At 60.7% G+C, this 115,532-nt stretch overlaps 10 protein-coding genes across 12 annotated transcripts in view; 6 read left to right on the forward strand and 4 right to left on the reverse strand.

The window, feature by feature from the left end:
- Positions 1–5,852: 5,852 nt before the first annotated feature.
- Positions 5,853–7,379, reverse strand: HEXIM1 (HEXIM P-TEFb complex subunit 1). Its single transcript, XM_082297484.1, has one exon. It carries the CDS (start codon positions 7,198–7,200, stop codon positions 6,286–6,288), a length of 915 nt encoding a protein of 304 aa, XP_082153610.1. The 5' UTR covers positions 7,201–7,379; the 3' UTR covers positions 5,853–6,285.
- A 1,320-nt stretch (positions 7,380–8,699) lies between these two features.
- ACBD4 (acyl-CoA binding domain containing 4) lies at positions 8,700–16,828 on the reverse strand. The gene is made up of 10 exons (XM_082297482.1): positions 16,701–16,828; positions 16,511–16,631; positions 16,345–16,429; positions 16,154–16,274; positions 13,330–13,443; positions 12,326–12,432; positions 11,576–11,726; positions 10,187–10,350; positions 9,792–9,836; positions 8,700–9,468 (listed from the first exon to the last, which is right to left on the reverse strand). The coding sequence occupies exons 1-10, from the start codon at positions 16,768–16,770 to the stop codon at positions 9,358–9,360; spliced, it is 1,089 nt and encodes a 362-aa protein (XP_082153608.1). The 5' UTR covers positions 16,771–16,828; the 3' UTR covers positions 8,700–9,357.
- Positions 16,829–21,247: 4,419 nt separating this feature from the next.
- PLCD3 (phospholipase C delta 3) lies at positions 21,248–32,848 on the forward strand. 2 transcript variants are annotated; one of them, XM_082297479.1, is made up of 16 exons: positions 21,248–21,369; positions 23,692–23,853; positions 25,022–25,250; positions 25,337–25,466; positions 25,958–26,183; positions 26,794–26,995; positions 27,082–27,226; positions 27,307–27,459; positions 27,535–27,690; positions 27,841–27,876; positions 28,489–28,648; positions 29,439–29,555; positions 29,641–29,789; positions 30,662–30,797; positions 31,983–32,132; positions 32,212–32,848. In XM_082297479.1, the coding sequence occupies exons 1-16, from the start codon at positions 21,267–21,269 to the stop codon at positions 32,298–32,300; spliced, it is 2,343 nt and encodes a 780-aa protein (XP_082153605.1). In that variant the 5' UTR covers positions 21,248–21,266; the 3' UTR covers positions 32,301–32,848. The 2 variants fall into 2 exon arrangements, with proteins under 2 accessions (XP_082153605.1, XP_082153604.1); XM_082297478.1 differs by having other exon boundaries at positions 32,021–32,132.
- Positions 32,849–32,921: 73 nt separating this feature from the next.
- NMT1 (N-myristoyltransferase 1) lies at positions 32,922–51,170 on the reverse strand. Its single transcript, XM_082297480.1, has 12 exons — positions 50,758–51,170; positions 44,607–44,721; positions 43,241–43,385; positions 40,977–41,095; positions 40,381–40,472; positions 39,673–39,789; positions 38,753–38,923; positions 38,289–38,397; positions 37,124–37,294; positions 36,712–36,879; positions 36,163–36,300; positions 32,922–34,408 (listed from the first exon to the last, which is right to left on the reverse strand). Exons 1-12 carry the CDS (start codon positions 50,985–50,987, stop codon positions 34,388–34,390), a joined length of 1,596 nt encoding a protein of 531 aa, XP_082153606.1. The 5' UTR covers positions 50,988–51,170; the 3' UTR covers positions 32,922–34,387.
- A 115-nt stretch (positions 51,171–51,285) lies between these two features.
- Positions 51,286–60,152, forward strand: DCAKD (dephospho-CoA kinase domain containing). Of its 2 annotated transcripts, none has more exons than XM_082297485.1 (5): positions 51,286–51,307; positions 54,520–54,637; positions 56,661–56,864; positions 58,666–58,753; positions 59,203–60,152. In XM_082297485.1, exons 2-5 carry the CDS (start codon positions 54,526–54,528, stop codon positions 59,486–59,488), a joined length of 690 nt encoding a protein of 229 aa, XP_082153611.1. In that variant the 5' UTR covers positions 51,286–51,307; positions 54,520–54,525; the 3' UTR covers positions 59,489–60,152. The 2 variants fall into 2 exon arrangements, with proteins under 2 accessions (XP_082153611.1, XP_082153612.1); XM_082297486.1 differs by lacking the exon at positions 51,286–51,307 and adding an exon at positions 52,767–52,826.
- Positions 60,153–66,675: 6,523 nt separating this feature from the next.
- On the forward strand, positions 66,676–72,490 carry C1QL1 (complement C1q like 1; the record flags this gene model as incomplete). Its single annotated transcript, XM_082297487.1, has 2 exons — positions 66,676–67,362; positions 72,311–72,490. Exons 1-2 carry the CDS (start codon positions 66,802–66,804, stop codon positions 72,488–72,490), a joined length of 741 nt encoding a protein of 246 aa, XP_082153613.1. The 5' UTR covers positions 66,676–66,801.
- A 12,118-nt stretch (positions 72,491–84,608) lies between these two features.
- Positions 84,609–85,853, forward strand: FAM187A (family with sequence similarity 187 member A; the record flags this gene model as incomplete). The annotated part of the gene is made up of 1 exon (XM_082297231.1): positions 84,609–85,853. One exon carries the CDS (start codon positions 84,609–84,611, stop codon positions 85,851–85,853), a length of 1,245 nt encoding a protein of 414 aa, XP_082153357.1.
- A 4,895-nt stretch (positions 85,854–90,748) lies between these two features.
- On the forward strand, positions 90,749–94,675 carry GFAP (glial fibrillary acidic protein; the record flags this gene model as incomplete). The annotated part of the gene is made up of 9 exons (XM_082297481.1): positions 90,749–91,215; positions 91,697–91,757; positions 92,188–92,283; positions 92,351–92,512; positions 92,807–92,932; positions 93,128–93,348; positions 93,539–93,582; positions 94,242–94,327; positions 94,634–94,675. 9 exons carry the CDS (start codon positions 90,749–90,751, stop codon positions 94,673–94,675), a joined length of 1,305 nt encoding a protein of 434 aa, XP_082153607.1.
- Positions 94,676–98,816: 4,141 nt separating this feature from the next.
- DNAAF19 (dynein axonemal assembly factor 19) lies at positions 98,817–102,997 on the reverse strand (the record flags this gene model as incomplete). The annotated part of the gene is made up of 5 exons (XM_082297232.1): positions 98,817–99,284; positions 100,774–100,906; positions 102,039–102,254; positions 102,496–102,929; positions 102,977–102,997. The coding sequence occupies 5 exons, from the start codon at positions 102,995–102,997 to the stop codon at positions 98,817–98,819; spliced, it is 1,272 nt and encodes a 423-aa protein (XP_082153358.1).
- Positions 102,765–115,532, forward strand: part of EFTUD2 (elongation factor Tu GTP binding domain containing 2) — a 21,423-nt gene continuing 8,655 nt past the window's right edge. The window contains exons 1-15 of the mRNA XM_082297276.1: positions 102,765–102,802; positions 102,995–103,100; positions 103,851–104,016; positions 104,464–104,542; positions 106,589–106,664; positions 107,191–107,256; positions 107,511–107,546; positions 108,352–108,442; positions 109,307–109,389; positions 109,846–110,012; positions 111,036–111,160; positions 112,739–112,802; positions 113,163–113,253; positions 114,056–114,191; positions 114,480–114,607. Of these exons, the coding sequence (XP_082153402.1) occupies positions 102,996–103,100; positions 103,851–104,016; positions 104,464–104,542; positions 106,589–106,664; positions 107,191–107,256; positions 107,511–107,546; positions 108,352–108,442; positions 109,307–109,389; positions 109,846–110,012; positions 111,036–111,160; positions 112,739–112,802; positions 113,163–113,253; positions 114,056–114,191; positions 114,480–114,607 (1,413 nt within the window). The 5' untranslated portion in view covers positions 102,765–102,802; position 102,995. The remainder of the gene's footprint in view (positions 102,803–102,994; positions 103,101–103,850; positions 104,017–104,463; positions 104,543–106,588; positions 106,665–107,190; positions 107,257–107,510; positions 107,547–108,351; positions 108,443–109,306; positions 109,390–109,845; positions 110,013–111,035; positions 111,161–112,738; positions 112,803–113,162; positions 113,254–114,055; positions 114,192–114,479; positions 114,608–115,532) is intronic.

The following is a 115,532-nucleotide window of genomic DNA, read 5'->3' on the forward strand; positions in this document are numbered from 1 at the left end:
CACCTCTCCATCCCCTTTCCCACTCAGGAACAGCCAGGCCATGTCCAACACCAGCCCTCTGGATGGAAAACATTTGGCACAATTAACCCCCATTCATTAAAATCACATAATGAGGGGGAGATTTTATGACTGGGGATTTACCAGCCCAGAAAAAAACCCAAACTAAACCTCTTTGTCTTTTCATAACATCAGAACTCAATTCCATATGCTTCAAGTGGCTGCTCAGGCTCATTCCCTGAACTGTTCTTCCCAAAAGTCACACAGTGACAGGGCCTGGCCCCAGCCTGCCCCAGAAAACGGGAGTTCAAGACGACCAACTTCGTAGGGAAAGACTTTTTTCGGTTTGTAGTGAGCAGTTTTTCAGTTTGGGTTTTTTTTGTTTGTTTTTTGTCTTTTATTTACAAAATGTATTGCTTATTTTTGCCTTTTACATGTCCTGATCCCCCAAATACACATTATTCCCTTAAAATTCCTGCTGACTGAACCCCCTGTCCACACCCCACAGGGCTCAGCCAGTGAGGAGCGCTATCAGTGGGGAAAAATCCCCGTGAAATCCTTGGGAAAGCTCACGGACTTTGCCCTTTGGGTCACTCCTCTCCTTGAGATCTGCGATGGAGCCCAGATAACCCTGGGAGGAGCCCTCGGCAGAGCTGGAATGGGGCAGACGGGTAATTTGGGGGAAGCACTGTCACCCCCTGAGTACACTGAGCTCCCACCGTGCTGAGGGGACACGTGTCTGCTAATTGTGATCTGTGTCTGCTAAGTGGGATCCATCTAATTGTGATCTGTGTCTGCTGCCACCCGGGAACGGTTCTGGAGAAGGACAGAAGCATTAAGGAGTTAAAAGCCAGACGCCTGAAGAGAGAGCCTGGCCTAGAACTGGGCACGCCCTCCCTGAGCCAGGCACCCTCATGTGGGGCTGGGGTACCCCCTGGCAGCCGAACACCCCCTGTGGGGCTGGGGTCACCCCTTCGATCCAGGCCCCTCCCTGAAGCCGCCCCCGCACAGGCCGCCTGAGCAAGGCCTCGGTCCCCCGGGCCGCCCCGGCCGAGCAGCCCTCAGGGCCGGCTTTCAGTGTCGCCATCCCGGCCAAAACCCTCCTCCTGGAGCCCCACGGGCCCTGCCCGCCTTGCCGAGGGGCTCCGGGCCCTGCAAGGCCCCCCATGTCACATCAAAGCCCGCGGGAGGCCTCGATATGGGCGTTCCGCCCCCGCAGCGGCACCGGAACCCGGCCCGCTCCCTCCGCCCACCGCCGTGACACAGCGCCCGACACGTGGGGCCGCGGGGCGTCCTGGGACGGCGAGTCCACAGCCGCCCCGGCCCCACCACCGCAACGCGTACCTGGACTACAACCCCCACAATGCCTCGCGGTGGCCGCGCGCACCGCCTCTTCCTCTGCGATTCGCGCTTCCATTGGCTCCGCCGCGCCGTCACGCAGCGGTACGGCGGGTTCTGATTGGAGGGAGGGCGGCGGAGCCGGGACGGCGGCTATGGCGGCCGGCGGGCGGAGCGGGAGCGGCGCCGCCGCCGCCATTTTGTGTGTGAGGGGCCGGGCCGGGCCCACTCCCGTCGCGGACTGGGGGCCCCTCCGCGCCCCCGAGCCGGCAGCGCCGGGCGGCCCGGCCGGGGCTCTGTCCCGCGAGCGGAGCGTGGGGCCCCCCGTCGGCCCTGATGGTGGGGCGGCGCTGCGGCGCCACCGGGCGCTCCCCCGTCAGCGCTCCGGGACCGCAGCTCAGCGCTGCCAGGCGCCTCATGGAGCCGGCGCGGGTCGGGGCTCCGCGGCCTCCCCGGGGTCTGAGCCGGTGGGGCTCCGAAGGAGTCCGGCCGCACCTGCGCTGCTGGGCGGGGGCTGGGGCTGTTCTTCTATCCAAGTTAGCGTTAGACGGTATTTGAACGTTTCTCGACGGCCGCAGCCCGATCTCGTGCGGGGCCGGCCCTGCCTGACCCCCATGAGGGGCAGGGAGGGGAAGAACAGAGCAGTTTTTGTGGAAATTGGGGTGGGAAGTACGTCTGGAAGGCTGGACCTGCCGGCGTCCCGGCCCTCAGCTCCCTCATACACCGCATTTTTGGTGGGGGGGAGATCATCCCTGGCATTTAATCCTTTGTTTCACATATTTCAGCCAAACCCCGCGGGGTTCCCGGAGGGATCTTGGTCGGATCCAGTGGATCTCAGCTAACATGGCCTCCCCGGCGGGGAGCTCGGAGACTCAAAAACAAAAGCGTTCGGCTGTTGCCAGGGCCCGGGGGAACTTCTCGGGCGGTAACAAACCCGAGCGGCCCCGGGCTCGGAGGGAGCGATGCCCCTCCCGGGGCTGGAAAGCACCTGCGGTGTTGTTTTCCCTGTGCAAAGTCAAAACCCGACTCTTTAAAAACTAAAAATGGCTTTTTTTTTGGAAGTGCTCAGCGCTGGGGAGGGATTGAGCTGGCGCAGCCTCCCCACGGCTCCTCCGTGGAACTCCGGTTCCCAGCCCCGTTTTTCCCTCGGCAAAGGCTGATAACACCAGCTCATCCCCTGGTATTTGTGGGGCTGGGTTTACGTTTAAAACAGGGAGATTTGGGAGGCTTCTGCTCTAAGTGCGGATTGTGCTGTCAGACGTGGGTCAGCCAGTTAAAACCAGATTATTTTACATTTAGTCACTTGGTGGGGTATTTTTTTAAAATTATATTTGTTGTTAGGACTCTGCTGATGTTGCTTCTGCAGGTCCTGAATTCCAAAGCTTCATACGGAAAGGTGATGGCTGCCCCATCTCTGAAAGGGTTCAAGGCCAAGTTGGACAGGGCTTGGAGCAACCTTGGGTAGTGGAAGGTGTCCCTGCCCATGGCAGAGGGGTGGAACAGGTCTTTAAGGTTCCTCTGACCCTATCCATTCTGTGATTCCATGATATTTTTAAATCCCAGCATTTCCAGGGCTGGGAGCTTTATTGTGTGTGTGTTCAAGTGCTTGTGACAGCTGAAAATGCAATTTCAAGCTGATTTTGTCAAACTAATGAGAGTCACACTTGGTTTGAGCCGTGAGCTTTGCACCTGCCCAGGTGTTCCAGGGTTTGTGGGGAGCAGAAGGGGAGCAATCCTGAGGGGCCAGAGCTGCCAGCCAGGGTTTGGTCTGTTGCAGATGCACCAAGAGCTGCAGGTTTTTGGTGATGGCCCCACCAGCTGCAGATTCCTCTCCTGTTTCACCAAAATGCCACTTGTGTGCCCCAGAGTCACCAGGAAATTCTCAGCAGCTTTGTGAGCGTGTCCTGGGAAGGTGATGCCAGGGAAGGGAGTGCAGTCAGTGCAGGTGCAGTGGTGGCAGGGCACAGTGGCAGTGCCAGAGCCGTGGCCCTGGTTGTAACCCTGCACCGGGCTCAGGCCCGGAGTGCCAGGGAAGAAGCACCGGGAGCGACTCCAAGGGGCTGCTGTGTCACAGGGCAGGATTTGGGACTCACCTCACCCCAAGGCTGTGGCATTAACAGACACTTCCCCCTTGGATTTGCTGTGTTTCCAGGGAATTGCTCTGTCCCTGCACTGCTTCTGTCCAAGGGGAATGGCCATTCCTGTGCATGGGATGGAGCAGTCCCCATTTTTTTGTGTTGGTGCTGTAATTTCTGCCTCTCCCCAGGACAGAATTTCAGCCCTTTCCTCTGAAAACAAAACCCTTGGGAGGGGAGGAGCTGGGAGAGCCCTTTGCCGAGGGTCTCACCGTGCTCTCTGTTTCCACGTGCCCCAAATCCAGTGTTGGTGTTGCCCTCCAGCCATGGAGCCCTGGTGAGGTGATTCCTGCCTGGCCTAGTGGCATCCTTGTCCGTAGAATCACGGAGTGGTTTGGGTGGGAAGGGACCCTAAAGCTCATCTCATTCCACCCCAGTCGTGGGCTGGGACACCTTCCACTGTCCCAGGCTGCTCCAAGCCCCATCCAGCCTGGCCTTGGACATGTCCAGGGATCCAGGGGCAGCCAGAGCTTCTCTGGGCAGCCTGTGCCAGGGCCTCACCACCATGGCAGAGGTTGGCACTGGATGGTCTTTAAGGTCACTTCCAACCCAAACCATTCCACAGTTCCAACGTCTCAGTCCCACTCTGATCCCTGCTGCTGTGGGCTCCGAGCTCACACAGGTGAGCTCCAGTCAGCTCCTCTGCTCCAAACCTAAACCAGAGCTTCGGGAAAGGCTTGGGATGAGGAGCTCTCCCCCCAGCCAGGGAGAAGCACGAAGGAGCTCCCAGTCCATTACTGATCCACTTGGAGGTTTCAAAGGTCCCTGAATGTCACTGGTCTGTGTCTGCAGGAGGTTTGGGCACAGGAGCTGGAATGAGCCCTTGGGATCAGGAAAACCTGGTTCCTAGGGAGACTCGTTAAAACAGCACAGAATAAAGCGGAAGTTGGTGGGGGCAGAGCAGGTTGGAGAGTTGATCATTATAGTCCTTTTAGTTGGTTTGGGTTTTTTTTTAAATCGTATTTTTAACAGCATTGGCAGAGAAAACATTTATTCCAGGGACTTGAACATAACAGGTCCAGGGTAAGTGGATGAGGGCAAATCCTGACTGAGAATATCCCCTTGGATCAAGGTTTTCCCACGAACCAGGTGCCGGGAGCTGCATTTCACGGACCCAAGGCTGTGAGGGACCCCGGTCGGTGCCATCAGGCGCGCGTCCTGCCCCGGGAGAAAACGCCTCTTGTGGGAATCAGGGAGAGGGAATCGCTCGGCAGGGAAATAATCGGCTGGGAAGCAGCTCCCGGGACAGGGGAGGACGCGAGGCTCGGCCCCCATCCCAGCCCGCAGCATCCCAAAGGATCATCGCCCCCCCTCCCCCGGAGCTGCGGTGATGTCATGGCACAGGGAAGGAGCCGGTGGCTCCCGGGCTCTTGTGCAAGTGGCCCTGGCTCGTTTCCTTCCCCCCGCCGGTGCCCCAGAGCGGGCGGGGAGCCAGATAGAATCGGTGTGATCCCCCCTCCAGCGGCTCCCCCGGCCCTTTTAACCCCCGATTTTACACCACCCACCTGCGCTGGTAGCGCTGAGGTCGCCCCTGTCCTTTCCCCCATCCCTCTGACCTCTCTCGTCCCTCATAAATGCTCTTTTCCCCCGGGCAGCGGCAGGGCTTTGGCCAGGCTGGGGTTAAACCTGGTGGGACCTTTCCAGCCCCTCTGCGCTGCCTCTTTAACCCCGCTCTGGTACCACCCCACCTGCGCTGGGACAGCCCTGTCCCCCCTCCCGTCCCCCTGAGCCCTCTGGTTTTGTGTAGGAGCCCGATTCCCCCATTCCTGCGGGCAGCTGCCCAGGCCCATCCCGGCTCCCTGCCTCAATCCCAGCTCCTGCCTCACCAGGTACACGTTTCATTAACTCAAATTCTGCCTTCACCTCGGCCCCAGCCAAAGCAGCCTCAGCCCCTCCCCTGCTTCACCCCTTCATTTACCTGTTTGCTCCCCCAAAAAAGCTCCAGCACTTGGAGCTTTTCCTGCTTTTCCCTCCTCCTCCCCCTCTCAGGTGCAGCAGGAGGGAGGTTGAGCCATCGCCTTTCCCTGCTCCCTCGTCAGCCATTTCAGAGGCCAAGTGCTGACTACCAAAACTTTTCCTTGGGCTGCTCCAAAACTTTAAGGTTTTTCCTCTCACTTGTAGCTTGAAGCAGATTTTTTTTTTTTAGGCAGTTTTTGCCCAGATTTCAGTTAGTGACTTGGATTCCTATAGACCTGCAGGGAAACAGAGTCAAGTTTAAGTGAGCCTTAGGCAAACAGACTTGAAGCTACTCCTACCTCAGTGAGGTACTCTCTGTGTCCATCACACACCATTTTACTCCCTTTCCAGGTACTTTTAACTATTTCAGCTCATTAAGCAGAATTAAAATTGAAAATAAATGGGGGAAAATAATAACAAAAAGGGTTAAGCGGGGAATTACAACTAAGTTTAATCAAACAACAGTTATAACATGATGAAAATAATCCAGGATGTATTCCCTGGTGGAATGCCATCCTGATTATTTTCTAGAAATCACACCAAAACCATTACAGTTACAAGTAATTAAATTTATTAGACCTCTATATTTTTTTTATAGTCAGTTTTGGCCAATTTACAGCTTTTCTGGGTTTTTTTTTTTTTTTTTTGGTTTAGACACAAAAAAAAATAAAACCATAAACCAGATATCACCAATACATCAACCCCCCCCTCACCCCGTCACAGCCACCTAAAAAAGGGGGAGCCCTCGGCCCCCCCCAGCTGCAGTTTAGCCCATAAAAAGGGTCCGCGGCGACTCTGTACAAGGACCGAATGTTCCACCCAGCACTGTAAAAACCCCCCCGCGCCCCCCTGCCCAGTGTCACTCCCCCGGCTTGCAGGGGCCCTTTTCCTGCCGGGGCAGCTCCTGCTCCCGCAGCAGCCGCAGGTTCTCGGCTCGCAGCCTGTCCACCTCCCGCTCCAGCGCCTGCACCCGCGCCGGGTCCGCCGCCTCCCCCCCGGCTTTTTTGCTCTCCATCCTCAGCCGGTTGTTCTCCTCCTCCATGCGCGAGAGGCACTTCTCCAGCTCCAGGTACTCCTTCACCAGCTCCTGCTTGCTCATGTTCTGCAGGCTCTCCACATGGTACCGCTCGTACGTCTCCGAGAAGTCCCTCTGCAGAAACTCGCTGCCGTCCCCCCCCATCCCGTCGCTGCCCCCGTCCTCGTCCGCCGCGTCGTCCAGGAAATCCTCCTCGCTCGTGTCGTCCGACTTGGCGGCCGCTCGCCGCGGGTACAGCCCGGTTTTCAGGTCGGGCTCCTCCTGGTCGTGGTCCTCCATGAGGAACTGCGTGGTGTTGTAGGGAGCCACCGGCTGCCCCTTGGCGAACATCTCCGCCCGCAGCCGGGAGGCGCGGAGGCTCTGCCGCTCGTCGAACTGCTGCTTCTCCTCCCAACTCAGCTTCGAGTACGGCTTCCAGCGCCGCTTCTTCTTCGACGGCCGCCGACGGTGCTTCTTCTTCACCGGCCACTCCTCGGTGCGCCCCACGGCCCGGTACCGCGGGCCCAGGCCGGGACGCCCCGCTCCACCCGTCGGCGGCCGCCCCTCGGCGCCGCCCGCCGCCGCCTCCGCCCCGGGGGGCGGCAGCCGCCCGGCATCGCCGTCCTCCGCCGGCGCCTCTCCGCGCTCGGGCTGCGGCTCGGGCTCAGACTGCGGCTCCGGCCGCACCTCGGGCTCGGAACGAGGCTCCGGTTCGCACTGGGGCTCCGGCCCCGGTTCAGCGGGCGCCGCGTCGGCCATAGCGCTGCGCTCGGCTACGCTCGCTCGGGAACGGGCGCTACCGGCGCCGCATGGGTCCGGCCCCGCTCAGGCCGCCCGGGCCATGGCCCTGGGGGCGGGGGGGTTAACGCCGCCGGGCCCGCCCCCCCGCGCGCACCGCACGCGCCGCCGCTCCCGCCGCAACCCCGCCCCACGCCCCAACCCGCACCCGCCGCCGCCCGCTCCCGACTGCCGCTCTTCGGCCGCCGCCGCCCGCTTTATACCCGCGCGCGCCCCGCCCCTCCCCGCGCAGGCGCCCTGTGCGCCCCGCCCCGCCGCGCGTCGGGTCCCGCCCCCGCCGCGCGCCGCGCGCCGCCGCCACGGCCCCGCGCGCGCGGGCGGTGCCGCCTCGCGGCCAATCGGCGGGCACGGGGGGCGGGGCCTCCCGCGGGGACACGCCCCCGGCCGTTGTACGGGCTGGTCGCGATTGGCCGTGACGGACGCCACTCGCGCGCGGAGCCACCAATCGCGAGGGGGCGAGGGTGGGACCGGGCCATACCACGCAGCGGGGGAGTCCCCGTGCGCGGGGCCGCGCGCGCCCCGCGACCTTCAGGCCCGCACCGAGGGCAGCGCGCGCGCCCCCCCCCCCCCCCACGGCACAGCCGTGGGACTGTCCTAAAAGAGTCCCCTCGCGGCGGAGGCGCCGCCGTCGGTGCCGCGGCCCCGGGACCGGGGGGGTTGTACAGGGCAGGGCAGGGCAGGGCCGGGCCGAGAGGGGGCCGGGGGGGGGCTCCGAGAGTGCGCCGGGCCGAGGGGAAGGGGGCGAGCGGAAGGATCCCGGCGCTGCGCTGGGTGCGGTGGTGCTGCAGTTGGCGGAGGGAGATGTAAACAAACCTGAACGGAAATAAGTCCTTTCTTAAAGGCGCCGCGTCCCTTTTTGCAGGGGCGGTGCGGAGCTGCGCTCCCAAAGCCTGGGGGGCTGGCGGGGGGGGGGAGGGAGAGGGAAGGGGAAGGAGGGGGATGGGGAGGTCCCGGGCCTTGTGCCGGTTCCAGTACTGCTCCCGGCCCCGTTCCTGGTCCTGCCACCCCCACCCACGGTGGCGATGTCCCCCTCGGGCCCCACGTTCGGGGGCGGGGCTGGGCGGGGGGGCCCCGCGGCCTTGGGGGGCCTGGAGGGATTGGGGGGCCCCGCCGAGGGACACACGCCGTGGGGACACACGGCTGGGGGGAGCCATGGCGGAGGCGGGGGGCGGCTCTGGGGATCCCTGTTTGGGGGGGGAAACAGGACAGGGGGGTCCCTGTGGGACCCACGCCCCCCGGAGCCCCACGGCCGGGCGGGGAGAGCCCGCGGAAGGGAAGGCGGGCTCCGTGTCACCGCTGTGTCACCAGCGGGGGGAACCTGCCCTGCCCGGCCCTCACACCGGCAGGGCCCCCCGGCCCGGGGGGAGCGGCCACGGGGGACCCCCGGGGTGGCACCGCTGGACCCCGGGCCAGGAAGGTCCCTGAGGTCCCCAGCCCCTCCCTCCCCTCCCCGCGGGGTCCCTGGGGCTTCCCCACCGCTGTGTCCGGAGCAGGGTGGGGGTGGCGCTGGCACAGGGGGCCCGGGGGGCACCGCCACCCCCCTCGCGTGGGGGGGACCCTCAGGGCGGGGATGGGACCCGGCCGGGGGCGCAGGCTGGGGTCTGGGGCAGACTCCCTGCACTGGGCACATGGCAGCCACGGCCAGGGCAGGGCCAGGCAGCCGCCACCGTGCCCCTCTAACATCAGAGGGTGACCAGGCGGGGATAGTGGACGGGCCGGAGCAGGTGGCCAGGCCGGAGCGTTTGGCCGCGGTCCCCTCCCCTCGCAGGGTGCAGGCAGCGGGGCTGAACCGAAAAGGCAACTTTAATTGAGGCAGGTTCGGACGATGTGCCAGCACCCCGTGGCCACCCGCGGGGCCGCGGCCGGACCCGGTCCGTCTGTGCTCAAGGTGGGGCGGCTGCCCGGGGTCCCGTGCGGGGCGATGCCGCCCCCGCTCCCGGCGCCGGTGCTGGCCCTGAGTGTCGGTGCCGGTGCCCGGGGCTGCCCCGCCCGGGCGGGCCCGGCCCGCAGAGCCCCGTGGCTGGTGAGGCGATTCCCGCGTGGGCCCGTGGTGCTTCCCCGGCTCGTGCGAAGCGGGATGGGGAAGGAGCGGTGGCGGTAGCAGCGGGGACGTGGTTGTCACCTCTTCCTGCCCTGCCAGCGGCGCAGCAGCCACTGGGTGACGAAGGGCCAGGTGGCCAGGAAGAGCAGCGTGCGCGGGGACACCGTCAGGCGCCACGGGGACATCGCCTGGCGAGGGGACAGAGAGAGGCAGCGTGGGGAAGGGGACAAAGGTGTCACCGATGTCACCAAACGTCCCCCCGGCCCTCTGCTGAAAGGAGCCACTGCCACTGCTCGGTGTGTCCTGTGTCCTGGTCACATCCCTCCTCCTCTGGAGATCGTGCATCAACACCACCATCCCTGGGGACGTGTCCCCACAGACGTCACCTGCTTCCCAGCTGAGGGTCCCTTCCCTGACCTCCTGCTGCTGTGTCCCCAGGCTCCCGCAGGCTGCCGGGTGGGCAGAGGGACAGCAAGGCCACCCCACATTGCTTCCTCCACCACCAACTCACCTGTGGAGCAAGTGCCAGGCCAGGGTCTGTCCCAGCCACATCCCCCTGCAAGACAGGAGAGGGTTTGGGGTGCAGGTGTGGCTGGCACCCCCCTTCCAGCCCCTGTGTCCCTGTGAGAGGGGGGAGAACGGCCTGGAGCGAATCCGTGCAGGGCTCCTGCGAGGGATCCAGACGGTGCAGCTGGGCCAGGACCTCAGGGGCAGTGGGAATGAAGGAAGGGATGGCAGCGAGGGGCAGCAGCTCCCTGCCTGCACCGTAGGCCGGATCAGGGCAGCACCGGCCTCGGCCCCGCCAGGATGTGTCACCAGCCACCGTGGGGGTCCCCACACCCGGGCCAGCCCTGTCCCAGGGCCCGGAGCCGAGCCCTGCTGTCCCAGCCCTGCCCCCGGCCGTACCTGGGCAGCGCCGAGCGTCTCCAGCCGGCTCAGCCGCTCCCGCACTCGCCGCAGCTCCTCCTGCAGCGCCCGCACCGCGCCGGCCACGTGCGCCTCCAGCTCCGCCGGCAGCCCCGGGGCCAGCTCGGGGGTACTCCCGGGGTCCCCCCCGGCCGGACGGAGATCTGCGGGCACAGGGCACACGGGTGGCAGGGCAGGCTGAGCACCGCCCGAGGAGCCCCGAGGCTGGCCCTGCCCACCCCGTCTGTCACCCACCGGTGAGCGGTGACTCCCACAGGGCACCTGCCGTGGGCTGCCCACGCCACACCCGCTGCCAGCCCAGCCCGGCAACCCCACAGCCCCAGCAGCACCAAGGCTGTCCCCAGGGCCGTGCCCCACTGTGTCCTTCCAGTGCCGTGGTGGTGGCAGCGGGTGGCCAGCCCACCAAGGGGGTTGGTGCAGTGGCACATGTGGGTCACCTTGTGACACCTGCTGAAGGTGCCAGCACCGGGCAGGACACCCAGGGCCAGGCCTGCTCCTCCCTGCCCTCCCCCGGGTGCAGCAGAGGCCCCAAACCAGCCTGGCAAACACCCAGATAATGCAGGCTGTGAGCGGGACACAGGCAGGGACTCGCTGCCAGCCCCCGGGGACGGCCCAGCCCGGCCTGAGCGGCCTCGGTACAACTTCACTGCCAAGGCCAGGCAGCCCGGAAGGGAACAGTGACAGGGGAAAGGGTGAGACAGGTGGGCTGTGCCCAGGTGAGGCGATGGCACCACTCCCCCGGCTGAGGGTGGCAATGTCACCCCAGGGCAGCCCGGTACGTCTGGCGCAGGGTGGCAGGAGGCTCCTCCTGCAGTGGCACAGCTCGAGGCCTGGTGGTCCCCAGCCACCAGCAGCAGTGGTGGGTGGCACTAGGTGAGTGGCACTGCTGTAACGGGCTGTCCCCAAGGCCTCCGGGGCACGGGGCCCAGCACCACCCCCTGCCCTCCTGGGCAGAGCTCACCCCGGCACCACCCACATCCAAAGGCACTGGCAATGTGGTTGGACCAGGGGCAGGAGCTGGGCACGGGGAGCCAGGGACCTGCATTCCCTGCCTGGCTGCTGGAAGAGCAAGCAGAGCATCCTCCAAATTGAGGCAAATTAGTACCAGTGCAGGAAATGGGCAAAGGAAGGGCTGTGTCCTGGAGGGCTGAAGCCACTGAACTGCTTGGGGACTACGGGATGCAAAGACGGGACACTTGTGAATTCCTTCAGCTCCTGATGGCCCAACCCCGGGTGCTGGAGCCTAACTTGGTCCCCTGGGGGTGGTGGCAGCCCCTGCACCCCCCTCCCCACACAGTCCAGCCCAGCCCAGCCCGTGGGAGGTGGGGGAGCAGTGGGAAGGGGCGTAGGGACAAGCTCTGCACCCACCTCTCTCAGAGCCCAGGCCTGTGAGGTCGGTGCTGCTGCTCCCCTCGGCTCTTCTGCCTTCGCCCTGCTGGCCCTGCCCAGCACTGTGGGGCACCAGGGGCTCAGCCCCAGCCTGGATCTCGTTTGGGGTGAGCCCCCGCACCTGCCCGGCCTATGAGATGGGAGAGAAGGGCCCTGAGACCCCCGCTCCCCTCTCCAGGGCACGGAGGGGGATGCCAGGGCAGCAGTGTCCTTGTGGTGGCATTTTTGGGGGTGGAGGGTGCGTGGGACTGAGGGAAGCTCAGCCAGCACCTGGCTTGGGAGGTGACAGAGCTCCAGCACCCCTGAGGGGAGTGAGGTGCCCAGACATGAGATGGCAAAAGAGGCGAGGCTTCCTCCCTCCTTCCACCAGATCCACCAAGCCTCACCATGGCACCTCAAGTGCCAAACGTGGCCCGTGGCAGCAGGGAGCAAGGAGAAGTGGCAGCAGAGCAATCCAGGTGGTGGCACCCCCGTGGAGCTGCTGGTCTGGCCGACAGCCGCCAGTGCCCCACCAGAGCCGCACCACAGCACTGGGGGCTGGGGAGGCTCCTCGGCCTCCCCTCTGTGACAGGGACCAGGCTCCAGCGGTGACACAAAGCACAGAGAGGTGCAGAGGGTGTCCCTCCCTGCAGGTTTTGTGAGGCTGCCAGGCTGGCAGTGCCATGCAGAGATGTCTGTGCAGCGCAGGCAGGGCAGGGATGGCAAAGCCTCCAGCACTTCCTCCGTTACCTTCTCAGACTCCATCTGCTCCAGGGTGTCACAGAACGTGTCCCCCTCAGAGTCGCTCGTCACCTGGCTCCCCTCGAGCGCCTCGGGGGCAGGAGCCAGCCCAGCTCCTGGAAGGGAAGCACAGGGCTGAGCCCCGGGCAGGGCAGGGCTGTCCAGAGGGCAGCAGGGGGAACGAGGGCCCTGCATGCCCAGGGAGAGGCAGGAGGAGAGGGAAACTGAGGCACTGTGGGGGAGGGCAGCGGCTCTGTAAACAGCGCCCAGACCATGGCAATGAGTCCAAGGACTGAATTCCCCCTTCTCCAGCCCACAGTGACCCATTGGCACAACACCCACGGCCCCTGGGGCAGCAGTGGCACCAGCAGGGACCCTGCCCAGCTCCCCGGGCACTGCCAGCCCCGGCGCTCGAGGGTGGCATGGCCGGGACATTGGCACTCGCTCCGTGACCATATTTGCTCCTGGCGGAAGGCTGGAGCTCAGCGGGAGGAGGAACCTCCCTGCAGCACCCTGCCCACCCCAGGGCACAGCCAGGGGCCCTCGAGGGGGTCACAGGGAGCCAGGGGGTGACTGCACGAGGGGCTGTGAGAGAAAAGCCAGGGCTGAGGTGTCACCAGGGAGGGCCAGGGCTTGGCACTCTGAATCCCAGTGCCAAGGAAGCAGCAAACGTGGTTTGAGCCGAGGGAGAACATCCTCACATTAATACCACACTTCCAGGGTGGTATTTTCCCAGTCCATGGGGCAACAGCCGCCCCTTCTCCCTACAGCTTAGCAGAGTCAGGCCCCTTGGCACAGGCAGGAGTGAGGCAGAGCCAAACCCACATGTCCAGGGTCACCCCAGTGAGAGCTGGACCCACGAACAGCCCTGTGACGTGGGCAGTGCCTGGAACACCAGCAGGGCTGGAGCAGAAGTGCCTGAAGCCAACAGTTCCATGGGTGGATGGAGCCCCAGCCCTGGTGTCTGCTCCGTGGGGTCCCTGCCAGGTGCTGGCCACACCAGGGACACCAACCTGGCACGTGCTGCCCGTCCTGCTGCTCGCCAGGCACGGGGTGTCCGGGGCTCTCCGGAGCTGGGCTGCTCACTGGGACATCCTGGCTGGGGCCATCCGGCTGCTCCCGACTCTCTGCACGGAGGGAAGAGGCAGAGCGGGGTCATTCTGTGGGGTCAGAGTTGTGTTGTCCTTGCAGCGCTGGCTCCCTGTGGGTTGGGCTGCCCTGCCAGCACAACTGGGGACACACGGGTGTCAGGGACCAGCCAGGGACCAGCAGCCTCTGCAGGTGCCAGCAGCTGGCAGGGAAGGAGAGGAGCCAGCTTTGTTTGCTGACAGCCCAGGAATCAATGTGAACTCGTGTGGGTTTACCCGGTGCAGACCACCTCGCTCACCCTGGGGTGGCTGGGGTGTCCCTGTCCCCGAGCCCCTGTGGCAGCAGGCAGAGGGATCAGCACTGGTGACTGACAGTGCCAGTCCTGTCCCCTGGCAGTGCCCACAGCCCGCAGCACACCCATGGTAACAAACAGCCCAGCACAAGAAGCGCTGGCTCAAGAGCCTTGTGTGGGCAGCAGCACCCCAAGGACTGGGGCAGCAGCACCCTGAGAAGGCCCTGTGGAGGGGCCTGCACCCTGTGGAGCCCATGGGGTTAATCCCAGCCATATTTCCAGCGGCCCCCAGGACTTTGCTCCCTGCTCCTGGGCAGGCAGGTGTGTGGCAACGCTGCCCTGCTGCTCTTTGCCTGCCCCTCTCTGCTGTTCCCAACCTGCCTTCGGCACCACAGAGGACCTACAGAGCCCCCTGAGGGGGACGAGGGCAGCCACACCCCACACAGGGGGCAGTGCCAGGGCTGCCCTGCTCTGGGATCCTCACCATTCCCAAATCCCCCTCAGGGTGTGCCGTGACCCACGGAGCGGGTGGGTGCAGGCAGGGTCCTGTCACCTCACACAGCACCAGGACAGACCTGGCTCCCACCAGCCACGCTCACAAGACTCTGGTGAAAGCACCACTCACTAGAGACTTGTTGGGACCTGGCACCATCCATGATCCGGGTTCCAAGTGCCACTTCATAACGTGTTCTCTTTGTAAATAAACAAAACCAAACCTGCCCACGCTCCCACCTCTGTGCCCAAAAGAGGGCACCTGCCACGCTCCACACTCTGAAATTCCCTTTCTGCCCCGGTTAAGGGCAGCCAAAGCTGTGATTGCAGTGTCTGAAGGCGGGTTTGGGAACCTTTAACACAAATGACTCAACGCCTTCAGAGCTCAGCGCTCCGCACCTCACTTCCAGCCACCTCGGGCTCGTTCGCCCCACAGGCGCCGCCAGGTTTAGATTTAAGTGACGGTGTCATCTGTAAGTGACACTCTCGAGTGGAGAATGACCAGTTTAGACACAGCTTTTACATTCCAGAGAAAAACTAAGTCTGCCTTTTAAAGGGATTCAGCATCAAAATGGAGAACAAAGCGCCTGGGTACCACGGGAGGGAGCGGCCGCCCTGGGGCCAAGCCTTACAGACAACGTGGTTTTGGCATCCCTGCTGGGAGCAGGGGGAGACAGGACAGATGCCTGGGGAGTGAGTCCGTTTGCCAGGGCTCTCCCAAAGCGCCGATGGGTCACACACCCGCTGTGAACAAGCCCTGGAAGCTCCTGTGCTGCTAAGCCGATCCGCTGGTGATGCCTTTCTGACCCCCTCACCAGCCCCCCGCTCCCCCGGGGGCTCCTCACCAGTCAGACACACCCAGCACAGCCCTGCACTGGGGGTGGGACAGGCCCCCAGCCCCCTCCCAGCACGAGGCAGCAGCCAGAGGCATGGAAAGGGCTGGGAAGGATTCTCCTCTAGCACAAACCGGTCCAAATAATCCCATTTGTCAACCCCTGTTTCTCCACATCCACTCCAGGCAGAAGCCGGCCGGCCTGTCCAGATGTTTACAGCAGCTGAGCCGGAGGTGGGCCAGCGCCAAGGGGAAGCACAGCCTCCCGGGGAGCTGATCCCTGCCCCACTTCGTACAGGGAGTGCGGCCAAGGGCCACTTGGAAGGCAAACCTCAAATCCTCGCCTCAAAGTTTTGCGGAGAGAAAGCCCAGCATGTGTCACCCAAAGGCACCCCGGTGTGCCCGAACAGCCCCTGGGCAGCAGCAGCAGTGCCGCGGCAGGGTCGGGGGGATGCGGTGCGTCCATCCCGTGCCCCCCGCAACGAGCAGCAGCAGGGCCCGGAGCCGGTGTCCGCCGTGCCGGGGCAGCCGCAGGCGGGGGCAGCGGGAGCCCGGGAGGGCAGCGCCGAGGGCAGCGATGCGCCGGGCAGAGCCGGGACACAGCCGGGCACAGCCGGGGCAGAGCCGGGACACAGCCGGGGCACAGCCGGGCACAGTCGGGACACAGCCGGGCACAGCCGGGCACAGCCGGGGCATAGCCGGGCACAGCCGGGACACAGCCGGGCACAGCCGGGGCATAGCCGGGCACAGCCGGGCACAGCCGGGGCAGAGCCGGGACACAGCCGGGGCACAGCCGGGCACAGTCGGGACACAGCCGGGCACAGCCGGGCACAGCCGGGGCATAGCCGGGCACAGCCGGGACACAGCCGGGCACAGCCGGGGCAGAGCCGGGACACAGCCGGGCAGAGCCGGGGCAGAGCCGGGCAGAGCCGGGCAGAGCCGGGACACAGCCGGGCACAGCCGGGGCAGAGCCGGGACACAGCCGGGACACAGCCGGGACACAGCCGGGCACAGCCGGGGCAGAGCCGGGACACAGCCGGGCACAGCCGGGCACAGCCGGGACACAGCCGGGCACAGTCCGGCACAGCCGGGCACAGCTGGGACACAGCCGGGCACAGTGGCCCCCACTCACCCCCTTTCCTCTTGAAGAAGGACTCGGGGGGCCGGGGCATGTCGTGGATCACCTCGTAGAGCGGCTCGAAGTAGCGGAACATCTCCTCCGTGGTCTCGTCCATGGGCACGGTGTCGATGACCTGCGGAGGGCCGCGGCTGGACACGGGCACCGCGCAGCGCCCGGCCCGGCCCCGCCGCCCGCCCCGTTACCTTCTGGGCCACCTTCTTCATCTCCGCCACGTACGCGGCCATCGCCTCCTCCTTGGACATCCTCCCCAGGCTGTGCCAGGCGTCCCTGCGGGGCCGGCGGCCGTGAGCGGGGCTGGGGGGACCCGGACCCGAACCGGAGGGGAACCGGGACCCCCCCCGCTCTTACCACTTGTACCGGCCGATGGGGTCCCAGAAGCCGGGCCGCGGGCCCTGGCAGCACCCCGCCGTCGCCTGCTTGTAGTAGCTGTAGAAGCGCAGCATCTCCTCGTAGGAGGGCCGGTACGCACCTGCGGGACACGGCTCAGCGGGGCCGCCGGCGCCGCGGCTGTCCGGCCCCGGTCCCGGCCCCTACTCACCGCTCCGCGGCAGCCCCTGGATCACCTGCACGGCGGCGCGGAACTGCGCTCCGCAGCCCGGCTCCTCCATGGCGGGACCGGCTCCGCACCGGCCCCGCACCGGCGCGGGTTCCTCTCCGTGCGGAGACAGCGCGGGGCCAATCAGCGCCCGCCTTCCATCGGCCCCTCCGCGCCGCGCCCAATCAGCGCCCGCCTTCCATCGGCCCCTCCGCGCCGCGCCCAATCAGAGCGCGGCTCCCGGAACGGGCCCCTCCCGCCCCTGCACTCCCGGCGCTGAGCGGAGCGCGCGCGCCCCCTGCCGGCCGGACGGTGCAGCGAGCGGCGCGAGGGGCCGGGGCGCCGCCTGGCGGGGGAGGGAGGGACTGCAGCGCTGGGGACAGGGACAGAGGGACAGGGACAGAGGGACAGGGACAGGGGGACAGGGACAGGGACAGAGGGACAGAGGGACAGAGGGACAGAGGGACAGGGACAGAGGGACAGGGACAGGGACAGAGGGACAGGGACAGGGACAGGGAAAGGGACAGGGACAGGGACAGGGGGACAGGGACAGGGACAGAGGGACAGAGGGACAGAGGGACAGAGGGACAGGGACAGAGGGACAGAGGGACAGAGGGACAGAGGGACAGAGGGACAGGGACAGAGGGACAGGGACAGGGACAGAGGGACAGGGACAGGGACAGGGAAAGGGACAGGGACGGGGGGACAGGGACAGGGACAGGGACAGGGACAGGGACAGGGAAAGGGACAGGGACAGGGGGACAGGGACAGGGACAGGGACAGGGACAGGGACAGGGACTGGGACAGGGACAGTGGGACAGGGACAGGGGGACAGGGACAGGGACAGGGTGGGGACAGGGACTGGGACAGGGACAGTGGGACAGGGACAGGGTGACAGTGGGACAGGGACAGTGGGATAGCAGGACAGTGGGACAGTGCACTGGTACAGTGCTCCAGGATAGTGAAAGATGCACCAGGGTAGTGAAACAGGGCACAGGGACAGAGAAGCAGAGCACCGGGACGGGTGCACCCAGCCAGTGCCTTGGGGCAGGGCACCGGGATAATGGATGGGGAGGGTGAACTGGGATAGTGGAATGGTGCGCCGGGACAGTGGGACGGTGTCTAAGGGAGGTGCCCAGCGCTCCAGCACCCCTGAACAGCGAGGCCGTGCCCCAGGCCAGAGCCCAGGAATGGATCACTGGGACAGAGCACCGGGACAGTGCTTTGGGACAGTTCTCCAATGCACCAGGGCAGTGCAGTGACACTGCAGCCACATCCCAGGACAGGGACCCTATGCAAGAGGACAGTGCAATGGGACAGGGACAGAGCTCTGTGACACTGCACCAGGCACAGGGACAGTGCCACAAGGTTTCACCCACCCGGGCTGTGCAGCAGGACAAGGCAGGCAGGAAGTGCCAGAGCACAGGGATGCTCTGGGACACTGGCACAGGATGCTCAGAGCAGCTGTGGCTGCCCCTGGATCCCTGGAAGTGTCCCAGGCCAGGCTGGACAGGGCTTGGAGCCACCTGGGATGGTGGAAGGTGTCCCTGCCCATGGCAGGGGTGGCACTGGATGGGCTTTAAGGTCCCTTCCAACCCAAACCAGTCTGGGATTCTGTGATAATCACCCAAGATAATGGGGTCATGCATGGGGACAGCAGGACAATGCACCAGGCATGGGGACAATGCAATGGAGCCACGTACCAAGGGTCCCAGGAGAAAGGACCAGGAAACTGGGACACTGCACTGGGAAAGTTGGATAAAGTACTGGGGGACTGGGATACTGCACTGGGACACTGCACAGGGGATCTGGAATATGGCACCAGGACAGTGTCACCGGGGCACTGGGCAGGAGCAGGGTCCCATTGCATGGGGAGGGGACAGCTGGGTCAGGCAGAGCAATTGTAAATTATTATCCAACTTTATCCACAGTATACTTTTATCCACTATTAATTATTATCCAACAACTAATTATGCTGGTGAGGAAGGGGCAGAATTTGGGGTCTCTGAGCCCCCAAGGTGAAGCTCCTTCCCCCTCTGCTCCAAGGGTTTTTCTTGAAGGCAGGGAGCTCTGGGGACATGGGGACATGGGTGACCTGGCAGAACAAGGTGCCCTGGGCATGTGGGAGGTTCTGGGGTGCCCTGGGGACCACCTGGATCTGGCCCTCACCCGGGGCTGGATGCTGGGATTGGGATGCAGAGCAGCTTTCAGCATCTCTGTGCCGGTTTCATCATTGCCTCACACTCACACTCCAGTTTTCCACCTTAATCCCACCTCCAAATCCCAAATCCAAGAGGGGCAACACCCCCCCCAACCTCTCTAAATCTCATCCACGTCCTCTGGGGAATCTTGCCAGTTGAACATAAATAAATGAAATGAAATAAATAATTTTTAAACCCCAATAAATATATTAAATAAACGCAGTAAAGCCTTTTAAACCTCCGGCCATTTCCAAGCTCTGACTCAGGGCTCCTGCTCGGAACCGCGACAGGGCCTCGCTGGCTCCTGCTCGCGGCGGAGCCGGCCCCGAATCCCGAGCGCTGATTCACGGGACACGTGCTGTGCTATAAGCAGCCGGGAATGCGAGCTGCTGCTTTCCATGGGATCGCTTCCAACCCGCTGGCGGGCGGGAGAAAATAGCAACGCCGCGGGAGAGGAGGAACCGCACCGGGATTTGTTCGTGCTGCGGATTTTGCAGCCAGAGGTGTTTATCCCGGTCATTCCACCGGCTCGAGGCATCTGTTGCTGAATTCCTGGGAATGCAGTTTCAACGGGAGGAAGAGAACTTGGAGCAGAGCCCGGTTATGAGAGTTGCAAGTGCATTTTTGGGGTGGCTGTGGTGTCCCCCTGTCCCCAAAGTATTCAGAAAGAGCTTCCTCCCCCCCAAACACAGCCCAGGCACTGCACGGATGTGTCCCCAGCTGTCCAGATGTTGCAGGAATTGCCCAGGCCTTGGAAATCAGCACTAAAATACTGTCCCAGGCTGCTCAGATGCTGCCCAGATGTCTCCCTGCATGAACAGATGTTGCTCTGGGGTAACCAGAGCATTCCCAGGAATGCCCATTTGTTGCTCTGGGTGCCCAGATGTTGCTCAGGATACACAGATGCCACCCAGGATGCCCAGATGTTGCCATGGATGCCCCAATGTTCCCTCAGCATAATCCAATATCCCCCAGGATACCCAGATGCTGCCCCAAGGGTGCAGACGTCACCCCAGGATACTGAGGGATCACTCAAGGTGCCCAGATGTTGCTCCAGTCTGCCTTGGATCACCCCTGGAGGCCCAACTGCACCGCTGCAGCCCTGGCGCTGGGGAAAGTCACCTCCTCTTCCTGTCCTGTAGCTCCTGGTCCCCACAGCCCAGCCAGACCTGGGATGGCCTCCCTGTTCCCCTGGACACGCTGGGTTTTTGGGAGAAGCCTGCAGTCACCCATCCATTCCTGCCCCACCCACCCTCAGTGGCGGCTGTGGGAAAACTGCAACCAGGGACAGAGCGAGAGGAAACGGCCCCAAGCTGTGCCAGGGCAGGGTCAGGTTGGACTTCAGGAGGGATTTCGCCATGGAAAGGGTGGTCAGGCACTGGAAGGGGCTGCCCAGGGAGGTGTTGGAGCCCCCATCCCTGGCAGTGCCCAAAAACAATTGGACGTGGGGCTCAGGGCTTTGGGCTGGCGACAAGGTGGGGATCAGGCACAGGGTGCACTCGACGATCCTAGGGGTCTTTTAGGTCCTATCCTAAACGATTCTGGGATCTGTGGCTGCAAACACACACACGTGGGGCTCTGGGACTGGCACCTCCCAGCTCATGCTGCTGCCGCTCCCTGGGTGTGCCACCCGTGGGGACAGTCACCCGGAGGTCCCAGCACCCGCGTGTGGCCCCTCAGCCCGGTGCCACCGGGCCCATGAGCTGGGGACAGAGCCGGCACGGCAGGACTGGGTCCCCCAGGTGTGATGGCAGAGGGGGTGCTCCGGGTCCCCACTGGCTCTGCCAGGGTGGCGCTGGCAACCGTGGCCCCCGGGCACACTGGGGCTCCCTGGTGGTGACCGACGTGTCCCCTGGGCAGGCGGACTCCCGGTCCGTCCCGGGACGGACCGGCCCTTCGGACAGAGCGGGACCCACGGTACAGAACGAATGCCCGGCTGCGCGTCGGGACTCCGGCCCGCTCCCGGTGCTGAGGGACCCCGGTGCAGAACGAGCCCCGTATAGCCCGGTCCCACCCCGGAGCAGCCCCGGCCCGGTGCAGCCCCGGCCGCCCCCCGGCAGCCGCCGCTCGCCCCGGGCCGGCACAAACGGTTAACAGCGCCGGGGCTGCGATGTGGCTCCTCCCGGTCCCTCCCCGCGGCCGGCCCCGGTCACGGCCCGGCCGCCAAGCCCCAGTCCAGCCCCAGCCCAGCCCCGACCTCCGCCACCGCCCAGCCCGGTTACACCGGCCGGGTGCACCGGGAGTACCGGGAGCAACAGAACTACCCGGGGCACCGGGAGCACCGGGGGTACCTGGAGCACCAAGAGCTCCGGAGTCCCGGGAACACCGGGAGTACCGGCGGTACCGGCGGTACCGGGGGTCCCGCGTCATGATCTGCGGCAGGAAGGCGCGTCCCGCCGCCGAGCAGCTCCGCGCCCCGTCGGACGGTGCCGGTGGTTCCCGCCGGCCCGGGAGAGCCCTGAAGAAAATGGGTGAGTTCGAGGGGAACGGGGCAGAAACTCCGGCAGGGCTGTGCCAGAGGGGTCCGGGAGGGATCTCCGTGGCTGGGAAGTCCCCGAAGTGGGTGGGGACCCTTGTGGCAGGAATAGGTCCCCATGGCAGGGTGGGGGCCCCCATGACAGAGATGGGTCCCCAGGGACAGAAGGGTTCCCCTGGCAGGGAGGGTCCCCGAGGTGGATGGGTGCCCCACAGCAGGGAAGGGTCCCCCTGGATGGGAGGGGTCCCCAAAGTCACCCCAGAGTAGCTGTGCATCGCCCCAGCCATTGGGGGACAGCGGGGTCGGGGTTTGGCCACGTCACAGGTGACAGGAGCCCCCTTGCTCAGGGTGTTTATCGCCTCCAGGGCGCAGGTCCCACTCCCCGGACCCTCCCCAACATCCTGCCTCAGTTTCCCCACCCAGGGGTGCTGCCCATGGAGCTGCTGGCACACAGGGTTCACTAATCCAGGCAGGGGCAGTGGGTGCCTGGCAAGGTCAGCGTGCATCCCTGGGAGTGGCCGGCCCAATCCGGAGTGGGAGCAGTGGGAAGGGCCAGGTCTGGCCTTGTGCCCCACGGCTTTGGGCACGGGGCTGTGTGCCCGGAGCTGCTGCAGCTCCGTGTGTCCGTGTCCCTGTGTCCCTGTGTCCCTGTGTCCCTGTGTCCCTGTGTCCCTGTTTCTGTGTGTCCTTGCACCAGTGCATCCGTGCATCCATCTGTCCCTGTACCTCTATATCCATACATCCGTGTGTCCATGTGTCCACATGTCCATCTGTCCCTGCATCTGCGTGTCTGTACATCCTGGCGCCTGTATGTCCGTGCATCCCCGTGGCTGTGTCTTGGAGCACCCCTGTGTCCATGCACAACGTGTGCCTGTCCATGCATCCATGCTTGTGGATCCAGGTGTCCGTGTGTCCTCGCAGCAGTGCGTCTGTGCACCTGTGCATCCGTACATCCCTGCATCCGTGTCTCCATGTATCCATACATCCCTGCATCCGTGTATCAGTGCATCCCTAGGTCCACGTGACCTGTGACTGAGCATGTGTATCCATGCATCCGTGTGTCCATGTGCCTGCATCCAGGCACCTGTGCATCCATCTACCTGAATATCCGTGTGTCCATGCGTCCCTGCGTCTCTATGTCCATGCATCCGTAAGTCCCTGTACCTGAGCATCCATGTGCACCTGTGCATCCACACACCTGTGCCCCTGTATCTGACAATCTGTGTGTCCATCCCTGTGCCCGTGGCCCTGTACCCATACATCCATGCATCCCTATGCTCGTGCATTCACGTGTCCATACCTGCCCTCCATCCTGCACCTCGGGCAGGATGCGACCCATGCAGGAGGTGGTGGCAGCTGGTGGCTGCATCCCCGAGGCCATGGATGGCTCAGGATGTCCCTGTGAGCCCCAAAACCACCCTTTCCCAGCCCAGGAGTGCAATCTCCGTCCAGAGCAGGACATGGCCGCTGGGGTTGTTAGGAATGGCTGCCAAAACAAAAAGGGAGGAAATAACCACTCCATGAATGGCTGAGGCGTGGGCCCGCGAGTCCCCCGAGTCCATCCCGTCATTGTTCCCAGCCTGAGCTCCCCTGCTGGCACCGTCCTGGCACTGTCCATGCAGGATCCGGACGGCTTTGCTGGGATTTAGCAGCTGGGCTGTGTCACTGCTGTGTCCTGTCCCCCTTGGACAGCCACACAGTGCTCCAAAGGGGCCCAAGGGCAGTGGCTTGTCCTGTCTGTCCTCTCCTGCCTGTCCCATCCCATTCCAACCTATTCCTGCCCCATCCCGTCTGTCCCATCACATCCCATCCTGCCCTGTCTGCCCTGTCCTATGGTGTTCTATCCTGACCTGTTCCATCCCATCCCATACAGTCCTGCCCCATCCCAATCTGTTTGTCCCACCCCATCCCATCTACTCTGACCCATCCCATCTGCCCCATCTTGTCCCTGCCTGCCCTGTCCCATCCTGTCCTGTCATGTTTGTCCTGCCCACTCTGTTCCATCCAGTCCAGTCTACCCTACCTACCCCATCCTGTCCAATCCTACTTGTCCCATCTTGTCTCATCTGCACTGTCACATTGTGTCATTCATGTCCCATCCCATCCCATCCCATCCCATCCCATCCCATCCCATCCCATCCCATCACATCCCACTGCATCACATCTGTCCTGCCCCATTTATCCCGTGCCATCCCACAGGATACAGATGTGCACACAGGTGTGCACCAACCCCCCTCCCAGCCCATACTCCCAGTACCCCCCTAGAACCTCCAGTGCCTCCCAGACTCCCCCAGTAGCCCAAGGCTGGTCCCTGCAGGTCTGACGGAGGATGAAGACGTCCAGCGGATGCTCCGGGGGTCCCTGCTCTGGAAGGTCAAGGCCAGGGGGGGCTCCAGGGAGCGGCTGTTCCGCCTGCAGGAGGACGGGGTGACCGTCTGCTTCGAGGGACGCTTCGGGCGCTCCCGCTCCCCCCAGAGCTGTGAGTGCTGGGACTGTCCCGTGGGGGCTGGGGGACACCGGGACACATCCTGCACCACCATGACTGCAGGGAGGGCCAGGACCCGGGCAGTGCCCCAAGCCCACCCCTAAAGCCCTACCAAGAACCGAGACCCCTACCCAGACCCCCGCCTGGGACCCAGATCCCAATCCAGGACCTAGTCCACAGCCTTGGACCTGGACTCCCACACAGAATCCAGACACCATGTGAGACCCAGATCCCAGTCCAGGAACCCCATCTGGAACCCAGACCCTACCCCAGGACCTGGACCCCCACCCAGGACCCAGACCCATTCCCACCATCCAGAACCCCACCTGGAGCCCAGACCCTACCCCAGGACCTGGATCCCCACCCCGAACCCACACCCCACCTGAGTTCCAGACCCCAACCCAAGACCCAGACCGCAGCCCAGGACCCAAATCCCCCAGTGAGAACCAGACCCCACCTGGGCCACGGAACTCCACAATCCAGACTTGGCCCAGACCTCCATCTGTGACCCAGATTCCCCCAAGGACCCAGATCCTTGCCTGGATCCCCACCTGTGACCTGGACCCCAGATCCCCACCCAGGACCCAGACATCCCCCAGCACTCAGACCCCAGTCCAGGACCTGCACCCCAAGCCTGGGATCCAGACCCAGACCTACGAACCCAATCCAGAATATGGACCCCCACCCAATACCTGAACTCCAACCCACTTCACCCAGTGGCTCCCAGAGCCTTCCAAAACTTTCCAGGGCCTCCCAGTACACCCCATGCAAGAGCCCCCACCCGTCCCCGTGCCCCCTGGGCTCAGCACAAGGTCCCGTCTCCATCCCGGCCAGACTCTGTCCCCCTCCCCGGCGTCACCCGTCTCTTTCCACCCTCTCGCCTGGGATGGGTGCCTGGAGCTGGCACCGCTGCAAGGCGGCTCCATCCCCTGGCAGCGTCCCCGTCCCCATCCCCGCAGGGGCAGCGGCCGCGGTTCCTGTCTCGCCTGGGATTAGCGGGTTAAGCCCGGCTGCGGCACCGACAGGAGCCGAGCCCTGTGCCCTGGGGCGCCGCGGGGGTGTCCATCAGCAGCCAGGGTGTCTTGCAGGATGCTGGCGGGTGGGTGACCCGCCGAGGGAGCACGTCCATCGTCCCTCCCCACCCCCGCGCGTGTCCCCGCAGTCTCGGTGGCGCACATCGAGGCGGTGCGCGAGGGTCGCCAGTCGGAGGGGCTGCGCAAGCACGGGGCCGCCTTCCCCGAGCGCCACTGCTTCACCCTCGCCTTCAAGGGCCGCCGCAAGAACCTCGACCTGGCCGCCCGCGGCGAGGAGGACGCCCGGCACTGGGTGCAGGGGCTCACCAAGCTGATGGGGCGGCTGCAGGCCATGAGCCAGATGGAGAAGCTCGATCAGTATCCTTTGAGGGAGCTCTGGGGGCTTGGGGACAGGCTGGGGACAGCTGTGGGTGACACCAGGTGGTTTCCTTACCCCGGTGCAGTTGGATCCATGGGGTCCTGCAGCGAGCAGACAGGAACAAGGACAACAAGATGTCCTTCCGGGAGGTGAAGAGCATGCTGAGGATGCTCAACATCGACATGGACGATGTCTACGCCTCCAAGCTCTTCAAGGTACTGGTCCTGTTCTGCACCACCCACACTGCTGTCACGGAGGGGGAATCACTGGCTCCTTCTCTGCCTTCCCCAGCACAGAGAACTGACAAACTCCCCACACCCAAAGCCACCCACAGCCATCAATGGTTGGGTCCCATCAGGAGCACGTGGTGGAGTGGGGTGAGGTGGGGTGAGCTGTCCCAGCCACTCTTCCATGTGTCCCCAAGGTGTGATGTTTCTCTCCCATGGAGAGCTGTCCCTCTGGGCATCTCCAAAGGTCCCTTTCCACCTGAAACTGAGGCACGGAGCTCGGCTCTGCTCCATCCTGCAGTGGAGGGTCAGAGGGCTCTGGGTGGGGGAACAAAGGGGCCATGCCAGTAGCTGAGCCCCCCAAACTCATCACACACACATCGCCAACTCCAGGGGACAGGCAGAACAGGGCAGGGGGTGGCTGTACCCTGCCCACACGGGGAGGGGACGGTCCCCGAGCTTGGGCTGTGTCCCATCAGGAGTGTGACCACTCGGGCAACGAGCGGCTGGAGGGCCGAGAGCTGGAGCTGTTCTGCCGGCGGCTGCTGCGGCGGCCGGAGCTGGAGGAGCTTTTTGGGCGCTACTCAGGCGAGGACCGGGTCCTGTCAGCCGAGGAGCTGCAGGATTTCCTGCGGGATCAGGGCGAGGACTCCAGCCTGAGCCAGGCCTGTGCCATCATCCGCACCTACGAGCTCAACGAGAAGGGTACGGCTGAGGGTGTGGGATAACGGGATGGGCACTGCCGGAGCCACAGGAGGGCATGGGTGGGGTAGGGATGGGGCTCTGATTGGTGGTGTCACCCCCCAAACTGGTACGGGGTCCTCCAAGGCTTGTCCCGGGGTCCATTCCCAGAGTGCCCCCAGTGTCAGCCATCCAACACACGGCCTGGTGGATGTGACACCGTGGGACAGGGGATGTGAAGGTGGGGGTGGACAGCAGCTGGCCATCCATGTCTCATGGGCGATGTGATGCCAGCTCGTATGATGTGACACTGCTGAGGGACTTCTGTCTTCCTCAGGTCCCACCATAGCAGGTCCAGGGTGAGCATAGCACTAGGAGGGCAGGGGACATCATGGTGGGGACAAAGGACCTCTGTGTCTTTAGGGTGTCACAATAGTACCCTTAAGGTAGATGTGGCACTAGGAGGGGGGGACATCAGGTGGGAGATGGGACACAAAGGGGACCTCCACATCCCCTGGGTGCCGCAGTGCCAGGTCTGGGGGTGAACATGGCACCGCTGGGACCTCCGAGTGGGGAAAGCCCCCAGGGTGCCACCCTGCCAGCACCATGTGACACCTGGCACCGTGTCCCACAGCCAAGCAGCAGGAGCTGATGATGCTGGATGGCTTCATGATGTACCTGCTCTCTGCTGCCGGTGACATCCTCAACCAGGAGCACACCAAGGTGCACCAGGACATGAGCCAGCCCCTGAGCCACTACTTCATCTCCTCCTCCCACAACACCTACCTGACCCGCAACCAGATCGGCGGCACCAGCAGCACCGAAGCCTACGTCAGGTGGGTGTCCCCGGTCCCCGTGGAGCCCCAGAAGGTCCCGTGGCTCGAGGGTGACAGGGACCCCCATGGTGACGGTGTGCTGGCAGGGCGCTGAGGGCAGGGTGCCGCTGTGTGGAGCTGGACTGCTGGGAGGGCTCCGACGGGGAACCTGTCGTCTACCACGGCCACACGCTCACCTCCAAAATCCTCTTCCGCGACGTCATCGAGAGCATCCGCGACTCCGCCTTCGAGGTGAGGCGGGGCCGGCAGCCCTGGGTGGGGCACTGGGTGCTGGGTGCGGGGTGCTGACCGCTGCCCGTGCCCACGGCCAGAAATCCCCCTACCCCGTCATCCTGTCCCTGGAGAACCACTGCGGGCTGGAGCAGCAGGCCACCATGGCCCGGCACATGAAGGCCATCCTGGGGGACAAGCTGCTGACTCAGCCCCTGCAGGGGCAGGACCCCCACGATCTGCCCTCACCAGAGGTAAGGCCACCTGCGCGCCCACCGTGGTGTCCCCATGTCCCCTCCAAGCCCTTAGCTCGGCCCTGCCTCCTGTAGCAGCTAAAGGAAAAGATCCTGGTGAAGGGCAAGAAGCTGCCAGAGCTGTGGCAGGAGCCCCGGGGTGTCACCTCCCTTCTGGACCCCAAGGAGGAGGAAGAGGAAGAGGAGGAAGAAGAAGAGGAGGAGAAGGTGCAGGAGAGAAGCCCCCGGCGGGTAAGAGACTTCCCCAGGGATGTGGTGCTGGGGGACCACGGCATCCTGGTGGCCCTGATGGATCAGAGCATCCTGGTGGTGCTGGGGGACCGCAGCGTCCTGGCACTGTCCCAGCATCCCCCTGTGCAGCCCTGCTCTCTCCTCTTTCAGTCGCTGCAGTCGCTGCAGGAGATCAAACCTCTGCAGGTGGGCCATGGGATGGAGCTGGGGCGGCCGATGGGGCAGGTGACATGGGGGTGGTGAGTGGCTGTCACTGCTGGGAGGAAGGGACCGAGCTTGGGGACCCCTCAGCTGTGCCTCCCTCTTCCCGTTGGGCTGGGTGGCCTGTTTGTGGGGTTTCCAACACTTGGATGTCTCTGTCACTGCAAGTTCTCCATCATGTTGGGCCTCCATCACATCCAGGGTGACCTGTTGGGGTCTCCATCACTCTGGGGTTTCTGTCACCTCAAGTATTCCATCATCTCAGGGTGCCCATCACCTCAGGTTCTCCAGTACTTTGGGGTTTCCCTCACCTTGGGGTCTAGCATCTTGGGCTGTCCATCCTCTTGGGTTCTTCATGACTTCAGGTTCTCAACCAGCTTGGGTTCCCCACCAGTCCCTGGTCCATCATTCCATTGCCTCAGGTTCTGCTCCACCTTGGGGTCTCCGTTGCATCAGGATCTCCCCTGCTTTGAGGGTCTCCATGGCCTTGGGGGTCTCAGCACTCAGCACTGTCAGGGGAGGGGGGTCTCTAGACCCTCGGGCAGGCAGGTGGCCACTGGGGCCAGGGTGTCCCTGACGCCACGGTGGCTCCCACAGGCCAAGGATGCGTCGCAGGTGTCCCCGGAGCTGTCGGCGTTGGTGGTGTACTGCCAGGCTGTCCCCTTCCCCGGGCTGGCCCAGGCCCTGCGCCACCCCCAGCCCTGCCAGATGTCCTCCTTCAGCGAGAGGAAGGCACGCAAGCTCATCAAGGAGGCAGGTGAGGGCCACCAGATGGGGACAGGGATGGGGACAGGGATGGGGACACGGTAGCTCCATGCTCCTGACGACACTGGGATGCAGGAGGGGCTGAGAATGGTGGGCTCTGTCTCTGGGGTGGCTCCATGGGTGGTGGTCAGGGCAGCCCTGGATGGGGGACGCTGGGCTCTGCTGGCAGGGTCTGGGGCCAGAGGCCAGGGCTGGGGTCACACAACCAGGACCAAGGTCTGGGACCACGGTTTAGGATGTGGCATCTGGGTCCAGGGCTGGGGCTGGGAATAAGGTCTGGGTCAGAGTCCAGGGACTGAGGTCTGGGGTCAAGGTCTAGGACTGGGGGTAAGGGTCAGAATCTGAGGTCAGGGCCTGAGATTAACATCTGTGTTCAGGGTCTGGGGTCCAGGATCAGTGTCTGGGGCCAGGGTCAATGTCTGGGGTCAAGGACTGGAATTAGGATCTGGGTCGGGGCATAAGCTTGGGAGTTTTGGAGTCTGAGGTCCAGGGATCAGAGTCAAAATCTGGGGTCAGGGTCTGGGTTCCATGGTCAAGGTCCAGGGTCAGGGGTCTAAAGTCAAGGTGTGGGGTCAACGTCAGGATCCAGGGTCAGAGGTTTGGGGTCAGGGGTCCAAGCTCAAGGTCCAGGGTTGGGGTCTGAACCCCAGGGTCTGGTTTCAGGGCTTGGGTCACATTTCAGGCTCAGGGTCCACCCAGCTGGGCAGGCTCTATCCATGTCCCTGGGCCCCCCAGCAGCACCCGAGGGTGCAGTGGCCCCTCTGAGCCGTGTCCCCACCCAGGCCCGGCACTGGTCCGGTACAACGCCCGCCAGCTCAGCCGCGTGTACCCGCTGGGGCTCAAGATGAACTCCGCCAACTACAACCCCCAGGAGATGTGGAACGCTGGCTGCCAGCTGGGTGAGACCCCCAGAGCCCCCCATGGCCTGGCACCCACCCCCAGAGCCATCACCCACCCTGACACCCCGTCCCGCTGCCCCCACAGTGGCCCTCAACTTCCAGACGCCGGGGTATGAGATGGACCTGAACACCGGGCGCTTCCTGCCCAACGGGCGCTGTGGTTACGTCCTGAAGCCCCTCTGCCTGCGCAGCCCCCCCGGCGAGGGGTCCCGGCGCCTGGCGCTGCACATCAGGGTGAGGACAGCCCACGGGCCTGCCCCCATGCCCGGCTGGGTGCCACCCACGTCCCTGCTGGGTCACACCTATGACATTCCAATGCCCGGCCAGGTGCCACTCCCATCTTTCCCCAGGTGACACCAACCCCACTCCCAGCCAGGTGCCACCCATGTCCCCTCAGGGTGATTGATGCCAAGCCCATGTCCAGCCCGGTGCCACTCACACACCTTCTCCTGGGTGCCACCAACCTCTCTTTTGCTGGGGACACTGACCTCCCCTCACATCTGTCTGGGTACCACCCATGTCTCTACTCCTGGGTGACACCAACCCTGTCCCCAAATCCATCTGGTATCAGCCATGTCCCTTCTCTGAGATGACATCAGCCACCTCCCTCCTCCCCGCCCCATCCCCAACCCCGGCTAAGTGGCACCCGCATCCCTTCTCGTGGGGATCCAGGCACATGCCACTCATGTGCCTTCTCCTGGCTGGTACCAACTACCTCCCTCCTCTTCACCCCATCCCCACTCCTGGCTGGGTGCCACCTGCTGCCTTCTGGGGACACCAGCCCTGTCCCCACACCCAGCCATGTGCCACCTACGTCCCTTCTCCTGAATGGCACCAGCCCCCTCCCTCCTCCTCACCCCATCCATGCTCCTGACTGTGTGTCACCCATGACACTTCTCCTGGGTGACACCAACCCTGTCCCCAAATCCAGCTGGTGTCAGCCACTGGGTGGCATCAGCCACCTCCCTCCCTTTCACCGTGTCCCCAGCCCCAGCCAAGTGCCACCCACGTCCCTTCTCCTGGGGGCACCAGTCCTTTCCCCACACCCAGGTCCCCCTGGGCCCCCGTGGTCCCCGTCCCCTGGTCCCCAGCTCCCTGTGCCACAGGTGATCACAGCACAGCAGCTGCCCAAGTTGAACAGGGACAAGGGCAGCTCCATCGTGGATCCCTTCGTGCGCGTGGAGATCCACGGGATCCCGGCCGACTGCGCCAAGCAACAAACCCACCACAAGCTCAACAACGGTGAGTGCTGGCACCTGGGCACCCCTGGGGACACCCCTGGGGACACCCCTGGGGACACCCCTGGGGACACCCCTGGGCACACCCCTGGGCACCTGGACCCATGGGGACACTCCAGGGCACCCTGATCCCCGTGAGGGACAGTCCCTTGGGTACCCACACCCAGCACTCACTGCCAGCTGAACCAGTGCCCAGGACATCCCAGTGCCCTCTGTGCACTCAATGCCCCCTCCCCAGCACTGCCTGATCCCCACCAGTGGCAGGGTCCATCATGTCCCAGTCCTTCCCGGTGCTGCTCCCTTATGGCCTCCAGTATACCCAGCCCAAGCCCAGTGTGATGCCCACCCTCCCCACTATCCACAGCCCCAGTATGAGCCCCGTTCCCCCAGATTACCCCACCATGGCCCCAGTGTTACTCCCGTTCTCCCAGTATAGCCCAGCCCAACCCCAGTGTAACCTCCATTCCTCCAGTATATCCCATCAGAGTCCCAGTATGATCCCATCCCTCCAGTATACTCCACCAGTCACTGTACAACCCCCATTCTCCCAGTATAGCCCAGTCCAGCACCAGTATGGTCCCATTTCCCCCAGTATACCCCATCATGGCTCCAGTATGACCCCTATTCCCCCAGTATGACCCCTGTTCCCCCACTACACCCCACTGCAGGCACAGTAGGACCCCTTTTCCCCAGCACACCCCATTGTGGCCCCAGCATGTCTCCTGTTCCCCTACTGTGACCCCCATTCCCCCAGTATACTCCACCACAGCTCCAGTATGACCCCCTTTTCCCCAGCACACCCCATTGTGGCTCCAGTATCACCCCCACTCCCCCAGCCTGCCCCAGCCCCCACATCCCCCAGTGCAGGACAGCAGCTCAGCCAGGGCAGGGGCAGTGCACGGGGGAGTCCTGCTGGGCCCTGCGGGGCACTGGGTGGCCCTGGTGGCCCCAGTATCCCTGGTGGCAGCACTGGGGACCACGCCGGTCCCTGCAGGGCGGGGCACTGCCCCAGCATGAGCACGGGGGGGTCCCTGGTCCCCGCAGGGTGGTGGTAGCCCCAGTAGCAGTACGGAGGGTCCCTGGTCCCCGCAGGGTGGTGCTGGTCCCGGTGGCCGCACAGGGGGGTCCCTGGTCCCCGCAGGGCGGGTGCTGGTCCCGGTGGCCGCACCCACCCCCGCCGGTGCCGCAGGTTTCAACCCGCGCTGGGAGGAGACGCTGCGGTTCCAGGTGCGGGCGCCCGAGCTGGCGCTGGTGCGCTTCGTGGTGGAGGACTACGACAGCACCTCCTGCAACGACTTCGTGGGGCAGTTCACGCTGCCGCTGCCCAGCATGCGCCAAGGTGGGTGCGGGTGCCACCCCGCTGCCCTCCGGGGACGGGGACAGCCCCTGCCACCCGCTGAGCCCCCCTCTGTCCCCAGGGTACCGCCACATCCACCTGCTCTCCAAGGACGGCGCGTCCCTGTCCCCCGCCACGCTCTTTGTGCACGTTCGATGCAAGAGCCTGTGAGGTGCCCACAGGAGGGACATCCTCGTGTCCCCAGGGTGCCCATGGGAGGGACATCGTGTCTCCGTGCAGGGGACAACAGGCTCCTCCATGGATGAGCACGCTGCGTGGGGACAGTCTGGGGACAGCCCTCACCTGTCTGTGCTGACAGCAGGGCTGGGAGGACCCAAAGGGGTGGGGGCTCCCCTCCCTGTTCCCCAGTGCCACCCAATCTGCTGGTGCCCTGCTCCTCCCCTCGAGGGGACAGAGATGCTGTGACAACCAGGATGGGTTCATTGGCCCAATGACAGCCCAGCACAGCCCCACAGGGGTGACATGGGTGACAGCAACCCCCAAATGTCACCAGTCCTGGCCATGCTTGATCCCAGCCCCTCTCTTGGGGTGCAAGGACGGTGCCATCGCCATGGAGTCCCTGAGGGGACCCTGCCACCACACACACTCCATTGTGCCCGGGTGGGGACACATTCCCGACCTCTGCCCTGGTACCAGCAACAGTCACAGATTTACACCCTGGGATCAAGCCAGTCGAATAAAGGTTTTATTTTAACAGAGCCTGTCCCAGTGTCCCTGTCACGCCCCAGGGCCCATCGTGGGTGGATCAGGGCTGAACCCACCCCCAAACCAGTGGTGCCCTGGGGAGCTGCCAAGCACCCATGGGTGCTGCACCCATGGAAGCTGGGGGGATTCATTGGAGCTGCCCTCAAACCTGCCATGGGGACAGAGGAAGGATCCCACTGGGTGTCTCCCACCTGCACCCAGCCTTCCCTAGCCCAGGACAGCAGGGACACAGGAGGGGACACAGAGGTACTTGCATAGGTGACACAGGACCCCAAGCAGGGGGGGATGTGATGGCACTGCCAGGGGGGATGTGATGGGCTCCTGGTCCCCACCGAGGCCCCACAGGTCCAGGCTGGGGTGGGCACAGGCTCTCAGGGTCCTTGGTGCCATGGGGTGTGACAGGGACACGCAGGGACAGGGAGGCGTGGGAGTGCATAGACGGGGTCTTGGCCTTGGTGTGCAGCTTTGGAAACCTTTGGCTGGGCAGGCAGGAGAATCTCGGAGCTCTGGGTGGACAAGGTTCAGGGCATGGCAGGAGGCTGTCCGGGCACTCCTTTCCCAAAAGATCTCGATGGGATGAAGGTTTTCCATGAAAACATTTCCTTTATCTTGGTGGATCCCACGGCACGAGGTGACAGCGGGAGCTGGTGGTGGAGGCACCGGGGTGGGTGGGGAGGCTGAAGCTCCGGGGTGATGCTGTATCCGTATTTCCATGCTTCCAGAGAAAAGCAGCTGAGCAGAGAGGCTGGAAGTGTGGCAGTGGCAATGGAGCATCCGCCGGTGCCCGCAGCCCCACGGGGGAGGCTGAGGGGAAGGAGCCCCAGGAGTCCCAGCAGAGCGGGGTGTGCCAGACACGCTCCGGAGCCGAATCCCCCCCGGATCTTTGGGCGCTGCTGCTCCTCGGTTCAGCACTCGCCCCGTCGAGCAGGAAGGGTTGGAGTCTCCGTGGCTGGGCAGGAGATGGGACAAGGCATCGCTTGCACAAATAGCCCTTGGAAAGGAATCTCGACGTGCTCCCGAGCCCGCGGGGAGGGGCCCTGTTTAACGGAGTCAGGAGCAAACCGGGGGCAAAGAGCCGAGCAGGGGAGAGCCCGAAGCACTCTCGGGGCAGGTGGGAGGGTTTGGCCACTGGCCACCATGTCCCAGTGCTCCAGCACGCCGGCGCCGCAGCATCAGCCTCAACTGTCCCCATGCAGAAAAGTCCCGGTCCAGCGGCCCAGTGGTGACCTTCAGCAGCCGAATGCAACTCATGGCAGTTGGGAACAGGAAAGATTTAAAATATATATAATATATACTTTTATTATTCACCCGTGAAATCCATTATATGCCAATCATGATCTAGTTTCAGCAGTTACATTCCCTTGATCATGTCTTTACGAGGATGCAATTAAACCAAACAAGGAGACGGCTGACGGCAGCGGGGGCGGCGGCTCCAGTCCCCCTCTCCCGGCGCGGGTCCAGCTTTGGCAGAATGGATGAGGGCAGCACCTCGGCAGGCCCGGCTCCTCCACGCTCTCCTGGCAAGGGCTCCCTTACTGCAGCACCAATCCGACCTGGGAGCAATGGAAATGGAGTCAGGACGTGTCCTCTGCTCCGATCCCAGCTCCGCGTGGACGCAGCTGGGAGGGCTCAGTGCTGTCTGTGTGGGTTTCCCCACTGGTTTTGGGATATTTGAGAGCAGCAAAGCCCTGGGTTTGTGGCTGAATGGGCACATGGGCCCTGCCCAGCTCTGATCTGGGGAGGTGACCAATGTTTGGGGTGTGACAAATCCCATCAGGTTATGAGACAGCCTTGATTCATGAGCCAAAGATGTTTCTGAGCTCATGATGAGTAGAGGGATGGAACACCTCTCCTATGAGCTGGGGTTGTTCAGCCTGGAGAAGGCTGCAGGGAGGCCTCAGAGCCCCTTCCAGTGCCTAAAGGGGCTCCAAGAGGGACTTTGGACAAGGGCCTGGAGTGACAGGACAAGGGGCAATGGCTTCTCACTGCCAGATGGGATACTGGGAAGGAATTCCTCCCTGTGAGGGTGGGGAGGCCCTGGCACAGGGTGCCCAGAGCAGCTGTGGCTGCCCCTGGATCCCTGGCAGTGTCCCAGGCCAGGTTGGACGGGGCTTGGAACAACCTGGGACAGTGGAAGGTGTCGCTGCCTGTGACAGGGGTGGAACAAGGTACTCTTTTAAGGTCCCCTCCAACCCAAACCATTTTGTGACTTGGGAGAAGCTGCTTCCCAAGAGCTTGGTCCTGGACATGTCCCTGCACAGGCAGCTGGCACTGCTGGGGACTCTCCAGGATGTGCTGGTGGCTGGTCATGCGCTCTAACCCAGTGGACCCAGAGGCAGCCCCACCACAGGAAGCATTCCCAGCATCAGGCTCTCCCACCCGCCAGCGCTCCCAGGGATTGCTGACACCTCCTGGGGACCTCCCGGGGCATCCTAGGAGGCTCAGCAGGTGAGTGAAGCTGTTTTAGGGCACATAGGCTTGTGCCCAGAGACAGACCTGGCTTCACACCAGGGAATCAAAGCCCTGTGACTGCCATCAAGGCATTAATTAGCTGTTAAGGCATTAATTAGCTGTGATGTAGCTGGGCAGTTTCTGGTTCTCAAGCACCATCCTCTGCAAGGTGACTGTGGACTGGAGAGATGCTGAATCACGTCTTTGGGGTGGAGGGACAGTAGCAAGCAGGTGCTGCCTCAGAATGGCCCAGGGCAGGCAGAGCGGGCTGCAGCACAGCTCTGGGAGCAGGTCAGTGGGGAACAGGCTGCTGGCCCTCCAGGCTGCTGGCCCTGAAGACAAATGACATCCTGGGATCCCGTGGCTCAGCCCCCTGCATGTGGTGGCAGAGCTCCTTTGTCACAAGTCCTGCTCCAGCCTGTCTGTTCTCCCCAGAGGGGTGGCTGCTTCTCCCACCCCACCAGGACAAACTGGCACCCAGGGCTGTGCAGTGACAGCCGGGTCCTGTGTGGGATCACAGGCAATTGTCACAACCCCCAGTGTCACATCCCTCTGCTGTCTCCTCTGTGCCTGGCCTCCTTCCTCAGAGAGAAGAGGTTGGTGTGAGGGGAAGGACTGAACCTGCACTAGTCCAGGAATAAAATTAGCTTTGGAAGATGAGCATGGGGAGGATTTTCCCCAGGGACACGCTCTGTGCAGGCACAGGGGGATGGCACAGGGAGCTGACACTGGATTCACCCATCACCGTGTGTGACACTGCGAGGGCACCGGCTGGGCTGGGAATGCCAAGGTGTGGGTGACACCAAACTCATGTCCCCAGGGCTATGGGGATGAGACCCCTCCTCACAGCACTGACCTTCTCTGGTGCCATGCTGGGACACTTCCAATTGTACAGGTAATACTGCAGGTTCCCGTCCCCGATCCCGAACTTCAGCTTCTCCAGGAAGGTTTTGTTTTCCATGAGATCCAGTGCATTGAAGACGTCAAATCCTTTCTGCACAGGGAATACATGAAGCCATCAGTTCCTGCTTTTGGGCTGGGGAGCTCCTCCCACCTGTGAGCAGCCTGGCCCCCTCTCCTGCCCAGCTTTGAACCCCAGAAAAAGGGAAGAGCTCAGCCTTGGTGTCCCCAGCCTCAAACCAGCTACTACAGGACTGTTTGCTGTAGGACATGAGTAACACCCTGAGCTCAGCCCACCACGAGCTGCACGGTTCAGGGCACCTCTGCATCCCTCTCCTGGGTGGCAGATCCTTTAGGATTTGGATTTCTACAGCCCTGGGAACAAGCCCTTCCCTCAAACCCAAGGGTGGCGAGCCTGCAGCAAGCTGCCCAGTGAGTTTCCTGGTGAGCTCCTGGTGAGCTGCCCAGTGTCCCACGGTGCCAGCACATCCCTGCCATCCCTCACCGACTTGGCGAGGATGAGCGCGTCACTCATGAGGTCGATGAGAGGCGTCTTGGTGTGAACGTTGTAGAAGGAATAAGCAGCTTTCAGGCTCTTGTGAGTCGGGTGGTTCATGATGGTGGAGGGCAGCGTGTAGAAGCTCAGGAAGTCTGTCACCTCTCCTGGGGCACTCTGGAAGGCAGAAGGGACATCACAACATGTCAGGCTGGCATAAAGCCTGGCCAGAGCCTTAGAGGGGCTCTGCCAGTTGGAGTGATGGGTGCAGGGAGACTCAGGGTATCTCAGGATGGAGGCACCATCCTCCAGCAAACTCCCATCCCGGAGGGGCATGGAGCCCCTTCCTGATCACTCCCACAGCTCCAGTGGAGACAAAAGTGCAGGAAAACACCCCTCCCATCCTGCTCCTGCCCCTCACCTCTACCACAAAGGTGTCGATGATGTTCTCCTGAGGTAAGAACCAGTGCTCCACCTCCTCTCGGCTCATCACAGGGGTCAGGTGGAACTGCTTCAGGTACTCGGTCAAGAGCTTGTGCACAGCAGAGATGTCCTTGTGCTCCATGGGCCGCAAGCCGGGAGTCTTGGGAGTCTACAGAAAGTGGGACAAGTTGTTTAGTTGCTTGCACAGTGGTTTTCATCACCCAAGGGCTCTCCAGCAAGCAGCACAGAGATGCTCTCTGCTTAGATCAGCCCATTTTCAGCCCCCCAGCCCTGCGTGCCCAGCAAAGGATGGATGTGATTGGCCGTGACACCAATGGCAAAGATCGCAGAGAGCACAGCATGTCCCAAATCCCCAAGCACCAGGTCAGGTCCCACTAATGACACAAACTCTCTGCTTCCCTCCAGGTTCCTGTTCCCCCCCACAGCGGGCATGCGCTGGGAGATGTGTCCCAGGCTCCACAAGATGTTACTCCTAGTTGGCCTCAATTACTAATCTAGGGTTGGGATGGCTCAGCAAGTCCAGATCCGTTTTAGGGCTGAGTTTCTGTGCAAAAACCAGTAGCTCCAGCCCAGCAACTGCTGCCTGTGTGGCTGTGGGAGGCAGGAGCTGGGAGCTGCCCAGCATGAAAGCAGCACTTTCCACCCCAAGGGGCAGCTCTGGCTGACTGAAAGGAGCCAACAAGGTCGGGGAAGGTGGTGGCAATTTTAATGCATTGTTTGTTTTTTTCTCTTCCATCTCCAGCTGGGGAACTTCCCCAGCAGGACAACTGCAGTGCCAGAACTGATCAGTGTGACTGAAGAATGAGGGACTAATCCAATCCAAGGTCACACCGAGGCTGTGTTTGGACAGATGAAGGCTGTCACATCTGCCTGCTTGTTTAACCAGGACGACAGGCTGTGACTCACCAGCAAACAAAAGCTCACAGGGTCCTCTAACTGCAAGAATTTGCCCTTAAAATGCAGGTACCCAAGCAAAAATACATAAAGATTAAATAAAGCACAACTGCTTGACAGAGTCATTTACTACATGGAACAAACCCTGGCTCTCCAGGCAGAGGACGTGACCTCGACCAGGATGTTTGTGCCTCTCCCCCTGCCCAGCAAGGAGCAACCCCTGAGCTCTGCTCCCAGCTGGCACCCACCTCGGGCAGCCGGTAAAGCTTCGTGGTACGTTGCATAGTCATGTTCCTGCTCAGGTGGGAAAATTTGACCTCGATGAGTTTCCGAGGATTCAGGGAGCGGTGCCAATACCTGCAGAAACACACTGGCAGTGGGAGACTCGTTCTGGGGCAGCGGGGCGGCCGCGGGGCACGAGGTTCCCATGGCTGCTGTGAGGGCAAGTGAGAACATCAGGCCAGCAGCTCCCCACAGAGAGAAACACGGTTCTGAAGTGCTTGTGCTGCCAAAGCCTCCTCTCCTGTGTTACATGAGCAGCTTTAGCAAAGCCACTGCACTTAATCCTCGAAGGACAGCGTGGGAGGAGAAACCTGGGCTGGGATCACTCTTTCCTGTCCCGGGGAATCCCACACACACTACTGGCCACAGAGGGGACCTCGGGAAGGGAAGGTCTGCACACAGAAATCTTGGGACAGCCACAGACACTCACCTGCAAGTCCCCACAGGCTTTGGCAGCACCACTCCCGCAGTGTAAACAGCCTGGAAGATCCCCTCCAGATGCACCCTCCTCGTGATCTCACGGATCAGAACCGGAGCCACCCGTTTCGAGCGCAGCTTTTTGTGGACACACAGGAAGTTTATCTCCACCATCTTCTTCTCTCTTGGGCAAGAAACAATGCAGAGCATGAGGCTTGACTGTCCTGACCTGGGAGGATCAGACCAACGCCCCGGGCAAGCTACCTCCAAACCCTCTCAAGGGAATGAGGAATCAAGGCCTCAGGGAAGAGGCAGGGGCTGGGTTTGGAGAACCCTCCCTTAAGCTGTTACCCCGGGATTCCCACAGAAAAAGGTCTGAATCCGTGTCAGGGCAGGGTCAGGTTGCACATTACCGAAAGGTTCTTCCCCCAGAGAGTAGCTGGGCACTGCTCAGGGAATCTCCTGGGAAGAGGCTCCCCAGGGAATGGTCAAAGCCTCAAGGCTGCCAGAGCTCCAGGAGAGTTTGGACAACACTCTCAGGCACTGGGTGGGATTGTTAGGCTACCCTGTGCAGGGCTAGGAGTTGGACTGGATGATCCTTGGAGATCCCTTCCAGCTCAGGATATTCTATGATTCTCTATCTCCATCTAGCCCTGGATGATTTCTGTAAGCCAGAGCTCTAAGTTAACCTAACTCGTTGAGGAAAACATCCTTCACAGTGGTTAACTACAAGATGCTCCTACCCAGAACCTCCCTGCCAATCTTAAATATCCCCCATCTTCCTCTCCAAGCAGCAAAACGTCTCCAAAGCTGAAGGGTGCAGGTCTGACTGTGGGCTGGGGAAGACAATGTAGCCAGACCCCCTGAGCACTTCCAGAAAGCCCCAGGTGTCAGCAAGGGGCAGGGTGAGAAACGCAGCAGAGCAGCACTCACGTGTCATAGATGTGGATGGTGGCTGGAATCGCGCTGATAAATCCCACCAGCTTCTTGCTGGAGACCACTCGGACCCCACAGTGCCACTGGGGCAGCCAGCCTGGAGGACGCAGTGCCCTGGGGAGGGGACACACCTCAGCAGTCACCTCCCATCCAAGGTCCCTGGTGTACCTGCTCCTGCCTCCCACCCTGCCCTGGGACTCCCTGTGTCCTGCTCACAGCAGGAGGATGAGAGGGTGACAGTGATGTGACAAGGACTGTTGGGATCTGGGGCAATTCCTGCACCCCACGGCCAGTCCTCACTAGGGACACAGGAGGAAGTCCCTGTTCCTCGATTCAGGAATACCCTGAAGAAACAGCAGCTCTGCTGCAATAGGACTCCAAGGGTAATTGCTGCCAGCTGCCTTCATCCCACAGCTCCAGGGCACTGAGGAATTCCTCAGCTATTGGGATTTTCACAAACACTTGAGGGATCAAACCAAAGAGGAAAAAAGTCCACTTTTAAGCTCCCAGATCTCGAAGGAGCCCGAGGCAGGCAGGGCTGGGTGACAGACCCTCTCACTGTGTCCCTGTACACAGTGACAGATGGGGAAGGGACGTTTCAGGATGAAGGGAGATGGGATAAGCAAAGGCAGCTGCAGCCCTGTCACCAGGATCAGGCTTGTCAGCATCCCACACCCTCTGCTCTGCACTGCTGGTGCCACTCACCACAGCAGGAACTCGGGCGAGTAATCGAACCGGAACATGTTGTCATCGTCCTCCACGTAGTTCTCGTTGAGCAGCGTGTAGAGCTCCTTCAGCTGCAGCAGCACAGAGCACAGGGGTTAAGGAGGTTACTCAGCCATCACCTGCCCCCAGGCAGGACCCTGAACACTTGGTGTGTGGCCACAGCACTGGGGCACCATGTGCAGCCATGTCCCTGCTCCTGGCACATCCCCCTGCTCCTGGACCAGTGCCACACAGAGCAGGGGCAGCAGCAGGACACGGGTAAGCCCCGTGTCATTTCCCAGGGAGGTGGGTCATGCTCTAAAGGGTCTTCCTAAGGGAAAACTCCTGGCTTCAGGCATCTGTACAGCCCCTTGAAGAAACCAGGCCAAGCTGGCCAATCTGGGATGGGTAAAAGGGAACTGCAGTGGAGGGAGTCAGACCCATCCAAGCCCAAGGAGATAGTGTGACAGAGCCAGAGAGTTGCCTGCTGTGGTGAAGGACACATTTCCATCCCCAAAACCATCTCCAATAGTCCAAGCATTGAACTGCCATCCGAGACACTCCCAACACGCGCGTGCCGAGCTGCCTGTACTCACCACACCTCTATCCCCCAGGTCCAGGGCATCCCAGGTGAAGCCCTGGGGCAGGGTGTACGGCTCCTGGCGGATATTGTCCTTGTCCGGCTCCACCGGACCGTGGGTGTTCACCACTTCTCCTGCAGGACAGAGCACGCAGCCATGAAGAAGTTCTCTACTGTGTGAGGCCAAGCCTCCCCAACACCTCAGTCTGGTGGGCAACGTGCCTCACATCTCCCACCCCTGGAGTGGCAGACAGGGACTGTCACTTCACCCACCCAGTTTGGGATATGACAATGGGCAGGGAATCAAAACTCCTTCCAGGGCAACAGTGGAGCCCATTGGGTGACCAAACACAAGCCACAGCTACACCCTCCAGCTCCACACGTGATCCTGATCTTTCCCCCTCCCCACAATCCCAGCCTGGGCCAGCACTTTCCCATGAGCCCCTTCACGGGATGGTGATCCCTGCCAGCTCTGGCCACTGCCACTTGGCAAGTGTCAGGGTTTCCTGCCCACTGTGTCTAAAGAAGAGCTGCAGTGAACAACACAACTTTTGTTGTAAAACCACTGACTCCTAAAGGCCCTGATTCAGCCAGGAGATGTCGGCTCAAGCTCCGGCTTTCTCGGGGATGTCGGTCCAGCAGCATCACTTCAGTGCTGCCAAGAAAAGTGAGTTGTGCTAATTAGGAATTCCCTTAAAAAGGCATTGAAAAGGTTTCCAAGCAATGGGGAGGTGATGAAAGCCCAGAGCAAAAACTTCCCCCATCACACCCACCCCAGGCAGCTTCCAGAAACACTCACCCCTGGCCGCCCTCTCTGTTTTGAACAGGTGCTGAACTGCTCTGAGATCTGGCCCCAAAAATCCCACAGCACTTCTGTTATCCAGCCCTAAATAGCCCCATGTCCATAATGCTGTGTGCCAGAGCCTGCCAGCACCACGAGGAGCGCTGGGACACGGGGAGTGGCTGGCAGCCAGGCACAGCCAGGGCACAGCCACCACCATGGTGTTGGGAGGAATGAGCTGCTTTGTGCCTCCCACTCCCCAGGAGACACCTTCCACCCTTCCCCCAGGGTTTTCCCAAGCAGAAATGATGTCTCCCATGTCCAGCATGCTCAGCAAAAAGGGCAAATGCAAGACCAGGCTCTGTTGTCTCACATGACCATGTGTGCCATCTCACAGTGATTTTCCCAACTTAAAGCTGAGACTATTGCTCCCAGGAAAGTTTTTGAAACCCAAAAATGTTTCAGAGTGGTGTGGACATCATGGAATGGGAATCAAAACACTGCATCTGCAGCAAAAGAGACACAACCCCATGAGGGGAAATACTGAAAAGCAGCAAATTTGAAGCCATGACCAGTTATGGATAAATCTAGAAAGTGTGGGTTTGTCTCATTCCCTAGTTCCCCTGAGCTCTGGGGGATGGAGATGAGGAGAGACTAAAGTCTCTCATCCCAGGCACCCCAATCAGCCTGGGAATGAGCACCTTCCAGCCAGGCAGCTCTCCTGTCACTTCTGCTCTGAGAGCTCCTGCCACGGTGTCAGCAGCAGATCACTGCCACAGGCTGTCAGGAGCAAGAGGAAGGGCTGGAACAAGGACTAGAGCTGGGAAGCACTGCTGGGATGGTCACAGGGGAAAGAGGGGACCAAGAGATGGGGCTTCCCATCCTTAGATGCTCATGGCAGCTTGGGGTAGAGATGCTTTGGTGTTTGTGCTTCCCCTCCCCAGGCTCAGCTGCAGCTCCTGCTTGCGCAAGAGAGGGATGTGAGCCCAGTAAACCAAGGACGTGGCAGCTCAGCACATGGAGCTGCTTCCCAGAGCTGCTCCCATCACTATCTGGCCCTGACTCACCCCAAGTCACCTTCCCCACCAAGGATCCCTGTCTGGGAAACTCCAGGAAGGGGAGAGCTGGACAGCTCTGAGTCCATAGGATGTGGCAACACCACACGTGAAACTTGGGTACAGGGGGCTGGGGAGACCCAACTCCAAGGCTAAGGACCGGGATGAAGGAATGCACAAATGCAGGAGGCATCAGGTCTGATGTCAGAAGTGGTTCCTTGTCCCTCTGTACTCCTCAAAGTGCTTGCACAGCTCTCCAGATCCTCCTCATCCACTCAGCCCCTGATGCTGAATGGTGGAGAAGTGGTTTTGATGCCTTTGAAGCCCAGGCCAGGCAGGGACTCACTTGGTGGCCACAAATGAGCATCTCCAGGCTCCTTGGAGCAGCATGGGGACCACAAGGCCTCTCCCAGGGCCCACAGGATGTTGAGGGGCTGCACATACCTAGCTTGGGCACTGGCTGTGTGTCCCAGAACTGGTAGCTCCTCTTGCTGGCTTCCTCCATGGTTTTGGCAGGGCCCTGACCTACAGAGAAGAGCTCGATGGCTTTTTGAATCTCCTGGATCCTCTCAGCGGGTAAAGAGTTCACCTGAGGGCAGAAAAAGAGGGTGGAAAGCAAAATGAGTAAGCTGAGCCACCAGGTCTGTATGTGGGCTCCTCATTAGGGGAACCTGGAGCTGATCCAGGGTGGGTGCTGCCAGGAAAGGGAGAGCAGGCAGGAACCTCCCTTCCCACCCTCAATCCTTGACAGAATGGATGAACCCTTTCATCAACCACCTGCCACTCACCCAGACCTGGTTTCTAGGCACTCCTAGGACAAAGGGGATGGAAGGACTTTCTAAAAATGCTTTAAGCTTCAGTTAAGTGGGTGCTGTGAACCCCAGGAGCAAACCTCCCCACCTGACATCCTGCAGAGACAGATGGATCAACCCACACCCAGCACTCGGGATTCCTTCAGTGGCTTTTCTTTCTCACTGTTCAGCTTCCTCCCTCTAATCAGTATCCACAAACTGCAGCTTCCAGAGGAGTCCCTGGACACCACAGACTGGGACAAGGCAGAGAGGTTGAGTCAAGATGAAAGACACTTTCATCCTCCTCTTCCTCAGGGTGGATGGCTCTGCACTGAATTCCCAACCCCAGCTCCTCTCTGATCCCTGAGGAATTTAGTTTGAAAAACGCAAAGCCCCAGTTTAAAGCTCTGCACAGTCAGTTGGACAAAATATTCAAAATATTTGGACAGGAACTGGGCATCAGACAGAAAACAGCCTCTGCTGATTGTGTCCTCTGCCACAGGACCAGAGGGGACAAGAGGGCCATGTGTGTCCCATGCTGCTTCCCAAATCACTGGCTGCTGGAGAGGATCAGGCAAAGCCCAGAGGAATAAGATAGTCCTTGCTTTCCCCAGCTACTGCTCCTGTGATCATCAAGCAAAAAATCGACACCATCAGATGTCACCCCTGTGCTGCTGCAGGCAGGACTCGGAGCTGGCAGGTGGCAGCTCCTGCCTGTGACAGGCAGCTGGTGTCTGGGAACAATAACGTGGAGGCGCCAGTCTGACCCTGGAACTGCCTGGGATATCCAGCCAAGGACTGCATTATCCCCAGAGTGCTCTGCAAACACCTTCTGCACCAACAGGAATTCCCACACATGGAGCCAGACTGGGAAATCACTCTAAATCTGAAGTTTTTTGAGCAGTCAAGTGCCTAAAACCAGGGCTGGGAACTCTTTCCTTGCCCTAAGTGGCACTGGAGTGGTTCAGGATGGGGCTGGCTGTTGTGGGGGGCTGGGATTCCGGGAAGGGGTCGGTCACCTTCACCGGCTGGTCCTGAGCCTGGTCGGGCTGGTCTCCTCCTCCTTTCTCTTTCTTCCGCTTGGGTTTCTTTTTCTTCTTTTTGGCTCCGCTGTCATTTGCTGGACTCAGGCCCCTGGGGAACAAAAGAAACATCATTGGAGCCTTGGGGTTTTCTTTTGGGAGAACATTTGTTTGGTTTCTGAGGCACTCTAAAGAAAATACAGGCTCCCTGCTGAGTCCAAGTCTCCAGGAAGGGGAATACTCCACGCACAGAGCGTGCAGCCAAGCACCCACCCCACGGCACAGAACTCCCTGTGAGCTCCCAAAAAGGGACCAGCACCAACACCTCCCACCCCACAGGTTTGCTCAGAGATGGGGACTGAGCCCTGTGCTGCAAGAGATCACATCCCCACTGTCACATCACCCCACTCTGCCACCCACGCCCAAATCCACCCTGTGGAGTGGTGGGATGCCCAGCTTTGGCTTTCTCCACCTCTCCAAGCCCAAGGATAGATGTGGAAGCAGCAAACACTGGTCCAGCTCCAGGGATAAGGCCCCACAGCAGGTCCTGGCACCACAGAGAGGTCGGTGGCCAAGGACACTGTGCCAAGTGTCACCTCACCTGCAGAGATGATGCTCTACGGAGACGAGGCTGTTTATTGGAAAATTATTATATTGTTATGCTGGAGCTGGAAAATTGAGACTGAGGAGCAAATCTCTGGGAGTGCAGGGTGGGAAGTACCTACACCAGGGCACAGCTCCTCCTTCCACAGATGCAGGGCAGCCCTGGACATCCAGATCACGACCATTCCCAAACAGCTGCTGGTGTGAAACCCCTCACTGAGCCTGGCCTTTGTTCCAGCAGCATCCTGATGCCAAAACACAGGAGAGATGCCTCCTCCCAGCATGGCAGATGGGATCTCATGATGATGAGCTCATGATCCCGCATGGGATGACGTGGCACAGGACAGGCATGGGGGAGCTGGGACGCCCCAAGCTTGGAGGGAGCCTCCAAACAAGGCCACAGCCTCCAAGGGGTCAGGGCTCAGGGGGAAATTCGATCCTGGAGAGGCTGGAGCAGGTCTGAGAGGAGGGATGAAAGGTGAAAGGGAGGGACAGGGCCAGGAGAGCTCTGCCAGCTGCCAACACATGAGGGGTCTCCTGCAAAGCAAGCTGGGGGACAGCGGGTGCCAGGACATGGCTCAGCTCTGTCCTGTCCCTCAGAGCTGCCAAGAGGGGTCAGGATACAGCCAGTGCATTTGTACTCTACAACAGAGGTTCCCTTCCTTGCACCCCAAAACAACTCTCACAGCAGGGACAACCCCACAGATCTGACCTGCCCAGAGGCACTGGCCTGGAATCTCCCCACAAAAGCATTGCTCACTCCCAGAGCAGTTTAATGTCTTTACCAAACACAAGATAGTGGTGAAGAGGGTGGAGCAGGAAAAAAAAGAAGAAACGTGCTGGAAAATATGTTGGAGCAGCATCCAACTGTTTATTTCAGCACGGCCAGAACAAGGAGGGGCTGGGAGGAGAACAGAGCTTGAAGAAATGCAAGTGCAAGGTGTCCCTGCCCATGGCAGGGGGTTGGAAGTGGATGATCCTCCAGGTCCCTTCCAACCCAACCATTCTAGGCAATCCCTGGGCAGAGCAGCAAGAGGGTTATGAAACTAGGGAAAAGTGGACGGAGAAACGTTTTTTGAGGGATGAAGCTGGGAGGTGCCTGTGGATGTAGCACAGAAAGCCAACGTGATGGGCTGCATTGTCCTGGGGAGCAGAGAAGGATGGTTTGCAGGACACAGAGCTGCTGGGCTGGGGAAGCTTTTCCTCTGGATGAAACCTGAACAGCAGCAGAGACTCTGCAGACAGCACATGCAGGGGAAAAGGACTCCCATCTATCAGCAGAGCCTGCGTGGAACACCAGGAGATGGGAAGCACTCCTGGTGTGGGAACAAGCACTGGCTCAAGGTGAGCTGCTCCACAAAAGGAGGTAAAGAGAAGCCCCCACCTCTTCTCCAGAAGAGCATGAAGGAGAGCAGAGAGAGGAGCAGGAGCAAAGCCACAGCTCTGAGGACGAGCAGCTCCAAGGAGCAGCAGCTCCAAGGAGCAGCATCCTGCGGCGCTGCTGAACCATCCCTGGAGGGAATCTCACCTTCCCTCCCACTGCCAGGAAAGGGCTTTGCCTCCACCCGGGAGATGCTGCTTGGACATGACAGCAGCAGCAATCCCAGCACAGGGCTGCTGACACCACTATTGATTTTAGTGACAAATGTGTGATGGCTTTTTCAACTCTCTGGGGAGGAGCAGATCCTGGCCATGCTGAAGTCCTGGGATGAGCAAAGCCACCTTGGAGCTGCATTAAACACATCCAAACCGTTTCCTATCAATTTTAACACCACAAACTGACAGCACCAGGAGAGTTCTTGAGCACACCCCAAGGGCTGGCGCTGGAAGTTGCCCCTTCCAAAGGAGATGGACACGTGTTCCCAGCTCACCTGCACATTGGGATGCTGCAGGTGTCAGTTGTGACAGACAAAATGCTCCCCTCATACTCTGTCGGCATCGCTTTGCTTCATAAATCAGAGCTGCCAACTCCCAGCTTGGTGCTAATGAGCTTGGCCCGATCACGCCAGGCTCACAGGTGAAAGCGCTGAGAAAATTCCTCCCTGATTTATGAGCAAAGCTGGCGTGACCTGGAAGAAATCAGGGTGGCAGAAGGTGGGATGAGATTTTGTATTCCAGGTGGCATGGCCTGGGGAAGGGCCCTGCTCCAGCCAGGAGATGAAAACCAATCCAGCAGAGGAGTCACTAGCACGTAGAAAAATGATGGAAAACCCAAAGCTCCCACTTGCTACACCCAGAGAAGCAACAATTACAGGTATTTTCTATTTTAAATCTATTTAGGAAAGCAAATATCTTTTTTCTCCAGGGTAACTGCACCTCTCAGACATTCCCCAAATTAATGACAATTCCCCAACAGTGTCCTGGGACAAGCCACCACCATCCAAAATCTCAACTACTGCAGCTGGCCTGACCCACGAAGCCGAGAGGGCTGGAGCAGGAAGGGTGAGCTGCCAGCCCAGCTCACATCCAACAGCCCACGGCCTTCCCAGCTGCACTTAACGCCTTTTTCCTCCCATATCCCTTTGCATTCCAAGGTGCTTTGAGAGGTGAGGTAGCTGGACAAGGGTGCCCTGGCTGCACTGTGCAACACACCTCCCGATTCCCTGTGGGATCACCATGGTCTCTTTTCTGGCTAAGGAAAACACTTTTCCCTACTTCTGGGAAAGGCATCCCCACCCCACATCATGGCCATTCACAGCACTACAATCCCTCCTTTCCATTACCAGGCAGCTCCTTGAGCTGAAAGCAAAGGCTCCAGCACCAACCACTGCCCAGAATACAACCCCCATAACCTGAGTGATCTTGAAAACTGATTTTTGGAAGCACCTAAAGACAGCGGCTGGGCTTGTTCAGAGTGAGACCTGCTCAGACTGACTGTGCTCCACCAGCTCAGCCCCTCTAGAGGCTGAAAAACACCAGACACATCCAGCAACAAACTGGTGCTCAGCATCCACTGATCTATCCCCTGGATCCATGGGTGTTCCCACCGTATTCCCAAACTTGAGAGAGGAAGCACAAGGGGAACAATTCCAGCCCTGGGCAGTTCCCTCAGCCTGCTGGGAGGCTGAAAGGAGTCAGATGAGCAGGAGTAGATCCCTGCTCCTTATTTAGGTGCTGGAAAATCCTTCTGCCAACCCGGGAGCTAATCAGGCACGGTGCTTAGGCTGTAATCTCTGTAATCTCGTTAGGGGCCGTGGCAGGGAGGGAGGGAGGGAGGATCTCCAGATGGCAAAGCTCAGCTCTCGGAGCCCAGTGTGCCACCACTGTGCTCCCTACACCTACAACTGAATCCCACATGTGGGAGCTCAGTGCTTGTCCCAGGAACACCTTCTCGTGGCTCACTGCAGGCAGGGATCACCACATCGACAGCTGCCCCTCTGGAAAAGCCCCTCTGCCCCCTCACACCCCATCAGGCAACAACCCAGCTGTGCCACAGGGCGCTCCCAAACTCCTTCTGTCTCAAACAGCTTCCCCAGATGGTTTTGACAACAATGGAACCGTTTCACAGGACTGGGACGCTCCAATCCTTGGTGTCACCGCTGCTCTTGATGCCTGTGAGGTGACAAATCCCACCAGGCTGAGCCCATGCAATGTTCCTGCCTCTCCAGAACCAGGGAATAAACCCTCCCCAGCCACCAGGGACGCAGTGGAAGCTCCCTCCACACAAAGGGAAATATGAAAAATAACGAAGTGGGATTATTTTCTTTGGAAAATCAACTTGGACAGCCACAGCAGAGAGCAGTGCAGCCACTTCCCAGTGCTGACACATGACTGAGGCTGAGGAAACTCAATTCCTCTTTCCTGTCCTTAAAAGGAAAGGAAGTATTGCTTTCACTCAGGAATACTTTTATGTTTTAAACCTCAGTGCCAAGATCTGGTGACTCCCAGCACAAACTGGCACGGGCAGGGCTCCGAGTGTGGCTCTACAAACCCTGGCAGCTCAAAGCCCTTCCCCTGCCCTGTTTTTGGGGACATTGTCACTGGCGTGACCGGAAACACTCCCGCACCCCAGCGTAATGAGACGGTATGGAATCAACGACTCTGCATCCAGAAGGAAAACCATCCTCTTTCCCACTGCTTGGTCTCTCCCTGGTGGGTCCCTGCTGGGTTTTGGGGGTACAGGAAACTTGCCAGAGAGCTCCAAAGCCTCCCTGCCTCATGCTCCTTATGGCTTTTGGTGTTATTACCCAAGATATCCACACTATTTCCTACTGGATAGTCCCCAGGCTGCTTGTGGTATTCCAGCTCCTCGAGGTGGCCAGAGTGATGCCCACGCCAGGATCTGAGGAGGGCTCCCAAACACGCCTTTTCCTGGCAAAGGGCAGGAGGAACCGCTGGGCTGGGGAACAGCGGTGATTGAGCACCGTGTCTCTTCTGCTCGGCTCTGGCTTCCACAAACCTAATCATGTCAGAGGGAAAGAAAATAAAAATCTCCCCCAGCACGGCTAAACCGATTAAACTGAGACACGGTGCCACACCCGGGAGGCAAATAAAATATAAATGGGCAGCTGTGCTGTCATAAAAAAAGCCTCTGTGATATTTCTTGTGTGACCTTTTATTCGCTCCGGTTCCTGGACAGGCAGGATTGCCTATGGAAAGCTGCTGATAGAGGGAGAAGGGCTCTCCAAGCCCATGGCCTCTGCTCTGCAGGGGTGGGCAAGAAGCACCAGGTGAGCAGGAGGAGCCCAGTGAGGCTCAGGTGCGGGAAGAACAAAGTGCAAACCCTTCAGAAACCTCTGGAAAGCCACACGTTGACATTCCCATTCCCAGACGAAATGAGGATGAAGCCTCTCCCGCAAATCCCAGGCATGGGGAGGCAGCTCTGCACCGTATTAATTAACGCAGTGAGCAATGAGGGTGCTACGTTAAGCATTCCAGCTCTTCCCTACTGAGATAAGGATGTGCCTCGCTGCCTGTGCTCGCTCCCTGCCTTGTTGTTGTTATTCCACCATTCCATACCCCTGGAGGCTGCGCTCCTCCAACCACGAGACAATGTAGGCAGAGCTTTGCAAAACCCTGGGCTGCGTTTAGGATAACGACGGGATGAGTGTACAGAAGCCCGGGATTATTCCAGGGCACGGGGATGCCACATGCTCCGGAAAGCAGGATCACGCATCCAACCGTGCCATCACCCTGGGTGTCACCGCGGCGACGGAGATGCCAGGAATGGGCTGAGGCTCGTGCGGGAGGGCAGAGGGAATGTGGGGAGAAACACCCTAACGCAAGGCCACGAAGAGCTGCTCACTGGACTTATTTCTGCCCGGAAAAGGCGCTCGCGGCCCCGTCCCGGCCGCCCCGCAGCCGTCACCCATCCACGCCGCGGCCGCGCCCGGCCCCGCTGAGCGCCGGACACGCTCCCGCAGCGGGCGTGAATGGGCACCGCCCCCCCGCCAGACTGACGGGCGCCTCGACCAATCGCTGCCCGGGATGCTGCCCAGCGACCTATCAGCGTACCCGAGGGGCGGGGCGGCTCGCACTTCCCGGCCGCTCCTCGCCTCAATGGGCCCGGCCGCCGCCGCGGCACGCGGTCCCGGCCGCCACTCACCCCCGGTTGGAGCCATGCTCCGCCTCGTTCTCGCAGTCGCTGCAATGCTCGTGGTCGTTCTCCTCCGCCGCCGGCCGCGGAGGCCTCGCTGGTGGCCGCCTCACTGCTGTCTCACTGTCGTCCGCCATCTTGAACGGGGCCTCCGCGCGTGCCGCACCCCCGCAACAAAGCGCGCCGCGATTGGGCGGTGGGCCGCGGGGCATGCCGGGAGTGGTAGTCTGCGTGGGCATGCGGGGGCCGGGCTGTGCCGGGGCTGGGACTACGATTCCCGTCGATCTCTGAGGGTGTCCAGGGGCGGGGCGCCGGTGGCGGGAGGGTCCCCTCACACCAGAGCAGCCGTGTGGATGCCCCGAGTGACGGAGAGCCGCGGCCCGTCCCCGTGCTCGCCCATCCCCCGAGGCCGCGGTGCTCGCCTCTCCGCCCGCTTCCTGCTTGAGGGGGGTGGGTCGAGTCTAATGAGGGCGGTGCCGATTGGCTGGGAGAGACGCCCCCGCTTCCCGCAGCCAATAGGCGCGCGGGACACTGCGGCGCGGGTGAAGCCGGGCGGAGGGTGAGTGGTGAGGGCGGCGGGAGCGGGCCCGTGGTGGCCCCGGCACTCCGCGGGATGGGTCAAGGTGGTTGTGGCGGTGGCTCTTTCCCCGCCAATTAAAGATGTATTTGGTGATTTTTCCCTCTAACTGCAGCCTCCTCGAGGCAAACACTAGGTCTCTCAGCCCCAGCCAGAGGCGAGGATGGGCTCAAGAGGAGGGCCGGGTGTGGGATGGTGCTGGAGGACACGTTCTAGGCTTCATCCCCAATCCCTGTGAATGGACGGATTGAGGCTGGCAGCTTGTGCTGTGCTCAAAACCCTCAGGAGTTGGGACCCGGGAATTTTTGGCTGCTTAGTTCTTTAAAAAACAGTTCCTCAGTGCCCTGGGTGCATCTCCCCATTCCTCGCTGCAGGAACAGCTCACCGAGTTTTCCAGTCTGAACAGCCTCTGTGGCTCGTGTTCTGGTTTTCCCTATGGCTGGTTTAGTTGGCACAGGCCAAATACAAACCCCCAAAATGGTGTATTTGGGGGAAAACTGGTTCTGGCTCCTGCCGGTAACATCTGCAGGAGTGGGCTGGCCTCTCCCCTCGTGGGCAGTTCAAACCCGAGCTCGTTAAATATTGATGCCTGAGATCTGTGCAGGCCCTTGAACAGCACGAGTGTTCAGATCCCCAGCTGGCCCTGGTTTCCAGGATAACCCTTCCAAGGGCTGCTTTCCCCCTGCAGTAATTCCTGTGGTGGAGGCATGCGACGGAGGGACAGAAATAGCAGGGATTTTGGGAGCAAGTCCCAGCTGAGGCTGGAGGCCAGAACGCTGAGGTTACTGCAGTTAAAGGCCTGTGTTTACATGGGCAGGAGAGCTTTTGGAGTACTTTTACAAAACAGGCATATGGAGCCTCCGCTGCCGTGATCCGGATCCTCCTGGTGCAGTGTTGCCCCTTGCAGGCTGCTGCAGTGGGAAGGCAGATTTTAACCTGCTGGGATAAATAAACAGCCTCTCTGTCATTCCAAGCTCCCTGTAACACCAGGAGAGGCTCCCCGTGGGGTCCAGGTCCTGCTTGGGAAGTACATCAGCCTCCTCAAAGCACTGCTGTTTACTATTATTATTTTGGCCCTCTCTGATTCCTTTTGGATCCTCCCTTGTTGCTGCTGGAGCCATTCCCATCTGTTTTCCTGACGTCTGGGAAAGGGAAGGAGCACGTGGTGCTGCTACAGGCTGGCGTCAGCGCTCGCTGGAGCTGCTGCATGAGCTGCTGGCAGGGGCTGCTGCTTCTGCTCCAGCTCTGCTCCTTCCCTCTGCTGAGCTGCCTCCAGCTGCCACAGGACTTGCCCTTACCCTCCTTCCCCCCAAACTGCAGGTTTGGGTCCTGTTTGTAGGACTGAATTATGACTGAAGTGTCTGGTTTTGTTGTGTTCCAGCCAAAGGGACGCAGTGCTGCATTGCCACCCATCCTCAGCCCCCCTGCCCTGTGCTCCCACCTGCTGTCCTTGGGTGCCAGCGGGACGGGCCCCTCTCGCTGGGGACAGTGTGGGCAGTAGGTACCTGGTTCCTTTATGTGCAGAGTTTTTGGGGGGCTGGTGCTGTCTGGAGGGAGCGGGGAGGCCAGAGCCAGGTTAGGCAGGGAGATGGTGGCTGAGATGGTTGGGGTTCCAAGAGGGAGGGAGCAGGATCTGGGCGAGGGGAAGCTGCGGGGTGACTACCAGCAGCCTGTGGCTCCTGGCCAAAGGTGATGGAGCCAATTCCTTCTCAGATGCAACAGCCACAGACTGGGCTGTGGGAGGTTCGGCCCCTCACCCATGGTGTCACCCTGGATGAGGTGACAGCAAAGGCACAGCTGCTGTCCCTGGGGATTTGCACAATTCGCCTGCACAAAGCCCTGGACACTCTGGGCTGGGGCTGCAGGAGGGACGCTGGGGTCTGTACCCAGCCTGCTGAGGCTGTTGTGTTTTTGGGATGTGGATACTCACAGTAGTCCCCTCAGCTCTCCAGAGCTGCCTCTGCATGGCTGAGCCGCTTGGTTTTGAGAGCACACAACGGGATTTAGAGGATTGCAGGGTTTGGATTGAGCAGGGACATCTCTGTGCAGGAGCTGTGAGAGCAGCGTTACCAACCCCCTCCCAGCCTCGAGGCCAAGGGCAAGCACAGATCTGTGCCCAGGGCCATGTTTGGCAGCTCATGGACACCAGTTTGCTGCTCAGAGCTGTGATTTCCCTGTCCCTTGGGCTGCCAGCAGTGTGGGAATGGGATTCACTGAGTGCCTTGTGGGCTCTGGGTCCCCATGGTGTCAGAGGTGGCTGAGCTCTGATACCTGGCTGCAGGGTTTCAGCAGGGCTCTCCCCCTCAGGCCTCGTGTGTCCCAGTCCTGGCTGAGATATTGTCTGAATTCTGCCCTTTTTTGCTGCTCCTGGGTCACCCTCAACAAACCTGCCAGAAATTTCCTGATTTCTCTGAGCAGGTTCAGAGGAGGCCACGGAGATGCTGGAGCCCCTCTGCTCTGGAGCCAGGCTGGGAGAGCTGGGGTGCTCACCTGGAGAGGAGAAGGCTCCAGGGAGAGCTCAGAGCCCCTTGCAGGGTCTAAAGGGGCTCCAAGAAGGACTGTGGACAAGGGCCTGGAGTGACAGGACAAGGGGCAATGGCTTCTCACTGCCAGATGGGATATTGGGAAGGAATTCCTCCCTGTGAGGGTGGGCAGGCCCTGGCACAGGGTGCCCAGAGCAGCTGGGGCTGCCCCTGGATCCCTGGCAGTGTCCAAGGCCAGGCTGGATGGGGCTTGGAGCAGCCTGGGACAGTGGGAGGTGTCCCTGCCCATGGCAGGAGGTGGAGCTGGATGGGCTTTAAGATCTCTTCCAATCCAAACCATTCCATGATTCCATGACTCAGGGTGCTGTAGATGGACCTCTGGTTTGATGGGTGGAGATGCTAAAGGGGAACGAATTGCTGGAGCTGCAGATAAACCAGCTGGAGGAACTTAGGGCTGGCTCAAGTGGCACATCCAGAGTTAGGGGGGTCCAGAAAAGCCTCATTTAATCCAACACTGTCCTCCAGCCTGCGAAACAGATACCCAGCTCAGAGGGTGCCAAAATCCTGCTGATGTCTCAGTGACGCCCTGAGAAAGTATGAAAATGAGCTTTGAATGAAGTCGCCTGTTTGGGGCTAAATATTTGATGTGCTCAGCATCAACAAAATGGCCCTGTCCTGGCACGTTTTCCAGCTCTTCTCTTTCCCTTCCAGAGCACGATGTTCCTGGTGGGACTCTCGGGTGGGATCGCGTCGGGGAAGAGCACGGTGGTGGCCGTGCTGCGGGAGCTGGGCTGTGCCGTGATCGATGCCGATGTTATTGCCAGGCAGGGTGAGTTTTCCAGAGCTGATCCTGCTCCCCGAGGTTCCCCTGACAACCGGGATCGCTGCCGGGAAGCGCTGACGGCAGAGGGTGCTCTGGGTACATCGGAGGAGCGTTTCCCTCCCGCTTCCCAGTCCGCGAGGCTGCGGAGCAGCTGCCCCGGGGGCGGGATTGGAACTAGGATATATTTTTAATAAAGAAAAGAAGAAGATCATGACCTAATAAACACCCTGGGGAGATTGTGCTCTGAGTTTTCCTCCCCTGAAGTGTGATGCTTCCCAGCTTTGAAAGCCAAGTCTGGGCAAAAATAAATGTGGTTCCCCGTAAAGTGGAATCCCTTGGCTAATCCCATATGCCCCCTGAGCCCCAGGACACCCATCCTGTCACTCAGTTACGTTGGGTGGGATCACTAACACAGCTGAAAGAGAAAGCCCCTCTGTGCTGGATGTCGTTTGTCTGCTGATCCTGAGAGATCAGACCACAAAGTCATTGTGCTCAAAAAAAGAAAAAAAAAAAAAAAAGAGGCTCCAGAGATCCCAGGCCAGGGGGAATTTGGTCCGTGCTCCTGCAGTGCACGCCTGCCTCTTGCTGCTCTCCAAATGTGCTGCTCAGGCTGGAGAAAGGACCCAGGATCCCAGCTCTGTTGCCTCAGTAGGACTGGAGCTCACCTTGTTTCCCCTGATTACCTGTGAGATGTTAATCCCTTCACCCCACCAGGATAACGAAGAGAGCAGAGGTTGCCCAGAGAAGCTGTGGCTGCCCCTGGATCCCTGGAAGTGTCCAAGGCCGGGTTGGATGGGACTTGGAGCAACCTGGGATAGTGGAAGGTATCCCTGCCCATGGCGGGGGTGGCACTGGATGCTCTTTTTCCCCAACCAGTCTGGGATTCTGAGGGCTGTGGATCCTGCATGCAGCAGGTTTGGGGTCTGTGGCTGAGTCATGGCGCAGTGGTGCACATTTGGAAGTGCCCGAGCTTTTCTGTTTGGTGAAGAACTTACTGTGTAGCCACTCAAAGCTGTGATGCTTTAACATTTTATTGCACTGTAATTCCCCTGGAGGTGCAGGAAATTTGCTGGAGGTGCTAAAAGCCCTCGGAGACAGTAGGAAAACACCACAGATACTCTGTGGAAGTTTTCTGCCAATCACTTTATTTTCCACCAATTCCTTTTTTATATGTGTTTGTTTACTATATGGATTTCACCCATCCTGAAACTGCCTCCATGTGATATTCCATGGGAGAAAAAAAATTGGTCTTAAAGACTTTTATGAGGTTGGCCTGAGGTTACAACCTGTGGCAATGTTCCTGGATTTGGGAGAGATGATTATCTGCGGTCTGTCCTTCGCTGTGGTTACCATCAGCTGGAGCTTAATTATGGTTTTATTGCTTCATCCCTTTTGTTGGGGATTTTTTTTTGGTGGCTTTAAAGTTATACACTCCTGTAACATCAGAGCCCCTGCAAGGGCTGATTGGGGATTGAGCTTTTAGAAGGTTTTTGTATTCATTTTCCTGAAGAATTTAGTGACTGACATGAAAGACAGTAAAAAAAAACACCTCAGCAGCAGCCAGAGCCAAGTTGCAGCAGTGAGTATCCACATAGTGCTGAAGTTTCAGCTGGTCCTGATCCCTTTAGGATCTCCCTGCTCAATCCCTGGTGGGAATTGTCTGAGCCCAGTTCCTGCCCCTGCCTTGGCGGGTGGCCATCACCGTGTCCTCCTGCCTGCCCTGCTGACTTGTCACCCCGAGCAGCAGCACGTGCTGGGAGCATTGTGGTGCTGAATTAATGTCTGCAGGACTTCGATCTCCCAGGTGTCAGCCCTCAAAGGGACCTTGGGCTGGCAGGGCTGTTCTGGCAGGAGCTGCCAGGCCGTGCAGCTGTGGTGCCAGGACAGATGAGCTGGAGGCAGATGTGCTGCCACGGGGAGCATCAGCTCCGTCAGTTAATGAGCAAACCCCATCTGAGGGTGATTGCTGATGCAAACACCGACTGTGCTGTAAAACCGGCTCTCACCCCCGGCTGTTTGATGTTCTCAGTGGTGCAGCCCCACTCCAAGGCCCATCAGCAGATCCTGCAGCACTTTGGCACCGAGATCCTCCTGGAGAATGGCGAGATAAATCGTGAGGCTCTCGGAAACATTATCTTCTCTCAGCCGGAGAAACGGAGGCTGCTGAACTCCATCACCCACCCTGAGATCCTGAAAGAGATGCTGAAGCAGGTCCTGAAGTACTTTGTGCTTGGTAAGAGGTCATGTCCGGCCTGCCAGGACTCCTGCTTGGGCAGGAGCCATCCCTGATCCCTCTACCTTTAGTTTGAATGTGGGGAGAGGAACAGGGAAAACAGAGAAAGGGAAGGGACATTGAGTGACAGCCTTTGTGCTCTGCCTCCGGTGGCCTTTGGTGTCTGTTTGGAGGATTCATTCCTGATTCACTCCTGCCTTTCACTGCTGCCCTTCACTGCTTTCCTCTGTGGTTTAAAGTGTATCTATAGGGCCCGGGAGCAGCTTTGCTGAGATTACCCACCAGATAATGTCACACTCCTGAAATGGCCAAATATCCCTCCCTGCCCCCAGCCTGCTCCGGCTTCAGTGGAAGCTGTGGAGCCCTTTGAGTGTCGATAAGGTGAGGAATGGGCTGACAGCTGTGGCTTCCAAAGTCCCGTGTTCCCCCTGATAAATGGAACAAATGCAGCTGTCAGGCCGGGCTGGGGAAATGCCAGATAAGATCACCAGCTGTTCCAGAGGTCTCCATGTAGACAGACGGATGCCTTAATGGAGTCAGTCTGGATTCGTGGTGCTTATCAGAGCTGAGGCCTGTGAGAGCTGAACAGGCTGGGGCACCGCGGGGCCGAGCTCTGCTGCGGGGTGAGGAAGCACAAAGGAAGCAACAGGCAGGAATGCCAGGAGCCAGAGATGGAGTCTTGAACTCGGGGCTGTGGGCTCAGGAGGCGGATGCCGTCCTGGCCTTCGGCGAGAGCGCTGTGTGGCTTCAGCAGGCTGCTTTGTCCTCATTAGTCAGGATTTAATGATTTGGGATAGCTGGATGTTGTCTCTGAGGATCGCTGTGTAAGGAAAGCTGTGATCGATCAAATCAGAGGGCAGCGAGAAGCCTCTCAGGGCGGAGATGCTGGTGGAATGGTGGCTCCTTGGATGATGATGTCTTTGTCGAGGCATTGCTTGCTGTGGGCAGCTCGGTTTTAGGGGGGGTCATAAAGAGGGGACACCAACAAACCTGGAGATGTCCCCTTGGCTGGGAACATGCAGGGGAATGAAGTCCTGACTTGGAGCTTTCTCCTGCCCTTTTCCTTTCCCCCAGGCTCAGCAGGGCATCTCCCACCTCGCCAAACACTGGCCAAGAGCAGAGGCACAGGGAGAACCAGGGGGACAGCGATTGACTGTGACAAGCTCTGCTCCCTGTGATGACAGAGGTTTTAAACCAAACTCAGCCAGTTTTGGTGAGGGTTCAGCCCCTGGGCTGTGCCTGGAGGCTCCCCCATGTTTCAGTGTCACAGCTGCGGGAGGTCTGCAAGGGTTTCCTTGCTCCCCTTGATAAAATGGAGCTGTTTAGCCAAAGCTTTTTATGAAGGGAGGAAAGCTGAGCTGGGAAATGTTGGCTCAGATGGCTGCAGCCTGGTAAAGTCTTGGACAAGAGAAGGAGTGGAAAGCAGATCCTGCTGTGGGCACTGCTTCCTGGGAGAGGCCGGCACGGCGCGCAGCTGCTGCTCTTGCCAGCCAGGCACTGCTGCTCCTCATTTCAGCTCCTCGTTTCAGCTCCTCATTATATTTCTGCAGTTTCACCTTTGGTCTGAGAGCAGCCAGGTTAGGGTTGGTTTTTTTTTCCTCTGGAAACTTGGAATGAAACCATTTCCTCCCTGTGAGAGTGAGAAGGGCCAGCGGGCTCTGCTCTGCTCGGCTGTAATCATGGAGCTGTAGAGCTCCTGCTTGCTTTGCTTTTCCTAGCCATGGTGTGTGTGCAGCATGAGGAATTTGGGAATGGGGGTTAACAGTGTTCCCTTTTTTGGGGAATGTTGCCATTTCCACAGGCTACCGCTATGTGATCCTCGACATCCCTCTGCTCTTTGAGACCCACGGATTGACCAGGTTTATGAAATACACGGTGCTGGTTTATTGGTAAGTGCTCTGGGAGCCATGAGGACAGGGACAATGCCACCTCTCTCAGAGGGGACCATCATGTGCCTCCACTCTGGTGAAGGTTCAGCCACAGCCCTGGTGTGAACCCCACTGAGAGAAGCAACCCTGCCTTTATACTGCATGAGGGCCTTCCTGAGCTTTCCCTGGAACCTGGCACCATCATAGAAGGGAGATTGCTGCCTTTGGGCCTTCCACAACCCATGCTCCATCAGGACAGGATTTGGGCCACTGTTACAGGCTGTGGGAACGCTGAGCACAGCCCAGGCAGCGGCGGCTCTGCTGATCCAAGTGCAGGCTGACTGTGTCAGAAATGACAGGGGGCACCTCTCTCATTCCCATTTTATCCCAGTGATTCCCCCTGGTGCCCGAGGAAGGCAGATCCCCCGTTCCCTCCCACCCCCAGCTCAGCCCCGTGCTCCGCCCGGCAGTGACCCCCTGACGCAGCTGGCGCGGCTGATGAAGAGGAGCGGCTTGGGCACGGCTGAGGCCGAGGCTCGGATCAGCTCCCAGCTGCCCCTGGACGAGAAGCGCAAGTGGGCAACGCACGTCATCGACAACTCCGGGGACTGGGAGAGCACGCGCCGGCAGGTCCTGCAGCTGCACGCCCGCCTCGAGGATTCCCTGGATTTCCTCTGGGCACGGCTGGCAGTGGGCACGGCTGTTGCTGGGCTCGGAGGGCTGGTGTTCCTCCTCCTCCGGCATTTCATCTCTTAATTCACCTTTTCTCTTAGTCAGGGAAGGGGCCTGAATTTCCCAGTTTGAAAAGGGCAGTGAAAGGCCACCTCTGTTAATGAGCTTTGCCAGCTGAATGCAGACAGCGGCATGAGGCATCTCCTTGCACACTTCCCAAGGTGAACACAGCCAGAGGTTTTTTCAGGCACGTTCTCCCTGCTCAGGTTCTCACCCACTAGTCGTGCCTGTGGGATGAGGCCCTTGTCCCCATGTGGGTCTCTGTTGTGGGATTTCAATGAGTTGAGGCACTTTAATTTCGAGCAATCTCACTTTAATCAAGCACAATCTCACTTTAATCGGGTATAATCTCACTTTAATGTCTTCCAGGACAATCTTCTCCCTGGGGCTGGGTGGTTTCTCAGTACCTGTCACCGCCTCCACTGTCCCTTGGGTGATTCCTCATAGCTCAGCCCTTTTAATCCAAATTTACACTTGGGATTTCCCCTCTTTCATGTTGATTTAATGGAAACCTGTTAAATCAGCGAGGGGGAGGACAGCACCTCATTCACATGGATCGAGTGTTCAAGCTGGCTGCTCCTCCCTCTTGCCCTCTGTTTCTGTGGCCATCACTCGTGGGTCACCTTTGGCTTTGGATGCAAGGGTCTGATCCACCCTGGAGTAGTCTGAGACCTGGGCTCTGCCTCGTTCAAACTCATTTCCTGCTGTTTGAGCTTCCTTCGGCGGCGGTTTCCCGGTGGGAGAGCTGAGCCTGGGCGAGGCGGGTGCTGGGTCTTCACTTTTGTTTTAATAAAACACTGAACAGCAGCTGCTCCGCATCCCACGGCTGCTCCCGCGGCTCTTCCCAGCCTGCTCCCAGGTTGTTCCTATGCTGGGGCACGGCTGCGCTCTGTAAAGTTCAGCACACGCAGGAAGAGCTGCCGGGCGCTCCTGCTTTTCCTGGTAAACATCCCTGAGCTGCTCCAGGAGCTGCATCAGCCCTCCTGTGATCTTCCCTGGGAGGCTGTGGTTCAGTGTTGTCTCTGGGCACCCCACGGGGTGGGTCTGGTTTCCAGGGATGTGATCCTGAACCTGCTGTGGTTCTCAGTGGCCAGCACGTTCCCAGAGGGTACCCCTGTCCCCACTGCCACCCCTTGTCCCCACACTTTGAGAAAGGTGGATGCTGCCAGCCCCTGGCCACCTTCTCCCTGCTCACGGTGATCCCTGGGATCCTCCAGGATGCTCCCACCCTCCTGCCTGGGCTTGGTCCTTGGAGGCAGGGTCCTGCCTATCCCCTGTGCCATCCTTTAGGCTCTGGGACCTTCCCAGGGTGTCCCCAGCCAGCACGTGCTCCTGTTTGGGGCCGAGCACTCTTCCACCCCCATCGTCCCCTGAGCCTCACTCTGCACACGCCGGTGCCATGTCTCACCCACCTGGAGAAACCTGGTGGTCCCTGTGCAGCCCCAGGGAGCATCCCTGAGCTGGAGCGCCCATCTGGCTACCCCAACTCTTCCAGCCGTGCTGGGGGAGCCGTACCCGAGCGCTGCCCCACCCCTGCTCTAAATGCTCCGTAATTGCGCCGTGCCGCTGGAGTCCCTCGCAGCCAGCCATAAATCAGGGCCGGAGCGGGATTTCTCGGCCGAGATAAGCACCGGTTCCGCCTCCCTCCCGCCCGCCTCCGCGATAAATGGGGCCGGGGGTGGAAGCAGGGAGCGAGACGGGGCCGTAATCGCATTTGGCGCTTCGCTGCCGCCCGGCTGACGTTCGCCCGCCGCTAACGAGTTTAGCGGGGCCGAGGGAGCGAGCGGTTCCAGGGGCATGGTGAGGCACAGGGCTGCCCACGGCGCTGGCGTGGCCGGGAGAGCCTGGTGTGGGGGGCCCTGGGCTGAGCTGGGGGCTGAGCCCCCTGCGTGGGCTGCGGGCCCGGGCGTTGGCACCCACGGGGGAAGGACTCTGGAGCTTGGCCACGGAGCTGTACCCATCCGTGGATCCCCAGGATTGCCTCAGCACCCCCAGTCCCACTCCTGCCCATCCCACGCCCCAGCCAAACCCCCTCGGGGACAAGCCCATGGCCACCTGTGGCCGTGGCAGTGACCGCATGGCTCAGCCGTCCCCTGCCGGTGACAGATGGCTCAGCTCCCTGGGCTGGGTAGCATCGGCGGTCAGTGGCCATGGAGGGGGCCCGGCTGAGCGGGCTCCACAAGGGCTCCCAGGGCCCGTGGATGCTGGTGGAGGATCGTGGGTGCTGCAGCACGGCCCCAGCTCCGGCCCAGCCCCAGTCCCGCGCGCTGAGGCCGCCCCAGCTCGCCGCACGTCCCGCCATCGATCGCGGAGCAGCCGCCACCGTCACCGCGGGCCCGCGCCCACCGGGGCGGCTCGAGCAGAGCCGGCCCCGCGCCGCGAAGCCAAATATTTGACTGTGCAAATTGGCGGCCGGATCGATTCTGCTGCGGCTGGCGGGGGCTCGTGACAGACGGACGCTCCTCCTGCTGCACCCCCTGCTCCTGCATCCCCTTACGAACCGGAGCAGCCCTACCTGGAGCACTTCCTTCCCCAGTGCACCCCCTTCCTGGGGCACCCCCTCTCCGCTGCACCCCTTCCTTAGAGCGTCCCCTTCCCCAGTGCACCCTATTCCTGAAACCTCCCTTTCTTGGAGCACCCCATCCCTGGAGCACCCCCTCCGCAGTGTCCCCCTCTCCACGGTGCACCCCCTCCCTGGGGTACCCCATTCCTGGAGCCCCCCTTCCTTGGAGCACCCACCATTGGACACCCGCTGGGGCAGGGGTTGGGGAGGGTGGGGGCAGATGTCCCCCCACGAGGCTGCAGGTACAGGGTGATGTCCCCCAGTGGGGAATGTCCCCAGGTGTGAGCTGGGTGGGCGCCTCAAAACCCACAAGGCAGGGTGGCCTGAGTGTGGTGTCACTACATGGCACCCCAGGGTGGCCTGAGTGTGGTGTCACCAGTGTCACTGCATGGTGTCTGTTGTCACAGGTGTCACTGTCACTGCATGGCCCCCAGGGTGTGGTACAGTGTCAGTGTCACTGCACACCTCCCTGGGGTGTCACACAGTGTCACCATGGCTGCACAGCCCCACTCGTGTCACATGGAGCTGCTGCGCAGCCCTGCGGTGTTGCACAGCTTCACTGTTGCTCCCTGGGGTGTCACATGGTGTCACTGTCACCGCGCAGTGCACAGGGTGTCACTGTCACTGTGGGGCCGCCGGGTGCCACGCAGTGTCACTGCAGCTCCCGTGGATTGTCACACAGAGTCACCGTCAGTGCCTGGTGCTGGCGCTGTCACACAATGCTATGTCACTGCGTGGCCCACGGGGTGTCACCCACTGTCACCGTCACTGCCAGTCCGCAGTGTATCACCCAGTGTCACTGTCACTGCATGGCCCACGGGGTGTCACCCACTGTCACCGTCACTGCACAGCCTGGGGTGCCACACACCGTCACCGGGCGGGACACTCCCCAGTGCCACCCTGGCATACTCCATGGCTGGCACCCACTGTCACTGCCACCCCCTCTGTGTCACACCCCGTCCCCACCGGCCGTGGGGCACCCCCGGGACAGCACAGCTGGTCCCAGCAGCCCAAATCCCCGCTACTCCCACCCCATGTCCCCCTGGGGGGACACGTCCCCGAGCCCGTCCCCTCCGCCGGCCACGCGGCCGTCACCTCCCAGCACTCACCGCTGGCGCTAATTAACTGCCGGTGATGGCAGCCCTTAATTGCCGCGCGGTGGGAGGGTGACGGGCCCCGCCGTGTCCGTAATGAGAGGCAGCGTGACGGGCACAGGGACGGGGGATGTGCCATCCGCACCTTGCCCCCCCCCCCGCCTGCGACCAGGCTCCCCCCGCTGGGCAAGGGAAAGTGCCTGGTGTTGGGCTGGGACATGCTGGGATGCTGCTGTCCCAGGGGCCAGGGCCGACCCAGCTGTCTGGCCAGCTAGCCAGCCCATGGATCAGCTGGCTGGCCACCAGCCAACTGGTCAGCTGGACAGGCAGCCAGACTGGTAGTCTACTGGCCAGCCAGCCAACCAGCCATCTAGCCAATGAGCCAGCCAGGCAATCAACCAGCCAACTGGCCAGCTAGCCAACCAACCCACCAGCCAGCCAGCCCACTCCCCAGCCATCTACCCATCCAGCTGGCGAGGTGTCCAACTGGCCAGCTCACTGCCACTGAGCCAGTTGACCACCAACCACCTAGCTCACCAACCAGCCATCCAGTCCTTCAAGGCCACCAGCCAGCTCTGTGGCAAGTGCAGCAGCCAACTGGCCAGCTCCAGGGTCATCACCTCGGGCTGGTTCAAGGGTCCTTCCCTCACTCTCATGTTGACCCATGCTGGAGCCACGTCTGCCCTCTCTCTGCCCACAGCTGAATGTCCCCCTCCCATGGCCCCTTCCAGATCCCATTCTGGGGACACAGTGGGAATTTGGGGGACAGCATCCAAACTCCTCGGGGCAGTCTGCAAATGGCCACTCCCTCTCCAGGCTCATCATCGTGGGCTGACATTGGGCTCATTGGTTGTGTCCAGCTCTGTCTTAATTCCAGCTGAGCCACTCCTGGGCTGAGCCCGCCTGGGCTGAGCCACAGCTGCAGGACCAGGTGGCAGGTGCGGGGGACACAACGTCCCGGTCCCCCTGGCCAAGCGTGGTCCTATAGGCAGAGTCGGCCACAATGCCGGGAGGGGAAACTGAGGCACAGCACAGCGCCAGCCCCATGACCCCCCTGCCCCGGCCCAGCCATCCTCACCCTTCCCCAAATCCTCCTCCACGAGTTCCACAGCAAGCAGAGGGTGGGGGGGCACAGCCACCCCCCGGCCAAACCTGCTCCCCTGGAGCATTGATTGTCCCCCTCCTCACTGCCGGCATCCCCAGCACGGCCCACCCACCCCCGCACCGCGCTGCCAAAGCAAACAGCCGAGGGCTCGGCCGGCATCGATTCTGCGGGAGCTGCTGTTTGCTTAACCTTTGCAGAGGAGCGGCGGGCGTTGAGCGGAGCCGCAGCCACCGCCACCGCCGCAGCCACCGCCGCAACAGCTGCAGCCACCGCTGCCACCGCTGTCACCACAATCACTGCAGCCACCACAGCCACTACTGCCACCATCACTGCATCCACTGCAGCTGTGATGGCCACTGTTGTCACCACTGCAGCCACCACCGCAACAGCCGCAAGCACTGCAGCCACCACTGCCACTACAGCCACCGTGGCCACCACCACAACCACTGCAGCCACTGCTGCCACTGCTGGGGCCACCTCCCAGCTTTGTCCCTTTCCCAACTCCTGCACTCCCAAATGCGGCCCTTTGGAGCTTTGCCGATCCGTTCCCTGTGTCCAGGTGGATGGAGCTGGTTTGAGGGGCTGCACTGCACCTCCTCCCCATGCAGGGCTTGGGGACAGGGAGCACCTCAGGGGCTCCAGCCAGTGTCCCCTGGCGTGTTGTGCCCCCTCACACAGTGCTGCTGTCCCAGGGCAGAGTTGAAGCTGCCCTGGCTCTGCAGCCAGCCTGTAGGGCCACAGCATGGGGACATGGTGGCCAAGGTTGGTGGCCGTGCCATGGGCCCAGGGTGATGCAGTGGCCCAGGGTGGTGGTCATGCCATAGGGACACAATGTCCTGTGGCAACAAGGTGACCTGGGGCCATGTCCCCACCGCAAGGATGCAGTAGCCAGGACCAGGGATGTCCCCTGACCCTCCAGGTGAGACGAGTGCCCTGATGCAACCAGGGTGGCCTGTCCTCCCTCTGTGTCCCCGCCAGGGCCACCCCATCCCCACACAGAGCCCCCTGCCCACCCGGGCTACCCCGTCCCCGTGCTGGTGGTGACTCACGCAGCCCGTGACCTCGTAAGGCGTATTTTTAGGCACTTGTTAAAACAGAAAGATAATGAGGAAGGGGGGGGGGGAACGACAAAAGTGATGGAGAAAAGAACCAGGGAAGCAGCTGGTGACATAACGGTGACAACTTTGAGGGGGGCATACGGTGCTGGCAACATCCCCATCCCAAAATACTCTCCCCCTCCCCAGCCTCGTTAAGCCCCCAGGAATAATTGCCTCCTTAAAGGCAGCTAATTGATTTCTGCTCGCTGATTAAAGCCTCTGCGGGAGCCGGGGGACATGCGGGGGCGATCGATGGCTGTCAAGCGTCCCCTTGGTCCCCCCTCTTTTGGGGCGGGGGTGGGGCTTGTCCCCTGCGTGTCCCCTGGGGTTTGGGGCCATTGCACAGGCGGGAAGGGCATGAGGGGATGCATTCCCAGGGTGTTCTTTTGGGGACAGGGGGGATCGTGACCCTACGGACCTCACAGGTGCCACCGAGGTTGATGCCACCTCGGTGTTGTCACCCGGGGCCACCGAACCGCTGTGGCGGGCGGCACTGGGAGCGGCCCCGGGCTGCTCTACGCCTGTGTGTCCGTGTCCCCCTCCCCCGTCCCCGCGTCCTTCGCTCACCCCCGGCGCTGGCGGCGCCTGTCACTTGCCATCGCGTCCTGCTGCCCCCGCCGAAGCTGATGGAGATGGCAGGCGACGGAGCGGGCGCAGCCGCGTGTCCCCATGTCATGAGCCCGCCGGTGCTCAGCCCCCGGGGACGGCTCTTTGGCGTGGCCCGGCCATGCCCGCGGTGGCACCTGCGGGTGCCCCGTTGTCACTGTGGCCTCTGCCACCAGCGGTGACATCCCCTCCCGCGGACCCACGGTTGACCGCGATGGGTGCTTGACCGCGATGGGTTCTTGGCCACGTGGGTGTCACCTGGGCTGTCCCAAAGTGTGGTCCCTCGTGGGAGGGGAAACTGAGGCAGGGAGAAGGGGCAGGCCCTGGGGACCATCCCCCAGAGGTGTCCCCAGCTCCACGGGGACGCTCGGAGTGCTCGGGGTCGAGGGTGGCATGGCGTGGGGACAGGGCGTGGCTCGGGTCACCACGCGGGGCGGGGGCCACCGAGGGGTCCCGAGCGCTTGGATGGGGCGGTCAGTGGGGCAGCCGGGGCCGATCCCACCTCCCTGCCTCAGTTTCCCTCCCCCGGAGAGCGGGGGTCGCGGGTGGGCGGGGCGGGGGCGTTCCCACGGGCGTGGTTATTGCGGCGGGGGCGTGTCCGGGGGGTGGGGTGGGCGTGGCGAGGGGCGTGTCCGGCTGCGAGGTGGGCGTGGCCCGGCGGGGTGGGCGTGGCCCGTGCGGCGCGGGGCGCACCGGAGCCAGCGGAGCGCAGCGGAGCCGCCGCCGCCGCCAGCCCGAGCCCCCCCGCCGCCGCCGCCGCCCTGCTCCCCCCCGCCGGCACCATTCCCTCCCCCGGGCGCCAGCGCGCCCCGGCCGGGCGGCGGCTCAGCCTGGGCCGGAAAACTTTGCTGGCGGCCGCGGCGGGGGTGGTGATGGTGCTGGTGCTGGTGGTGCTCATCCCGGTGCTGGTGAGCTCCGCCGGTACCGACGGCCGGTACGAGATGCTGGGCACCTGCCGGATGGTCTGCGAGCCCTACGGCCCCGCCGCCCCCCCGCAACCGGCCGAACGCGGCCCCCTCCCGCCACCGTCCACCCTGGTGCAAGGTCCCCAAGGCAAACCGGGGAGACCGGGGAAACCGGGACCACCGGGACCGCCTGGAGAACCGGGACCTCCGGGGCCGGTGGGGGCGCGGGGTGAAGCAGGAAGACCGGGACCCCCGGGATTACCGGGACCGGGGGCTACGGGCGCGGTGAGCGCAGCCACCTACAGCACGGTGCCGCGGGTCGCCTTCTACGCCGGCCTCAAGAACCCCCACGAGGGCTACGAGGTCCTCAAGTTCGACGACGTGGTCACCAACCTGGGCAACAGCTACGACGCCGCCTCGGGCAAGTTCACCTGCGCCATCCCCGGCACCTACTTCTTCACCTACCACGTCCTCATGCGCGGCGGCGATGGCACCAGCATGTGGGCCGACCTCTGCAAGAACGGGCAGGTAAGGGCTGCCCATCCCGGATCCCTCTGCGGGAACGGGAGCTCTGCTGCCCCCAAGCACGGGAGAAGGGCTCTGGGTGCTTCCTCGGGGTGCCCCGTCCTTTTCATGGCCTCGGCGATGCACCCTCTGGGTGTTCCATCCTTCTCCTGGCCCCAAGAATGCACCTCCAGGGTACCACATCCTCTCTGTGCTGATGACGGACTGTGGGTGCTTCCCCGGGGGCCCTGTCCTCCTCCCGGCCCCAGGGATGCACCCCCAGCGTGCCACATCCTTCTCCCAGTGCTGATGATGGGCTCTGGGTGCTTCCCCAGGGACCCCATCCTTTTCCCAGCCCCAGAGATGCATCCCCAGGGTGTCACATCCTTCTCCCAGTGGCAATGATGGGCTCTGGGTGCATCCCTGGTGTGCCACATCCTTCTCCCAGACACGGACATGCACCCCTGGGGTGCTTCATCCTTCTCCCAGTGGTGAAGATGGGCTCTGGGTGCACCCCCAGAATGCCCTGTCCTTCTTCTATCCCCAGGGATGTACCCCTGGGATGCTCTGTCCCTCTCTCGGTGACAATGATGGGATTTGGGTGCGTTTCCAGGGTGCCACATCCTTCTCCTGGGCACGGAGGTGTAACCACAGGGTGCCCTGTCCTTCTCCCAGTGATATGATGGACTCTGGGTGCACCCCCGAGGTGCTCTGTCCTGCTCCCAGCTCCGGAGCTGCATTCTCAGCGCGCCCCATCCTTCTCTCAGTGCCGGAGATGCTCCCCCAGGATGGTCCATCCTTCTCCCAGTGGCAATGACGGGCTCTGGATGCGGCCCCGGGGTGCTCCGTCCTGCTCCCCTCCCTGAAGGGGCACCCCTGGGGTGCCCTGTCCTTCTCCCAGGGACAATGAAGGGCTCCGGATGCACCCCTGGGGTGCCCCAGCCTCCTCCTCCTCCCGTTCCCAGGCTCTCCCTTGTGTGCACTGTCCCTCTCCCAGTGCTGGGGACAGTCACCATCCGACCTGACGTGTCTCCAGGGGTTCCCTCAGCTCTTTCCCTGGTCCCGGAGCTGTGCCTTGGGGTGTCTCGTGGTGCCTTGGGGCACCCCCCCCGCGCCCCTCGGGTGCCCTGTCCACCCCCCCCCCCCCCCCATGCCACTGTCCCCGCTGGGGTCCCTGCTGGGGACAGGGCTCCTCCGCAGGGACAGTGTCCGCACTGGCCTCGAGGGGGGCAGCGCCTGCCCCGCTTTTGGGGGGCTGCACCCCCAGCCCGGAGCCGGCTCTGCTGCTGCTGCTGTGTCGGGAGGGACGTCCCCATCCCCGGCCGGGCTGCGTGGGGACACCGCGGGGGACTCACACCCCGAGGGTGGCTCCATCCTTCTCCCTCCCCGCTCCCGCATCCCCCCGAGCCCATCCCGCTGGAACCCCCAATGCCAGGACTCAGCCTCGCCGCCCCCGCGCTTTTCGGGTGCCCCTTTTCCACGCCATATCCCCCTCCCGGCCACGACTCGAAGGACAAGATGTGGCTGTGACCCCCGGCATGTCACCCGAGCTCAATTCCCCTGGATGTCACCGCAGCCGGCATTCCCGCCGGGATCCATCCACCGCGCTCCCGCTTCCCATCGCTTCCTCCGGCATCTCGCCCCGCGCTGCATCCTTGTCCTGAGGATGCAGGACCCCGAATTAACCGAAAACTGAGTTACCACCCCAGAAACAGCCGGGGTGTGAGGGAGGGAGCGGGAGCCTTGTCACGGCCACCGCGCTTCACCCCCCGGTTCTGAGCCCTTCTGAGCGGGAGCACAGCAGGAGCCGCTCGGCAGCTTTTCTCCATCCAAACACTTCAAATTTCCTTTTATTGGGATTTTTTTTGTCCTCCCCCGCCCTCTAGCCCTAAATTCTGGGGGGTCCCAGCGCCGCTTGGCACTTCTGGCTCTTTCTGCCAAGCAGCATCCGTGTAACTCCGGACTGAGCACCCCAAAAACTCACCTCAGCCCTTTTGCCTCCCACAAAGTATTTTTGGGGACCACCCTCAAACCTTCCTACCCCCCAGCTCTGCGGGGCATCGACATTCCTGGATTAATTTCCAGAAGATGTGGAGCCCCTTGTCAAGAGGAGCTGCGCTCGGGCGGGTGATGCAGCTTAATTAACTGCTTGTTAATTACTAACAAGGCATCGCCGCATCGATATCTGTAAAGAAGATCCCCCCCAATGCTCCAAATAATTTTAAAAATGGGGTTATTTAGGGGGTTGCAGCCCAAAACCCTCCGTCCCTGGCATGGTGTGGGGTTCCCGGTGGATAAAGGTTGATCCTGGCATCTTCACAGCGAGTCAGAATTTGGGGGGCCCCCCCGACCCCCAAAAATCCCCTGGGTGCTGCCGGTTCGGGGGCAGCCCATCACCGTTGGGTCGGGGCTGGAGTTAATGAGAGCCAGGGGAGCTGCTACTGGTGGTTAATTAGCATTAATTATTATTTTTATTAGCCCGTAGCTGAGACGAGGGCAGCGGGAGGGGGAGGTGGACAGATGGAGGAACGGATTGATTGATTGATTGATTGATTGATGGATGGATGGACGGACGGACGGACGGACGGACAGGGCTGGTACCGGGTGGTTTTGGGGTCCCGGTGGTGTAGGGGGGCCATCCATGGCTCACGGAGGGTCTCAGCCCCAGGGGTCCCTGTTGGGGACGGTCCCCAAGGGTACACAAGAACCTGCTGGGGGGTCCTGGGGGCACTCACTGCCCTGTTTGGGGGTCGGGGGGGCATCTGCTGATGCACCCAAGGGCCCTGGGGGGCACCTGCGGCTGCGCCCAGGGGGATCTGAGGGGGGGCACTCAGGGGTGCTGGGAGGGCGCCCTGAGCTGTGCCCGAGGATCCTGAGGAGCAGCTGCCACTGCATTTGGGGGTCCTGAGAGGCAGCTGCCGCCACGCCTTGGGAGTGCTGGGCCATGGTGGGAGTGGGGCACATGGTGTCCCCGAGGCCCCGAGTGTCACTGCACATGGCAGCGCCTGCTGTCCCCTGTCCGCCTGAAAGCTCTTGGGTGCAGCCCCCTTGGGGACCACTTCAAAGTGTCCCCAGCACCGGGGACACCCCCAGCATTGTCACTGAGGTCAGGGACAGCGGCTGCAGCGGAGTCCAGGCTGGGGCCAGGCCACCCCCATGGCTCCCACCTCCCGGCTGTGCCATAGGGAAACTGAGGCACAGAACCGGACAAGGGGGTGAGGCCATCGCGGGGGGCCGTGGTGGCAGCCCCCCCTCCTGTGCCGCTGCGGTGCCGGGAGCGGCTCAGCCCGGGCCCAGCGCTGCCATTTATCTTCCCTGGTTAGCGAGGGCTGGCGGGCGCGCGGTGACGAGGCGGCTCCCTAACGAGGGAAGACGGATGGCACCGGGCAGCTCCAGCTGTGGCGGGGGGGACAATGGTGGGAGCCGGGCGCCAAATGGCTTTTCCTGGTTCTCCTTCCTCACGGCTTCTTCCCCCGCTCCTCTTCCTCAGCAAAACCCCGGGAGAAGCAGCGTCCCCTGGAGATTGGGGCACTGTGACTGACGGGGATTCAGGGTCCCCCACCGGGAATGGGGACTCTCGCGGTGGAAGGGTAGACACAGAGGGACTTTTAGCAGGGTGACAGTGCTGCTGGTGGCACGAGGGACGCGGCTGCGTGGGTGCGAGCAAGTCCTATGGGATCACCAGCCTATCTGTCAGTAGGTTCCAGAGTTAACAGCAGCTGACCCCAGCACCGCAGGCTGCCGGTGGGCTCGGGGACGTGCAGCTGCACCCCAGAGAGCAGTGGTCCCCTGGGACCCCTGTCCTGGGGACAAAGGACAGGACTGCGCGGGGCCAGCCGTCCTTCCCCCGCCGCTCCGGGACACGGCAGCAGCTCGCCGGTGCCTGCCCGCCCCGCGTGAGCCAATTAAGAGCCGATTCTCGTCGATTGTAATTAGCGGCACCTTCTCCCGGCGCAGCGCTTCTGCATTTCACTTGGGATTTCACCAGCCGCCTTGTCACTGTCACCCAGCGCTGCGATCTCCCCGCGAGGCGCCGGCGGAGATTTGATTACCCAAAGAATTCTGCAGCGGCAGCGGGCTCCAGCCACGGGGCCGCTTCTCCAGGCGGTGACGGCTCCTCTGGCTGTGCCAGCACCCAGGAAACCTTCATGGGCGTGCGAGTCCCTGTGAAGGGGAATTTGAGTTTAGCCCTCGCCACACGCTCACGGTCCCTGTGCAGCTCCTGGGAAGTGCTTGGGGATGCGCTGCGTTCAGTGGTTTGGTTTGGGACTGGGCTGGGAGATGGGGTCCTGTGCCCCAGGCATGGTCCCGTATCTGAAGCCAGAGACAGGGTCCTGTGTCTGAGCTGGAGTCCTGCATCCAAACCTGGATCTGGGGTCCCGTGACGGAGCTGTGGTCCCACATCTGAGCCGGGAGCTGGGGTCCTGTATCTGAGACATTATCCCACATCAGACTCTGGAGCTGGGGTCCTGTATCTGAGGTGGGGTCCTGCACCCAAATCCGGAGTCGGGGTCCTGTGCGAGAGCCGCAGTCCCATGTCTGAATGTGGAGCTGTGGTCCCTTGTTGGAGCCGTGGTCCCATGTCTGATCCACGGTCCTGTATCCAAACCTGGATTTGGGGCTCTGCGTCAGAGCTGTGACGGTATCAGAATGCAGAGATGGGGTCCTATGTCTGGGCTGTAGTCCTGCACCTGAACCCAGAGCGGCAGTCCCATGTCTGTTCCATGGTCCTCCCTCCAAACCCAGAGCCGCGGTCCCGTGTCTGTGCCAGCGGGTCAGGGAGAGGCTCTGGGTGATGCTCGGAGGAGCCGCCTCCACCCGGGACCCGGTCACCCACGGGTGGGGATCCAGGGCACCCCACGCTACCCCGGGGCGGGTGGATCTGATGTGGGTGAGGCGGGAGCCGGCGTGTCCCGTGGGATCCACGGGCCGAGGCGTGTCCTGAGCCGATCTCGCGGTGTCCCCTGGGCAGGTCCGGGCCAGCGCCATCGCTCAGGACGCCGACCAGAACTACGACTACGCCAGCAACAGCGTCATCCTGCACCTGGACGCGGGGGACGAGGTCTTCATCAAGCTGGACGGGGGCAAAGCCCACGGCGGCAACAACAACAAGTACAGCACCTTCTCCGGCTTCATCATCTACTCGGACTGAGCCTGGACCCGCGGCACCGCCCCCGGCACCCCCCGCAGCCGCCCAGCCCCGCGGCATCGCCCCCGGCATCCCCCGCAGTGACCCCCCAGCCCCACGGCGTCCCTGTGCCGTGGTTCGGTTCCCTGCTGCCCCCAGCTCCCCTCGCTCCTGCCCAGCCTCACGGCATCCCCCCCTCCCCGCGCTCCCGGCTCCCTTCGGTGCCCAGAACCCCCTTTTCCCAGTAGCTCACACCAAGGCTGCCAGCTGAGGGCTTGGGGCTGCAGAGGCTTGGGGGGTGGCAAGAGGCTGGGGGTGCTCCCCGCGCTGCCTCACAGCACCCCCATCCCCGGCTGTGCCCCCCCTTGTCCCGCCCCTGCTCTCTGCCCGCCCCGGGGCGGTGCCGGGGGTCTCGGGGGGGTCCGGCTGTACAGACGCGCGGTGTCCGCACGGCCCCGGGCGGGGGGGCTGTGCTGGGGCGGGGGGAGTCGCCGTCCTGCCGCCCCCTCCCCCGCCGGGGTGACAACATGGTAAAGCAGAGCTGTGATCTCTCCCCGTCTGCTGTCTGTGTCCCCGACGTCCCCCACCCTGGGGACGGGGTCTTCCTGCCGCCGCCACCCCCCCACCCCGACGCCGCTTGGTTTATCGAATCAGCCCATCCCCCCGTCCCTGTCAGTGGGGCCGCTTGGGGTGCCACCACTACCATGGCCCTGTCCCCAGAGCCGGGGTGGCCCCATGTGGGGGTGTCCCCTGAGTAACACAGCATTGCCACTGTGAGGGGAGGGACACGGTCAGGCCACACAGAGCCACCGGGACCCTCGGGCACACACGGCCGTCACCGCTGCCTCGGCACGGGCAGGACGTGGCCCAATTAGAGGTGACAGCGGGTGCCCGGGGCCAGCGGCCGCCTCCGGAGTGGCTGTGGTGGGATCAGAGAGTGAGAGCCCTGGGGACACGGAGTGGCCTTGGGGGCAGGACGGGGCTGGGTGTCCTCCTGGCTGTGTGTGTGTGGTATGTGTGTCCCCAAGAATGTGTGTCCATGTCCCCAGGTGTGTGTGTGTGCGCGTGTGTGTCCCAGGGGGTTGCGTGCATCCCCTCAGAGGGCAATGTGTGAGTGTCCCAAGCGTGTCCCCCCCCGGGGGAGTGTGCCCCCAGGTCTGTATGTGTGTTCCCCCAGGTCTTTGTGTGTGTCCCCAGGGATGTGTCTGTGTCCCAGGGCTGTGTGTCCCTCAGGTGTGTGTGTGTTCCAGGTGTGTGTTCCAGGTGAGTGTGTCTGTGTCCCACGTATGTGTCACAGGGGTGTGTGTGCCCCCGGGTGAGTGTGTTCCAGGTGTGTGTGTGTGTGTGTGTGTGTGTTCCAGGTATGCGCTCCCTGCCCCAGCTCTGTGTGTGTGTCCCAAGCCTCGGCGGATCCCGGCGCTGCTCCCCAGCATCGCTCCCAGCTGGAGGCGGCGGCGAGGCCGGGCTGGATCGCAGCCCCGAGCAGAAGGTCCCCGAGAACCGAAGCCCCGCCCGGGGACCCTCCCGGACCCTCCGGGATCCCCAGGACCTTCCAAGCCCCCTCGCCGCCGGGGCTCGGAGCTGCTGCTGCTGCCACGGGAGCCGCCGGCAGGGGGCGCGGGTGGCGGCGAGACTGCAGCTCCCATGGTGCATCGCGTGGGGCTCCGGACTACAACCCCCATGAGGCACCACGCGAAACGCAGCCAATGGGAGTCGGAGGCGGCGCGGGGCCAATCAGGGGGCAGGGCGGGGCCTCGCGGGCTATTTAAAGGCGGCGCGGCGGCGGGAACCCGCCTGGAGCGGAGCGAGGCGGGAATGGGAATGGGGCCGGGAACGGGCACGGAGTGGGTGCAGGGCCCTGTGCGAGGGGCTTTGGGGCCCCAAAGAAGGTGCAGGGACAGTGAGGAGGCCGTGGCTTAAGGGGGCGTCAGATCGTGAGGGGCTGAGCGGGCATGAGGGGACAGTGTTACCGCTGTGGCGTAAATAGTTACAGGAGCGGTTTGGAGCCGAGGAGCCTCTCCCCGCGGATCGCCCTGGATCCCCTTCCCGAGGAGGCTCCGTGAGCAGCACCAGCGCTCCCAGGGACCGGCTCGTTCCACGGGGTTTGTGCCCCAGCGGACACCGCGGGCGGCCTGGGAGCTGCGCAGGAGACCGCGATGGAGGGGCCTCAGAGCAACCACCGCGCACTAAACGCAGTGTCCAGCACATGCTACAGGGCAGGATCGTCAACAGTTTCCCACTTCATCCTTTAAAACGCCGAAAGGACTCTGGGCTCGCTCTTTCCCCCCGAGCCCTGCTCGGATCCTGCTCCCCTGCAGCTGCAGCAGGCGCAGCCCAGCCCTGTACCGACCCACTGCAGTAACTGCACCAACGGAGAGACTCAAACCCGCTCTTAGAATTTATGTGGAATCTGCTCAGGGAATTTTAACACTCTCCCTTTGTTTCCTCCCTGCTGCAAAGATCCCAGGTGAACTCACGCAGTGCTGGGAGTTGGATGTTTGGAGAAGGAAGTTGGGCTGGGGTCCCATATGGCTTAGAAATTGTTCAGGAAACTTCCCAGCCATCCATCCCAGACCTCCCGTGCCAGTAACACTCCTGCCCCTCCAGGCTGGCACTGAAGCCCCTTTGCAGCAGCAGCTCCAGAGATTCCTCAACAGGAATTCCTCCCTTGCTTTTAGTGGGGCATTCCTGCTAATACACTCAAAGGGAAAAGTTTCAAGGGTTTTAACACTGCCCTGACACACAACATTATTGCAGTTACCAAACAGAACAGAGTTAAGGTCAACAGAGTTGCCATAGACCAGAAATTATTACCAATATAAAATCACAAAGGATTATCAATATTAAATCACAAAAAATGGGTTGATCATTCCCTGCCTATTGACATACTGGGTCAGTCACCTGGTGCTGGCAGTTGGATGTTTGCAGAAGGAAGGTGACCTGAGGTCCCATCTGGGTCAGAAACTGTTCAGGGAACTTCCCTGTCATCCATCCTGGAGCTGCCCTGGCAGCTACACTCCCACCCCAGACTGGCACTGGTGGGGCCAAGGCCCTCAGTGGCTCTAGTGTCCCAAGGGGCCCTCTTGGCTCCCCCACACCCCATCCCACAGTTGCTCCTGGTTTCCTCTCCAGCTCAGCCCCAGAGCTCCAAGAGTGCAGTCCCAGACTTTGATTTCTTTATGGAATTTTATTGTGGTGCAGCAGCTCAATAACAGCTTGAGACAGAGCCTCTGGGGAGGGACCCCAACAAAGGACCCCCAGACTTCCATCCCCTCCCAGTCTGTGCACCTGGCAGTGGGGTCTTCCTGCTGTGTCCGAGTGTCCAGTCACCTGCCCGGTGCTGCAGGGCCCTGGGCCCTTTGGGTCATTGCCAGGCCCTGGCCCATTGCCGGGGGCTCTGGCCATTTCCCCCACAGAACTCACCCTGGAGCTCCCAGGGCAGCTGCCTCCTGAGCTCTCTGCACTAAATGCGCACCTCAACACGAGGGACCCTCATTACACACCACGAACTGCGACAGAGCAACATCCCCCAACACCCCAATCCACAGCTGCACCCACAGGCTGGAGCTTCCTTCATCCCCTTTAAAAATCCAGCACAAAAGACACGGTCCCACAGGACATCCTCATCCCTGAACTGGAGGGACACGGGTGTGAAGGGTGGGCTGTGAGTGGGTGAGGAATTGGCTGGCTGGATGCAGCCAGAGGGTTGTGGGCAGTGGCCTCATGTCCTGGGGGAGGCTGGTGACCAGGGGACCCTCAGGGTTCTCCGGTGGCACCAGAGCTCTGCAATCCCTTCCTCACTGACACGGACAGTGAATCAAGCCCACCCTCAGCACGTTCACAAAGGTGACATGAAGCTGAGCAGTGCAGGTGGCATCCGGGGGGACCTGGACAAGCTTGAGAAGTGGGACCAAGAGAACACGATGAAGTTCAATAAAGCCAAGTGCAAGGGGCTGCACCTGCACAGGGACAATCCCAGGCACCAGCACAGAGTGGGAGAAGAGCTGGGAGCAGCCCTGTGGAGAAGGACTTGGGGGTTCTGGTGGAGGAAAAGCTGCACCTGAGCTAACAGTCAACACCAAACGCCAAACTGCAGCAAAAGAGGAGTGGCCAGAGGGGTGAGAGAGGGAGGGCTGCCCCTCCACTCTGGGAAGCTGTAACGAGATCATCTTTTCTGGTCCCGTCCAACCCAAACCCTTCGGTGACGCCTGTGGTTCCACGAGAATGAATCGTCAGGGGTGCCGTTGGTCCCGGCACAGTTCCATGGCCGCCAGCGGCACGAGCGACAGCGTTCCGGGGCTGCCGGGCACCGGCGGATTCCTGAGCGCGAGTGACAACGGCCGGGCTGTCCCGCGGCCGCCGCTCGCCGCAGCTCCGGCCGCGCTGGCATCGCTCAGCTGCGCTCCCGTCGCTGCTCTCCGCACGGAGGCGATTGCAAAGCCCCTTCTCGGTGAACGTGGCCGTGCCTCGTCCCTGGCACACTGCACACGTCTCCTGGCACTGCCGAGCCCACGCGTGGGTGGTGCCGTCCCCGCTGGGGACGCGGTCGCTGGGTCAGTTCTGCTGGGCTGGGCTGGGGAGGGGCCGGGGGGCGGAATGGGGACACGGGGGTCTGGAGGGAAGGGAAGCCGGGCTGTGGGAGGGGGCTCTGAGGGGACCAAAGGGGTGATGGGGTTGTGAGAGGGGCTCTGGGGGCCAAAAGGGGGGGAGGCTGAGTGGGCTCGAAGGAGGATGTTGGGGACCCTTGGGGAGGCTGTGGGAGGGGGCTGTGTCTCAAAGGGATTTAGGGTCTGTGGGGAGACTGTGGGGACCCAGGGGAGCATGAAGGGGTTTGTAGGGCCGTTGGGTATCCAAGGTCACCCGAAGGGGGGGCAAGGTTTTGGGAGAGGCTGTGGGAGCCCGAAGGAGGTTCAGGCTCATGGGGGGCTCCAAAGGGGCACCGGGCGAGGTTGGCACAGGGAGGGGAGTGGGCGCAGACCCCAGGGAAATGGGGGGGGGGGGGGGGGGGCTCTGAGATGTCACTCAACCTGGGGATCTCTCTCCCCCACTGCACCCTCCAGCTGAACCTATTCCCCCCCAGACCGCATGAGGACCCAAATCCTTGGATCAGGAGCCGTGACCCCCAGCAGCCCCATGCTCCAGCCCCAGGTCCCTGTTGGGGCGCAGACCCCGCTGCCCCAGGAGGGCTCCGTGGCTGTGGTGCTGCGTGTGCGGCCCCCCAGCCCCCGGGAGCGAGCTGCACCCCCCGTCCTGCACGTTCTGAACCAGAACGTGGTGCTGCTCAGCCCCGAGGAGCCCGGCAGCGCCGGCGGCACCGCCCGTAGCCCCGGCTGCCGCCGCAGGAACCTCCAGTTTGTGTTCGACCACGTTTTTGACGAGGGGGCCACGCAGGAGGAGGTGTTCCAGCACACCACGCTCCCTCTGCTGGACACCCTCCTCGCTGGCTACAACTGCTCCGGTAAGTCCTGGAACATACCTGTGATCCCTGCAGGAGCTCCTGCCCCATCCATTCCCAGGCTGAGTGGGCTCAGCAGAGCCCTGGATTTAATTTGGAAGCTCCCATGCATCTTTGGGAATGGGGTGACATAACAGCAACCCAAAACCACACAGCCTGAAGCTTGTTGGTTCCAGCAGTGCTGGGCCCTCTGGGAGATGGGGTGGAGAGGGTGGATGTGGGGTTGGGGTAGAGGTGAGGCCGGGCAGGAGCTGTCCAGGCATTTCGAGGGACAAGGATCACTCGCTCTTGTCTGTCGTGGGTCAGGAAGGATGGGAAGAAATGTGGTGGATGCATGGGGAAAGAGCCCCTTGGCTTTGCCATCCCTTCCCACCCTGAATGGCTCCGTAGAGCCGGGTGTGACCGGGCCTGGCCAGCTCCCACAGCCCCTCGCTGCTGCTGCAGCCCCCAGAGCCATTCCCAGCTGTTGGCAGCCGTTGGATGTCACGGGCACAGCCCGGGAGGAGCCCAGGGCTCTCCAGGCTCATCCTGTGCCAGGTGCTCGGACCAGTGGATGCTGTTCCAGCTCTCGGTGGTTCCTGAGAGCCACTGAAGGGCTGCCCCTGTCCCCAGGCCCCAGCACTGAGTGCTGCCCATGGGAGAAGGGCTGAGGCTCCAGATCGGTGTGTCCCACTCTGATGTGGAGGCTTCAAAGGAGGTGTTGGAAGATGGGGTAAAATAGAGGAATGACAAGGTCTGGAAGAAGAAATGCCTCGTGGGGAGAGCTGGGGGAAGCAAGGCTGTCAGCTTGTCCCAGGGCAGGGTCAGAGGTGATGTGAGCATGGGAGCAGCGCTCATCTGGGGACTCGTTCTGTCCCTGCACTAGAGAGGCTGAAAGCAGGGAGGAAAATTGCCCTGAGGAGCAGTGGGGAAGGTTATGAGTTTTACCTCGTGTCTTGTCTGTGTGGGAAGCTCCTCTGCTCTGCTCTGCTCTCCTCTCCAGCCAGGACCCAACTTTCTGCTGCACCAGGTGAGGAATTATAGATCATTTCACCACCCACCCCTTCTCCTTCCAGTGTTTGTCTACGGTGCTTCGGGAGTCGGGAAGACCTACACCATGGTGGGCTCCAAGACCAGCCCCGGCATCGTGCACCTGGCCACGGTGGAGCTGTACAAAAGGCTCGAGGCCATGAAGGACAAGAGCTGGGAGGTCCTCGTCTCCTACCAGCAGGTTTGCTGTGGCCCAGCGTGTCCCCTCCTGCCTCAGGGTCCCCAGGGAAGAGATTTGGGGTTGATCCAGAGCCTGTAGTGCCACACTCAGGGTACCTGCAGTGTCCCCATCTGTGCGCGGGGTCCTCAGGGCAGCCTGACTGGAAGCAGGATCCCCCACCCAGTGGAGTGAACTGGTGCTGCTGGTTTCTGCCAGCTGGAACGCAGGGCTTTTCTCTCCCTTGCCATGCTCCACCAAGCACTGAAGGCTTCCTGGCTGGAAAGGCTGGAGAGGAGCGGGGTTGGGGGAACTGCCCACCAAAACTCTGGGAGCTGTCCCTGCCTTCCGAGCCCCATCAGCTGCTCCCAGGGGAATGGGGTCCGGAGGTGGGGTCAGGGGGGACCCCCAGTTGTGCCAGATCCTGCAGGGGTACCCAGCTCTTCTCCCAGCTCTCTGTCAGAGAACCAAACCTCACCCTGACCTCGATTTCCTGCTCCAGGTGTACAAAGAGCATGTGTATGACCTGCTGGAGCCCCGGGGCCCGCTGAACGTCTGGGAGCAGCCCGGGAAAGGAGCCGTGACACAGGGTCTCTCCTTCCACCAGGTCTGGGCACAAAAAGGGCACAAGGGCTGGGACAGACTCATCTGCACCGGTGCTGAGAAGAGCTGGGAGTCCTGGGGACAGGGGGGTGTGGAGGTCCCAGGTGCCTCCTGGCTCCTGGCTGGCACAGACGTGGCCTCGAGCTGCCACGGGCCCGCAGAGCTGCCGGGTGCCTCGGCCCCAGTGCCCGGGGCTGCTCGGCCTCGGGGTGTCCGGCTGCTGTGTCCAGCGGCTGATCCGGCCCCTGCCCGTTCTCCCCCAGCCCACGTCACCAGAGCAGCTCCTGGACATGTTGGCCAAGGGCAACAAAAACCGGGCCCAGCGTCACACCAAGGCCAACGCCACCTCGTCCCGCTCCCACACCATCTTCCAGGTGAGGGCTGCTGCCTCTGGGATCGCTGCCATTGCTGCTGGAAACGGGGCTGCGAAACTGCCAGGACCAGCATCCCAGGGCTGTCCCCCTGAGCACTGAGCTGGGAATTTCGCTCCCCAGGGGCTCTGTCCATGTGCTCTCTGGTTTCTCGGTGCAAAGCTGCCAGTGGATTTCAATTCCAGCCAGGCCCTTGCCCGAATTCGCAGGGCTGTCATGGCTGCCTGGGCAGACGGAGGCTCTGGCTGTCACTTCAGCCCGAGCCTGGTGCCTCGGCCCTGGCTGCTTGCAGGGGAGGAGCTCAGGTGTCTGGATGCTTTTCCAGTCCCTCTGGACCTGACCAGCCTCACCCCTCTCGATCATCGAGCGTGGGAGATGCTGATTGTTCCCATAGCTGTCCCTTCCTGCCAGATCCCTTCCCTGGCTCTGCTCCTTGTGTCATCACCAGGTGTTTGGCTCGTCCTCACGACATGCCAGGTTCCTCTCCTGCTCCTGCCTCATCTCCCCACAGGAATCACTGTCCCTTCCCCTGGAAACACAGAGCCCTGTCCCTGCTGGGGGACAGTCCTGTCCCTGCTCCAGCAGCTGTGTGGAGCCACAGCCTCAGCCCCCTCTGTCCCTGCAGATCCAGGTGAAGCAGTGGGACCCTGCTGGCGGCCCCACTGGGGATCTGTGCCTGGCCAAGCTGAGCTTCATCGACCTGGCGGGCTCGGAGCGAGTCTGGGACCCTGCGGGCCGAGGAGAGGGGCTGTGGGAGGGCACCAGCATCAACCGCTCTTTGCTGGCCCTCAAAACCGTCATCCGTGCGCTGGCTGGAGCCAAGGTGAGGCTGCTCCCGGCCGGGCCCCGCCGGGCTCTGGCTCTCCGGGACGGGTCCGGGAGGGTCTCCCCGGGGCCCGGAGCTGAGCGGAGCCTCGGTGTCCCGGCACAGGGCGGGCAGAGCCACGTGCCGTTCCGGGACAGCAAACTGACCCGCCTGCTGAAGGACTCGCTGGGCGGCAGCTGCCGCAGCACCGTGATCGCGGCCGTGAGCCCCGCGGCGCCCGCCGGCCCCGACACCTGCAGCACGCTGCGGTTCGCCAGCCAGGCCCGGCACATCCTGCTGCCGGTGAGCACCGGGAGGGGCTCGGGAGCTGCTGGGTGGGGGGCAGGAGGGTGCGTGGTGGGTGCCTCCCGTATCCTGCGGGAATCTCCCAGCCCGGGAGTGCCGCCGCGGGCAGGAGCAGCCGATGGAGCTGCAGCAGCGTGTGCCCACTGTGCTGCTAAAGCTGCTAAGCCCAGGGGCCCGCGGGGCTTTTGCCCATAGCAGCAGGTCCCTGAGCACAGGTCCTGTCCCCTGCAGTCAGCCGGGGCTCCCGGGGGCCCTGGAGCCTGGAGAAGGCTGAGGAGCTGCACTTCTCCAGCCCCAGAGATGGGCCCGTGCTGCCCCATTGTGTTTTAACCACTGCCTCATCGCAGGCCCTGCAGCTGCAGCGCACTGGGATGTCTCCCCGCAGCCCCAGAGTAGCCTCCCTGCCTGATCTGCAGTTCCAGGCCAGGACACCAAGTCTGCTTCTGCAGGAGCTGTCTGGGCACCTGGAACAAAGGTGAGTGTCCTTGTGCCCTCCCCACATCCTGCTGCCTCTCCTCATCCTGGCCAGACTGAGTTGTCCATGGTCTGGATGGACACGGGACCAGGGCTGTGCCTGGAGATGGTGGCCTGCCCCGTGGGCCCCTTGTCACCCACAGGTGCACATACCTTGCATCTCAGGCTCTCCAGGAAGGGATTTAGAGCTTGGGAATATCCCATCTTCCAAATTTAACTCTCTTACCCCAAAACTCTACTCACAGCCTCTGCCCTGATGAAATGACTGCGAAGACAGAGGAGGTGGAGGTCCTGGCACTGGAGGAGTCCATCGGGCTGGAGGAGACCGTAGGGCCAGAGGACTCCGTAGGGCCAGAGGAGTCCGTAGGGCCGGAGGAGTCCGTAGGGCCGGAGGAGTCCGTAGGGCCGGAGGAGTCCGTAGGGCCGGAGGAGTCCGTAGGGCCAGAGGAGTCCGTAGCGTCAGAGGAGTTCATAGGGTCAGAGGACTCCATTGGGCTGGAGGAGTCCGTAGGGCTGGAGGAGTCCGTAGGGTCAGAGGACTCCATTGGGCTGGAGGAGCCCATAGGACCAGAGGAGTCTGTAGGACCGGAGGAAGCTGCAGCTCCCAGCAGCCCCACAGAGCCCAGTGAGGCCGCTCCAGCCCTGGGAATGCAACTGAGCTGTGACGGTGAGGATTTGGGATGGGGACAGTGGGGACTGGCCCCTCTTCTGGGTCTCGGTGGGTGCTGGAGGAGCTGGTGGTGGGACACAGCTCCTGGCTGCGGTGGGCACAGGGCAGAGGAACGGGCGTGTCCCCAGGTGTCACCAAACGGGTCGTGCCCGGCGTGGCTCCGGCCTCGCTGTGCAGAGCGATCCGAGCTGGGCAGCACCTCGGGCAGGAGCCGGGAGCGGCCCTGGGCTCCGGGGAGCTCAGCTCGTGTGTGCGAGGCAGCTCCCACGGGAGGGATGTCCCTGCCCCAGGAGCCCAGAGCAGCAGTTCTGAGCCGCGTTTCTCCCGTCTCCGTTACTCCTCCCTGCTTCCCCTGCCCAAGCCAGCCGCGGTGGAGCCTCGCAGCCGGCAGCCGGCTCTGAGCAGGGCTGAGCTCTTTCTCCTCATCCTCCGTGCCACGGCGCGATCCTGGGAGCGGAGCTGTGGCTCTGCAGACCTCGTTTGCCGGGGACAGAGCAGGCACTGCCCCGGGGCACCGGCCGTGGGACCAGCCCGGCGCCTGCGCCGGCTCTTTTCCTCTGGGTTGGATGCACTTTGATGGAACAGCCACTGGCAAAAGGCTGCTGCGGGCCTGGGAGAGCAGATCTGCACTGAGCTGGGGGGCACAGGGGGTGCTCCAGGGCTTGGGGGTGTCCGGGAGCTGCAAACAGGGAGGTGACTCTGTTTCTTCTCTACTCCTTTAGCCGAGGTGCCAGTCACCGTGCCCGATCCCCCCGTGCCCCGTGCCGACCCGGAGTGCTCCCAGGAGCTCTCTGCGTGCTCCAGCCCCAGGCCGATCTCTCCCGGGCCGGTTAAGAAGGTGCTCGAGTCGAGCAGCGATTCCCAGTCAGAAAATTCCCGCAGCTCCCGAACACGGAGGAAGCGCCAGCGGAGACATGGGAAGGCAGCAGAGATTCCCCGGGCAGCGCAGAGCCCCGCGCAGAGCCCCGCTGTGTCCCCGGGGCCCCGTAGTGTCAGCCCCCAGTCCTCCCCGCCGGCGGGCACCCAAAGCCCTGGCACCCCGGCGCCAGCGGCCGCACGGACCCCCAGCCCCGTCCCCGGGCCGGCTCCAGAGCTGCTTCCCCCGAGCGCTGAGCAGCAGCAGCAGCCAGAGCCCCGGGCAACCCTCCCGCATCCACCGCCCGGCGCCCCTCCCAGCGTTCAAACTCCAAACGCCTTCAGCTCCTCTCTCTCCCGTTCTTCCTGCAGCCTCCCGAGCATTCCCCCCTGGCCCGCAGTGCCCCTCTGCCCATGGTTCCAGCTGCGTCCCCGCGTTTGTGTCCCCGCTGTTGGCTCAGTCCTGTTCGTTTGTTTGCAGGTTATGGGTGGGTTTAGGAAATAAGTTGTTGTGTTTTTAATAAATTGTTCTGTTCCAAATCCAAGGGCCAACACGAGGCTGTTCCCTCCTGCCTGCCCCTCGTGTGGGGAGCCTGGAAAGGGCTCTTGCTCTGGGGTTGGGGCCCATCCCCCTTCTCCACCATCCCAGGGCGTGTGGGTGCCTCTGCACCCTTTGCTATGGGGGGTTTGGGCCCTCTGCTCAGTGTTCCAGAGCACAGGTGAGGGCACACATGGCCATGGCCATCCATGCCAACATCCCAGGCATGTGAGCTGTCCCACTGTGTCTCTGTCACTGCAGTGTGATCATGGCCCTGCCGCTGCACATCCACATTTCTAGTTCTTGTTTGATCCTCGTGCTGTGACTGTTTGGCACCTCAGGGAGGGGATCCAGAAACCACGTGGGGTGCGAGAGGTTTCACCACAGCCACACACACCACTGGTGGGGCTTGCACTGGCTGGCCTGGTCTCCTCCCCAGGAGGAAGCAGTGGCACAAGCATCGCCACTTTGGAACGCACCCCCCAAGCCTTTCCATGTAAAGCCCCTCCCAGCAGATGGGCCAGCCCATGGTCGAAGATTCTCTTGCCCTCTCTAACAGGCCCCAGTCATCAAGGCACAGCCCACTTCCCCAAAAGCCAATACCCTCCTGACGGCACCAGCCATGAAGATGGTGATCTGCACTAGAGATCCTCTCTAAGTTCCCATCCAACTCAAACCACGATGAGATGTTGGGGGTTCCACTGTTCCCAGCTCAGCTCCATTGTTGCCAGGGACATGGGTCACAATGCTCCAGAGCTGCTGGGGACAGGTGGGTTCCAGAGTGGGTGACAGAGGCTGGGCTGTTTCAGGGCAGGATGCTCCCAGCAGATCCCTGGCTGGGCTGGGTGAGTTCTGCTGGACCAGAGACCACCCGGAGCAATGGGGACGAGGCTGCTGGGAGCTGCCATTCTCCTCTCCCTGGTGGTTGTTCTCCAGGCCTTTGCCATTGAGAAGAAAGGGGATGTGTTCAAGAAGATGGCGTGTCCCGCCTTCCTGATGTTCGAGAATGCCGCATACTTGGCGGACATGACCTTCGAGCTGCCCTGCAGGTGCAAGCCCGAGGAGGCCTCCTCTGTTGTCTGGTATTTCCAGAAGAACCTGCACAGCCATGAAACCACGGTGCTGACGGACTTCAACGGCACCGTGGTTGTGGACTCGAGCCAAGTCCGCGCGGGCAGCGACCTCCTGAAGCGCTTCAGCATCCGCTTGTTCAGTCTGATCGTGTTCCGAGCCCAGGTGAGGGACTCGGGGCATTACCTGTGCGGCACCAAGGAAGGGCTCTTCTTCTATGGCTACGACGTGGACGTGCAGCCCACCAGGCAGATCACAGTGGCTTTTCTGGACAATGACCAGCATGTCCAAAAGGACTACACAAAGAAGGAATTCACTCTCTTCACCACCTTCTGGGACTGGACCAGCTGTGACCGCTGCGGGGTGCGGGGTGAGCAGCGGCGGATCGGGCTCTGCTATGTGCAGAGTGCCCAGCTGAACCCCCGGTACCGCACAGCACTGCCCAACGTCACCTCCTGCGGCTCCAGGGCCGTGCCCGCACACTTCCGGCACCTCATCCACCTCCGGAGCCCTGAGGTGGCCATCCGGAGCTGCCTGGCCCCTTGCCCAGAGAAGGAAGTCCCCGAGGAGGGTGTGCAGTCCATCTCCAACATCGTGTACAAGCTGGGCAAGAAGCCCCAGCTGCCTCGTGTCCCCATCCAGTACCACAGGCAGCCCTCCCAGAGTGACCTGGTCATCACATGTCCGGGAGCGCGGCCTGAGCACGCCGTGGCCTGGGACAAGGGCTCTGTCCGGCTCTACCGCTCCCACTACCTCGTGGGGGTCAGGAAGCACATGAGGGTCTTCATTGACCACGGGAACCACCTGCACCTCCAGCGAGTGAGCAAGAGGGACAGAGCCACCTACTTCTGCTGGCGGGAGGGTGAGCTGGTGGCCGGCTTCCAGCTCAGTGTCACCTTCCAGCCCCGGCGCCAGCGGAGCCCCACTGACCCCGAGTCAATCTTCGTCATGAGGGCTGTGGGCATCAGCTTTGCCATCATCACCGGCATCTTCTTCCTCATCCACGTGAGCCGCTGCTGCTGTCAGGCATTCAGGAAACCGGCCAGGTTATAGCAGCTCCCCCACAGGACACTCGGACACCTTGGATCACCCTCACACTGGGAATTTCCAGTGTGAAGTTTTCATATGTTTCAACATTTTTTTCAGCGTTTGGTTTCAGCTTTTTGAAGGGAAGAGAACATTTTTTCAAATTAATCTGGCAATTTTCTTCAGAAATGTCTCTGCTTTTGAGGTGTTTTTAACTCACCCAACTCAGCACAGGAGTTAATGTTTGTGCCTGACAGAGTTATCTTGCAAGTCTCCCAAAGGTGATGGCATCTCTGCAGGGTCCCAGCAGGGAGCAGGATGTGCCCTCCAGGCTCATTTCCTTTGTTTGAGGGTGTGACTTGAGGATTTCAGCATTCCCAGGAGAAATCCTGCTGTCCAGGAGGGCACTGTGGATCCCAGCAATGCTCCAGCACTTGAACCATGTCGATGATGGTGAGCCAAACACCTGGAGATGATGGTGAGAAGCAAAGTCAGGAAGGGAGGCAGGAAGGGACAGAGCTATGGAAAACAATCTGCATCTCCCACACTCAGAGATGGAGCAGGGTACAGCTGGTTGGGTCCTTGAAGGGCAACAAACCCACCCAAAGCCACAGCATGAGCCGGGATGGGCTCACACACAGCGGCAGCTCCAGGCCTGACTCTCCCTGTGGATTTTTCCACTGAACTCAGCCCCCAGACAGAGCCTGACAGTGTCCCCAGGGAGGCACCAGCTTGGCTGTGGGTGCCAAGCCCAGGGCTGGTGCAGGCCAAGAGGGACATAGGCACCAAGACTCACCTGGCAGCACTGCTCCACACCTTCCCCTCTGAATCCCTAAAAATCTCCCAGTAGAATCAAACATGCTTCCCCCACTGCCCTGTAATCCCCTCAGCCCCACCAGGAGCAACCCCTGCATGGACTGGAGCTACCACAGAGGTGCTGGAAGCTGAGGACTGCTCCTGTATCCTCCCCAGCCTGTGGTTTTCTTGTTGGGAGGCAGAGCTGGCAGTGGGAAGGGCAGATTTCCAGCAAAGCTCAGGGATTCGTGCAGGCAGGAATCCAGGACCCAACAACGAGCCCAGCTGGGAGCTGGCTGGAAAATCATCCAGACACCTGAGCTCCTCCCCTGCAAGCAGCCAGGGCCGAGGCACCAGGCTCGGGCTGAAGTGACAGCCAGAGCCTCCGTCTGCCCAGGCAGCCGTGACAGCCCTGCGAATTCGGGCAAGGGCCTGGCTGGAATTGAAATCCACTGGCAGCTTTGCACCGAGAAACCAGAGAGCACATGGACAGAGCCCCTGGGGAGCAAAATTCCCAGCTCAGTGCTCAGGGGGACAGCCCTGGGATGCTGGTCCTGGCAGTTTCGCAGCCCCGTTTCCAGCAGCAATGGCAGCGATCCCAGAGGCAGCAGCCCTCACCTGGAAGATGGTGTGGGAGCGGGACGAGGTGGCGTTGGCCTTGGTGTGACGCTGGGCCCGGTTTTTGTTGCCCTTGGCCAACATGTCCAGGAGCTGCTCTGGTGACGTGGGCTGGGGGAGAACGGGCAGGGGCCGGATCAGCCGCTGGACACAGCAGCCGGACACCCCGAGGCCGAGCAGCCCCGGGCACTGGGGCCGAGGCACCCGGCAGCTCTGCGGGCCCGTGGCAGCTCGAGGCCACGTCTGTGCCAGCCAGGAGCCAGGAGGCACCTGGGACCTCCACACTCCCCTGTCCCCAGGACTCCCAGCTCTTCTCAGCACCGGTGGAGGCACAGAACAGTTTCAGGCTGTGTGTTTTGGGGTTGCTGTTGTGTTTCCCCATTCCTGCAGCTGCTTGGGATGGGGTCATGGAGCTGCCGGAGGACACGGCCCCAGATCCAATGGTCTGGGTCCTCATGCACTCCTTGAGGTGGGGGTGGGTTCAGCCGGAGGGTGCAGTGATGGAGAGAGATCCCCAGGCTGGGAGATCCCCTGGGCTCTGCTTCCTCCCCTCCCTGTGCCAACCCCGGCCAGTGCCCCCTTAGAACCCCCGTGAGCCTGAACCTCCTTCAGGCTCCCACAGCCTCCCCTACAACACTCTCCCTTTTCTGCCCTCTCACAACGTTACACCCCCTTAAACCACAGCTTCCCCAATTATTCTGCACCCCCTTTTGGCCCCCAAAACTGTCTTACAGCTCGCCTTTGGGCTCCCACAGGAGTTCCCATGTGGGGAACCGGGGTTCAGGAGCAGCCCCCAGCGGAGCTGGCCCAGAAAAGGCTCTTGCTCTGGGGTTGGGCTCCATTGTGGCTTCCCCACATCTGCATCGTCCCTGGGTCCTGTGGGTGCCTCTGCACCCTCTTCTGGGCACCCTGCTCCGTGTCCCAGAGTGCAGGCAAGGGGTGGGGGAGCCACCTGCCCTCCTGGTACCTGGCACTGTACAGTGATGGGGGAAAGGTTTTGTTCTGTCTTTCCTCCCTGCTCCAACCCCATCACTGCCCCCCTGGTGACACCCCCACCCTGGGACAGAGACCTCCAAGCACCCGACCCAGGGACCAGTGTTCCCACCCCGTCTGTGACCCCCTTTGCTGCCGAGCCAGGGCACCTCTGGCACTGCCACCTCTGGTTCCCTGCACCAGCTCCTCACAGCCACCCTCGGTGGTGACCACGAATGGCAGGAGCAGGGCCGGGACCGGGACAGCTCCGCGTGTGCTGCTGTCCCACGGGGCCGGGGTCACCAGCTCCTCCTGGCTCCTTCCCTGCCCGGCAGCAGCTGATCTCACCTTTGTCTCCTTGAGCCTGGAAGCTTCCAATTAAAACTCCCAGCCCGCTCCCAGTTCGTCTCATTAAGGGGGGCCGGGGAAGAGGAGGAGGAGGAGGAGGGGGAGGAGAGCGAGAGCCCGAGCCCAGCTCTGCCTCCCGCCGCTGCCGGCAGTGGCAGCTTCCCCTGCTTTGATCCCGCTGCGTGGGAGCCGGGACAGAATCAATCCCCGGGGAGCAGCGGGTGCCCCCACAGGACCCCAAAGCTCCCCAGCCCCCGCTCTGTCCCCCCTGCACCCCGCTGTGAGGGAGGGAGGTTCCCTGTCACCAGAGCTGTCACACAGCTCGTGTCTCCAGGGATGCCACCGCTCTGGCTGGGGACACAGGAGTCCCGAGGGGATGTGTAGGTGCCCCAAACCTGGAATTTCTGTGGGCACAACCCCTGTCGCTGGTGACACCAGCACAGGACAGCCGGGGGGACACGGGGCTGGCTGGGGGCAGGGAGCTTCTGGGGATTAAAGAAGGACGTGGCAGCTGTCCCAGTCCCACCAGTCCCACCAGTATGGTCTCCAGTGGCTCTGGGTCTCCCCAGATTGCACCCACAGGGACACAGCCGTTGTCACAGCCCTCCCCACTGGCCACTGTTGGTGGCCCAGTGCTGGTGGCCGTGGTCCCGCGGGATGTCCCCGTCCTACGGCAGGCAGGAGACTTTCCCGGCCATCGGCTGCCATCTACTGCCAGCGGCGAGGCCAGTGCCCATCCCTGCTCCCGTCCCTGTCCCCGCAGCAGAGCCCCAGGGACCCGCCTGTCTCCCAGCTTCACCCCAGCTGCCTCTCGGGGCGCCCACCCTGGTGCCACCACGTGTCGCTCGATGTCCCCATGTCCCCAGAGCACCCCCATCCCCTCCCCGGGCCGTGCGCAAGACCCATCCAGGCCCCAGTTTGTGGCCTTTATGCTGTGACTGGGAGGGACAGGGCTGGCGGTGGCCCCGTGCCCGCCCCTGGATCCAACCCCCGGTGCTTCCCGGCAGTGCCGTGCCCTGGCACAAAGGTCTCTCCCGGCTGTGCCACGGCTCTGGCTCTGCACAAAGCCCCTTTCAGCTGCTGTGGAAAGCCCCTGGCACCCAGTCCTGGCCACCACCACCCCCTACCATGTGCCACCAGGGGCAAAAGGCCCCCCAAACTCAGTGGATGTGTGGCCAGTGGCCCGGCCATGCACACTCAGCTGTGTAGGACAAACACCTACGCGGATTTGGGATGGGGACTGGGGCTCCAGGGCCACCAGCCAGTGCTTCCACAGACCCCTTGGGATGGGAAGGGCTTAGGAGGTTCCAGCCACTTAATTAACAGCCAGCCTTAGTTAGTAGCCTGCCTTCATGGCCAGGCTGGGGTGATGGGCTCTGGGGGCTGGTGCTAAGCTGTTTGTGCCAGGGCTCATGCAGGGGGATACACGCTGTCTGTGTGTCTGTGCACACTGTGTGTGTGTCTGTGCACACTGTGTGTGTCCGTACACACTGTCTGTGTGTCTGTGCACACTGTGTGTGTGTCTGTGCACACTGTGTGTGTGCCTATGCACGCTGTGTGTCTGTGCACGCTCTGTGTGCACACCCGTGTGCAAGGGAGGCACCTGTGTGTGTGCACTGCATGTGGGGTGTGTGTGCACAGGGCAGGGAGGGCTGGGTGTGTGTGGGCATGGCCAGAGACGTGTGTGCATCCCTGCAGGTGTGTGTCTGCTCGAGTGGGGGTGTGGGCATCCCTCCTGTAGAGCCCTCTGTGCGTCTGTCTCTATGATCTACACGTGTGTGGATCTCTCTGTGCAGATCTCTCTACAGGTGTGTAGATCTCTACGTGCAGGTCTCACAAATATTCTGTGTGCAGATCTCTCACCCAGCATCCCCAGTGCCCCACGGCATCGCACCCAGCCTCGCACGCAGCCCCCACCCACGGGGTGCCCGTGGTCACCACTCTGTCCCCAGCCTGGCGCGTTCCCCAAACCCCGCAGTGCCCGGTGCGGGGGCCAGCGGTGGGCAGGGGCTGTGCGGCGGTGCCCGGGCTGGGCGCCAGGGCACAGTCACCCCGCCGGGCGCCACAGCCTGGCGCCGTGCCGGCCCGCTGGCTCCTGGCCGGGGGCCAGCTCCGGGCAGCCGGCGGGACGGGGGCTCCTGGGCTCCATAAAAACCCCCGGCCGGGCACATCGCGCCCATCCCTGCGGCATGGAGAGCCGGCGCCTGTCCTCCTACGGCCGCCGCTTCGGCCCCTCCATCCCCGTGTACCGGGTGCTCGCCGCCAGCCCCCCGGGCCGGCTCCGGGCACCCCGCAGCACCCAGCTGAGTCCCCGCCTGGGTCCCCGCCTGGGCTCGGGCAAGATGGACTTCTCGCTGGCCTCGGCGCTCAACTCGGAGTTCAGGGAGACGCGCACCAACGAGAAGGTGGAGATGATGGAGCTCAACGACCGCTTCGCCAGCTACATCGAGAAGGTGCGGCTGCTGGAGCAGCAGAACAAGGTGCTGGTGGTGGAGCTGAACCAGGCGCGGGACCAGGAGCCCTCGCGCACGGCCGACATCTACCAGGAGGAGCTGCGGGACCTGCGGCGCCGCGTGGAGCAGTTGGCCACCGCCAAGGCCCGGCTGGAGATGGAGAGAGACAACCTGGCCGAGGACCTCGGCAGCCTCCAGCAGAAGTAAGGCACTGTCCGGCTTGGGGTACCCTGGGGACCAGGGTGGCCCACTTGGGATGGGGTCAGGGTGACTACCGGGACCAAGGTGGCCACTAGAACTAAAGTGTCAACAGAGACCAGGACGGACACCAGGATGGTGATCAGGATCTTTCTGGTGATGGGAACCATGGTGGTGACAAGGACCAGGGTGACCCTTGGGACCAGGATGGAGACCAGGGTGTACCCAGGGGTCACAGTGGCTACTGAGACAGGAGCAGGGTAGCCCTGGGGACCAGGGACAGGCGTGCACCAGGATTGTGATGAGAGTATGGGTGACCCCTGGGAACAGTGTGGGATGGTGAGGGGTGTGCAGGGTGGGCACACAAGCTGACCTGGGTTTGGGGGGTGCCGGTGCTGTGGGGCTGTGTCAGCCCAGGGGCTTCTGCCCATGGGCTGTGCCCAGCCATGATGCCAGATGTGTAACTGTGCCTCTGCTCTGGCACAGGCTGCAGGATGAGGTGACCCTGAGGCTGGAGGCCGAGAGCAACCTGGCTGCCTACAGGCAGGTGAGGGCAGGGGCCAGATCCTGCATCCCCCAACCTGCACCCCAGGGTCTCAGCTCCCAGCTTGGCCTCCCTGCGGAATGGGCAGGGATGGGGTAGGGATGGCCAGGGAGGTAGCAGGGACAGGAAGAGATGGACAGGGATGTAGCAGGGATGGGCAGGAGCAGGAACTGAGGGATCTGTATGTGTTACAATGGGCAGGTACGGGACAGGAATGGAGCAGGGATGAATGGGGAGGGCATAGATGGACAGCTATGGAGCAGGGATGGGCAGGAATGGCAGGAGGAGGCAGTGAGGGACTGGGATATGCTGTGACGGGCAGAGAGAGGCAGGGCTGGGTGGGAGCAGGAGGGAATGGACATGACCGGGCAGCTCAGGACAGAGCAGACCCGGTGGCCAGCTGGGACAGTCCCTCCTGTCCCCCCACGGACAGGACGTGGACAATGCTGCCTTGGCTCGCCTGGACCTGGAGCGGCGCGTGGGGACCCTGCAGGACGAGATCGCCTTCCTCCGCAAGGTCCACGAGGAGGTAACCCCGCTCTGGGGCCAGGGGTCCCGGGGTTCAGGGGGCTGCCCTGACCCCCCTGTCCCCACAGGAGCTGCGGGAGCTGCAGGAGCAGCTGGCCCGGCAGCGGGTGCACGTCGAGGTGGACACGAGCAAGCCGGACCTGACGGCCGCCCTGCGCGACATCCGCAGCCAGTACGAGGCCATGGCCGCCAGCAACGTCCAGGAGACCGAAGAGTGGTACAAGTCCAAGGTGCAGTGGGAGCTGCTTGCCCCATGGATGGGTGGCCTGGCTGCCCTCTCCCAGGGTGTCACCATCTCGGGGCCGGGGTTGATCACCCAGGGGTTGGGTGGTTCTCCTCGGTGGTGTGCGGGGTTTGGGAGCTCTGCTGTCCCCACTTGTGCCAGGCATGTTTCTCCTTGCCACGTGTTCCTGGGGCCATGTCCTTGCTGTAGAGCAGAGCAGGGTTGTGTTCCCACACTGTGTGCCACGGGAGCACAGCCCTGCCCTGTGGTCCCACCCCATGGCACACATCCCCTGTCCCAGTTCGCGGATCTGACGGATGCGGCCGCCCGGCACGCCGAAGCCTTGAGGCTGGCAAAGCAGGAGGCCAACGAGTACCGACGCCAGCTCCAGGCCCTCACCTGTGACCTGGAGGCTCTGCGGGGCTCGGTAAGTGACAGCCATGGGGTGCAAGAGAGCGGACACGGCCTCAGGGAGCTGCCACCCCCAGGGGGTTCCCTGGTGGGACCACCACCCAATGCCAGGGGTCCCCAAGGGTGGGAGATGGATGGGCACTGGGGAGAGCCCCCAGCTCCCGGGAGGAGGTGGCCATGGAGGGTGTCACGGCTCCCTGTGGCCCCCCAGAACGAGTCCCTGGAGAGGCAGCTGCGGGAGCTGGAGGAGCGCTACGCCCTGGAGACGGCCGGCTACCAGGACACGGTGGTGCGGCTGGAGGAGGACATCCGCAGCCTCAAGGAGGAGATGGCCCAGCACCTGCAAGACTACCAGGACCTGCTCAACGTCAAGCTGGCCCTCGACATCGAGATTGCCACATACCGCAAGCTGCTGGAGGGCGAGGAGAGCAGGTGACGGCTCCATCCTGCCCCTCACCCCAGCCCAGCCATGCCCCAAACCAAGCCCAAGTCCTCGTGGTCCCTCTGGGGTGTCTGGCTGGGTTGGGGACCATCCTCCAGCCCTGCTGCCACAGCCTCAGGCAGGTGGAGCTGGGGGGCAGCAGGACCTCATGCTCTTCCCAATGTTCCCGGTGCCCCACAGGATCACCATCCCTGTGCAGAGCTTCTCCAACCTGCAGATCCGAGGTGAGGCTGTGCCCACGCGTGGGAAGGGGGAGCAGGATGGTGGCACAAACAGGGGTGGTTTCTGGGGGCTCTGTGGCAGGAGATGCCACCTTGGCCACCCCTGCCCCATTCAGAGGGATCAGGAGGTTTTTCTCTGAATCTCAGGGAACCGGGGCTCCTGGGTTCTCCCAGGGTGGGGGGAGGAGGGTGCCATGGCCATGTCCCCAAGGCTGAACATGTCCCCAAGGCCAATACTGTCCCCAAGACTGACCACATCATCATGTCCTCAATGACAACCAAATCCCCAAGGCCAACTGTGTTCCTCAGTGACAACTGTGTCCCCAAGGACAACCCTGTCCCCAAGCTCAATCACATCCCAAAGCCACCTGTCCCCATGGTCAACAACATCTCCAAGGCCAGAAATGTCCCCAACTGTCCCCACAGCTCAACTGTGTCCCCAGGACTCATCAGATCCCACAGCCTGCCACATCCCCAAGGCCAACCATGTCCCTGAGGCCAATCCTGTCCCTGAGGCCGGTTGTGTCCCCAGGGCTTCTGTCTCTCATGGGTCAGGGGTTTCCAGCCCAATCCATTTCCTTTGGGCTTCTCCTCTTGAGTGTGGCTGGAAGGGCCATACCCTGGGCAGGGCATCACTGCCTTGTCCTGCCCATGTCCCCCAGAGACCAGCCTGGACACCAAATCCGTGTCAGAAGCCCATGCGAAGAGGAGCATCGTGGTCAAAACTGTGGAGACCCGAGATGGAGAGGTGGGAAATCCTCATTTGTGTCACCCACGCTCCATCCCCACCTCCCCACAGGGTGTCCCCAAGGGACTTGCACATGGGGCCACCACCCTCGAGCCCCACGAGCAGCCCAGGCAGGGAGCCAGTGATCCCTGAGAGCACGGCATGATCCGGCTCTGGGTCATGGTAGAGCTGAGGCTGGCAGCTCATAGCGAAACTCGTCCTGTCCTTATCCCTGTCCTTGCCCCCAAGCTCGTTCAGAGCCCAGGCAGGCTCAGCCGGTGGCAGAGCCCGATCCCGGGCTGACAGTCCCTCTGCCTCCACCCCCAGGTGCTGAAGGAGTCCAAGCAGGAGCACAAGGAGGTGCCGTAGGGCGGGGGAGCCTCAGCCGCGCAGGTCCCGCCCGCTGCCGCGCAGGAGCCCCGGGCCGGGCACGGGGCAGGGAGGGATCGGTGCCGCTTCGGCGGGGGCACCTCCCTGCCGTGCACCCCTCGCCTCTCCCACCTGCGCCCGTGCCCAGAGCCCGGTGGCACCCCGGTAGGGGCTGGCAGCCAGCAGAGCACCCGTCGGAGTGGGCAGCACCCGGGGGAGTCCAGCGGGTCCGGGCGGAGGGAGCCGAGCTCCCCGCTGGGATGCTGCCGCATTCCCACGGCACGGGGTGAGCCGTTCCTGCCGCATCCTGGGTCTCCAGGGAGGGAGTCTGTCCTGTTTCGATCTCCGTGCACCGTCAGACAACACGATGGTGCCAAGAGCATCTCCCTGCATCCACTCTCTGGTCTGGGAGACCTCCCCGGATCTCCCCAGTGCACCCAGTCCCTGAGCACTCTTGGGTGGGGGGGATGCAGGGTACGAGGTACCGGCTGGAGAGGGACATTTCCCTGTCACCAAGCACTGGGTGAGCTCAGCTGGGAGGCAGGGGCAGGAGGAAGAGGAGCATGAAGAGGCAGGGGTGGAGGAAGAGGAGGGGGGTGGAGAAGCAGGATGCTCTTGGGATGGTGTCAAGGGGTGACAAAATGAGGATCAGGAGGGGTTCCTGAGGGTGCTGGGGTGTTTGGGGTGGGTTGTGGGGGCTACACAGTGGCCTCAAGGACTTCTCCTGGCACAGAGCCATGGGGCTGTCCTGATCCCACTGGGTGATTGTCACCAAGGTGTCCCCAACACTGGTGGGGAAAAAACAGACCTGAGTGGCTCATGGTGAGGGTGACCCACAGCCCTGTGGCTGGGGAGTCCCATGCAGGTGAAAATGGACAGGAGAGGGGTGCAGAGGAGGAGGAGGAAGGTGTTGGGCCCCTGTGAGGGTCTCACAGCACGAGGTGCCACCTGCAACCCAGGAGTGACAGGGGAGTCTCGTCACTTGGGGGTCACACTGGGAGCCAGGGGCTCTGGGGACTGGGGACTGGGGCTGCCCCAGCCAAGTCCCTGCCCTGTACAGAGCCTGAGCCCACCCCCTCCATGGGCATTCAGGATGGGATTGGAAGAAATCCCTTGTCCCTGGGCTGCATGTGGCCCTGTCCCCCACTCGTCCTCCCCCAGACCAGCACACGCCCCCAGGGCTGTTGCCCAGCCCGGTGCTCGCCCGCAGCTCCATCCCCACCTTCGCCTCAGCCACTGACCACGAGCAGGACCCGCCTGATGCCACCTGACATAGGAACAATGACCCAGCAGCACTTCCCGTGCCCTGCCAGCCTTTGGGACCAGCACACAGCTGCCCTTGGGTGCCATCCCCTCGTCCCCTCTGTCCCCTCACCCCCTGGGTCAGGCGCTGAGCAGCTTTGCTCTGACTCCAGAAACAGCACCCAGTCCCACAGCTGCCATTCCCAGGGCAAGAGGTGTTACGGGAGCCCTGGGTGGTGCCCAGGGCGGGAATGCAGGGGGGTGGTGCTGGGCTGGGACACCAGGAGCAGCCTCCCTTGCTACTGAATTAATGCACTAACGCCGCCGCAGCTCGGGATGAGAATAAAGCTAATGAACACACTGAGCTTCCATGGTCGTGCCTGCATCCACCTCTCCACAGCCAGCACCGTGGGATTTGGGGATTTTGGGCAGTGGGGACCGCTGGGAGCCCAAACCAATCCTAATGTTGCACGGGGACAGGGGGATGTGCTCAGGGCTGAGCCCTGGGGCATGGATACACTCCAAGGGCCAACACCCACGAGGGACTGAAGGGTGAGGAGAGGTGCAGGGATAACCCCCCACAGCCGGCAGTGGGGTGGGAGAGAGCCCCTTCCCAGGATGGGAACCAGGGAGCTGCTCGGGGTTCTTCACCCTCAAACCCAGCTCCTTCCCCACACAATCCCAGGCTGCAGCTCCTGGGATTGGCTGCAGCTGTTGGGGCTGAGGGTGGATTTGGGGTCCTGCACATCATTGACACGGTTCAAGTGCCAGAGCATCGCTGGGACCCTCCGGGCCCTCCTGGACAGAGGGATTTTTGTTGAAATCCTCAAGCCACATTCTCAGAAAAAGGAGATGAGCCTGGAGGGCAGATCCTGCTCCGTGCTGAGGATGAAGTGTCACCAAAACCCTGCAGAGATGTCACCAGCTTTGGGGGATGTTCGAGACAACTTTGTCAGGCACAGACATCAACTCCCAAATCTGCACTGAGTCGGGTGAATTAAAAACACCCTGAAAGCAGCCATTTCTGAAGAAAATCACCAGATTAATTTGAAAAATATTTTTTCCTTCAAAAGTAAAGAAAAATACTTAAACAAAAATTCAAAGGTTTGCTCCAGCTGAGGAGCTCAAAAGGAACACTGAAGGGTTTGGGACACACAGTTCTCAACAAGGAAAACAAGGCAAAAAAGGGTGAGAAAAGCAAGTATTAATTGGATCAAAATAGTTTGGTGGATGTTTTTAGCAGCCTCTTAGAAAAACAGCTAATAAATCACTGGTGCGGATGAAGAACTCTACAGAGTTTGGCCAGAACATCTTGCACCAGTTCCAAGTTTTCTTTTGAAAAGGACTTTATTGAGCTTTAACCCCCACTGCCAACCAGCGGCAGAGCCAGGAACAAATCCTGGTGCTGTGAAATCCCACCTGGAGCAAACCCTGGCTGTGTCAAACCCTGCCTGTCCCTACTGAGCTGTGCCAGCACAGCGAGTTTCCCACATCAGTCCTTGCTGTCCCACTCCGGCCCCGAGGGGAGGCAGAGCGGGGACTTGGCAGTGTTTAACTGCTGGTGGCCAGAACATCGGGAATTTCCAACGGGAGGATGGTCCGGGGTGTCTGAGTGCCCCGTGGGGAGGATGCTCCAGCCTGGACAGGTTCCTGAGCACCCGCCAGCAGCGGCCGGTGTGGGCAAGGATGATGATGATGATGATGATGATGACGACGACGATGATGCTCATGTTTGCTCCCTGTGGACCCTGCCTGGATGCCCACGCAGGTGAGGATGAAGATGACGATGACAAAGCTCATGTTTGCTCTCCACAGACCCTGACTGAGTGCCCACATGGGCAAGGATGATGATGATGAAGGTGATGATGATGATGATACCCATGTTTGCTCCCTGCCTGGATGCCCACATGGGTGAGGATGAAGATGATGATGAAGATGATGATGATGATGAAGATGATGATGATGAAGCTCATCACAGACCCTGCCTGGCCCCTCAGCTCAGCTCTTGGCAGCTCAGGTCACACCATGACCCGGCTGACCTGGAAAGGGTCCCAGTGGCCCTCACGGCCCCATCCTGCCACCATTCAATCTCTGCTCTAATGCATTTCTCCCAAGTTTTCCCACCAAGCCCCAGGGATTTTGCCTTTCCCAACAGGTGGGGATGCAGCAGGCTGCTCCCAGCCCTGACAGCCTCACACTGAGCTTTGGACCACTCAAGCAACGTGCCTGTTGCCACCAGAGCTGTGACTGTTGTGCCAGGGCTGTTCTGGCATCAAAATCCTCCATCCCGACCTTGAGTAACTCCAGGATCTTCTTTTGTTGAACTCTCCAGCCCTCAGCTGCCCTCAGTGTGCAAAGGCAGGAGGAATGGCAGCACAGCAGAGTGCAGGGACACATATGTCCCCTCAAGTGGTGCCCCAAAGCCCAGTATTCCCATGCCAGGCCTTGGAGCAGAACCTGGATGCTGCCATCAGGTGCCTGGTGGTTTCTCCAGGGCAGGTGGGAGTAGGTGGTTCCAGTCTGCTGGGGTGACTCTGCTGTTTGCTGCATGGGGTTTGGGAAAAAAATGGACCTGACAGTTGTCACTGTCATCGATTACATCTCCTAAATCCCCTCAGTGACCATGGACAGGGGTGGAAGAGGGAAGGGACTATCTGGGTTTGGGTTCTCCTTCAAAACTGCCACCCAATGTTTTCTTTCCCTCGGTTTTCTCCTTATCCTAGAGACTCTCCCGTACTCATCTGTGAGGACACCCTGCTCAGAGATCACAGCACCACAGCTTGGGAGCTAAATTTTATTTGTGCAGAACTTGTGCTCTGGGTGATGCCAAAGGCAAGCTTTGAGTTTCTTCTGAGCCTCTTTTACCCTGTTTCTGCTCAATCCTGGTGCTCCTGCTCCCTCAACTGACCTGGTAACACTTCATCAGCTCCACCACTGTCCTCTCCTCCTCGGTTTCCTTTTCCAAGAGGGTCTCCACGGGATGGGCTTCTCCCCCTGCCTCATAGCTGGCCGGGCTGCCTGGCTGGCCAGCAGCCTGACAATCCCTGCTCTGCAGCTTCCTGAACAAATCCCGGCTGCTCTCCTTCTCCGGCTGGCTCAGGAGAGCCACGTTCAGCCCGAAGCGCTTGGTGCCCACCAGGCTCTGTAGGATCTGAAGGATGGCAGCTCTGTCTCCAGGACGGATGTTCTCTGCCAGCACTGTGAGGAATTCCCCCAGGAGGCCAAAGCCCACATCAGCCTGGAAGATCCTGCCCAAGGCCTCCCCTCCGAGCTCCAGCAAAAACTGGTATTTCTCTGTCCCACTTTTCAAGCATCTGCGCCAATCTCTGTGAAATTCCGCGGCAGTTGCGGGCAGCTGATCCAGCTCCTGAAGGAGAAAGGAGTCACTCAGCTCCTTTTGGTTTTTTCCCTCTTGAAGACTTTGATCCCCTCCCCCTGATCAGCCCATGGACAGTCGAGATGTTTTTACCAGGGGCTTGGGCAGCACAAGGAGCTGCTGAGGGGGAAAACAGGAAGACAAGGAAATACCAGGTGCCTTGAGCCCTGAGAAACCAGGGAACTCCAGGGGGAAAAGGGAAGTGTGGATGAGATGTGACACCCACTGTGAACACAGATGGCCGTGGAGTGCCCCAACCCCAACCAGAGTCAGACCCTCTGCCCAGCCTGGATCCACCAGCACTGCCTGGGAAGGGATCTCGTGGAGATGGGGGCAGGGCAGGGAACACTCTGAGCACTGAGAGACAAACCTGGGCAGTGGCAGAGGAAAGGTGGAAGATGCAAACCCCAGAAAATGTGCAGATGCCCTGTACCTGTCTGGTACCACCTGGCTGGTGGGGCTGTGGCGGGGCAGAGGCTGAGAGCTGAGCTCCAAGTGGCATTCCCAGATAAAGGAAATCCCATTTTATACCAGCTCTCATTAACTGCTGAGCCCATCCCTGCTGGGTCACTGATGCATAAACTGAAGGAGGAGGCAAACGTGCAGCTTTTCTACAGCCAGGGAACAAGGCAAAGGGACATCAGCTGGGGCTGAGCACAGCAGGAAAAGCTCTGGAGATCTGAGCCTGGTGCCGATGGGACTGGGAGCAGGATTTGCCTGGGGAGATCATTGCTCAGTCCAAGGAAACACAAGGCTACCCAGGAGACTTGCAAAAGATCCTATAATAAACACAGGTCAATGAAATCCAACATCATAAACAATCCATGGGATTGTTTATAAGGCAATCCATGAAACTGCATTATCATGGGAAACATCCACGGGAAACATCCGGTGACCAGGACACTCCAGCATGGACAGAGCCCATGGCGGGGCAGGACTGAGGTGACTCCAATCACAAATGACCAGGACAGAAAACATTCTGTCCTTGTTTCCCACCACTGAGGGACTCAGTGAGCTCGTCAGGCAGCAGGATTAACCCAGCCCAGCCCTTTTCCATGATCACTAAACCATGGGCAAAGCACCAGCTGTGCTCAGGGAATCTCTGCAGCCAGAGGCTGTTCCAGGGAGGACCCTGGTGCACAGCCCTGGCCCTGGGTCCCAGGCTGCAGCTGCTGGGAGCTGCTCCCAGCCAGGAGGGATGGCTCCCCCAGGCTGTTCCTGGCCACCATGGGAGGCACTGGGAGCTCTGGGTCCAGGGTGTGCAGCCAGGCCTCCATTCCCACAGGGATGGAGCAGACTCTTCCTGAAGGGGCCCAGCCTGACCCTGTGCTGATCCAAACCCTGATATTCCAGGGGCCCGGGAGGGCTGGCTCACCCCCAGAGTGAGTCCTGGGTAACTCTTGCATTCCAATTAACACCCAGATGATTCCCGAGTCATTTCCAGTTGTGGACGAGGCCCTGGCAGCCTCTCCCTCCTCACCTGTGGGATCTCCACAGCGCAGGCGGGCACTGCCTCAGCTGGGGCTGCACAGGGATTCCACAGCACATCCCTCCTCTGTCCCAGCCTGTCCTTCTTCTCCAGAGGCTTCAGGTGTGAGGCCAGCACAATCTCCCTACAGGGAACAGGGACAGGAGGGACACGTGGCAAGAGAAAACACTTTGGGGCTTCAAGCTGCTTCTCTGAGGCAATTTCTGGCTTTGGGCTGTATGGATCACCCTGAGGGGCTGGACAGGCTGCAGGAGCAGGCCCTTACCAACACAAGGATAAACCAGCCTAAAATCCCTCAGGGATCCCATCACATGGACTGGCAAGATGTCTGGGGGAGAAGCCACTTGAAAGTGTTTTCCTGCTTCTCAGGGATCGGGTGGCATGGCTGAGTGAGACAGATGTGAATCCATGAATGGAATTTGATCTGGTCCCAGAATGTCTCCCAAGTGTGGTCAAAGTCCTGGATCTGCCTATGGATCCTGGATGTCAATGGACAGAAAGTCCCCAGATGGATCTATAGGGGATCCAGGGCTTGGGTGGGCATTCGGCATCCCAGACAGATCTGCAGATGGACCCTGGGCTTTGGTGAACACTGGGAGTCCCCAGATGGATCCATAGGGAATCCAGGAGTTTGGAGGGCACTGGGAGTTCCTGGCACTGCCCCCATGGAGCAGCCCTGCCATCCCAACCTGCTCACAACCCCCTGGACAGAGCAGTGACAGCACTGGGAGCAGGAACGGGCTGGGAAGGGCACAGAGACGCGTCACCCTCTGCTCCTGCACTCCCGGCATGGCCGGGGGGGTGTGGGGAGAGGCGGGGGCTGGGGGTGGGAATGGGAAGAGGTGACAGTGTCCTGGAGAAGGGACAGTGTTCTGGGGAGGGGACAGTGCCATTCCACTGCTGGCCACAGCCGGGCCACCGCAGGGACCGGCCACAGAGCAGGGACAGATCTCAGCCCCCACGGGGCCACCTGAGGAGTTTTGGGACAAATCTCAACCACGGCCGAGCGTCCGCGCCTGCGGGCTCTGTCCTCGGAGCCGGGGCTGTCCCGGGCATCCCGAGGCCGTTCCAGGGATCCCGAAGCTGCTGCCCCTCGAGTCCCCCATGATCAGTGCTCGGGCCATCAGCTCCAGCCCCTCCCGGGGCAGCTCCGAGCTCAGACCCCGAGGGGTTCCGGAGCCCCAAACGAGTTCCCGGCTCCTCCCGAGCCCGGGCGGCCCCGCCGGCCCCCTCGGGCCGGTCCCCTCGCCCCGGACCTGAACTGGCCGTAGTCCGGGACGCCCTGGCGCACCGCCCGCAGCTTGGCCTCGCCCTCCCGCTGCCGCCGCTCGTCCTCCGCCAGCGCCGCCCGCAGCTCCCGCTCCAGCGCCGCGAGCGCTGCGGCCGGATCCATCCCCGGGGCGCCGGACCCCTCCTGTCGGGACAGCCCTGCCGGCGATGGCTTCGAGGACCCCACTTCTGTCACAACAGCGCTGCCAGGACCGGCCCAACAACCCCGATCTTATCGTGACAGTCCTGCCTTGCAGACTCCCACTGTGACAGCCTAAAGGCCACGCACGTGGACGGCAACTGGGAACCTCTCCCCTATCGCGAAGCGCCCCCAGGCCCTGACACACCGCCGGCCCCGGAGCCCCTAGCTCTGTCGCGACAGCCCCGCTGGGTGACGAGCAGCTCCGCCCGCAGGGCCGCTTTCTCTATCGCGACAGTCCCGACCCTGCCACGGCCGCGCTCCCGCTGCCGGAGCGCCGGGGCCGCGCGAAGGCCCCGGGCTGCCCTCGCCGCGCCTGACGGCCCCGCCTGCCCGGCCCTGCAGCCCCGCGCTGACCCGCCCGGCCCGCGGCCCCCGGGACGATCCGGAACCGGCTCCGACCCGGCCCGGACCCACCCCGTGCTTCTCCAGTGGGCACGGCCCTGCCGGAGAGCGCGGGACGCTCTGTCGCGACAGGCGGCGAGGGCAGCCCGGGGGCCTTCGGCAGCGGCGGCGCCGGCGAGAGCAGCGGCGGGAGCGGGGCCGGGGCAGGTGAGGGAGAGCGGGGCCGGTGAGGGAGAGCGGGGTCGGGCTGGGGCTTCGGGCAGGGACGGGGCTGTGGCCGGGGGCTGGACGCCGGGGCAGAGCCGGGCCCCCCGGTGCGGCACGGCCGCGGCCCCTGAGTGCGTTCGGTCAGCGGCCCCCGGTCTCTGCGCTCCCACCGACCCTCTTCCCGCCCCCCAGCATGGACACCGACCTGTACGACGAGTTTGGGAACTACATCGGGCCCGAGCTGGACTCGGACGATGATGACGACGAGCTGGGCCGAGAGTCCAAAGACCTGGACGAGGTGAGTGGGGTGGAGGGGAGGAGGGGCAGCGGCCCCCGGAGCCGGCGGGGCTCGTCCTGGCCGGAGCCTGAGCGGGGACGGGCCCGCGGCTGCTCCTGCCCCGTGCGGGGTCCGGTGAGACCGGGCAGTGCTGGCGTCTGAATGCCGCGGGTCGGAGTGGGTTTGGTGTTTAAATTTTGAATTGACAAAATCCGTTCCTGGGGGAAAGGGAATGACAAAGGTCCTGTTGGAATCGCGGTGGGGACTGGGAGCTCCTGCGGCTCGGGCTGTGTTCGGCTGGTTTTGGTGTCAGTCCCATGGAGGGTCCGTGTTCCTTCGGGAGCCCCTCAGGAGGGAGCTGAGGCTGCAGCAGGGAGCCAGGGGGAGGCAGAGCAAGAGCCCGCGGCCACCAGGGAACGGGAGGAGGACGGGGGGAGCAGAGGGGCTGCCCCAGGGGGGAAACGAGGGAGCCCCTTCCCATCTGCTGCTGGTCGGTCTGGGGTGGGGCTGTGTTACCCGGGTGTAGCTGTTGTGTTGTGCTCTGTGTGGCTGTTGTCTGTGTGAGTTGCTGCCTGTGCTGGTGTCCCTGCAAGCCCAGGGACTGTTACTGATCCAGGTGCTGTGGGAAGAGCCGTGCTGCTCATCCAGGAGCTGCTCCCAGGGCACCTCTGTGGGTGCTGGGGCTGCACTGGGGGTCCCTCGCTCGGGAGTGACCCCAGGGCTGTCCCCTTGGGTGGCTCTGCAGCAGCTGAGGGTGAGCCTTGGTTGCAGCTGGAGGATGATGACGATGATGATGACATGGGGGAGCACGACGAGGAGCACCCCGGGATGGAGGTGGTGCTGCACGAGGACAAGAAGTACTACCCCACAGCAGAGGAGGTCTATGGGCCTGAGGTGGAGACCATCGTGCAGGAGGAGGACACACAGCCACTCACTGGTGAGTGGGGAGGGAGCTGTGAGAGGGGGTGGAGGGAGGAGAAGGCTCTTAATGGACCCTTGGAAAGGGGAAATAATATTCCCTTAATTCCTGCCCCTTTGGATTCCCCTCGTAGCCTCAGGAACTCTTTGCCTGATGTGTGCAGATTTAGGCACTTGTGATTTTTGCAAATCCAAACAAATGTGTTTTCGGAAGAACAGGAATCAGCAGAGACTGGGAAGCTGTTTAAGGAAAAAGTAACTGCATTAAAGTCATCTCCTTTGGCCCCTCTACACTGGAATGATTCAGCTGGAAGGGCCCTGCAGTGACCATCCCATGCAGCTGAGAGAAGCTGTCAGCTGGAAAATCGAGGGGTTGTCTGCAAAACTCCCCATTCCTGGGGGCCACTCCTGACCCTGCTGGTTCGGGGGCTCTGGGAACAGTTTGTTGTTCTTTCTCTTGTTTCAGAGCCCATTATCAAACCTGTGAAAACCAAGAAGTTCTCCCTGATGGAGCAGACGCTGCCGGTCACTGTCTACGAAATGGAGTGAGTGTGGGGCTGGGGGAGGCAGATCTGGGGGCTTTTGTCTTACTGACCCCAGCACAGACCTGAGAGCAGCCAATTCCCAGGTTCTGAACCCAAAACAAGAGGAAGTGCAGGACAAACCATCTCACCGACATTTTCCCTGCCCACCAGCAGCACAGGGCAGGGTTGGACACAAAAGGAGAATCTCACCTCGGGGGCTGAGATGAAGCTCCATAGCAACAGCTTGTGCCTCAGGAAACATTCTTGGAATGATTTGCATTGGAAGGGACCTTAAAACCCATCCAATCCCACCCCGTGCCATGGGCAGGGACACCTTCCACTATCCCAGGTTGCTCCAAGCCCCGTCCAACCTGGCCTTGGACACTGGCAGGGATGGGGCAGCCACAGCTTCCCTGGCCAACCTGTAGCACACATCATATTGGGACATTTTGGGTTGATCCCAGTCTCTCAGATTAGGAACTGTTCCAGTTTCCACTGGGAATTTTTATGCTGCTGGGTGAGTGCAGAGTGCTGTGCAGTCAGCAGGACACTGCAGCTCTGCTGCCTGGGTGTGTTGGTTTTGTCCCAAAGCAGCTTCTTGGACACCAGGGCTGGGAGAAAACCTCCTGGAAAAATTTCCAAATGCATTAAAAATTGGAGATGTAATATCTCACACGAGTTTTCTATGGAATGAAAAGCATCATTTGCTTTTTCTGTTAAAAGTCTGATGTTGTGGTGGGTGGAGGGTCCGTGTCCCTGTGTGTGTGTGTGGTGTCTCTCTTTGGCATGAGCAGATGGAGCTGTGGGAGTCTCCTTGGGCTCATCTCTCCCCTCACCACTTCATGGCCAGTCAGGGCTTTTCCCAGTTTTAAATGTTCATCTCCAGGTGTGGATCCCAGGACCAGGTGTGGCTGAGCAGCAGGTCCCTGGTGGTGAGCAGTCCCTGTGCCTGGCACCCAGCAGCCTCGTGTTTTCCAGAGGGGACAGGATGTTCCTGGAGCTGCTGTTCAGTCAGGGGTCCCTCAGCTGCCTGGAGGGGTTCAGCAGAGCTGGAGCAGAGGCCAGGAGCTGCTGGGGCTGGTTTTTCTCAGCCCTTGCTTTGGCTCAGTCGCTGACCTGGGCTCTGCATTATCCACCCTTTCCCTGATCCCTATGTGCTCTGCTCATTCCATTTGTAATTAATTCCTTTTCCTCCTGTTTGTTGATATAAATGGTTAGCATGGGGCCAAGAGAAATTCCTTGTGGGATGTAGCCAGAAACCTGCAAGCTTGGTATTGATTTCCCATTTAGCCTTATTTTCAGACCAATTAGGAAGGTTTTAATCGGGGTTAGTATTGATTGCTGTATTTTTTAGCTCTTAATCAAAACATTTGACATTAAGAAGTCTATTGCATCAGTGAAAATTTAATCTGTTTAAAAAGGAGATTATTTGACAGCACTTACTCTCTGCAAGCCTCTGGCAGTGGCTGCATGTTTTATAGCCTCCCATTATTTTTTAGGGGTGGTAATTTAGGATCTCAATTATCTTTTGGCCAGCATCCATCCAGAAGTGACCAGCTCATCATTACCCAGCTCAGCTTCTGATTTGAAAAAGACTTAATTCCTTGAGTCCCTGGAATGTCACTATATTAAGACTTGAAAATCAGAATTAATGGTCTGTGGAGCCCATGGCTGCTTTCAAAGCTGCCATGGGGTGCTTGTTATCCAGTACCATGCTTTACCTGCCTGCCTGCCATGGTTTCAGTGGAAGTGCTTCATCATCTGAGAATATGGATGTGACTTTTGCTCCAGTACTGACTAGAAGAGAAGGAAAATATTCAATAATATTCCATTGCTGGCAGCTTTACCAGCTCCGTATCCTCCCACCCACTGCCATCTGTCTGGGACTCCAACTCTCTTGTCCTCCCCATCTGGAAAGTGGGATTCTTCCTCCGCAGGGCATTGGCAGGATAAAAGTTTGGCGAGGATGCAGGGGGCACCTTGGATAGAAAATGTAGCTGAAGTGGCACCTGCTTTTCTTAGACACAGCAGAAGCCTCCAACAGTCTTTTGTGTTTTGTTGCTGCAGTTTCCTGGCAGATCTGATGGACAACTCGGAGCTGATCCGGAATGTGACTCTGTGTGGGCACCTTCACCATGGCAAGGTACTGGGAATATCCAAAGTACAGGAGTGGTGATGGTGACCTCTCTGTTTGCTTTGCCAGCCCTCCTGGCCCCTGGTTCTCTGTAGCAGCACCTTCTGCTCCTCCTGCTCATGCACTTATTTATAGAATCCAAGGATGGATGGGGTTGGAAGGACCTTAAAGCCCATCCAGTCCCACCCCCTGCCACGGGCAGGGACACCTTCCACTATCCCAGGGTGCTCCAAGCCCTGTCCAGCCTGGCCTGGGACACTGCCAGGGATCCAGGGGCAGCCCCAGCTTCTCTGGGCACCCTGTGCCAGGGCCTGCCCCCCCTCACAGGGAGGAATTTCTTGTCCTCCTCCAGCTTAAGGCTATTCCCCCTTGTCCTGGCGCTGCATTTCCCTGTGAAATGTGTAGATTTTTTTGTGGGTTGAATTTGTAGGTTTTGCAGTATCCTGCTCAGCGTGCTCTGTGCTGCTGCTGGAGGGATGGGGCTGTGTTTGTGTCTGTCTGAAGGGAGGCTCCTCCTGTCTCTGCTCTTTTCCAGACGTGTTTTGTTGACTGCCTGATAGAACAGACGCACCCGGAAATCCGGAAGCGCTACGACCAGGATGTGAGTGAGCTCCTGGGGTGTTCCTGCCCTGGGGAACACGGGGTGGCTTTTACACCCTGAGGGAGGGTGACTGTGCATGGGGACAAGGTGGTTCAGTGACTGGAATGTAGGATTGGGAAGCCAGAGCTCAGTCCTAGTTCTGCTTCTGTCACTTACTTGTCACCTTAGTGATGTGTCAGAGTTACTGTGTCCTGCTTCAGACTGAATGTCTGATACCAAAATGTGAGACTCTGATTTTTGTTTTGCCTTTGCAGCTCTGCTACACTGATATATTGTTCACAGAGCAGGAGGTGAGTGGTTTTGTAGTGATTTTATCCAGTTGTCTCATGCTTTACTCACAGTTGCTGTAGGCAGTTTCCTCACCCATTTTAACGCCTTTCTGTGCCTTCCACATTTTGGTTATTTTTTTTATCAGTAAAACAATCTGCTCCTCTTGTTTGCCTCAGGAAGACTCCTGATCTAACTTCCTTCCCTCATCTCCATGTATGATTTTATAACCTGTGTAATGTTAAATCTACAGCAGAGTCACCCCAGTCTGGGGGTAATTCTTACTTTCTTTGAGAGAAAGAGGAGGAAGGGGTTTGCAGCAGTGGTAGATGAGGAAAAAAAACTATTTCAAAATAAATACATTTCTCTTTGTTTTCCTCAGCTCTGACTCCATGTGGTTGGGCATAAGTGGGAATGTTATTTTGTGTCGTGACCAGAACAATTCTTTGAAGCACTTTTTTTTCCTCTTCTTAAAGTTCTACTTTATACTGTGTGATCAAGTCTTGTGCTTTGAGGTGTAACTGGGTGGCAGCAGAGGGTGAAAGCACAAACAAACACCCACAGTCTGTCTCGGGTATTGCCTGTAGTACCTCCTCAGCTGAAATCAGGTGTGGAGGGTGTAGTGGTGGCTCACCAGTCTGACCAGTACGGATGGGAGAGCGGGGCACTTCAGTGATCTGAGGTTATTACTCTCTTCCAGGATGTCCTGGATGGGTGTTTACTTCTTTTCACCTTTCTGGTTTTTCCTTGATCATCTTCTGCATCTGTACATAGTGGTCCTTTTATTTGTTTTTTCTTTACCTGTATTCCTGGTTTCCTGTGTTTCAGAGGGGGGTGGGGATCAAGAGCACCCCAGTGACGATTGTTCTGCCGGACACCAAAGGAAAGTCTTTCCTCTTCAACATCATTGACACTCCAGGTGATTGTGCAATCCTGAAAATCCTGCTCTGGGAAGCCCTTAGCTTTGTTCTGTACTTTTTATAGCTGATCCCAGCCTAGTCCTGAGCCTTCAGCTGAGTTCATTCCTGTGAAGTCACTTCCAGCAGTACTGACCCATAATGCCCCAGGATGCTTTGGTGTGAAGGGACCTTAAAGTCTGTCTAGTTCCAAGCCCCTGCCATGAGCAGGGAGAAGTCAGGCTTCTGTTTGTGATTAGCTGGCTTAAGTGAGGGCTGGTGAGGCTGAAGAGGTGTTTCACTCAAGCAGCACAGGTAGAATTTCCTTTCCCAGGTATTGCCATGTGCAGGGGGACCCTGCTTTTCTCAAATGCTGTTGCCCCACAGTGAGACTCAGCAAGTTCCTCAGGCCTCTGACAGGCTCCTGTGGAGGGAACATAATCACAGATCAGCTTGTAAGAAACTTTAGGAAAGAGGGTCTTGGGACACATCTGCTGAGCTACAGCTCAGGATGAGGGAAGTAAGAGCGCAGGAGGAGGGTGGGGGGAGAAGCATCTGTTGTCTTTGAGAAGAAATCTTCCTCCTTTTCCCAAAGTACTTGCACAGAGCTGTGGGGAAAACAGTCACAAATGTGAGGAAAAGTGCCTGTTTAACACATTGTTGTGTGCATTCTCAAAAAATAGCATTAGAGCTGAAGCTGAATCCCCATGGGGAGCTCTGGCAGCTGCTCCCAGGTCCCTGCCTCAGGAGGAGCCATCTCCGTTCTGCCTCTCTGGCTACCAGCAGCCAGAGGCATCTGCAGAGCCCCCCAGCTTCCCACCCTGTGTGCTGCTGCTGCACCAGGGCTCACTGTGCTTCTCACTGCCCACCTTTGTGTGGTTTTGAAGGTCATGTGAACTTTTCTGACGAGGTGACAGCCGGCCTTCGCATCTCGGATGGCGTCGTGCTCTTCATCGACGCGGCCGAGGGGGTGAGTGCCACCTTCTCCTGGGGGTCACATCCCTCCCTCTGGAGTCTTTGCTTCTGCCTTAGCATGAAGGCCTGGGATGGGTTCAGCTTTCTGGGGTGAAGGGTTTTTGGAGGACAGTTTGGGAAGCGAGGGCAGCCAAGCCTCTGGCTGCTGTGTCCAGGCTGATTGATGCTGTGGCCCGTAGGCTGATTGTCTGACTTGTGTGCATCTCCATCCCCATGATACCTACAACTGAGCAGGTTATTTATATCAGAGATGTCCACAGGGTTGGATTCAAGGAATTTGGTTGGGTTGGCACTTATTTCTGAATTTCAGGAGAATTAACTGATTGCTGGTTGCTGAGCTGGGGCTTTTCTGCAGCCTGGCAGCAGAATAAGGGTCACTGGTTGCCTCTCACGCCCCAGAGAGCATTTTGTGGAGGCTTTCCTGGGGCTCTGAGCTTGCTGTTCCCCACAGGTGATGCTGAACACAGAGAGGCTGATCAAGCACGCAGTGCAGGAGAGGCTGGCAGTGACTGTGTGCATCAACAAGATCGACAGACTCATCCTGGAGCTGAAACTGCCCCCCACAGATGCTTATTACAAACTCAGACACATCGTAGATGAAGTTAATGGGCTGATCAGGTGAGGGTGCTCGGGGTGATGCGTTGTTAATGCTTGCTGTCCCTGTGCCGTGGCTCTCAATGAGCCCTGCATGTGCCTGAAAACTCATCAGTTTGTCTCTTGATATGTTCAATCATAGAAAATGGGCCAGGAAGAACCACTGGAAGTTCATCTCAGCCAATACATTGAATTAATCAGGACTGGCTCTTCCTGCCAAGCCCCAGGGGATTTCATTTCCCCCACCCCGTTTCACTTTTCCTCCATTAAAAAGCAGGGAAAGTGGACCTATGACCAGAGCAGGGAATTTGTGCTCCCAAATGTCTCAAGTACACTGAAATTATCCAGGTTGTATCCCAAATTGGAGGTTGAGATGTCTCAAAGCTCCTAAATACTTGCTACAAATCTAAAAGAGGATTTGCTGTCCCAACTCCTAAACAGGGATTATGATACTGACACAGTCAAATCTTTTGCCAGCCCTGCTCAGGGAAGGGAGGGACATCTTGGTAGCCATGCATGGTTTCTGTGGGTTCTTCTGCATCCAGGGATTTTTTGACAGCATTCTGCCCTTCAAGTGTGTGTGGATTTGCACACAAGCTCCCTGGCATGTCTCTGTTCAGTGTGTGCTGGCATCAGGCAGCTTGGGAGCAGGGTAATTCACCCTGCCTAGCACGGCTGTGAGCTCATTAAACCTGTTTTGATTAAATCCTATCCCTGTATTATTTTTTCCCTTACTTGGTTGACCAACTTGGCTGCTTTTTCATGGGAAGAAAAATTCTCCCAGATAAAAAAATCTGAAGCGTTTGTGCTGGTAATTTTTTAGTTCTAGGATCTTTAAATCTTTGCACATTAATGCTTTGAAGTTTATAGGCAGAAAATGTTCCTGACCCTGAGATTCTGATGGCAAGCAAGCTGCAGCCTGTTTAAAGATGCTTTTTGGCAATGCAGGCTCCTTGCCTGTCACATACTGCTGTTGGGTGTGGGAAGTGGGTTGAAGTGTCTTCTTTGGTTCATAACATTGATTTGGTTTTATTTTTCTCCTCTCAGCATGTATTCCACCGACGAGAACCTCGTGCTGTCTCCCCTTCTGGGGAACGTGTGCTTCTCCAGCTCTCAGTACAGCATCTGCTTCACACTGGGGTCTTTTGCAAAGATTTATGCAGACACATATGGTGAGGATTAGCCAGAAACCTGATGCACTTCAACATCTCATTCCCCAACCTTTCTTGTGGAGGTTTTTGAAGCAGTTCAGCTTCCTCTGCACACGGCCAGTGTTTGTGTTCTGGAGTTGTTGGGAGTTGAGTGGTGCTGCAGAGCTGAGCCTCGGGGGTTAAAAAGCAAAACCACAGTTTTAGCAAGATATTTTCTCCTGATAAATGTTTCTTGAGTCAGAAGCCAAGATTTTACACATACCCTAAGCAGGAATAACAAGCAGTTGAAGGCAGGTGTGTGCGTTGTGCTTTGCCTCCTCAGCAGCAGCTCAGGAGTGAAGCAGTTAAGCTCTCCCTGCCTTTTCCCAAAAGTCCGAGACTCAGCTGCAGCTGGGCACAAGCTTGGCCCACAAGGTTTTGCACTCTTGCCCTCTTTCTTTTTTAAGAAACTGTCTTTTTCTGGCTTGGATTTAATTTTCTGCTCCCCAGGTGCCCACTCAAGGCAATCTGCTGCGTGTAGCAGCAGGCTCTGTGCTGGCATTAGCAGCTGCACAGCCCAGGTTTTTGAAGTCCCCCACTGGGGAATTTGGGGATCTGTAGGAGCCATGAGCAGGGGAAGAAGGAGGTTGTAAAGCAGCTGGGCCAGCTCTTGCAGAGAACTTGGCCTGAGGGAGGATGAAGTTGTAGAGGTCAGGGACTGATGGTGTCAGGACTGTCACATGTCCTGAGAGTTGGGAGCAGTAAATGAACTCCCTGGGTGTCACAGCGTTAACTCAGAGCTGCTGGGGTGAGACCCCCTCCTTGGGGGGCTGAGGACAGCACAGTTGGCAGGAGATGCCAACCAGGTTGGGCAGGCAGGAGCTGAGTTCTTGGAGTTGGGAATACTGGATTCTGGTCACCAGGGATTGTATGGGCAGCCACCACACGTCAGCTAACAGGAGTTAGAGCAGCTTAAGTGTCCAGACTGCAGCCACCAGGAAACTCCTTGTGTTCACACATCTGCCCACAGCAAAAGCTTGTTTGGAACCTGCTGTAGGTTCTCACCCTGTCCTGGTATTTGTAAATTCACTGTGACAACCAGCACTGCACTGCACCTTCAGCACTGGATGTTTGGCTGTGTGCTTCCTGAGAAAGAGAAAGGAACCTGGAGATGTTCAGCAGGGCAGAAAATGCTGGTGCTGAGCCTGCAGGGCTGAGGGGTGGAGACCATTCCAACACCTTGGCACTGCAGCAGCAGTCACAGCGTTCCCATTTGGAAGTGCAGCAGATGTAGATGTAGCTGGGCTCCTACAGCACTCCTCAGCTCTGACCCCGTGGGTAGCAGAGAACTGGAGTGTTCCTGGGAAGCCAGTCTGTGGTCTGCAGTGTCCCGGGGCTGCTGGGGACATCCCCAGTGGACTCTTTCTGCTCATCTCTGCCTGGTCTCCCCAGGACAGCATTTAATCTTTCACTCAGAACTGGGACGAGGCATTCATTCATCAGCATCAGTTCATTAAATTGAATCCTCAGGCTTGTTTTAAAAGCCAAAAAATAAAGATTTCTAAGCTAAAAGAAATGCAGTGACATCTGAGAGACTTTTTCATTTGCTCTTTCCTTTAGGAGACATCAATTACCAGGAGTTTGCGAAGCGGCTTTGGGGCGACATCTACTTCAACCCGAAGACGTAAGAATCCTCTTCAAATGTCTGTTGCTTTATTCCTGGGGTTTTCCCTCCTTTTCCTGTAAAATGTGGACTAGATGACCATCCCAAGGTCACTCCTGATCCTATGATCCTGTGGGAATCATAGGGAAGGGTTGAGTCAGGCCTCCTGCCTGGTGTGAATCCGCATGGTCCTCCTGAATCCCGCAAGCAGGAGCAGAGAGGCTCCTCTGGGCCTTCATCTGGAGTAAGCCTGGCCCACATGTCCCTGACAGCTTTGCAGGGGATGGGGAGGGAGCAGAGGAGGAGCTGGGAGGAGCAGAGGCTGTGTAGGGGTGCTGGCAGGCTGCAGTTCTTGCTCCTCACCTCTCTGGTCTCCAACAGCCGCAAGTTCACCAAAAAGGCCCCGACGAGCAGTTCCCAGCGCAGCTTTGTGGAGTTCATTCTGGAGCCCCTGTACAAGATCTTGGCTCAGGTCTGTGGTGGGTCATTCTCCCTCCCACAGCTCCAGGCAGGAGTAGCTGGGGCTGGGCACTGGGAGGTGGCTGGTGGGTCTGGTGTCTGTGGGACTCTCCTGTCCCAATCTGCACAGGGTGGGCTTAGAGCAATAGTTATTTCTTGCAAATGCAGCCCCGTATTTGCAGTGAATAGAACAGTCCTTGCTCTTCCTTATGTGCTTTGATAGCAGCCAAGTGACAGTGCTTGGACTTGGAGCAAAGACTTGGAGCACAAGTGGGATGAGGAGGAGCTGGGGCAGCTCAGCCTGGAGGAAAGAAGGCTCGGGGGGACCTTGTTGCTTTCTACAACTCCCTGACAGGAGGGGGCAGCCAGGGGCGGGTTGGGCTCTGCTCCCAGGGAACAAGGGACATTACAAGAGGAAATGGCCTCAGGTTGTGCAAGGGAGATTTAGATTGGAGATTAGAGAAAATTTCTTCCCCCAAAGGCTTATCCAGTCCTGGCACAGCTGCCCAGGGCAGTGGTGGAGTCACCGTGCCTGGAGGGACTTAAAAGCCATGTGGATGTGGCACTTGGGAACTAACATGGGTTCGTGGTGGCCTTGGCAGTGCTGGGGGAATGATTGGCCTCGATGATCTTAGAGAGCTTTTCCAACCTTAATGAGTCCATGATTCTATGATTTGACCCATCTGGCTCTCTGAGCTCTAAAGCAGTGCAGGTGCAGAGCCCTGAGGGTGGTGGCTGGTGTGTCATGCTGCACTGGGGAACTACTGACAGGGACCCCCACAGTGAACCTGAGAGTGGGACTTGTTGTCTTGCAGGTGGTGGGGGACGTGGACACGACCCTGCCCAGGACTCTGGATGAGCTTGGCATCCACCTGACCAAGGAGGAATTGAAACTGAACATCCGGCCCCTCCTGCGGCTCGTCTGCAAGAAGTTCTTTGGGGAATTCACAGGTAGAAGCTGTTTGTCTTCCCCTCCACAGTCCTCCTTATGTCCCCAATACCTCACACCAAGAGTCAAGGGTTATATTTTGGCCAAGGAGTGCTAACTTGCACAGATCCTGCTCAGTTTCCCAAATCTAAACTATGAGGCCACTTGCCCCTAGGACAGCCTGGACACTGCTCACCTCTCCCCTGCTGCTGCGTGTGCTGCAGTCACCCTGGCTTTGCCTTGTGTTTATGGAGTCCGTTTCTTTCCTCCACACTGGTTAACCTTTTCCTCACCAAGTGTTCCTGTTGCAGGCTTTGTGGACATGTGTGTGCAGCACATCCCCTCCCCAAAGGTGGGGGCCAAGACAAAAATCGAGCACACCTACACCGGCGGCGTGGACTCCGACCTGGGGGAGGCCATGAGCGAGTGCGACCCTGACGTAAGGAGACTCCTGTGTTGACTCTGAGTGTGCAAAACCAAGGCAAACAGGCCCTGCTCCCCCTGTCCTGCCAGGGCAGCTGCCTCCCAACCAGCCATCTGCACAGATTTGACTTGCAGCACTCTGAAACCTCTCATCCGACACTGGAACAAATCTCTTCGCTCCAAGGAGCTTCAGCTGCCTGCCAGGGCAGCCCTGGAGAGAGGGAATTGTTTCACAGTGTTCAGAGAGGAACAGGACTAGGTCAGGACTCCAGAGCACGTGGGAGCTGCAGGGTGGTTTTGTGTCCTTTTGCAGTCTTTTTGTTCCTTTTCCTTGAAGTTTGATTCTCTCTCCAAACTCTAAAAAACTGCATGGTGCTGATAAAAATAACCCTGTGTTAGTTAGTCAGCACCTTTCCTCTCCCAGCCCTGCAAACCCTTCCTCCTCCAACAGCTTGCACTGAGCTGTCATTCAGAGTTGTCTGGAGCCACCAACGCTGGCAGCTGAGTGAGGAATTTGCCTGCGACTTTTGCTCTGATGTCTGCAGAGAAAATTAAATATCTTATTTTAATGAGTTGTGATTATCCACATTAAACTCCACAGTGGTGACTGTCACCACGTCACTAGTGTGAAGTGACCTTGTGGCACTGGAAGCTGTGATCTGGGGGGGCTCAGGTGCTTTGCCCTGAGTAGGTTTGCAGGCCAGCAGGTGACATTTCTCCTCATGGCTTTGTCCCAACCACTATTTGCTGCTCTACAAGAATGAGGACAGAAGCTCCAGAAGAGTCCACCATGGTCATTCCAGGGCTTTCCATACAGGGCAAGGAGATGTAGGGCTTCAAGCGCCAGGAACTAAAGGACTTGGCAAATCAAAACAATTATTTCTAAATTCCAGCCCATTAATCCCTTTTATCCACAAATCATAGAATATTCTGGGTTGGAA

Source organism: Coloeus monedula, assembly GCF_965178545.1.
Source record: "Coloeus monedula genome assembly, chromosome: 26".
Lineage (NCBI taxonomy): Eukaryota > Metazoa > Chordata > Aves > Passeriformes > Corvidae > Coloeus > Coloeus monedula.

What these genes read in the sequence shown, in the direction of transcription:
- ACBD4 (XM_082297482.1), bottom strand. Translation starts at nt 16,770, where the DNA reads ATGGAGGAGCCGGGCTGCGGAGCGCAGTTCCGCGCCGCCGTGCAGGTG. An exon ending in CCAGGGGCTGCCGCGGAGCG is followed by an intron (nt 16,632 to 16,700) that starts GTGAGTAGGGGC and finishes CGTGTCCCGCAG; the next exon opens with GTGCGTACCGGCCCTCCTAC. An exon ending in GGACGGGCAGCACGTGCCAG is followed by an intron (nt 12,433 to 13,329) that starts GTTGGTGTCCCT and finishes CTTCCCTTCCAG; the next exon opens with GAGCTGGGCTGGCTCCTGCC.
- NMT1 (XM_082297480.1), bottom strand. Translation starts at nt 50,987, where the DNA reads ATGCCCACGCAGACTACCACTCCCGGCATGCCCCGCGGCCCACCGCCC. An exon ending in GAGCATGGCTCCAACCGGGG is followed by an intron (nt 44,722 to 50,757) that starts GTGAGTGGCGGC and finishes TTTGTTCCCCAG; the next exon opens with GGGCCTGAGTCCAGCAAATG. An exon ending in ACCATCCACATCTATGACAC is followed by an intron (nt 38,924 to 39,672) that starts GTGAGTGCTGCT and finishes TTCTTGCCCAAG; the next exon opens with AGAGAAGAAGATGGTGGAGA.
- PLCD3 (XM_082297478.1), top strand. Translation starts at nt 21,267, where the DNA reads ATGATCTGCGGCAGGAAGGCGCGTCCCGCCGCCGAGCAGCTCCGCGCC. An exon ending in TCCGCGACTCCGCCTTCGAG is followed by an intron (nt 27,227 to 27,306) that starts GTGAGGCGGGGC and finishes GCCCACGGCCAG; the next exon opens with AAATCCCCCTACCCCGTCAT. An exon ending in ACGATCTGCCCTCACCAGAG is followed by an intron (nt 27,460 to 27,534) that starts GTAAGGCCACCT and finishes TGCCTCCTGTAG; the next exon opens with CAGCTAAAGGAAAAGATCCT.
- DCAKD (XM_082297485.1), top strand. Translation starts at nt 54,526, where the DNA reads ATGTTCCTGGTGGGACTCTCGGGTGGGATCGCGTCGGGGAAGAGCACG. An exon ending in CCTGAAGTACTTTGTGCTTG is followed by an intron (nt 56,865 to 58,665) that starts GTAAGAGGTCAT and finishes CCATTTCCACAG; the next exon opens with GCTACCGCTATGTGATCCTC. An exon ending in TACACGGTGCTGGTTTATTG is followed by an intron (nt 58,754 to 59,202) that starts GTAAGTGCTCTG and finishes TCCGCCCGGCAG; the next exon opens with TGACCCCCTGACGCAGCTGG.
- HEXIM1 (XM_082297484.1), bottom strand. Translation starts at nt 7,200, where the DNA reads ATGGCCGACGCGGCGCCCGCTGAACCGGGGCCGGAGCCCCAGTGCGAA.